This window comes from Neofelis nebulosa, chromosome 1 (genome assembly GCF_028018385.1).
Source record: "Neofelis nebulosa isolate mNeoNeb1 chromosome 1, mNeoNeb1.pri, whole genome shotgun sequence".
NCBI lineage: Eukaryota > Metazoa > Chordata > Mammalia > Carnivora > Felidae > Neofelis > Neofelis nebulosa.
Window position 1 is genome coordinate 131377627 of NC_080782.1, and position 111335 is coordinate 131488961.

The 111335-nt window shown below is 46.5% G+C and overlaps 3 protein-coding genes across 7 annotated transcripts; 2 read left to right on the forward strand and 1 right to left on the reverse strand.

Annotated features, from left to right (window-relative positions):
• Positions 1-4955: 4955 nt before the first annotated feature.
• IL3 (interleukin 3) lies at positions 4956-6888 on the reverse strand. Its single transcript, XM_058742317.1, has 5 exons — positions 6578-6888; positions 6445-6480; positions 5338-5430; positions 5173-5208; positions 4956-5063 (listed from the first exon to the last, which is right to left on the reverse strand). Exons 1-5 carry the CDS (start codon positions 6734-6736, stop codon positions 4956-4958), a joined length of 432 nt encoding a protein of 143 aa, XP_058598300.1. The 5' UTR covers positions 6737-6888.
• A 5907-nt stretch (positions 6889-12795) lies between these two features.
• On the forward strand, positions 12796-14863 carry LOC131515057 (uncharacterized). The gene is made up of 5 exons (XM_058735721.1): positions 12796-13168; positions 13261-13296; positions 13864-13974; positions 14293-14334; positions 14450-14863. Exons 1-5 carry the CDS (start codon positions 12806-12808, stop codon positions 14585-14587), a joined length of 690 nt encoding a protein of 229 aa, XP_058591704.1. The 5' UTR covers positions 12796-12805; the 3' UTR covers positions 14588-14863.
• A 30656-nt stretch (positions 14864-45519) lies between these two features.
• ACSL6 (acyl-CoA synthetase long chain family member 6) lies at positions 45520-104775 on the forward strand. 5 transcript variants are annotated; one of them, XM_058737003.1, is made up of 22 exons: positions 45522-45845; positions 47901-47982; positions 62908-63128; positions 65245-65359; positions 66280-66344; positions 66609-66710; positions 67221-67320; positions 67889-68067; positions 69079-69111; positions 70649-70700; positions 79294-79367; positions 80950-81027; positions 82459-82593; positions 82986-83120; positions 84184-84279; positions 85607-85679; positions 88378-88466; positions 89188-89304; positions 92284-92427; positions 94393-94494; positions 95413-95484; positions 104307-104775. In XM_058737003.1, exons 2-22 carry the CDS (start codon positions 47964-47966, stop codon positions 104442-104444), a joined length of 2139 nt encoding a protein of 712 aa, XP_058592986.1. In that variant the 5' UTR covers positions 45522-45845; positions 47901-47963; the 3' UTR covers positions 104445-104775. The 5 variants fall into 5 exon arrangements, with proteins under 5 accessions (XP_058592979.1, XP_058592986.1, XP_058592970.1 ...); XM_058736996.1 differs by lacking the exons at positions 47901-47982; positions 80950-81027 and adding an exon at positions 81085-81162 and having other exon boundaries at positions 45520-45845; XM_058736987.1 differs by lacking the exon at positions 47901-47982.
• The last annotated feature ends 6560 nt before the right edge of the window (positions 104776-111335 follow it).

The following is a 111335-nucleotide window of genomic DNA, read 5'->3' on the forward strand; positions in this document are numbered from 1 at the left end:
CCCAGTGTGTGTGTATGTGGGGGTCACTGGGTAGGAGGGGACAGTGGGCATGTAGAGGATTTGGGTGCTACGTGTGTGGTGGCTTGGTGGGGTGGAGCTGAGGCTCTGTGGCTGTGCTGCTCACCACTGAGGCTGGAACCACAAGGCCGCAGAGCTAGGAGGTCCCTCCGGAGGCCTGGATCCAGCCAGGAGACTACACTTGAAAGGCTCCTGTGCCTCAGTTAGCATTGGCCAAAGCACTGTGGATTAAGGATTCATAGTCTCTGGAGTCAGAGGCTCCCTTAATTTCTCTGTGCCTCAGTTTCTTTATTTGTAAACTGGGGTTAATCACAGATGGGGTCATTGAGGGGATTCCCTGAGCCCTCCATGGTCCAGGAGGGCAGCAGCAACTTTGCCTGATCCATCTCTCACACCCCCTCAGAAGCCTGACCTGAGGTTTTCAAGGGAAAAATTGAGGCCCTGGCTCCCAGTGGGAATTCACTCAACACTCTACTCTGGCCCAGACAGCCTCTGCCTCACCCTCCCTGCCACCATGGGCCAGGGGTCCTGTTCTGCTTGACCAGCTCTTCTTTCCTTCAGCACCTCTCTCCCTCTGTTCTGGATCTTTCCTGTGGATGTTAAACATGGTTTCTGTTGTGACCCCATCCTATGTCTCTCCCTTCACACACCCATCACTTCTCAGGCCATGGTTGTTCAGTCTTGCTGTCTCCACAGTGGCCAGGCCAGGCTGGGCTGGACTGGGATCAGAGAGGAATGAATGGGGGAGAGGACAAGGCTGAGACCCAGAGGTGTCGGGGGCCCTGGGTGACTGGGCTGTAGGGGCAAAGGCAGTGACTGGAGGGCCTGGTTCCACCAAGCCACTTAGCACCCAACTCTGGCCCTATTAAGTGGCCTAGATGCTCCTGTGCTCCCAGCCTACCCTGTACTTTTAGATCTTCATTCTCTTTCTCCCCATTGTCATCTGCCAGACATCTTTTTCTGTATCTCTCTCTGCAAGATGAACCCCTAGTCCCTTCTCAAGCTCTCTTTGCATCACCCTCTGTGGCAAGCCTCTCTAACAAGACCCATATCTGTTCATCCATTGCTCTGTCTGGAATAACCCCCACCACACTGTGCTAGGCCAAATTGGACATGGTCAAAAGGCCCCCAAGGGCCTGACTCAGTATCTCCCCAGTCCCCCACCCCAGCCTGGGTAAGCTATGGTGGGTCCTCAGGTTATTTACTGAACTGAGTCAAATGAAGTTTCCAGGACAGGGTGGGAGGAGCAGAGCCTGTCCTGAAGCAGGAGGATTCACACTATGGAGTGAGGTGAGTGATGCCTCTCTGAGGGGGCCTCTCCTTAAACACTGGCCTTCCTAGCAATTTCTCTCTGCTTTATTTTTCTGAATTTACAAATTTTTCAGTGAAGAGGATATATGCTATCTTATATTGCCCTTCCAATGAAAAACTATAATGTTTCTTAAATTAAAATTAAAAAAAATAAAATAAAATTCCTGGCTGAAGTCATCTACTTTCCTGCTGAAAAGGCACCTTGGATTTGGGAAGGTGGGAACTTTGACTTTCAAAAGGCCATCCTGGGGGCGCCTGGGTGGCTCAGTCGGTTAAGCGTCCGACTTCAGCTCAGGTCACGATCTCGCGGTCCGTGAGTTCGAGCCCCGCGTCAGGCTCTGGGTTGATGGCTCAGAGCCTGGAGCCTGCTTCCGATTCTGTGTCTCCTTCTCTCTGACCCTCCCCCGTTCATGCTCTGTCTCTCTCTGTCTCAAAAATAAATAAACGTTAAAAACAAAACAAAAAAAAAAGGCCATCCTGGGACTTTTGATGGGGCTTTGCTGCCCACTAGTGGCAAATAGACTTATAGATCTGGCACTAAGGACACTCTGGGTAGCCTTTGGAGAGAAAACATGAAACTGACAGACATACCCGGGAGATGTGAGCACCCTGGGGCCTCCCATTGGGCCAGGGAGTCATAAGCCCTCTCCCTGCAGGCAGCTGAGCATTATATAACAGTGCCCCAACCTGACTTGTTTCTGGGCCCCCCCAGGCTTGTTCTTGGGTTTGGGATCAAGGGTGAGCCTCAGTTCATCTGTTCTGTAAGAAGGGCAGTGGTGAGACCCCAGAATACTGGAAAAGGCTCACCTACTCTCAATCATGTCACCTCCACTTGTCTATCCCCTGCTTTGTGAGGCTATCTTTGCTGACTTCCCTCCCTCACACCTTCAGATCTTCCTGGGCCAGGTCTGTGTCTGACTTGACCAGCACCTCCTGCCTCCTGTAGTCCTCAGTCACTAACACAGGGCCTGGGCTGGGCCTGGGCCTGAGGAGAGAAAGAGAAGCTGAAGAAGGGTTGTGGGCTCCCCACCAGATTCCACTTCTATCATAGGTCATCTCTGTTCTGTGAATGCTTTCAGCCCATTTCAGTCTCTGGATCTTTGCACTGTTCCCTCTGTCTAGAGCTCTTTCCTCCCTTATTGTCACACATCTGGCACTTTCTTGTCATTCACTTTGCAACCTATGTGTCACTTGCTCAGAAAGCCTTCCCAGACCATTCAATGTAAAGCAACCTCCCCAGATCCCTTCCATCTGTCTGGTTCACTGCCATATCCCTGTGTCCAATATAAGCCCTGATACATAGGTGCTCAGCCAGAGTTTGCTGAATGTCTGAAGTCCCAGGCACTGAAGGAATATAGTGCCATCCAGCCTGGAGTGAGAATAGTGTGGCTGCAGCACAAACAGAGCTTTGAGAAGGGGCTCTGAATGGGGACAGCCAGGTAAGAACAACATAGCAGACTGCCAGCTACCTCTCCACACCTCAAGTGAGGGGAGCTCCAGCAGCTGGTAAAAGTTAAACCACAGATGCCCAGGGGAAGGAGTCCACTTTGTAGCATTTGCCCATGTTCATAGCATAAATACTCTCACTGTGACCTGTTTCAAGGTATGGATGGTTTGATAACTGGCTGGCAACTTTTCGAGATTTAACAATTGGCTCTGTGAGCCGGTATGAGCTGGTTCCATCCACCTTCGGCTCTGGCCTGCTGAGGACGAGGTGTGGGAGAAGCATGGCAGGACAGGTCACTGGGTCCCTCTCCTCTCCACCAGGGCAGAGGGTAGCAGGGCTAGCACAGGTGGAAGGCAGCTGACCCATTCTCCAGGGAGTGAAGAAGAGGTGGTGAGCAGGGACTCATCCTGGGAACAAGGGAGTGGGGCATAAATGCTTGCCTCAGCTGGGATGAAAACAGGAGCAGCCACCAGGTGTGGGTGGAGAGCGAACAGGCAGGGGAGTAGAAGTGGGAAAGCTAGCCAGGAATCAGGAAGCTTGGACCCATGCTCTCAGATCCTCCCCCAGGGTCCTGGAACATCTCACCAGTGGCCTGCCTGCCCCTAGTGGCTCCACCAGAAACTGTAGCAGCTTCTCCAGCTCCTTCCAGGGCCAAGTCCAACACAGAATCTTCCCTGAGCACCCACAGTGCTGTCCGTGGACCAGGCTGGAGAGAGGTGGAATGAGTGAGAGGAAAATTGTTTTCGTGGGAACACAAAATTGTATTAGGAAGAGGAATGTGGAGGGTATATTTCTGCGGTAGTAGATCACTCACGTTTTCTTGTCCCATTCAAGCAGCCAGGCTGTTCCTTACTCATGACCCAAGGGGAGGAGTGGATCAAGGTGGGAAACAGAAAAGAAGAGGGCTGGGACCCTAGCATCTGATGTCAGCATCCTAAGCCTTTATGGTACTTGTCAGAGAGAATGACACTGCTCCTTAGCATGGTGACAGAGGAGGGCTCACTCTCCCCTCTCTCCCCCACCATGCCAGCCTGGAGAAAGTGCACCTAGGCAGCATGCAAGAGAGCCCGGGATGGAGGCACTCAGAGCTAGAGGGTCAGTGGGACCTCAGGGGTCAGGTGGCACATGGAAGCCACACTCAGTGATGTCCTAACCTCCACCATTCAGATCAGACTGTGCCACCCTGGGCTACAATGGCTGTCCTTCCAATGGGTCCCCATCTATCCACCTATTTCAGACAAGAGCCCTGTCCTAGAATAGTGTGGACAACCCAGAGGTAGGCAGCATTTGAGTTGGTCTCTGTAGCTGGAACTCACCATGCAGAGTCAGGATCAGGGCATTCGAGGTTGAGGTGTCAGTGTGGGTAAAGATTTAGAGGTATAAAAAAAGGTGTGTGGTTCATCCAAGAACCCACACTGTATCTACTGGCTGGAGCATCAAGGAGGTTGGTAGTTGCAGACATAATGAAATAGAAGCACCAGGTGGAGGCAGGCCTCTCTTGCTATCCTAAGGGTAAGGACAAGGTCCAGAAGCCCCTGAGGACTGGAAAATAAAGTATCAGATCAACCTGGTCAGATTTGCATTTTCTAAAACTCCATCTGGCTTCCCAGTAGACCACAGATTGCCAGGGTGTGGGTTCCGGGGCCCATCTGGTGGCAGGGAGGCTTGCTGGGGGTGGGGGCTGGGTGGCTGCTCAATCACCAGGCAAGAGAGTTACTAAGACTGAGTCAAATCGAGACACTGGCAACAGAGAAGTTGTTCAGAGAGTGTGGTTTATTTTCTCAGATGCATAGAAACCAGTTTAAAACCTGAGGTACAAATTAACAAGCCTCCAAGTCCCCCTCTTGAGTTTTGTTTAGAATGAGCAGGACGTAGGCTCCTTTGCTAAAATAAATACATTTCACATTGCACAAGGTAATAAATAAAAATACATAAATAAATACGTTCAATAGGATAAAAATGAGAGTATAATCACTAAAGGCCAAATGGGGGCAGCACATTTCAGAAATCAGATAATTAACAATTCATCTGACTCCACAGGAGAAAGTGAAATCCCTCCAGCTCTGGACTATGTGAGAGATATCCCAGAATCTTCAGCTGTTCTGCTGTGTTTGATGTCCAAGGCCCCATGGTGAGAAGGCCCAGAGAAGGAGGAGTATCAGATGGAGAATTCTAGGACTCAGTGTTTCTCCTTGAAATTCAGAAAGTTATCAAGGATTTCCAGATATGTAGTCAGTTTCCTTTGGAAATCAACCCAGTTATCCTCCTCGATATGGATTGGGTTTCCCTGTGAAGAAACCAGGAAAGTGGCATTAAGTTAGAAGGTAGGTGACAGGCTAGAGGTCAGGTCATGGCTAAGAGTACCACCTGCAGGGGCATCTTGAGGGGCAGCTTACCCTGGGTGTGGGAGTGGGCAGGAGTGGCAGGAATTCCTGTGGGAAGAGACCAAAGCGTACAGTCAGGGTCTCACCTGAAAAAGGAGCAGGTCCTGCTACCCCGCTTCCCAGAGGCTGGCCAGGGCCAAAGCAGGGATCCCCAAAACTCTCAACAGCTTCACCAACCTTAAGATTTTTCCAGATTAGCAGTCCATCTTCGTGGAAATTTTCTGCAGCTTTTAAGAATGCATCCAGGTTTGGCCTCAGAAGGGTGTTTTCCTAAGGGGACCAAGAATACATATGAGGGGAGAAGGTTGGGGTTCAGCCTTCCCATGGCTGAAGTCATCCCCAGTTTTCCAAGACTGCCTTCAGGGACATCCTTGGACAATCCCCTCCTAGTCCCGTTCTTGCCCAGTTGGGTTCCTGAGATAATCTTCAGGGCACAGGTCTACAGGTGAGTGCACACCCCAAAGAAAGCCAACTTTTCTCAGCCCTGACCTCCCCTGGTTCCAAGTAAGCTGCATACAGGGCCTGGGTGGATCTTTCTGCACCTGGGTGGGGGAAGCATTGCTTAAAAGAAGATCTACAAAAGGTGGAGGGCTGACCAAGGGGAATATTTGCAGCTAAGAGGCCAGATAATAGGATTAATGCCTTGACTGGATAAAGGGCTCCTAGAAATTAGGAGGAAAATTGCAGAGACCCCAGCAGGACATGGGTGCAGCCTGTTAACTGTGCATGCCTTAAAAAGGGGGATACAAATGGCCAATAAACTCAGGAGAGATTCAACCTCTTGTTGGACCCAAGGAGTGCCATGCAAACAAAGGTGAGATAACCATGGAAGCCAACTGGAAGTAGGAAAAGTAATTGTAAATGATAATGCCAAGGACCAATCAGCATGAAAAACGACTCAGTGTCTTAAGGAAAAGGAAGGAAGCAGGCATGTTCATGGGAGAAATTTTAGGCTGCCCCACTGAAAAAATGATGAACTTAAGGCCTTTGGAATTGTTCACCTAGAGCTGCCTTTTCATTTGTATTTGTTTAAAAAAAGGCATTTTCATGTTATAGATATGGCTGAGGAAATGTATTCAACACTAGTTAGCACCAGACACTGGTCTGGTGACTCTCTGCATTTGTCCCACTTAATTCTCACAATGATCCCACTGAGATAGATACTGTTAATCCTATTTACAGATGAAAAACGGAGGCTAGGCAAGATGGTGTGACAAGCCTGAGGTCACCCTGGAGGAAGTAGATTGGGATCCAAGTGCACCTAAGTGTGGGCTGAGTGCTTACCCTCAGGATCTCTGTCTCATTTGGGTCCAAGGAGTCCTGTGGGTGCAGAGGAAGAGAGAGTCCATTAGTCCTATTGGCCTGAAGCACCTGCTAGCCCTCCCTACCCTATGCCAACCTTATCCCAGTTACTCACCTGTGAAGGCAAGGGTAACTTGTTTAAGATCTGCATAATTTCATCAATCTTTGCCAAGTATTGGTTCAGCTGGTATGTCAGAAAGGGCCGCCCCTGTGCCTGAGGGGCTTGGAATCCAAGAAGAAGCAGGAGAAGGTACATGATGGGAAGGTTGCTCATGTTCAAGCTGTCAGGGTCTTTTCTGTCTTGTCCTGGTCCTTCGTGGCGTTCTGAAGCATCCAACAGTCTCCCGTCTTTTATGCGCTGAGGCAGTGTGCCTACACCCTGGCGGTGTAGGAAGGGGCGGACGTCGGAAGAATCTTTATCTGACATGGAACCCCCATAGCAAACCACAGACTTATTCATCACTTTCTAGTGCTGGAGATCACTGAAACTTGGAAAAAAATTACTCAGAGGGTATCTCCTCCTTTTGCCTAGGAGAATAAGATGGGCTGGCCACTGGACAGAATGGGAACAGGTGAAAGGACCCCTCTGACAGGTGAGGGGCTGCCTGACTCTGAGCTCACTCAAGCCTCCTGCGCAGTGGGACCTGGTCCTACCATCCTCTGGCCAGCTCTGACTGACCCTCTGTTGCCCTCTCTGCCTGGCTCCACCTGGTCCTGTGTGGGTGTCCAGGTGAAGGCCCACAGGAACAGACAAGGATTTGTCTGGAAGCCTGTCACACAGCTAAGTATTCACATGTGGGCTCATCCACTGAGAAGCACATCTCTTGACATCTCCCACCCCCATGCTGAGTTACTGGTATTAATGTCCCCAGTGGTTTGCCTCATGGCCTTTAGGCTGCTTCTCCTCAACACTTTCTGGTCCTAGCGGGGGGCAGATGGAGCCCAGGCACTGGATTCCCATTCTTCTTTCATTGGTCTGACAGCCTGACTCTGTCCTGTGTTTTGAGATCTTAACCCCTAGCAGAGGCCTGGTGGCAAGCACTGGGCAGTCCCTTTGGTAGCACAGAGGAGCTGGGCCTGGGCCCCTGAGGATAGGGGTCTTTGAGAAAACTGTCACTGGGAAACAGGGGGAGGAGGCTGGCCTGGGAAGTTTTCAGAAGTAGAATCGGAAGCCCTGAGAGGCGAGGCAAGGGAGGAGGGGAGGGCAGCTTTTGGTGTCAGGCTGGGTCTCTAGTGATAGGGGCAGGTGGACAGTGGAGAGAGCTGTATTGCAGGGGTCCTGACCCCAGTCTGTGGGAGCTCGGATTTGGCAGGCACAGGCTGGGTAGGGAAGCTGTGCTCAGCAGAGAAGTGGGCCGGGACAGACCATGGAGGAGTCCATAGAGAACCAGAGAGGCAGCAGCTAGAGAAGAAGCAGGAAAACCAGGAGGGTAGGGAGCCCAGAGGCAGCCCCTGAAGGGAGGGGGGGACCACTGCCCCATGAGGTGTGTCAGGCCCTGACGCAGGCCCAGGACAGGGGGTTTTGGCAAAGGGGAAAATGTGGCAGGGCACGGGGAAGAGTTCTTTGAGATAACGGGGCCCGGAGTGGCGGAACAGGAGAGGCGGGGTGAAAGAGCTAGGGGTCAGGTGGAGGTCTGATACAAACAGCGTGGGGAGATGAAGGATAGAAGGCTATGCTGAGGAACTTGGGTGTTTCACGCCTCTGAGCAGGAGCAGATCTGGTAAAGACAAGGACCAGGATGTGGCTGAAGAGGAGGCAGGTGAAGAGGCTGTGACCCAAGACAGTGCTGAGAGAATAGTGCCCTTAGCCAGAATGCCCGGCTCCCTGCTCAGCCACGGGCAAGGAAGGGCCCGGGATCTGGGCTCAGAGCATCCTCAGAAAGCACGAAGAGTGTCTCCAAGGCACAGTGAAATGAGGCAACACAGGAAAGTTTACAGCGAGGTACTCACTAGGCATAATTCATTCAACAAACTTTATTAGTTGTGTGTAAGCACTGGAAATAGAACAGACTTGGTCCCTCCTCTTAAGAAACAATCTTGTAGGGAGAGACAGATCGCAAGCCTTGCTACTTCCGTCTTGGACCTCAGAACTGCCGCTTCAGGTCACCTGGGAGCTTGTTAGAAGTGTAGATGCTCAGGCCTCACCCCATACTTTCTGAATCAAAAATTACGTTTTGACAAGACTCTCAGGAGATTCACACGACATTGCAGAAGTACTGATTTAAAGTACTTGACTCTTGCGCTGCCTGGGTGGCTCAGTCAGTTAAGCGTCCAGCTCTTGATTTCGGCTCAGGTCATGATCCCAGGGTCACAGGATTGAGCCTGGTTAAGATTCTCTGTCTCTCTCACTCTGCTCCTCTCCCCCTCTCCCTCTACTATAAATAAATAAATAAATAAATAAATAAATAAATGTACTCAACTCATAATACAAGAGCTTAATAAATGTGAGCTGCTGTTATCATCTGCCCTCTCTCATGTAACGTTTGCTCTTTCTCTGGACTAGAAAGGACTGTTTGTTCTCATCTGCCCTATTAGACTTGGAGCTTAAAACTGAAAAAAAAAAAAAAAATAGAGTACTCCACACAAGCAGGGCTGGGGATCCTTGACCCAGAGACACAGGGCTTCTTGACTAATCAACCGTGGATTGGTGTTACCTTCTATATAAAAGTTTTGGGGACCTGTGTACAAAAATGTGTGATTTCTTACAGAGAGAAGCCTCTATTTTTTTTTTAATTCAAAGAGATTTTTTTGAGGAAATTTTAAAGCTCAGTGGGTTTTAAAGACAGGGAGGCTGAACATTTCCTGCAAATCCTCGCTTAAAAGTCCTGACTTTGCATTCTATTATAGCAAAGAAAACCCCTGAGTAGTGCTACTGTAAGTCTCCACATTTATAGTATTTGTCTCCAGTTTTAAAAATACTTACAAAATCTATCAAAGGAGAATGAGGTTTAGGCTTCATGCTAGAAGCATCGAAAGAATTGTGGGGTGTTCAGGAGTATGGTCCTGGAAAGTTTGGGTTCTGGGAAGCCAAGGTTAGCTACTGTGGGGAGAATGGCTAGGAATAGTCAGGACACTGTGGTGGTCAGTGGGGGGTGGGGAGTTCTCTGGACCACAGATGATGGGGAGGCAGAGAACTGCATGGAGGTAAAGACTCTAACAGCTAAATTCCCCTGAGTGACACTTAGTAAATGCTGGACACTTTTCACTAGTTGACTCATTTAATCCTCGCAATGAGCTTATGGGGCAGCTACTATTATTATCACCATTTTACAGCTGAGGAAACTGAGGCGCAGAGAGGTTTGGTTCCCACAGCTAGGAAGTGATGTCACCACAACTGAATGCAAGCAGGTCTCTCTGACCCCAGAGGCTGAGCACCACAAAGTAATAGATTAGGGAGTAATGCAGGGTGGTGAGAGGGGGACTTATGGTGAAGGTAAGATGTAGTCCCTGGGATTATTGACAGAGAGGACACTGGTGCCTCTGAGGGAGCAGTTTTAGTGTGCCCTGAGGGCAGATGCTGGTGGCAGTGGGCTGAGAAATGAGTGAAGGTGAGACAGGGTGAGACAGTAGATGCTGTGAAGTTTTATTCTGAAGGGAAGGAGAGAGACGGGGCAGCTGGAGGAGTCAGTGAGTCAGAGAACGATCTTTCCAGGCAGAGAAGCTTGAGGATCTCTGTGCTGGAGGTGAGCTGAGAATGGGCCTGATAGCTGGATGGTGGGCCGGTGCAGTGGGTGGCCGAAGGTGATACACATAGGGAGGGCTCCCAGCATCAGGCGTCACATGCTCACCTGAGCAGAAGCCTCAGGGAAAGTCCATTTGGGTGGGTCCAGTCCATCCAGCAGGGAAGGTGCCATGGATTGAGTCCACCAGTTTGGTGGCAGATGAGGACAACGGTTTCTGTGTCTCCTGTGAAATAGGAGGCAAAGTCAGCTCCTAAGGATTTAGGGAGGTGGAGTTAGAGGCTCTGAGCTGACTGCCTGAGTATAACCTTAAGGGGCTGGTAGTCTGGGTTAAAGGGAAAGGAGGTTGGGAGAATCCAAAGTCTTTCTAGTCCAGAGTATAGAAAGGAAGGCCTCTGAGGCAGGGTGATGGGGCCAGGGGAGGAGGCTGAGATGGACAGAGAAAGGAGCAGAGACGGCCAGAACAAGGGAGGCAGGAGGTATTGGGCCCAGTCCCCCTGGAGAGGCCCTTTGAGTGCAGCCCAGCACTTAGTCCTGTGCAAGGAACAGAGTCACACTCCACAAAGCACATGCACATCAAAGGGGGCTGCTCAGCTGAGGAGGACAACCAAGTACCCTCCCCGTGCTTCCACAACATCTCAGGGCAACCAGTAGACAGGGGCCTCCTTTGGAAGTCTCCCTTGAGGTTTGCCTTGACTGTAAAGGAACTGCTTCAGGTGAAATCACAGGAACCTCCTTGGTCTCCCACAGGCCACAGACATGCCCAACCCCTGGGGAGAGGCCTGGCCCCCTGTAAAAAAAAAAGGATTCCACCCCAGGCGTTTGCGTCAGCCCCAGCCTAGGAAAAGCCTCCTCTGCAGACCGGGCTGATTGCAATCAGGAAGGGAAATGAGCTGAGGGTGCCCAGCCATGGGTGGCACAAGGGAGGCCCTGCTAGGGCCGAGGTAGGAGAGCCAACCTAGGACTGCTGACTGCAGTCTGCAGAAAACAGATCTTATGGCTTTCAGGGTGGGTCTCTGGGCCCCTTCCAATGGAACTCTGTAGGCCTGTGGTCTGGATTTATTCAGAATGGGGCACAGTGTTCAAGGTCGTGGCCTATGGGGCCTATCTAACGTGGGCCCATCCACATCTCTTTCCCATCACTCACCCCCACAGACCTCATGGGATTTTCTGGGGTGCCCACCACCAGTAGGGACCCAGGCCTCAGTCATCATGACAAACTCCCCTGCCACCCTCTCTGTGATATCCCGTGTCAGATTTAGTCTGCCCATGACCTCAGTCATGCTTCCGCTGGTAGCAGAACCACATCACCTGGTTTTGTCAATACAGAAGGCAGCACAGGGCTCCTGGCTGGCCAAGCAGTGCTATCAGGTTTCACATGCTCACCTGAGCAGAGAGCTTCGGAAAAAGGGAGGTGTGGCCTCCTTTTCACCCAGCTGTGTATCCCTTCCCCAGGAGCTGCATAGCCTCACACTGTATACCCTCAGCTTTCCATCCCATGCTGTGGATATGGCCTCCTTGGGGCCCATCTGTGCCAAGTGGACCTCCTCCCCAAGTTCAGTCTAATGGAGGAGACAGATAGAAAATCACGGTTTAGAATAATAAGCCTGGAAAGGAGAAAGCCTAGAAATGGGTCATTCTCCCCTAGCCTGGACTATCGGGGAAGACTGAGGAAGGGAAAGCTAAGCTTTCTGAAGGATGGTCCAGACCAGCTGTGTTACAGGGGAAGTGCTCCCAAGTACAGTTGGGTTTGGAATGTAGATGTTCTGTTTGTCAATTTCAAGTCTACTAACCTCAGCTCTAATATCAGGTAACTGGGATAGTCATGCCAGTCTTGTTATTTATTTATTTATTTATTTATTTATTTATTTATTTATTTATGAGAGAGACAAAGCGTGAGTGGGGGAAGAACAGAGAGGACGGGGGGGGGGGGGGGAGAGAGAGAGAGAGAGAGAGAGAGAGAGAGAGAGAGAGAGAGAGAGAGAAAATTCCAAGCAGGCACAGTGGTATCAGCACAGAGCCCAGTAAGGGGCTCAATCTCACGAATTGTGAGACCATGACCTGAGCTGAAATCAAGAGTCAGATGTTTACTGACTGAGCCACCCAGGTGCCCCTAAAAATGTATGTGTATTCAGTGCCTGTCACTCTCTGGTTGCTCACCTGGAACACAAAGAATTGGGACAGGTGTTCCTATTGTGTTGATAGTATTTATCTCAGGTAAAACCACAAGCCAAGGGAGGGGCAGACATATAGGACCTTCAGCTCCATACTCCTGATTCTCAAAGAAACTGTCCCAAAACTGTGAGGTGACAACATTGGGACTTCATGCTAGTAACATAGTGTTCCAGGCTTCTAAGAACTGCTTTTCTAAGTGGTTGAGCCTTCATGCAGATGGTTAGCCATAGAAATGATGTTGCCGGGCAAAATCTTGGCTGCCACTCAGAAGGGGAGGCCAGCAAAGGTGGGTGGCAGAGAATCAGAGCTGTCCAAGGGACAACAGGACCAGATTCTGGCTGGGGAGAGGCACAAACAGGCCCAGGTGAGCTCAGAGCCAGGTTGCCCACTCTATCCGGTGAGCAATCGTTCTTATTTTCCTTGGTGAGGTGAGGTGAAACCCTTTGAGAATGTTTTTTTCAAGTTTTACTGATCGTGGGTTCCAGAGAATGATGAATACATTGATATGTTTGTCATGGAGGTTCCCTATCAGAAAAGGGTATCAGCCCATCTGGGGCTTCTGTGAACATCCCTCATCACCCCGTTTCCCGCCCTGCCCTACCACCTCCATTGGGCCTATAAGAGAGCAAGCAGATCGGACTACTTCAGATTCCATAGGGCCAGGGAGGATCACGTTAGCTTTCAGCAACTCAAAGATGCGGAGATCCTTCTGTCTTCAGCTTCTCTTCATCTTCCTTCCCTTCAGCCTCCCCAAGTCCCTGCACTCAGGGACCTCTGGTACCCCAGGTCAGGACTCCTGCAAGTACTGGGGCAGCATCTCTGAAATCTACTATAAGCTGAACACTACCTCTGTGAGTACTTGGGGACACACTGGACATGGGCAGGGATGGCCTGGCAGTCTCAGGCCAGAGGCACTCACGGTTCTCTCTCTTTGCCCCTGCAGACACCTGAAGAGTTTAATCTGCTGCTAGAGCTGAAGGTGAGAGCTCAGACCCAAGGGCCCCCTATCTCCCTGCAAGTGACTGCCATTGTGTCGCTGGTGACTTGGGTGCATTTGGGTTAGGCACCCCTGGACGGTCACATCTGAGCCTTAATCTTTTGTCTGGCGTCTTCAGTGCAAATACTTCCATCAGCGTATTCATTGCCTCATGGGGGTTGTGTAGTAGATGTTTATTTCCAAGTATGGGAGTTCTACAATTTTATGGTGGCAAAGCTGGCCTCCTTCCCTTTGAGCTCTTTTAGTAGCTGGTTCACAAAATTCCCTATTCACCCAGCCTCCTTCCCCAGCCCATCTGAAGCCAGGAGGTAGGACAAGCCATGCCTTGGCTAAGCTTTGCCACGATGTGCCGTGACCACCTCAGTTGTCTCGGGGCAGCTGGGTCCTTCCTGGTCTGGGGCAGGGCAGGGTGGTGACGTAGAGAGCTGGGGGAGGTGACAGAGGATGCTGGGAAAGGCATTCCGGAAAGGAGGCAGGAGGGATGACACACAAGACCGGGAGAAGGACAGCCCCTCCTTAGCCCTCCCTCATGCACTCTTTGTCCTACAGGACAAGACCCTTCTGAAGTCTAACCTGGCTGCCTTCCGGACCATCTCAGAGAAGTTCATCAATGTCTCTAATGTAGTGTCATCCATCAGTAAAAATCTGGACTACCTGGAGGTTTGTGAGGTTGGGGAGGGTCTCTCTGGCACTGGGTCTCCATGACCCCAAGGAACCCCATTCCAGGTCAGAGTGCATGGCCTTGTCTTTCCCTTTTCCAAAATAGCAACAGCACTTTGCACCCCTACCCCCAAATTCCTACCCCCTCTCCTGCCACCAACCCCTCCATAGCTGGGGGCAGAGCTACCACCTAGTACTTTCTTATGTACAGTCACTGGCAGGGAGACACTGATACCTCCCAGCTACTAGTGAAGCTCCTGTTGTGTTCCTGGCTTTCCCCCAAAAGGCTGACTGGCTTCTCTTGTCTCTGGTCTACAGGAATTGCTGCAAACCTTGACCATGCCCACGCCCACATCCCAGGTAAGCTGTCCAGGCCGAGTGTGGCTGGGATGCCCACTGCCCAGGCTGAGTACAGCACCTGTCACATTCCTTCTACCTCCTTCATACCTGACCGAAATTTCTGCTTTCTTCAAAGAGAGAAGTGCATATCGAAGCAGAAGATTTTAATGAGTACTCAGAGAAGCTGCTTGTCTTCCTGGAAGCCCTGGATGATTTCCTGAAGCCATTACTGAAGTGCCCAGAAACTTTCAAAGCCTCACGTAGAAAACCTTAGTTGGGGCCTTTGCACTGTCAGGGTTCAGATTTGAGCTCAGGTCCTGGGTCCCCAGCTCTCCTCCTAGATATTCCTCCACTCTGTCACAGATCTCACTGACAATCTTATTTATATAGCAATTTATTTATTGTCCATGCTATCGTGGAGTTATTTATTTTAATAATGGAGACCCTCTCAGAAGTCTCTGAACAGAGCCCAGAGGTAATGTGAAGCCATTTTCATTCGTATTTCAGATTTCAAAAGTGTTTCTTCTCTTCTGTGAAAAATAAACCTTTATAAAGAACCACTTTGTGCCCAATGTTGCATTTCTTGAGGGTTTCTCTGTCTGACTTAGGTCTGCAAGTCTTGCAATTTCCTCACTCCACAGTTAATTTCTTTAATGCCATGGTTTTGATTCCTCTCGGGATTCTGTCTTTGTTTCCCTGGTACTCCCTGTACCATACACTTCATGGGCCCATCCAGATCTTCTCCTCCCTAGCTCGGGCACCACCACACACACGCCCCATGATCTGCCCACATCTGCATCCCAGGACCTCTCTGCTCTGTCCATTTCCCATCGTTCCCATGCATACCCTGCATCCGGACCCAGGCCTGGTTGCCAGAATTCCTGCCAAAGCTCCCAGGCCAGGCATCTCCCACCCTATTTGCCACACCTGCCAGAGTGACTGGACACCTCTCTGCCCACACCTCCTGTGAATGTCCCTTCGGTGACTTATGGTTTGCCCACGTGGCCCAGGCCCCATGACAAACACAGCCTGGTTTTCTTCCTAAGGAAATTCCCATTGGGGATCCATAGTGCTCCTTTTAGTACAGGGAACAAGTAGTCCTTGTTAGTTTTAGATCCTGGCCTCCCTAAGCCCCCCACCCCTATTTAAGCCTTTGGTCCTCTCTCAACTCCTCCTGTCCTCCCTCCTGGGAGCCACATCTAGATGAGGACAGGAGAGCCCACATGATATGAAATGTGCTCCCATTTTCTATTCTAAAACCCTCTTATCAAACTCAGTTAAAAACAACTTTAATGGCTGGACACTAAACAAATGCAACGTTGTCTTCTTCCTAGTTAGCTGTTAGCTAGAGGACATTTGCTTGTTTGAAAGCACACCCTCAAGACAAAAGGTCAGTTTAACAGGATGCTGAGTAGGATTTTACCTATTGTCTTAGAAAAGACAACCAGCATCCAACACTATGCCTCTCTGAGCCAAGAAGATAACCAGTGGGACAGAGTACCCTGGAGCCTTCTGGCCTCCCACAGTGTGGTAGAGAAAGGATATATGGTTTTCTGAGGCCTAAGTGAACACCCAGAAGTTAGAAAGGCTTATACCCCCAAAGAAGAAGGCTACCTGCCAAGCAGGGGAACCCAGGCGGAGATGGTAGGATGACCACAAGGACTGGAGCAGGGGCTCAGAAGGGACAGAATGAGGGGGTTTTCCTTTGATGGGAAACTATGAAGTCGGGAGGTTCCTGTCTGTTCCTTCACAGAACCCTGAAGGATACAGACACATATCCATGGGACCCTCCTGTCACAGAGAGCCTCATAGGCAGGCCAAGTGCAGTCTGAAAAGCAACAACAGGTAAGAGAATGACAACAGTGCCTGCCATGTACGAGATAGGGTCTCTTTCCATTCTCCCCACCCCCAATAGCCCAAGGCAGAAAGGGTCCTGAAGAGGGAGGGGAGAAGAGGAAGACAGGGGCCCTGCCTTCACCCCCACCTCCCGCAACCCCAGCAGCTCTCTGTGACAGAACCAAGCAGCCAGGGGGAGGGGAACAAATGGCTGTCACATGGGCTTTAAGCTGCACCCGATTTTCTTTTACGATGCAGGTGACTCAGGAGTTGGGAATCTGCCCAAGAAGTTGACCAGCGTCAGGAACGAATGGTAGGAAGGGACACAGTTCAAGGCAGTGATTGAAAAAGGTAAAAGTGGCGCTTTGTGTGTTCCAGACTCCACTGGAAGTTACAGAGCACCCTGAGCCCTGTGGCGCCCTGGGAAGCTCCCTCTGCACCCTTCATCCAGCCAGTTGCTCCCATGAATCTTCCTCCCAGTTCAAAAGCCCTGACTTGCTTCTTCTGTAGATCCCTGAGACCAGAGGACAACTTGCATCCATGTTCTCCTTCCTCTCTGCCTCTCTCTGACTTATGCCTAATGTCCTCTGGACACTTATTTTGGGAGCTTAAGCTCCTTAGCTCTGGAAGTGTTATCCTGTCTGTGCTGTGCCCGAATGGCGGCTCCTGTAGCTCCTTCACTTTTCCTCCCTCCACACACAGGACCCTGTATTTGGCTTCTTATATATCTTATCTCTAATTTGCAAGGGTTTAGGTTGAAACATTTGCCTGACTGTTGCACACTAGCGTTTCCCAAACATCTTATTGTGTATTGGGTCCCCTGGGTTTCCAAGAGACTCTTTCAACTATGAAGAACTTTTTCAGATTTAACTACTGGGTCGCAGTCTTACCATTCCACTGAACATAGTACTCCATGAGGCTGGGGTGAGTTGAGGAGGCCCATGATATGGAATGCCACACTACATTTCTGCCCAGATGTCCATGCCAATAGTGCCACAAAGTCACAGACAGCATGTTAGAAGTGGAATTGGAGCCATGGGTCTCTCTGGTCTTAGTAGGTTAATCATACTGGCCTCTCTAATGATCATTTTCTTAACTGAAATTGCCTTAGTTTCTGACTTTAAGACATCTAGTCTGTATTTGTACACCAGTATTCATACAGCTGTCTTTGTCCATACAGGCTGCTATTACAAATGTCATAGGCTGGGTGGCTAATGAAGCACAGAAATTTATTTCTCACAGTTCCAGAGGCTGGGAAGTCCAAGATCAAAATGCTGACAGGTCAGTGTCACAATAGAGGCTCTTTTCACTATAACCTCACTTGGAAGAAGAGGCAAGAGAGCTCTCTGGTGTCTCTTCTGCAAGGGCACTAATTCCATTCGTGAGGTCTGCACCCTCATAACCATTTCTTCCCAACAGCCCTACCTTCAGATACCAACACACTGGGGGTCATATTTCAACATATAAATTTTGGAGAGACAAATACATTCAGTCTATAGGAGCAGCATTATTTACAACAGCCAAAACAACCCGTGTCCAACAATAGCTGAATGGATAAAATATAGCCTATATATACAATGGAATATGATTCAGCCTTAAAAAAGAAAGAAATTCAGGGGTGCCTGGGTGGCTCAGTCAGTTAAACTTCTGACTCTTGATTTCAGCTTGGGTCATGGTCTCACGGTTTGTGGGTTCAGGCCCCGTGTTGGGCTCTGCACTGACAGTGCAGAGCCTGCTTGGGATCCTCTCTCTTCCTCTCTCTCTGCCCCTCCCTTGCTCATGCTCTCTCTGTCTCCCTCTCTCAAGTAAACAAACAAACAAACAAACAAACTTTAAAAAAAGAAGGAAATTCTGATACATGTGCTGCCATATGGATGAAACTTGAAGACATTGTGCTAAGTGCAGAAAGCCAGAGACAAAAAATAAATAAATATTGCACTCCACTTATATGAGATACTTCTTCTAGTAATCAAGTTTATAGAGACAGGAAACATAAGGATAGTTGCCAGGAGCTGCAGGTAGGGGAGAAAGGGGAGTCATTGTTTAACAGGTATAGAGATTTATTTTGGGAAGATGAGAAAGTTCTGGATACAGATGGTGGTGATGGTTGCACAATATGAATGTACTGAATGTTACTGAAGTATACAATTAAAAATGGTTAAAATGATAAATTTTATATCATGTATATTTTACTACAATAAAAAAAAAGTTTACTCAGGCAGCACGTGGGTAGCTCAGTTGGTTTAGCATCCCACTCTTGATTTTGGGTCAGGTCATGATCTCACGGTTTGTGACATCAAGCCCCACTTCGGGCTCTGTGCTGACAGCCCCAAGCCTACCTGGGATTCTCTTTCTCCCTCTCTCTCTGTCCCCCTTCCGTACTCACACACTCTCTCTCTCAAAATAAATAAATTAGTCAATTAAAAAAAAGTTTATATTTTTTTTCAGCAGAGACTGAGAGTCTGCCTGAGTCTCCCATCACTCAGATGTGTCAGTGCAGTGAATGACAGGGTCCTCTGAGTGCCAATCCCAGGGTTCTCTCCACCCTGATCCCTGTTCCTTCCTCAGCCTGGGGGTCCTTGGCCCCTTCCCAGCTTGGTGAATGCCTCTTCATTTTGAGACTCAGTTCCTGATCACTCCACTGTACAGCTTTCTGAGCCTCCTCACCTCCCCCAAGGACAGTTCTTGCCCTCCTGTATGGCCAGGCTACACCTACCTTCCTTTCTCTGTTTATGAGAACGTGTGGGCCAGGCCCAGAGGTTTCCATAGGGAGGCCATATCAGCTTCCTCCCTGTGCCCTGGGAGACCTGGGTGGGCAATAGGGGACTGGTCTGGGAGTCCTGGAGGAATAAACATTCTGGACTCAGACACCAGGCAATCAGGGTAGCAAGGAGGTAGAAGCACCACATGAAGATGGCTCTAGCGGCTGGCAACCCGTTGCTCACAGCAGGATCTGGCCCAGCCCCAGGTTCCCCTTGCAAATTTGTACTCTTTATATTTGACATTTGGAATGTCAGCTAAGAAAACTTAGATCTCCCAGAGAGTACCCTCAGGGTGAGAGGAAGAGAGGCCGGCAGAAAAGGCCATGGTTCTGCCATCTTGCCAAACCCTCTTCACTCTAAAAATTTTTCTAGCTCTTTTGGGTTTTCCCGTATTCAAAGTGCAAGAAATTTCATTTTTTATTGTATTTTTTACATTTAAAAATGGAATATAGAGCACACATACAGAAAAGGGTATAAAACGTGCATGCGAAGTTTAACAAATAATTATGAAGCAATCACCCATATCACCAGGGCTCATCAAATGAAGGAACAATGCCCAAACTCCAGAATTCTCCCCACATTTGCCTTCTAATCATGGCCTCCTCCCCCTTGCGGATAACTGATTAGCCTGGCTTATGATGATCAATTTCTTGGTTTTCTTTAAGCTTTGTCACCTTCATATGTGTTCATAAACAATATCATTTAGCTTTGCCTGCTTTTAAACATTAAGTGAATGGAGCCTAGTTGTTTCCAGTTTTCATTGCAAAAAAATATGCTGTGAATATTAATTATCTTGGTGCACATGTTCATATATTTATTAGACAGAGTAGATGAACCCCATTCACCCCCATGACCAAGATGTCCATGTCTTAATATCTGGAACCTGTGAATTTGTTACCTTACTTTTGTTGAGAAGATTAAATTATGGAATTTGAAATGGGAGGGTTATTCTGGATTAACCACAAGGGTTATAAGAGGGATTCAGGAGCGTCAGATCCTGAGAAGGAGATGGAACAATGGAAGCAGAGGTCAGAGAAAGAGGGAGGGTTTTGAAAAGGAAGGCTACACTGACGGCCTGACAATGGAGAAAGAAGCCATAGGCAAGGAATTCAGGATGCCTCTGGAAGCTGGAAAAGTCAAAGAAACAGATTCTTCCAGAAGGAATGCAGCCCTACCTTTTAAGACTTCTGACCTTTAGAACTGTCAAATAATAAATCTATGTAATTTTAAGCTGAAGTTTGTAGTTACATGTGTATATACTCAAACCTAGGAGTGTAATTTCTGGGTCTTGGAATATATTTAGCTTCACTAGATAATGATAAATAAATGATTTCACAATGCCAGACAATTTACATTCCCACCAACAACAGTATTTGAGAATTCCTGCTACTCCACATCCTTGCCAACATGCGATATTGTCTGAACTTGTCAGACTTTTTATTTATTTTTTTTTTAATTTGAGAAAGAGAGTGAGAACCAGCATGAGGTGGGAGGGGCAGAGAAATGGAGAGAGAATCCCAAGCAGGCTCTGTGGTGCCAGCACAGAGCCCAATGTGGGGCTTGAACTCATCAACCATGAGATCATGATCTGAGCCAAAATCAAGAGTTGGATGCTTAACTGACTGAGCCACCAGGTGCTTCATGAAATTGTCAGACTTTTAAAATTTATACAAATCTGATAGACATCTGATGTAAATTTTCTTTGTCCTGATTACAATGAGGGTGAGAAACTTTTCATATGTTTACTGACCTTTTGGATTCCTTATATTATGAAATGCCTATTCAACCTTTTGCCCATTTTTTTTCTGGGATTTACTGCAATTTTCTTATTTGCAGGATTTCTATAAATTGTCTGGATACTAATGCTCTGTGGATTATACATGTTGCAAATATCTTCTCTCATTCTGTTTCTTCTCTCGTCATTCCATGGTATCTTTTGAAGAAACAAAGTTCTTCATTTTAATGTACACATCTTCCTCAGCCTACAACAGAGTTATGTCCTGATAAATCCATAAGAAGTTGAAAATATCGTAAGTTGAAAATGCATTTTGTACACCCAATCCACTGAACTTCGTGAGGTAGCCGAACCTACCTTAAATGTGCTCCAATCACTTATAGTAACCTACAGTTAGGCAAAATCATCTAACACAAAGCCTACTTTATAATAAAGTGTTGACTATCTCATGTAATTTATTGAATACTGTGCTGAAAGTGACAATATGTATATTGATTGTTTACCCTTCTGATGGGGTAGCTGAATGGGAGCTGCCACTCCTCAGCATTGAGAGAGTATCCTACTGCACATAGCTATCCCAGGAAAAGATAAAAATTCAAAATTCGTAGTATGGCTTCTGCTGAATATGTATCACTTTCCCACCATTATAAGATGGAGAAATCCTGAGTCAAACTATTGCAAATTGGGACCATACACAGTTAAATCTTTTCTGTATAGGTAGTGCTTTTTGTATCTTCTTCAGGATTTCCTTCCTTCCCTACCTAATGGCTGTGAGATTTTCTTGTATACTATCTAAGAACTTTATAGTTTTGCTTTCCACATTGATGTCTTTAATTGACCTAGATTGCATGAGGTAGGCTCTGATTTAATTATTTACATATTAATATTCATTTGTCCCAGCACCATTTTTTGAGAAGACTGCTCTTTCCTGTTGATTTGCATCACTATCTCTATCATATTTCCAGGGTTCACATATATATATGGATGTGGGTCTCTTTCTGGGAACTCTGTGCTATTCCATTGGTCTATTTGTCTCCCCTTGAACCAATATCACACTGTTGTAAATATGATAACTTTATAATACATCTTGGTATCTGGTAGAGCAAGTCCTCCCCCTTCTCCCTTCCTTAAGAGTATCTTGGCTATTCTTTATCCACGTCAATTTTATTTTTTTTTATTTAAAAAAAAATTTTTTTTAACGTTTATTTATTTTTGAGACAGAGAGAGACAGAGCATGAACAGGGGAGGGGCAGAGAGAGAGGGAGACACAGAATCCGAAACAGGCTCCAAGCTGTCAGCACAGAGCCCAACGTGGGGCTCGAACTCACGAACTGTGAGATCATGACCTGAGCTGAAGTCGGATGCTTAACCGACCAAGCCACCCAGGCACCCCTATCCACGTCAATTTTAAATTGGCTTGTCGACTTTTCCCCCATCCCCACCACACAACCAAAACTTCTGGGACTTTGGAATTACATTGATTCTATATATCAACTTAAGTAAAATGGCATCCTTAAAATATAGAGACTTACAATCCATGAATATAGTATATCTATTTTTTATTTCTTCGATGTCTCCCAATAAAGTTAAAAAAAATTCTCAGTAGAAAACTTACATATATTTTGTTAAACTTAGTCCTAGGAATTTGGTATTTTGGTGTAATATTAAAAATAATCTTTTAGGGGCACCTGGGTGGCTCAGTCAATTGAGCAGCTGACTTTGTATCAGGTTATGATCTCATGGTTCAGAGTTCAAGCCCCACATCTGGCTGGCCACTGTCAATGCAGAGCCCACTTCAGATCCTCTATCCCCCCTCCTGCCCTTTCCCCACTTGTGCTCTCTCTCAAAAATAAATAAAAACATTTATAAAAATAAAAAATAATATATTTTTAAAAATTTATATTAATAAATGTCTTTTTATTGTGTAGAGAAATATGATCTATTTTTATAGATTGATTTTGTACCTAGCAAATTTGTAAACTCTCTTATCAATATTAAAACTTAATTTACAGATCTTTTTGGATTTTATATATAAAGTTTAACATGTGTGAATAGAGACATTTTGCTGCTACTTTTCTTATTTTTAGATATATTTTTTCTTCTTTACTATGTAGGTTAGGACATTCTGTACAATATTGAATAGAAGTAGTGATAGGCACCATTGTCTTGTTACAGATCTCAAAGGGAAAGATTACATCATTTTACCATTTGAGTGTGTTGTTTCCTCTAAGTATACAGCAGATATCTTTATCAAGTTAAGGAAGTTCCCTTGTATTCCTGGGTTTGCTGAGAGGTTTTATCATGAATGGAAAAGGATTTTATCAAATTTTTTCCACATATTTTGAGATGATCATATGTATTTTCTTTAGTGTTTATTTATTTATTTTGAGAGAGAAAAAGAGAGAGGGAGAGAGAGAGAGAAAATCCTTAGCAGTCTCTGTGCTGTCAATGATGAGCACCATGTGGGCCTTGAACTCATTAACCATGAGATCATAACCTGAACTGAAATTGAAAGTTGGACACTTAACTTACTGAGCCACCCAGGCGTCCCTGTATTTTCTTTTTTAATCTGTTTCTGTGGTGAATCACATTAATTTATTTTCTAATGTTACAATAAAATAATCCATATTCCAGATAAACCCAACATGGTCATCATATATTATTACCATTTTTATATATTGCTAGTTTGTGTATCCTAACTTTTTTTTTAGGACGTCACATCATTGTTTAACAGTGAGATTTAAGAAAATACAAGTTCTGATTTGTCTGGGATAACTCCATTTTATACTTGTCTTCCTGGCATCATTATGAATAGCACTGCCTTTCGCTCTCAAAAGTGTTCTGTTTTGGATAATAAAGGATAAGATCAGTCTAGTGAGAATGACTGTGATGCTGTCTTCTTATACTGTCTAGTTTGGTAACACAGCAGTGTTTCCTTATTTTATATTTTCTGCAAGAGTTTGTGTAGGATTGGAACTATGTTTTTCTTGAATTGTAGAATTCACTGTTGAAGCCACTGGGGTTGGAGTTTTACTGAATCCATTACTTTGTGGGTTATAGGATTATTCTTGTTTTCTATTTCTCCTTGAATCAATTTTGAGGTAATATTTTATATTAATTTGTCAACTTTTTCTAAATTTTGTTAGCATATGGCTTTTCAAAATATGCTCTTATCTTTTTAATATTTGTGGTATCAGTAGTGATGGCCCTGGTATTTGTTGTTAATTTTTCTCTCTTTATTTTTATTTCTTTATTATTTCATTAAAAGTTTGTGGATTGTTTTAGTCTTTTCAAAACACCAACTTTAAGGTTTTTTAATCCTTTATATTGTATGCTTATTTTCTATTTCATTACTGTTTGCTTTCTATAATTTTTTTTCATGCGTTTTCTTTAGGTTTATCTTGCTGTTCTTTGTCAAGCTTCTTAAGATGCATGCTTAATTTGTTACTTTTCACCCTTTAATCTTTTCCAATATATGTAATGAAGGCTCTAAACCAAAACCTTTTTCTGTAAAAGACCAAATAGTAACTATAGTTGGCTTGGCAGGTTTCTCCCAGAACAACTTGATTCTGCCATTATAGCACAAAAGCAATAACAGGCAAGAAACAACTGGAAATGGCTGTTCCAATAAAACTTTATTTATAAAATCAGTCTGTAGGCTGGTTTTGGCTTGGGGGCTAGATTTTGCCAAATCCTGCTCTAAACTTTACAATATCTCACAAATTTTGATAAGCTGTTTTTTGTTACTCAGTTCTAATATTTTATTTCTATTTTGCATTCTTCTTTGACGTGCGTATGGGGTGTTTTTGAAGTGTATTTCTTTTTTTTTTAATGTTTTTATTTATTTTTGAGGCAGAGAGAGACAGAGCATGAGCAGGGTAAGGGCAGAGAGAGAGGGAGACACGAAATCTGAAGCAGGCTCCAGGCTCTGAGCTGTCAGCACAGAGCCTGATGCGAGGCTCAAACTCACAGACTGTGAGATCATGACCTGAGATGAAGTTGGACGCTTAACCGACTGAGCCACCCAGGCGCCCCGAAGTGTATTTCTTAATGTCCAAGGTTTTTGGTGATTTCTAGTTTTCTTTTCTTTCTTATTTTCTTCTCTCTCTCTCTCTCTCTCTCTCTCTCTCTCTCTCTCTCTCTGTGTGTGTATTACTGATTTCTTCTTAATTGTAGTCAGAGAATATGTTCTCTATCAGTCCTATTCATTAAAAATATAATGGAAGCCACAAATATAATTTAAATTTTTCTAGTAACCACATTTTAAAAAGTGAAAAGAAGCAAATGGAAATTAATTTTAATAAAGTATTTTCTTTAACCTTATGCGTCCAAAATAGTATCATTTCAACATGTAATCAATATAAAAATTATGATGCCATATTTTAGATTTTTTGTAGTAAGTGTTCAAAATGCAGTGTATATTTTACATGAATAACACATTTTAATTAGGACTAGCCATACTTCAAGTGCTTAGTACATGCTTACCAGCTACCATATTAGGCAGTGTAGCTCTAGATCATGTCATCCTTCGAATATAGTATATGGTCCATTGTTATGAATGTTCTATGTATATGTGAAAATAATTTGAACTCTTTAGTTATTGAATGCAGCATTTTGTACAAAATACATTTATCAAAATGTCCACTTGGTCAGAACTCTCACTATATTGCTCAAATCTGTATTCTTATTGAATTTTTGGAATTCTTTTCTTTTTAATGTTTTATTCATTTTTGAGAGACAGACAGAGACAGAGCATGAGCAGGGGAGGGTCAGAGAGAGAGGGAGACACAGAATCCGAAGCAGCCTCCAGGCTCTGAGCTGTCAGCACAGAGCCCGATGTGGGGCTCCAACTCATGACCTGAACCGAAGTCGGAAGCTTAACCGACTGAGCCACCCAGGCACCCTGAAATTCTTCATATGTTATGTGGTGAGTCACAGAGTGGTATGTGAAAATCCTCCACCATCATTGTGAATTTGTCTAATTATCCCTACAGTTTTGCCAGTTTTTCTTTACGTACTTTGAGATAATGCATGTAATACTTAAATTGTATCTTCTTGAATTGAATAGTCCATTGCTGTCAAGGGGCAATGAGTATTAAAAATTCTTTTGTTTCTGAAAAGATGTTTGCCTTGAGGTCTATTTTGTCTTACTTCATTTTCTTTTGGTAATTGCTTGCATGTTGTATCTTTCTCCAGTATTTTACCTTCGACTTCTATCATATTTTAGGTGTGTCTCTCATTTTGTTTTTATAGTTTTTTAAATGTTTATTTATTCTTGAGACAGAGCGAGAGACAGAGTACGAGCAGGGGAAGGGCAGAGAGAGACAGAGGGAGACACAGAGTCCCAAGCAGGCTCCAGGCTCTGAGCTTTCAACACAGAGCCCAACGCAGGGTTCCAACTCAAAAACCTCAAGATCATGACCTGAGGCGAAGTCCAATGCTTAACCAACTGAGCCACCCAGGTGCCCTTCATTTTGTTTTCAAATTCAGTGTGACAATCTTTATCTTTTGGCTGGAGTGTTGTATTTTAATTTGAATGTGATATTACTGTTATATTTTGGATAAACTTTTTATGTTATACAATGACTTCATTTTTCCTGACTATTCTATTTCTTTTCTTTCTTTGGTTATTTTGGGTTGGTTTGTAAAAATTTGTTTGTTTGTTTGTTTGTTTGTTTTAATGATTTTCTCCTCCTTTAGTGGTTTGGAAAACCTCTAGTTAAACCAGAAAATGAAGTACCCTTCTGTACTGAGATCCCTTAAATCCTTCTGACAAACCCAAGGAAGGGACAGGATTTTGGCTGCTATTTTCCTAGGGATCCTTACTCTCCCCTTGCCTGCCCCTACCCCAAACACCCCATTCTACCAGTTGAGGAACCTTTATCAGGATGGATAAGAGGTCTGGTCCTAAGCCATTTTGCAGTCAATTCTTGTGTCCTGAATCCCTTAAGAGCCTAGGCTTTTGAAAGTTCCCCAAACAGCCTTTTCTCTGTTTCTGAGTTAACATCCCTCCCTGGAAGTCCTGTATGCCTCATATTCCAACCGCAGGAATCAGGGAAGCCTTATGAGGCAACAGAATTTGCCAGGAAAACAACTGGCTTAGTATTTCCCAACATTCTCCTTTTATGTCATTGTCATCCAATCTTCTATCCTTGGCTCCTTGGGATTTAAGGAAAGTTGATAAGAAGAACAAGGGCCCAGCGACCACAAGTGACAAGGAGGGGGTTGAGGTCTGGGTGCCAGTTCTGTTCTCTCCCCACCCTAATCTCTCCTTTTTTCTTTGCTCCGGTGTGAACTTTGAGCCGCATACCCAAGGTACTGCCCTGAAGAGGGCACTGCATCTTGCTCTAGTTGAAGCACATGGGCATTCAGTTTTAGGAAGCACCTGCCCCAGTGATCTCACTGAATGTTTTCAGAATTCTTAGCCTGTCCCAGCACATTGCTGGTCATTAACCTCCTAGGGCCAGGCCTTCCTGGTTATCCCCCGGACAACTTCTTCTGCCTTTATAACTATTCCTTTGCCTGCCCCCAAACAGCCTTCTTTGGGTTTAGTCTTGGAACTCTATTATATTACTCAGACCAGGATGGCCACCATCTACAAGCTCCTTCACCCCCTCTAGGCCGACCTCTCCCCTTAGATGCTCCACAAGGACCTGAAGTTTATTTCACTATAAAATGGCTCTTCTTCCTCCAGCTGAGCCTTCTCTTCCCAGTGTTACCATGCCAGTGGCTGACTGGCACCTACATCCACCCAGACACCCAAGCCAGGTGGTCATCCTCACTTCCGCATGCCCCTCACCTCCACATCGCCCACTCACATCACTTCCATCTCCAAGCTCACCCTCGGTCCTATAGGGGAAACTCTTCTTGGCTTTGCCACTTGCCCCCTTTCCTGTGACCTCTCTCCTGATGTCTGCTACAGCCTCTTCCCTAGAGTCCTGTCTTCCAGTCATGCCCTGGCAATTACTCTGCCCAGAAACCTGATGGAATCTTTCCAAAATTTAAATCTTGCCATTTCACTCCCCTTTTCCTCAACTTTTTCAGAGTTTCTCTGTGGACTGGTGTTCAAGGCATGGCTCCTCAAGGCCTGTCACTCCCCATGCCCCTGAATGTTGAGTGTAGAAAGATGATTTATTGGGGCACCTGGGTGGCTCAGTCAGTTAAGTGTTTGACTTTGGCTCAGGTCATGATCTTGCCATTCACAAGTTCCAGCCCTGTGTGGGGCTCTGTGCTGACAGCTCAGAGCCTGGAGCCTGCTTCCGATTCTGTGTCTCCCTCTCTCTGTGCCCCTTCCCGACTCTCAGCCTCTCTCTCTCTCTCTCTCTCTCTCTCTCTCTCTCTCTTTCTCTCTCTCAAAACTGAATTTAAAAATTTTTAAAAAAGGAAGAAAGATGATTTATCTTCAGACCCTGCCCTCAAGAAGTTTACCAAAAAGTAAACAGGTTACTATTATTCATTCATTCATTCATTCATTCATTGAACTAATATTTATTGATCCCCCACTAATTGCCAGGCATTGTTCTAAGGGCTTAGGATACATTAGTGAAAAAATAGCCAATGATTCCTGCCCCTGTGAAACTCAGAAGGGAGAAAGAGAGACAATACAGAAATCAGTTGCTAATAAATAATTACATAGTATGTCAGAAGGTGATAAATGCTTTGGAAAAAGTCGAGCAGTTTAAGGGAACCAGGAATGTTGACAAGAGGAGGGAGGAAGAGTGATTTTACACACCGTGGTCAATGTGGCTCTCAGGGAACTCAGTGGCAGCCTCCTTGAGAACTACAGTTTGTTCAGGGGCTGTGGAAGCAGAGAGGGATGCTCTCCACCCTGCCAGGAGGAGTTTATGGAGGGCTTCCAGGAGGAGGGTCCCATGAATGACCCTTGAAGGATAAGATGAGAAGTTAGCTGAGAGAAGACAGCAGGGAAGGTATTCTAGGCAGAGGAAGCAGCATGGTCAGCAGCCTGCAAAGAATGGAGAAAATGGCCCCCAGACAGGTGACTTTGTCAAGAGAGTATGAGGAAGAGGTATCCATCCTGGAGCCAGTGAGAGCTTGGGTGAGGATCATAGCCTGGGGATGGTAGACCACAGGTGGCCCTGCAGTACTTCCGTCTGTCCCTTTGCTCAGAATATTGGTGGGATTTTCCAGAATGTGAAGCTAGAGTGACAGGGTGCCCTGCCCTGCCTATGCTGAGTGCAGGTCTGCCCAGAGCTGTTTTGTCTATCTGGAGCCAGGTCTGCCCCTCCCCACTACAGCAAGGTGGCTGCCAGGAAGCGTGCCCCTGACTCACTGAACACCTGTCTCGGGAGAGACTGGGGGTAGGAACAGTGTGCCCAGCCCTGTGTCTCTGAAGTCAAGACTCTTCTGACAGGGAAGCCACTAAGACAGTGACTGTGGCTTCTGATCTCAGAAGGAGGCAGGAAGCTGTGGCCAAAGCCTCAGCAACAATGTTTGCTCCTCTAAAAGGAGAAAGGAAGTGTGTGCCAGGAAATGTGTACAGTACCCCTTCCCCAGCCTGGGCCTGAGTAACCTCAGTCCAGCAGAGTCCCAAATCTGACCCGACGCTCATGATGGCACAGTGCCCACTCCCTCCCAGGTGGCATCTTCTGCCCGTGGAGCTTCCCTGGTCATTGCGTTTGCTGGCTCCAGGACCTCTGGGCCCTGGAAAATGTAGAATCTGTGACCACAGGCCTCAGGCCTCCCCACACACCCTCACCGCATGACCTCTCTGACTTGGGGCTTCCCATGACTACAGCCACAGAGGTTTCTTGGGCTCTTTTTCTCTGACGCTTTTTCCATAGCACAGCTGGAAACTGATGTGAACTGCCATCTGAAGCCCCAGTTCCTAAAAGCTTCTCAGATTCTCCTCTGCACTCTCTCGTCTGTCTCCACATCCCTGCTCTGTCCAGAAGCCTGGCAGAGAACTCAGAGCTTCTACTGCAGTGGGGCAGAGCATCCCACATTAGTGAGGCTTGACCATCTTCTGCTTCTATGGTGGTCATGCACATCACTGGAATTCATGCTCTGTTCAAACACAGTGAATGTTAGGTCTTAGGATACAGCAATGAACAAGACTGGGTCTGCCCTCAAAGAGCTCCCAGGAGAGGGACAGAGACAGACAATAAAGAAGTGAACATATTCACAAACAAGATAGCTGCAGACACTGATAAGTGTTATTAGTAAAGTAAAACAAGGAACTATGACCAAGTTTGACTGGGTGGGCACCATGAGACTGGGTTTTTCAGACAAGGCTTCCTTGGGAGGAGACATCTGAGTTCAGACATGAGCAACAAGAGACAGGCAAGCATAGCAAGAATGGGAATACAGAAGAACAGTGCCAGGGTCTTTCATGGGTTCCAGGGAGTCTCTGAGGAAGAGCAGACCAGTGTAGATGGAGAGGGGGCAGTGAAAGGGGTTGGGTCAGAAAGGTAGTCAGGCCTACATCACCTTTAGCCTTAGGTCTGAATTCTATTGCAAGTTGAAGGATTTTAAGCCAAGCTGATGACCTGATCTTGAATTTTCAAAAGTGAGTCTGGCTGTTGTGACAGAGTGGACAGCAATGGGACAAGAGTAAGCATGGGTGGTTGGGCTGCATATAAATTCTGAAAGTAATGCTGAGAGAAGTTGATGACAGACAGGATATGGGGAGTGAGACTATGAAAGGAGTCAGAGATGAGTTGAAGGATTTTGGCCAGGCCACTGAATGGAATGGCCTGCCATGAACTGAAACGGGGGAAGATCACAGAAAAGAAGGTTAATGGGGTGGTGGCAATATGAGAGTTCTGTTTGCTCTTATATGGATCATGATGCTTCTATTACCAAGTAGCAGAAAGTACAAGTAAAACTGGCCTAAACACCAAGGGGAATCTATTGACTCTGACAACTGAAAAGTCCCGATTTTGGACATGGTTTGATCAAAGCTTCTCCATGGGTCCTCAAATCTTGCTTTGTCCTCAGTCTGGCTTCCCACAGTGGTGCAAAATGGCGGCATTGGTTTTAGTCCTGACCCCTACTAGAAGAAGCTTCTACTGCCCAACTATTAAACAAAAGTCCTGAACTTTTGTTCAATTTTACTGGACCAGTTTAAATCACCAATCACTGTGGCCAATGGGAATGGGGTTATACTAATTTTCTTCACCAATTAGAGACCACCCATGCAGCTGTGGGTAGGAGGACCTGCTTCCCAAAGCAGGAGGCATGGCATGGATGCTGGGAAAACAGCCCTAATGTCCACAGAGTGGTGGCTCATTGGAGATGGACTTAGGTGTCCAATGGGAGCTACCAAGGGGAAGGCTGGATCTAGGAGTGTGAAGCTCAGGAGGGAGACTGGACAGGGAAATCAACATTTAGTTGTCACTGGTGTATAGTAGTAGGAGGGCACCAGCGAGTGAGTGTAGATGGTGACTTGAGGACTCATCCCTGGTGCATTGCAATATTTGGAGGTAGGAATGCTCCTGAAGAGAAGTACAGAAAGGAGAATACAAAAGACCAGCCAGCTAGGTGAAGGGAAAGCCTAGGGAATGTATTGTCATGGATAAAAGAGAAAAATGTTTTCCCTGAACTAAGTTGAAAACTGGTAAGCGAAAAAGCAAGGGGAGAACAAGGATGTGGATCCTGGATTTGGCAACATGGTCACAATGTGATACTCACACCCACCTCTTCTCTGCGGCCCAGCTTGGTCCAGGGATGGAAATAGTATGGAGAGGACTGAGGCCCATTTATTGTGGCATCAGCACAGAGGGTAAGTCCTGTGCACTGAACATGACAAAGGTGACTGATGGGGAGTTGGGGAATGGGCGGCAGTGGGCTTGGGGCTGAACAGGAATGGAAATGAAGGATGAAGGACAGTGGAATTCCAACAGCTGGCGTGAGTGCCGGAAAGTCACGAGGCTGTGTTTGTGTGAGATGTGTGAGGGTAAGGGCGATGGAAGAGGAGTCACAGAAGTGAATGACTGGAAGGAGAGGGCTGGAACAGGGTCCTTACAGTCCAGGTCACCTTTGGAAGCTGCCCTAGGATGATGGTGGTACCTGGGCTGAGAGAAGCCCTACAATATGGGGCCAAGCCATCACACATGTCATGATAATGTTTTGAGGTGTTAACACCTCCTTGTTATCTGTCTTGTCTCTTAGCTCATGTGACAAAGAGAAAACATGAACCCCCCAGCCCAGAGCTCCATCCACACCAGTGAAAGCAGCCACGTGAGGGATGGTCAGCATGCTCGGATCATCTCTGTATTTCCCGGGGGCAAGATCTCTCCATGGCTGACTCCAGGATCTCAGGTCTCTGTGGGAGAGAGAGACTTGGCTTGGCATTGGCTGGACTCATGGTTGGGGGTAGGGTGAGGGGGTCTCTAACAGCTCAGATATAGTAAAGGATCTCAGCCACCTACTGCCTGGACACTGGAAGGGGCCCAAAGGGACAATATTTGGTGAGTAAAAATGAACAACAAATGATCAAATAATTAGTGATCAATTCTGAAACCTAATTTCCAAAAAGGTAGCAGAGGTTAAAAAAAAATTCTAGGTTAGGAAGGATTGAGTCACGGCAGTGAGCAACCTGTCTTAGTGTCCTGGCTGCTCACGGGAGGCCTGGGCCTCAGCTATGCCTGGTGATGAGAGAGGACATTGACTCATGGGAAAGATGCTGTAATCAGGATCAATATGATTCTGTGGGGGAGGATATTAGAGAAAGACTTTTAATATGTTCCTCTGCCTGGACTTTTCCTTCCTCCCACTGATCATCCTGTGTTATCTGGATTCTACATGCACATCTGCTGATGGGGCTCTTCCCCACTGCCCCTCACCCCCACCCTCACCCCAGCCTACGTCCTCTACAGCACCAGATGATGTGTGCTAAAATGAATCCCTGTTTCAAAAAGCCACCTACTCATGGGTCTCCACTTGCATTCTTTGAAAAAAGATGATTCCTTTTTGTTTCTGGCCACAAATGTGATACACTTTCATTACAAAAAGTTTAGAAAACTCAGAGAAGTACCAAAAAAGAAAACAAAAACCAGCCTCAATCCCAAACTCAGAGACAATGCCTTACTTTTGACACATCAGTTTTGTGTCTTTCCTGACGTCCTTCCAACCACATCTTCTTTTTGTTAATTGGGACTATATAAGTTATGTTCCAGTTTATGCATTTTGTCAGGGAATGAAAGCTTCTGTGAGACAGTAGGAATTTTATCTGCTTTATTCACTGCTTTTACTACCACGAGATAGCCACTCAATAAATATTTGTTGTTAGAATGGATTTCATAACTTGTTTTCACTTAATGCAACGTAAACATCTTCTGCATCATTATGTACTCTCTTATGCCATTATATTTAATGACTACAAAATATTTTGTAGTATGTGTTTATGATAATTGATTTATCAAACTCACTATTGTTAGATATTGTTAGATTTTTAATAGTATAAAAATGACCTCACATTTTTTATACTATAGGTAACATCACGCTGAACATCTTTGAAAATTCATTTATAGCTATTTCTGCATATTATTTCCTGAAGTTAAGTTCCTAGAAGTGGAATTGCTGGATTGAATGTGCTTTACTTAAAATTTCTGTACATTTTGCCAAATTGCCCTCCCACCCAAAAAAAAAGGCTGATGCAAACACATGTCGTAAACTCTTTCCAGAGGAATCTATGACCATGTTTTAAACTTTGATAATTGATGGAAAAGACATACCTTCTTTCCATTGAATTTTTCTTTGATTATTTGTGGGATTGACTTATTTTTTATATTTTTACTAGCCATTTGTATTTTCCTTTCTTTATTGCTTAGTCAGCTACTTGCTCCTGATTCTTTCCAGGTGTGTCTTGTCTTTTTTTTTTTTTTTTTTTTTTTTTTTTTTTTTAGAGAGAGAGAGAGAGAGGCAAGGAGAGGGAGACAGAGATCAGAAGCAGGATCTGCACTGACAGCAGACAGCCTGATGCTGGGCTCTAACTCATGAACCGTGAGATCATGACCTCAGTTGAAGTCGGATGCTTAACGGACTGAGCCCCCCAGGTGTGTTTTTTCTAACTAATTTATAAGAGCTCCTCATATAACCAATATTTGGGGGCTGAAAAATTTTGAAATTTCATGTAGTATTTGTATTTAGTATATGAGCTTTCTAGTCAGTTGGGTCTAATTTCTGTACTGATGAGTGGACTTAATATTTGTGTGATTCATCAAATTACCTATTAAGGCATTTTGGTTTTTAGATTATTGTCCTTCCAAAGAGGGCTTTTGGCCAGTATTGAACAGGTATGTCCTTTAAATTAAATTTAAATCCATTTTAGGGGCGCCTGGGTGGCTCAGTCAGTTAAGTGTCCGACCTGGGGCTGAGGTCATGATCTCACAGTTTGTGAGTTTGAGCCCCACGTGGGGCTCTGTGCTGACAGCTCAGAGCCTGGCGCCTGATTTGGATTCTGTGTCTTCTTCTCTCTCTGCCCCTCCCCAATTCATGCTCTGTCTCTCTCAAAAAATAAATAAACAATACAAAAAATATTTAAAAAATTTTTTTAATTTAAATCCATTTTGTTAAGTTTAATTTTTTTTAACATTTATTTTTGAGAGACAGAGAGAGACAGAGCACGAGCTGGGGAGGGACAGAGAGAGAAGTAAACAGAATCTGAAGCAGGCTCCACGCTGCAAGCTGTCAGCACAGAGTCCGACATGGGGCTTGAACTCATTAACTCTGAGATCATAACCTGAGCCTGAAGTTGGATGCTTAACCGACTGAGCCACCCAGGAGTCTCCATTTTGTTAAGTTTAAAACTGAGATTGCATTAAGTATAAATCCAACTTTGGGGAGGACTGACATGTTTGTAATATTTAGTATTTTAATCCAGAAAATTAGTTTATCTCTTCATTCACTGAAGTCTTTTTTATGTCCTTCTATATAGCTTCAAAGCCTTCTTCAGCTTGGTTCTGCACACCTATTGTTTTTTCCCAGCTATTTTCTTGTTTTTTGGTTACTTTTGTGAATTTTTTTTCTGTATGTTTTCTGTTATATTTATTTTCATATTTAACAAATATTCAGCCACCTTATAGAAACACTTCTATTTAGTATCACAACTTTTAGTTGCTTCTCTTAGAGTTTCAACCATGCTTACTTTCTCTCCCCTTTCACTCTCCCATCCACGTATGGAGGCAGAACTAAATTCGAGTACCCCAGAGCAGGAGTACAGATCAGCGCGCACGCCTGTCCTCAGAGGGATATGAATGATCTTCCCCAGTGAGATCATTTGTGCCTGTCTTGGAAAGAAGAGTCTGCTTTGGATGCATAGATGTTCATGGTGACACAGGAGGCACACGCGCCCTCCCCAACCACCACCACTTGCACAGCTATGGAACCATGGAAACAATTCTCCTAGGAGGAGCACAAACCTGGTGAAGCAGAGAGCATGCAGATGGGGCTGGGGGTAATTTGGCAGAAGATCCAGCAGAAGCAAGCCTTGGGGACTTGCAGCTGGCTAGAGGCCCTAAACTTCGTGCTCTTGCAGGAGGGCCCACCCCTGAGGAACATGGTGATGGGAATGGTAGGGCCCAAGAAGAAGGAGGAGGGGCTGAGTGTGTGTGTGTGTGTGTTGTGGAGCAGTGTCCGGGGCAGGGTGGCAGTGGGGAGGTGGGTTAGAGGGAGCAGAGGTACCTGGAAGGAGGACTTGTCTGCCCAATTCTCTGTCTTCCTTCAACTACCCCCTCACCAGAAATCCTTCCTGACCCTTCCTAAAGCCAGAGTTTAGAAGTCTATCGTACCTGTTTCCAAAAGGTCCATGCTGACCCTGGCACAAACCCTGGGAGACCTTCTTTCCAGTTCTCTACCAGAATGGATCCTACTGGTGTTTATATCTGCTTAATGATTTCTCTTTTTTTTTAATTTTTTTTAAATGTTTATTTTTGAGACAGAGGGACAGAGTGTGAGGAGGGGAGGGGCAAAAAGAGGGAGACACAGAATCCCAACCAGGACGCAGGTTCTGAGCTGTCAGCACGGAGCCTGATGTGGGGCTCGAACTCACAGACTGTGAGATCATGATCTGAGCCAAAGTCAGATGCCCAACTGACTGAGCCACCCAGGTGCTCCTAATGATTTCTCTTTTATTCTAAAATTCTACAACACCACACTTTCACCCTGAGCGTCTCCTGAATGCCAGATGGCTGAGCATGACAGCAGCATGTGGAATGGAAGGGATGATGGTGTCAAGGGCTGTCCTGGATGGAGGGGGTGGCAGTGTGTGTTTCAGTCTGACTCTCCAAAGATGTGGGTGGCTGATTCCCACCCCAACTCCTTACCCTGAGGTCCGTGAGAATTCACCGTGTGAAACTCCTCTCTTCATCGCATGCTTGGCCCGGCAGCTCTATCCTGGGTGTTTCACATTCCATCATCTTTTCCTTGTTTGGGAACTTTCATTCTACAAAGTTAAAATAATGTCTGAAATTATTTTGAATTGGAGTTGTACAGCACAGTATGCAGGATGCCCTGGTATTTTAGGTGAATTCCCTGCTGCTGTGTCATCACCAAGAGCTCATGGTTGGCCCTGATATTTCTACCATGCAGGGGATATTGTCTTTCCTTCCGCCTGGGGTTTGCCTACACACAAACCACATCACAGCTTTGGAGATGAGAGTGACACCTGTGATTCCTGAGGATACTGGGGTTACTCTTGCCATCTTTTCCCACTGGAAAACATAATTGGATCCTGAATTCACATTTCTTCTTCCCAACAAATTAACTCGATCTTTTTCCTTCTTTTCCATATTCCTAATTTCAAGAGGTTTTATTGAGAAAGGATGTGCAATTGTGGCTTCCTCTTGATGTGACTCTTGCCAATTTTCCTCTTAGTCGATATGATGGAAGGAACACAGGCATGTTGGGGGCACCTGGGTGGCTCAGTCAGTTAAGCATCTGACTCTTGACTTCACCTTACATCATGATCTCACAGTTTGTGAGTTTGAGCCTCACATCGTGCTCTGTGCTTACAGCATGGAGCCTACTTGGAATTCTTTCTCACTCTCTCTCTCCCTCTCTGCCCCTCCCCTGCTTGCTCTCTCTCTCTCGCTCTCTCTCAAAATAAATAAAAATAAACTTAAAAAAAAAAAAAAGAATACAGGCACGGGAGCTGGATGGCTCTGGATTTAAATATCAGGCAGCCTTGGGATCTTAGGTGAATTATATCAGCTCTCTAAGCTTCAGTATCCTCATCTGCAGAATTAGGTATTTAATGCAAGTGACTGCAAGGCTCACTGGGAAGTATCTCACACATTGCAAATGCAGGAACGTAACTGGGCTTGCAAGGGGCACTGAAATAAGGGTCCTGGGCACAGTCAGAATTGAAGGCCGTTGAAGACAATTGCGTCATGGACATAGCTGGAAATCTTTACCTGGGATTTGTTTTGAGTTGCAACATAGTTGGACCTGATTGCCCTTCTAGTTGGCTGACTAGTATACTGACTCTCTCCACTCCCTCACTGGCCCTGTAGAGAACTTGACAGTGAATTCTTCTGTTTCTCATTTCTGCTGTTCTGGGAATATTTGTTTCATTTTTCATATTCTCTGCAGATGTGTATTCTTTGCGGATAAAGACTAAAATTCCAATTCCAAATTCCCAGGGGTGAACTACTATTGGACCAGTTACCAGTGACCAGGGAACAGAGTCACATTGTGTGAACATGACAGCCCTAGTTGTAAAGCTGTGGCTGGATCAAAGGGCATGGTGAAAACAACATTTTCTAAAGAAGGTGGTGCAGAGATAACCCTGACAACCTTCTGTCTCAGAGTTGGAGCGAACCGGAGTTCATCGCACAATTTCACCCGGATGACACTCAACACAGCTGCAGGTATGGCCCATGGCTGTTTGTTCCCCACCAGCCTGTCACCCTGCAGTATAGGTCGGATTTTATTCTAGTGAGAATTCAATTTACATAGTTAACCTGTCTGTTAAAATTTCACTTAGGGGGTGCCTGGGTGGCTCAGTCGGTTAAGCGTCTAACTTCAGCTCAGGTCATTATCTCATGGTTCACAGGTTGGGGCCGTGCGTCAGGCTCTGTGCTGACAGCTGAGAGCCTGGAGCCTACTTTGTGGATTCTGTCTCCCTCCCTCTCTGACCCTCCCCTGCTCGTACTCTGTCTCTCTCTCGCTCTCAAAAATAAATAAAACATTAAAAAAAATTTTCACTTAGGATTTTTGTGCCTATATTTATATCTGACGTTAGCCTATCTGTGTTTATTCAACTGTTTAAAAATCGAGTCTTGGAATTTTGTCTCTAGTTACCTCATAAATTGAATTGGATAGCAAATAATGTTTTTATATAGTTGCAAGTAATTTATATAATATAGAGATGACTTATGTTATCAAATTAAAAAAAAATTCTCGCTGGGGAGTAATGTATGGTACATTAGGTTGGGAGTTAGAATGCCCAAGGTTTGGTTTGGTTTTCATCTTAATTTTCTGTATGAACATAAGCAAGCCCCTATGCCTCCCAGGCCTCTGTAGGATTAGGGAGGACAGGACAGCTGGCTCAGATGTCTTGTCCGCCCCCCGCCCCAAACCCAGCTGGCATTTCTGGGTAATCAGCCACTGATGCTCGGAGTTGTTTCTTTTGGCAGGCCCATTGACTCCTTTCTGGAGCCCTGTAGCAGATTTCTAGCCAGTGGTGTTCCCCCCATCTTTGAAGTGCTTTCTGTTGTGTTCCTGGTTTTCTCCTGGCCCTGAGAGTGCCCCCGTCCTCCAGCACTGTTTTCGTTTTCCTTGGGTCTGAGCTCACATGGTCAATGACTTAGGCATTGATTTTTTTCGTTCCCTATAAGGAGCTCTGAGATGGGAAGCATCCTGCCTGCCTCCAGGGAATGTATCATCCCCTTCTGGAAATTCGCTTCTCCTTGGATTTCCCTGGCACCTGGACCCTCCTCAAGAGTTCCTCCTTCCACTGCCTTTGTCCCCCGTCCCTCTCTCTATCACATCCTCGTAGGCTGACATGAGCCACTCTGAAGGTCTTCCAACCATGATCTCCCTCTCCAGCTCCAGCTCAACATGGACTTCTTTTTTTGTTTGTTTATTTTTGAGAGAGAAAGAGAGTAAAAGCAGGGGAGGAGCATACAGAGAGGGGGACAGAGGATCTGAAGTGGGTTCTGTACTGATGGCATAGAGCCTGAAGCAGGGCTTGAACTTGCAAACTACAAGATCATGACCTGAGCCAACATCAGACATTTAACTGACTGAGCCACCCGGGCGCCCCTCAGTGTGGACTTCCAATGGCTGCCAGAGCCAAGGAAGCCTGGGACAGAGGCCAAGAGCCCCCAGGGTCAGGAGGTGAGGAGTCTGGTAACACTGATCTCTACTCATACCCACCCTGCAGTTCCTGATATTTGGGAAGGAACATCATTCTGATTTCTCTAATGATCGTCCCATGACCTGCTTTTCCCTCTCCAATACCCCAACCCTTTCTGAACTGAGAGAGGGCTCTGGAAATGGCTTCTTCTTATATCAGATTTTTCCTTGTTACAAAACTGTCTATTCATTGTAGAAAATTTGGAAAAATACGGATGAATTCAAAGAAGAGAGAAAACCTTATAATCCCACCACTCAGTGACACCACCTACTAATCTTTCTTCCATTTTTTCCATGAATATATAAATGCTTTTAAACATAATTGGGATTGTACTGAATATACTGCTTGGTAAGCTGCAGGTTTTGATTGGCCACATGCCACAAGCATCTCCCTGTGGCACCGTGCAGCGTTCTGCATCATCATTTTTATGGGCAGCAATGCATATACCATCTTATAGATGTGCAAAAATGAATTCAGCTTTGTGATTGAACATTTGGGTTGTTTCCAATTTGGCACTGCTGTAAATAATATTTCAGTGACAATCTTTGTGGACAAATAACTCCTGATTTTCCCTCTTTGTGTTAATTCCTAAGCAAACCCATCAGTGGCAGTCAAAGGTTAAGTCGAAAAAAAATTTTTGAGGTTTGTGACACATCCTTGCCAAACTGCATTTCAGAAGGGGTCTGCGGGATGTCAGAGCTTCAGATGACCAAACTTTCTCCTGATCCCTTTTCTTTTCTTACTGACGTCAGCTGGCCTGGCCAGGAGGCTGAGCTGCCCAGATGGTCACCAGGAGGAAGGGTCTGAATTCCTGTTAGATGGGAGTAGTGAAGTGGGGGTGCTTCCAGATAAGTGAGGTGGAGTTTATGGAATGCTGGTCCTCTGAGCACCTCTGTGACATGGCTTGGAGTGGGGCCTCCACCTGTCTTTAGAGGAAGGAGACAGAAAAATGGACAGTGACACTCAGGCAGTAGCTTCACAGCTCACTTACATGGACCGCTATGAAGAGAGGGCCAAGTATTTCTTCTTCTTTCAATTCCCTGTCCATGTCCTTTGCTCATTTGTCTTTTTCTTCTTGATTTGGTAACATGTCAAAACCTTTTCCTGTTGCCTGTGGTATAAATAATTTTTGCAAGTTATCTATTTATCTGTTAAATCTTTTTAATTGTGGTTTTTAAGATGCAGACATTTAACATTTGCTTGTAGTCAGATCTTCAAATCTACCAGTGTTTTCCTTTTGTGGTTTCTACCTTCTTTATTGTACTTAAAAAGATTTTTCCTAACCCCAGATGGCATAAACTTTCACCTATATTTCTTCAAAGTTTTTTGTTTGCTTCATTTTCAAAGTCTTAAAAATGTGATTTGTTTCCCATCAAATCTAGACCTTGTGTGAGTGGGAGGCACAGATGCTGGTGCTGGTGGCTTGATTAGCTCTAACTTCCAGGCCTGTGAACTCAGGACAAATTCCAAGTCCTTCGTGTTTGTCCTTCTATGACTCTGGGGAAATCCCAGGAGCCCTCTAGTTATTTAATTGGCCTTTTTAAAATTAAAGAATCTGGGGATGGGGCTCCTGGGTTGGTCACTCATTGAAGGATCTGATTTTTGGTTTTGGCTCAGGTCGTGATCTCACAGTTCCTAAGCACTAACAGCATGGAGCCTGCTTGGTATTCTCCCTCTCTCCCCCCACCTGCTCATTCTGTCTCTTTCTCACTCTCTCAAAATAAATAAATAAACTTAAAAAAAAACAGTAAATAATGTGGTTGCTTATGTCTGTCCAGTTGGCTCATCAGAAAGCTTTCAATCAAAAGAAACCTTCCCAAATAAGTAGATTAATGTATTTCTGACACCTAGGCAATGGCCTTTCCATAGAGCGGATGCACACCATGTAGGCAGGGACTTCTTGTTTGTTCACTGCTACATCTCCAGTACCTACATAATGCCTTGCACATAGTGGGGACTCAACATAGGCTTCTTAACTGAATTATGCATGAATGATTATCATGTACCCATTTTTTAAATTTAAAGAGGTGATAACATGGAGAAAATACTCATGTGGTCAGGTTTAAAAAAGTAACATAGGGTACTGAATAAACCGTATCCATCATTCATTCGTTTAACAAATAGTTATTGAACTCCACTATGCATGGGGAAAAGACAGGATGAATATAAGGATTAAATGACTTAACATATTGTATTAGTCTTCTGGAGATTCCATAACAAAATACCACAAACTGAGTGGCTTGAACAACAGACATTTATTTTCTCACAGCTCTGGAGGCCAGAAGTCCAAGATTATGATGTTAGCAGGGTTGTTATCTGGTGAGACCTCTCTACTTGGCTTGTGGATGGCTGTCTTCTTGCTGTGTTCTCACAGTCTTTTCTCTGTGTGTGTGCCCTCCTGGTGGCTTTCCCTTTTCTTATAAGGACACTAGGCCTATTGGATCCGGACTCCCTTATGGCCTTATGTAACCTTAATTATCTCCTTAAAGACCCTGTCTCTACATATAGTCACATTGGAGGCTGGGGCTTCAACATATGAATTGGGGGAGGGGTGGGGGGGAGGATACAATTTTTTTTGTAACATATATGTAAAATACTTATAAATAATGCCTGGTTGGGGGCACCTGTCTGGCTCCTTTGGTAGTACATGAGACTCTTGATCTCGGGGTTGTGAGTTGAGTGTAGAGATTACTTAAAAATAAAATATTTTAAAAAGAAAAAAAAAGATAGAACATCTGGCACATACTAAGCACAATGTGAATGTTTGATATTATTATTACTATTATTATTGTTAGAAAATATACAAAATCACATTGTTCATTATCCTTGGGGGAATGAGATTACAAATGACTTTAGCTTATACTTTCCTGTATTTTCTAACATTTCTACATTGAACAATTTTATTAACATGGAGGGGAGTGGGATTTCTACTGTTCAATAAAAGACATGGGTTGAATGTTGTTTGCAGCCCTCCAGCAATTTCATCATATATTCCAAGCTTCTTCTCTGGATAGGGTTTCAAGTTCTTGCCTCAGCTCTTTGGATTTGTGGTTGTCAGAGTGCAGAGAAACAAAAATCAGGCTCAGCTCACGCAGGCCCACCACCTAGAGCTTCTATTTCCTCATGTATGCAGCGATGAGAGTGGGGGTGCATCATATAGTAAGGGTTGGAAAGACCTTTAGCAGTGGGGTAGTGAGTAGATCAGTTTGAGTTCTTGACTGCAAGCAACAAAATCCATACTGACTATTTTAAGCAGAAAAGGAGCATTTTAAAGAATGTTAGGTGGCCCACAGAATTTGGGGGAAGATTCAAGAAAAAGAGTCAGATCTCAGCTTCTAGGAACAACTCCTCAAACCATCCTCTATCCATTGCTTCTGCTACCAGCCTGTGCCAGTAAGATGGAGACCACACATAGGACTTTCTCTTGCTTACTGTTGGCTTTTGAATCAAAGGTTTACAAGGGTATATCTGATCGGCATGGTCTAAGTCACTTATCCACCCCCTCCTGCAAAGGAGGCTGAAAAAGAGAGTTTTCTGGATTCTACCTTAAGAGGGAGGTTCTTACAATGTGGAAAACTATCAAAATAAAGGAGAGTGTTAAAAAAAAATGTTGGAGAGTCAAAAAATCAGAAGGTCCACCACTGTCAGAGAAGCATGGCTCAGATGTCCTAACTTCAGGAAAACATGAGACCAGAGTGGCTGAGCTCATTGTTTGATAGTACTTAGAGCCATTATCAGGCTAGAGACAGAATGACACTGGACCTCACAGACCAGAGGGTGACTTTTTGTGATGATGAAGAGGCAGCAGAGGTGTGGCTAGTCAGTCAGTTAAGTCCTGATGCCAGAAACCTCTCAATTAGCCTCTCTTTGTACCAATGGACACAGAGAGGGACAAGAAGCTTGCCCAGGACTGCACAGCATGGCAGAACTACAGCAAGGACTGGAAGTGGTGTCTTTTGCTCCACTTTGATGCCTGGCAAGATTTAAGGCCCCTCTGGAATATTTCCTCCTTCAGGATATCTCCCCTGGGTTAGGCTAGGATTAAATGTGTGTCTTCACATTCACCACTTGGACTGCTCATCACCTGTGGTTCCTTTTTGACTTTTTTTCCCCTCCTTGGTTCCAAGCAGGGGGTCAAATATATACTAGTGAACATTAGCTGAATGAATGAATGAATGAATGAATGGATGGATGGGTGGATGAGAGTCTGGAGGCCAGAATTGCTCTGTGACCTGAGGCAAATATTCTGCTCGCTGGACTTCAGTCTTCTGTTGAAGAATATACTGTTCTCTGTATTCTCTGGATCAGACCCTGTGCCAGGATTTGAAAACATGATCAGGATCCCACCTGCCTGCTCTGTCAGAGGTGCTGATCTGGGAGGAGATAGATGTGAACCGAGCTGACCACTACTGTGGCTGATATTACTAACAGAGAAGTCCAAGGGTCCTCCAGGCTGGCCTAGGTATCTCTGGGCCCTGGGTCCCCTCCTGCTGAGTTCCATGGCTGCTACCCAGGCAATCTGGATGCCTCAGTATCACAACTGCTGAAGTTCACAGAAGGTCCATAGATATCCACCCACAGAGGGGGAAAGAGATCTCTGGAACCAAAGACAGAAAAGAACAAGTCTCTGTAACCAGTGGCAGGAATAAGCCTAAAGAGGAAAAATACCTGGCCATGATCCCACGGCCAGGCCCATGGTCTTCGAATCCCTACCCCTCAAGGAGTAGGTGGAGATAGGCCATGCTTGAAAAATACTCAGTTAAGCTATAATCTGTCACAGCTCAAGCACATCTTTTTGAATTAAAATATTCACAAGTAGCAGAGACATCTGTAGGAAGAGTAACTGGATGCGACATCCTGCAGGAGGCCAGACTAAATGTGTCCCATGACATCACTCTGGAGAAGAGGATGCCAGGAGCCATGCAAAGGACTGGAGCACTTCTGCAGCTGAGTGTTGTAGAGGAAGGCTGGGCCTGGGGCTAGCGGCATGTCTTCTGGGCCTCCTGCTCTACAGGGAAGTTCTTTGTTGGCCCCCTGCCCTATGGAGAAATTGTCTGACGATCTCTCTAGACTAATCTGATCTGGAGAGATACTTTCTTGTTGCCCAGCCTTCTGGTTCCCCTTAGGTTTCCTTATGAGCACCAGCAGGGCTTCAGTTAGTCTGCTGCCAGTGGGATTTTGGAGGGGCGGGGGGTGTGGGATTCTGATAGCCATGTGACATCCTCTTGGAGGAGCCTTCCAAACCTGGAGTATGAGAGATTCCATCAAAGTCCCTGCCAGGTTGTGCCTGAGTTCCAGCAGGAGCATCTCTACCAGGAGTCCCGATCCTGCTTTGGGGATGGTGGAAGATCCTACTGTAAATATGGGAATTGTTTCAGAGGCACACATATGTACACTTTCACCTACAGGTGTCTATGGACAGGCCTGGGCAGACGTATGCCATACACTGGTACTGCAGGTGCAGGCCCCTGTACAAATTCACACCCTAATGGCTAAGTTGTTGAGCACATGCGCACATAGGGCAGGTGGTCTCTGGTAGGTCTGAAGAGACCTGTGGCTCTTCCATTCTCTGCCACCTGATCTCTGTTCTCTGGTTTTCTACCCTTTTCTCCCTGGGTCAGCTAGTGCCTGGCCTGGGAGGGTTGCATATATTCTGGACTGGGCTGCTTGAGCGCTGTCCTCGGTGCTGGAGGCCTGGTGGGACATGCACATTTAAGAACAGCAAGAGTGTTGGGAGGAGGTGACCCTGAAACCCAGGTGTAGGTGTAGGACCCACCAGGATATCTAAATTTATTCTAGTGTTCTTTCAAAAGAAGGTACAACTGGGCTTCCTCTTTCCATCCCAGACACTGAAACAGAAGGTGTCCAACCCCTCAGCCAGTAAAGTGGCCATATGTGGCTGTGGGTGGCTGTGTAGCCATTCCCTGTAGCTATGGGGGGCTTCTTGAGACCTCATGTGCCATAAATAGGTATGTATGAAGACCATGACTGCCTGTGTATTCAAGAAACACCTGTGATTCCATGTGGTTTCCTGTGACCTCCTGTGACCCATGTGGCAGGTTGTGACTACATGGAGCCTCCTGTGACCTTGGGTGGCCTCAGATTCAACCTTCCCAGAAGGGAAGATCTGAAGTCTGGGGTTCCCAGGGAATTTGGGCCCTAATCAGGCCTAGAAATTCGTTTGCCAGAGCCTACACGGACCACCTCTCTCTTCTCTGGCTTGCGAACTTGGCACCCATGGGCTCCTGGTGTCTGTAAACTTGGGTCCTGGGAGGCGTCCGCGTCAGCGGGAACCGGCCCACAGGCAGTGTGCCTCCTAGAACAGGTGACTGCAACCCCTCTGCCACCCAAGCCTGCCCAGCAATCAAAGGCAGGGGCACGCGGAGAAAGGGTCGCGCAGCGGTGGGGTGAGCGCGGTTCACGCTCCGCCGCTCGTCTCCCGTGCGCCCCTCTTCTGCCGGTTTCCCCAGAACGCCTAGTCCTGACGTTGGGGGCGGGGGCGCAGAGGGCTGGTCGGCTCTGCGGCCGGCCCCTCCCCCTCCCGGGCCTCGGCGGTTCCGAAGAGGCTCTGAGCGCTGGGGGCGCCAGGGACTCGGCAGGTTGCAAGGCGGCCTGGGGGGCTCCGGTGCCGAGCGCGCGCCGCGCCCTCCCCCTCCCGCCAAGACTCCGCAGCGGCGCGGAGAGGGGGGGCGCTGCGGAGCCGGGGGGCGGGGGCTAAAAATACCCGGCGGCGGCGGCGGCGGCGGCAGCGAGGCGACTGCTGGGGCTGCGGGGCTGCGGGGCTGCGGCCGAGGAGGCCGTGCAGGGCCAGGCCGGGCCCCGCTGATCGACATGCTGACCTTCTTCCTCGTCTCCGGGGGCTCCCTCTGGCTATTCGCGGGTAAGTCCCCATTCTGTCATCGTCCCAGACCCCCATCCCCCGCGCGCTGTAGGGTCTTGGCTCCGGATGGAGGTGAGCTCCCAGTCTCGGCCTCTGAGCAGTCCCTTCAAGTCTCTCTCGCCACCCTGGCCTCCCAGGTCGTCTCCCCACCCCCAAATTCTGGCGGGCTCTGTGTCGGGGTTTGGGAAGCAGCTGGATGTTCGGAAATGAGGGACCTGGCTCTCAGGACATCACAACAGCCTCCCTCGGGTTCTCGCACCCTCTCCCCTTAAGGGAGCACCACCGGTGATCAAGACTAGGCCGAGCCCACTCGTACCGCAAGGGACACGTAGGGCATCCTTGCCCATCCCTAGTGTCCAGAAACAGAGGTTGTTGGTGCCTGACGTTTTGCCGCAAGTCAGCGACATAACCAGCACTGTCTTGGGGCTTCTGATCGTGGTCAGGGGTCTCCTCAAGACCCCTCACTGCCCACCCTTGAGCCAGAAATCTTAACTAGATTTCTGTAACGGAGGTGTTTACCTGATTCCTCAGCTCTACCCACTGCTTGTGTCCCCACTGTTCCTGGGCCTTTCCCCTCCCCCTCACAGGAGTGAGCTCCTCGCCCCTACATTCTCTTAGGAAGCAGTAAGGACCCCCTGTGAATCCCTGCCCAGCACTCCCCTCACCCCCCTACACACACCTGGGGTCTCACCACAGGCCCGTTCATCCACCAGTTCTGCTGCCTGCACCAGCCAGTCCCCTCTGAGAGCGTTGGGTTCCTCCAGGGTATAATACCACTAAAGGGTCTCCACATAGGACTGCCCATGTGCAGATTTAAGCCTGATAAGGTATGTGAAGTGTTTGAAACTTAAACTGGCCTTAAAAGGGACCTAGTCTAAAGTGAATACTCTGTGAATGTTAATTCACATTCAAACTGCAGCTTCAGAGGTCATAAGGTTCTTTTTGAGCCAAAGAAGGGGAATCCAACCGTTTTGAAATCCTTACCTGAAACTTTACATGTACTATTTAATATTCACAGCAAATACTAGGAGTTTGATGGCACTTTCCCTTTCTAACTGAGGCTCAGAGGTAATTGACTTGCCCAGTGTCACATGGATAATATCTGGCAGAGTGGGATTTGATGTGAGGCTTTAATTGATCAATCATTGCTAAGTGCATGGTGGTATAAGGCCTGAAACTTGGTTGGTGGGCCAGGTGATCACCGACCCCCCCCCCCTCCCCCATTGCCCTGAGTTGGGCCACAGGGACACTTCCCCTGAGCTGGGGAGTGAGTGAGGCCTCTCTAATCCCTTCAGCTCCCTAAGCTCCTTCTGTCTGTTGGTGTCTGAGGACAGGCCATGCAGGGCCATTCTGGGCCTGATGTGCTCATCTAGCAGGCAAGGTCGGAGCCAGAGCTGGACTCACGGATCAGGGGCAGGAGTTACCAAAATAATGATGAGGATGATGATGGTGACAGCGACAGCCACCATTTACTGAGTGATGGTCTCCAAGCCTTTCCCTAGTGCCAGGACCCTTTGCTTTACCCTTAGTAGGCCCTCACCAAGCCATGGAACCTTGGTCTCCTGCAGCTGCAAGAAGATATCTGGAGACTACAGGGCCACATGTGTTGGGAGTAATCAGCAGCCTTTGAGAAAAAGCCCCTTACAGTGTTGGGTCCTTGTCTGAAATTGGGGTTCAGCAGACATTGACTCAAACCGACCTTCTGTCCTGCATCATTGTGGAGTATTTCCCAAAGTGGTCACATGCCTCTCTGAATGACTGTACAGAGGCCCTGGAGTGGTCAGGGAAGGTGACTCTTGGTACAGGTGGCAGCTGCTTCCATAGAGGGCAAGCTCCTCAATGCAAAGCAGGAAATTCCTCAAAGATGCCACATTTGACACCAGAGTGAGTGACTAAGTAGTGATCACTGGATGGAGCATCCCACAATCATGTTAGGGCACTCCCAGATCATGTGTCCACCGTGCTTGGTACTTTGCCTAGACCCCAGCTTTTCTGTGGGGAGAGAGGAAACTCCTAGGCTAAGCCTGACAATACATTCAGCCTTGTGATCTCCAGGGTTCCTAGGAAGCTGTCAGATCCCTTTGGCTCAGCTAGAAAGAGGAGAGGACCCTCAAGCTGATGTCACTCTTTAGTAGAGGTATGTGCTTTTCGCCACCCATTCTGGCTCTAAGGAAACAAGGACTGCCTACAAGGGGCTGCAGGGAGGAGATAATGTGAAAAGGTAGGAGGAAGATACCTGGAGGAAGAACTTTCCATCTGGGGGAGGCAGCCTTGTGCTCTGAGCCCTAGGAGAGCAAGAGCTGCATCTTTCCTATTCTGCACTGGAGAGGCCAGTACTGAGTCCTGGGCCAGCCCAGGTCCCACCTGTGTGTTGAGTAGTAAACAAGGAAACAAATAAAATAGATCCAGCCTGAGTCAGATGCTGTGCCTGGCCTGGGAAAACCTGGTTGCTTTCAGTGTCATGAGTTCTCAGGACTGTGGGAACAATGGATTGCCATTTCTGCCTGGCCATCCGGCACCACTGGGCAAAGCAGAAAGAGGTACCCCACTTAGTGGATGAATTTCTGAAAGGGTGTCCCTTCCTCTAGGTTGATGCAGCACCATGCCAGAATAGACAAGGTCTATTCTGCTCAACCATATGCCTGACCATTGGTGACATCTTAGTAGGCTTCTGCGGCATAGAGGGGTGTTTGTCAGAGGCAGGTAGAGAACATCAGGTCAGCAAAGGTGTGCAAGAAGAATTATAGAGTGGGTCTTCAGAGCCTTGTGCCTAGGGGGCCTAGATTGTGGGAGGAAGATGGAGTCTGGATAGCTGGAGATTCTGGAGGAGAGGAGGTTTCTTTAGCCTGTACAGAAGCTCCCTGTTCAGGTGCACTGGCCAGGCTGTGCCAGCACGGGGAGAATGGAGGCTGGTAGGGTTCAGAGAGGCTGTTGATGGTTTGGATGAGATTAGATGTGGCTCAGGTTGAGGCTGGGCTCCTGGAGGGGAAAGTAGGAAGCCTCAGCTGTGGCCATGGGGAATGAGGGCTGGCTCTGGTAGCAGAGACTGGTGTGGCAGCCATCTGGCTGTAAGTGTCCAAGGAAGGTGCAGGCTTGCACAGCTTGGCTCAGTTCAACCCCATCAAATCTTCCCCCACTGATTCCAGGCTCCCAGTAGTATAGAGGACTGATAAGAGATCTGGGGCCATTATAGGGGGCCCAAGAAGGCACTTAGGACCTGTAAATATTGTGGGGCTCCAGGCAGAACAGCTGAGGGCATGCCTCACAAAAGAAAATTTGGATTTACACATGATGCACTGCTGTGTAGGAGAATTCTCACCTCAGCACCTTATCCTCCCCAGACTGTGGTAGGATACAAGAGTCATACCAGTGACAGCACACCAACACCAGAGGGCAGCAGAACTGGGCCTTTCAGCTCTGGCTGGTTTCCTGTCCCATGTGATTACAAGGGCCCTTAGATTGACCTTCAGAAGGCTGACTTTGGCTCAGCTTCAGGCCCAGATGGGACCCAGGACTATTCCATACATACATCAAGCAGAATAAGTGAGCATGAGGCTCTGGCTTGTTTGCAAAAAGAGGCAAAAGTTATAGGCATTTGTATAACACAAGCTGCACTTTGTAATTAGCCATGTGATTAGCGTGGCACATAGTAGGCACTCACATATTTATGGAATGTGGGAGGGGGTTGTTTTTATGTGGGGAAGTGTTGTTGCAAACGTGCTGATTTGACTGCTGTTTCCCTGAGCACCTACCATGTGTCAAGCCCTGTGTTCTACAATTCCCTAACCTTTCCTTTAATCTTTCCCACAACACTGTGGTGCTGTTATCCCCATTTAAAAAATGACGCCGTGAGACTCAGGGAGGTTCAGGGGTGAAGCAACTCCTAAGAGCTATGAGCCAGACCATACCCTCAGACTTCCAGTCCAGGGAGGAACCATCAGACCTGAGCAGCCAGGGCATGAGCCCTCCAGCAGACTTGTCCGTGGGCACAAGTAAGGGACTGGTCCTTGGAAGGGGGAGGGTTTGAAGAGAGGACAGACATAAAGTGCTGAGAGCAGGGGCTGGCACACAGGAAAGGGCCCTTTAAATGTTAATTCAAGCTAGGCCTTCCTTAAAGCAGGTGCAGGGTTCTGATGTGCAGAAAGGGAGTAGGGAAACAAAGCATTCCAGGCAGAAGGACTAGTCTGAGGAAAGACTGGTCATAGGAGTGACTGTGGCCAAACTCGGCTTGGTGAGTGAGGTCATCAGGGCTGGGTTCTGCAGGCCCTAGAATACCAAGCCAGGCATCCTGGGCTTTGTTCTGTACAGTGGCTGCTTCCAGGAAACATAGCCCAAACTGGACATGTGTGTGGCCAAGGTGACCACACCTTGCACATCTACAAGCCATGGCTAGTGGCACCTCTCCCACTGAGCTGCAGTTTTGGGCCTCCTATAGTATGATCTCCTAGAGGGCAGGGCCAGAGTTTCTTCTCTCTGTGCCCCAGTCTGGGGCCAGGCACAGTGTGAGCTGTTGTTTACTGCATAAATGAATAATATGAAGAATTCCATGAGAATAATTTATTTTAATAATGATGTGTTTTATAAGCCATTCTCTTACCACAAATCAATTAGCAAATAATAGATCTTGTGTGTGCTTTTACTAGGTGCCAACTGGGGATGATGCCAGTGTGGTAGAAACAGTAGGGGAAAGCAGGCGTGAACTCCTCGCAGGCAGGACAGGTCAGCCTTCAGGGGGGAACCGTTAGTGCTAAGAACCCAGAACAGAAGGAGGTGCTCCAAAAGTTTTTGCTAAAGGAAGGAGGGAAGGACCAAACCCATACCTGCAGGTGATTGGTTTTCTGGAAGATATTCTTCTCTAAGGGTGAGGTATTTTGTTTCCTTAGAGCTCCAGTAGGGTGGGAGCTCTGACCAACTAGAGCAGACAGGAGGCCTTAATCAGGGTCCTCAGCTCACTTGATGGTCTGGTGTCATGGCCCCATTTCCTGCATTGGCATGGCCAGAATCATCACTAGCCACCCATTGGGCTTCACGAATGCTACTTTGGGCCCTTGGAGTGTCCTTCAAGATGCCCAGGCTGGTCTCCCACCAAGGCTTGGATGCTCTGGGAGCTCATGGTGGGTGTAGTCATTCCCAGACCTTGTTCCTTTTTGTGGCTTTTGATTCATGTGAGGCTTGGGGTCTGTGACAGGCAGAAATGGAAAGATGGGAAGTGGGTTGGGACAAATTCTGAACCAAACTGAGCTATCTGTTCTGAGACCTAACCTGTAATCTCAGAGCCTGAAGGATTTTTAGATCCCAAAAAGTCCCACCTGTACCTACCTACTTGCTCTTCCCAGGAACATCTTTCCTTTCCTGACAGCTAGTTCAGGTGTTTGGCTGGGGTTGTCTATGGAGAATAGTTGTGGGGGAGGGGGGTGCTGGCTTCTGATTTGCCATCTGCCCATTCAGGCCTGCATTCTGAGATAGGTGTCTTCTGGGGCTTTAGAGCAAGAAGCCAGGCCAGGATAGTACCAGTGAGGGAACAATCAGCATCTCTGTTTTCAGACCCTGGGACAAGCAAATCTGGAATGACACCTTTTGGGGCTAGGAACAGACCCAGTGATTGATGATTATTGGAGGAAAGAGAGAGGACAGGCAGGCCCAGGTCAAACGGGCAGCTCTGGGTCCAAGCCCACTAACCAACACCAGGAATCCCACCCTACTCCCAGTGCACTACACCAGCCTGGCCCACCAGTACAGGAGGTGGATCCCAAGGGACCAACCAGGACTCAGCCCTGCTACAAGGCCCTTTGGTACCCTCCAGCATGTGGATTGCTGCTGGGGCTAACTATCTCTAGTCAGCGTCCTTCTGACCACTAACCCCTGGCCCAGCCTTGGCTATAGGCCATTCTGGGCAGTGACTGCAGATCCTGTTGAATAGGCATAAGAGCCACTGGGAGGGACAGTGAGGTCATTCAGAGACTGGGCAGCAGGATAAAATATGGGCCTGCCAGTAAGGTTGGACAGGGAAGTTGGCCAGAGGCTGGATGGCGAGGCTCTAGAGGCTAATGAGATGAAGGCAGTTAACAACACGGAGAAGGGGGACTCACCAGGACCCATCCAGACCTTCAGTGAATCCTTAACTTTGGAAAGGGCAGTGCTTCTGGCCCCTCTGCTCTGGCCCCTAGAGCTGAGGTTGCATGAAGCCACCTAAACCCCAGGACCCTGCTTAGTGTCTGGCGAGCTTCAGTGTTAACAGTGATAGTGCCTTCTAGCAGATGGGTTGGACATGGTTCTCTTGGAGATGCCCTCAACTCACCCTTACTCAGCCCCCCACCCTGCCTACAGTCTCTCCCCACAAGCCTAGCTCATCTTGGAGTGGTGGAGAGAAAGGGAGGGCAGGCCTTTTCCTGGCCAGTGGGCTGGTGAGAGGTGTGTGTACATATGTCCCTATCCCTTGCCACGGGTCAGACATCAGGGAAGGCTGAGACCCATGAAGCACCCTTTCCATCTATACTGAAGCGTCCTTTCCCCTCCTGCTCCTCTCCTTCCTCTGACCTCCTGTTCCCCTCAGGGTAGCTCCCTGAACACTCACAGACATGCCTGGCCTCTTGGCTTCATGGGGGTACTGTTGGCCCCAACTTACAGACGAAAGACCTGAGGAGGGAACAGCAATGGATGTTCATCACAGATGGGCATTTTCTTTGGGCTGAGAAGCTGACCAGGCCTGTTTCCGTTGGCTTGCAGGGAATCAGCAGAGCAGCCACCAGACCTCCTGTTGGTTCTGAATCAGTTCCTCAAGTGTTTTTGTCCTAGATTTCCACTCAGGCTAAACCACCATATGTGTGTTTGAGGTCTCCCTGTGTCACTGTCTCCTGTTAATGGGAGTCTGAGTAGCATCCATACTTCATAAGGTACTAAGTTTGTACTCTGGTTAATAGACAGCTCCTGGTGACCCCCAGGTGTCAGAAAAGCAGCTCTTCTGGCCTCTGGAAGTCTGAACAAAATTGATGTCTGATCTTGTCATGGGGCCTCTGTTGAGGATGGAGTCCAAGCCTTGGAGTGTCCCAGAAGCTTGTGATCTCGCACGGTGGGCTCTGGGTTACCGTAAACCCTACCCACAGTTTGAGGGCAGTGTGGCAGCAGTTCCTGGTGAGGCGGGCAGAGGATGCACGCGGCCTCCATTCTTAAAAGTCCTTTCTGGGCACTCCAAGTTCTTTTGTTTACCATTACATTTTTCTTCCCTTTTCTTTCTCCATGTTTAATCATCAACACTATGAAAATTACCAAAGTTCCCTCATAAATAAAAGGCGGTGACCTTAGATCCAGCCATTTCTATTTTCGAAAGGGGCAAAACGAACAGATCCTCAGAACGAGCCAATCCTACTTCTTGGTGCCACCCACTCTGACCCAACACAGTGCTTTCTTTCCTTGGGGCCACAGAGGCCTCTGGCTCCATCTGGAAAGGTGGCGGGTTCAGTGAGAATCCAAGTGATGGTTGCTCTCTGTGGGTCAGTGTGAACAACGTCCAACAGCCTTCCTGGACCAGCCAGGGCCTCGTTTTCGCTTGGTCTGAAAGAGATTTTTGTTTTCTGGTGAGAACAGCCCCAGTCTGGCGCCCGGAGCCAGCCGCAGGAATACACACCCTTTCATGTGACAGGCCCAGAGTGGAAAGATACAGCACCAGGCCCTCCCCTGCACTCCTCAGGAGGCGGGCATTTGCATATTCCCCATTCATCCTGGCCTTGAAAAGGAGGCCTGAGTTCTCAATGCTCCTGCCCAGCTGAGGGCTGGGCCACTTGAGCCCTGATATTAACCCTGTGGACACCAGTGGCTCTCAGTGGCCAACAACAGGACCTTGCGGCCCTAGGGCAGTGAGAGACGGCTGCTGTGTGACCCTGACCTCCAGAGGGATGAATCAGGAAGTGGCAAGGTCCCACTGACAGGCATAGCCTTCCACTGAACTAAGTGAAACGTGGATTTGTTTCTTTTTGTGGCATTCCGAAGAGAAACTTTGTCAGAGTATGGGGGAGCCAGAAAATTAAGCTATTTATCAAATTTTCCAGAAAATTTACTTTTAACCAAAGGCAAAACTCTCTCTTCTCTGGTTATTGTCTGTTCTGTGAAAAAACAGTGACACTTAGAATGGTTGGAATGGAGTCTTGTTGGCTCCTGGCTACAGTAGCAGCCCCTTTAGCAGAGTTCTAGGGGTACAGCTTGCCTGGTGGAGGGCATTTATGAATCTTAAAACCCTAGGTTACTAGGAGCTGGTGGGTTCTCTTAGCTGATGGCTGTGACACTGAAGGCATGAGGCTTATATACAAGTACCAAGTCTTTTTTCTTCTGCAGCTAAATGCTATCCTCCCAGCCTCAGCTTCCTGCCCCTTTCCTCAATGCAACCAGACTCCTGCCACTTTCCTAGGAGCCTCAAAATCTTACAGGCTGTTTCTGCAACTTACCAACCCACTTTTATCAGTCTGTCCCCTTCTCAGAACACTCTTTTCCATCTGCTCCCAATTCCCACCTTCCTCCCTATTCCTGACTAAGGATGTGCCTCAGGTCCTGTCTTTTGTGCATTCCTTCCTGAGCAGGGTCCCTGAGTGCTCCTGAGTGAACAAGCAGGTGAGCAAATCCCTCTCTTGTCCCCCCACCTCAGTTACCACAACCCTATCTTAGCAGAACCCCCGTTGGAGGAGGTCACATCCTGGGCTGCGGCCATCTGCAGTGAGCCCTAAGACCCTGGCCCTGCCAGGCGTGGCCTCTGGTCCCTTTCTGAGCTTGAACCTATTGGGTTCACAGTATGTCCTCAGCGTGGGCCGGTGACGGAAATGGATCACTGTTCCTGAAGCCAGGACACTGGCAGTCCTAACACGGACTGTCTGGGAGGGGAAAGGATCATGTTGCAGCCACAGGATTTGGCTCCCTGCACAGTGGGGCCTGGCCAGGGGGTGTCCCTCTGCCTGTGCAGTGCTCATGATCCTCACCAGCATCCCCGAGTCCTGCCTGCTGTCCCAGGGCTTGGTGTGGAAGGAAGGGCAATGAGGCTGAGGCTCATCCACACCATCGGCCCTGGTTATCATACTCGGTAAATATTTCCATAGGGACTTCTGCCAGTTTTAGCCTCTGATGCCCCCTCTTTGCTCTGAAATTTTAGTTGTGCCCGATTCATGGTAAGGACAACGTTTATCTCAGAGCTTGTGAAAGACACTGTGTTTCTGTTCGCTCCTCTGTCCTCAAGGTTATTTGTATTTTTAAGTTCCTGTAAGTGTTGTTTGAGCCTGGCTTCCTGGTGTTGTCGTCAGGAATGTGGGCCCATGTTCCCTGACCAGGGCTTAGGGTGAGTGGGATTCTTTAAAGGTGCCGGCATGGTGGGAGGAAGGTGGGGAGGTATCAGAGGGCAGTGAAGGCTGTTTCCCACACTGAATGAATTGCTAAAGGGAGGCATATTCACGGTGAGTCCGGGCTAGCAGGTACAGGTGGTGGCCCTGCTCAGCGTTCAGGCACAGCCAACTGTAGGTGGACTTTTCCACATCGAAAGGGCTTAAATTGAGCCTTCGGAGCTATAATCAGGCTCCCTGGGGAAGCTCGGCAGGTGAGTTGCTGTGTAACCCAGCAACCTGCATCCTAGCCTCTTGGGGGATGTGCAGTGTGTCTCCCCTGGCACTTCCCCAGTTGCGGAGGCCCTGGGCCCCATCTCTGCCCCAATCATCTGTGGTTCTGTGACTCTAATTAAAACCCAAGAGGAAGATGGAGAGAAAGCCTCACATAGTAGAGATAGGCATGAACATCTGTGAGGACCGGGTAGATACGTGGGCCAAGGGTGGGCTGCTGTGTTTGCGTGTCTGCATGTCAGGGCCGCACAGGTATGATGGTAAGATCTGTGCTTTTCTTAACCTAGTGATGGGGCCACAAACTTCCTGGGACGGAACTGCTGCTGTGACTGTGTCCCCAGCACCCTGTGTGGCTTTCCATCAGCCAGGACCTTGGTCATGGCCGCTGAATTTCCTGCTCTGAAAGCTGCCCTGAGAGGCATTTAAATGAAGATTTTGTCTTGTTTTAAAACATCTCTGAAGATGACTAGAGAAACGTAGGGGTCCTGCTAAGAAGGATGAGGTAGGAGCTTTGTGAACAGAACTTGGGTCCTCAGGCATTTGTGTATGTATTTTAAAGCTTCTTCCAGGTGGATTGGAGGAGGATGGGACCTGCGGGCCGAGATAGGCACCTGCCAGATTCTAGGTGGGGGCTACTGAGGCGGGAGGAACTTCCCCTCAGGGCCTGCCCCACGTGGTGAGGAGAGCAATAGAGGCTCCATCAGCCGCAGGGGAAGTGTTGCAAGGTCTGTGAACTCTAGACTCACCAGGCAAGTTGTGCACACAGCCCCTTAAAAGGGAGCTCAGAGCACTGGACTGTGGCATGGGACTGTCCTGCTGCTGAGGAGGTAGGTCAGATTTGGGTAGACACAGGGTCCATCTTGGCAGACTCAGAATCACCTGTTCTGAGTAGGGCCTGGAGGGTGGTGAGCTGGCCACTGTGGCCTGGACTTGTCTTTTACTCTTCAGCAGGGGCCACCATGTTGCTACTGTGTGCCCAGCCACATGCTGGTCACCAAAATAGGAGTGAAAAATGGCCATACCTGACCCCCTCCCCCCAACCCCATGGAGACAAACCTTGCAGGAGTGAGGCCCTGGGAGTCTGTGGGACCTCTGGTCCCAGTCTGTCTGCCAGAGGTGCTGAGAGATGTCAGAGATCAGCTTTGGTTCCAACAGGCCTGGGTGTGGATTCTGGCTCCAGGATGGCTAGTCCCTGGCAAACCAGGAAACAGTGTCTCTAAGGGCAGTCATTAAGGAGGGGCTGGTGTGCTGGACTAGGGTCTTGCAGAAGAGACCTGCTGACCCTGATCCTTGGTCCAGAGTGTCCAGAGCATCTCTGAGCAGGTGTTATATCTGGGACTGTGACCAGTTTCCTTCCTCTCGCCAAGTAGACAGGTTGTGACCTTGTGGGGTCAGGGAGTGGAGACAGTCCCTGGGAGGGGCTGGCGGTGGAGTCTCCTGGGCTTCTAGATGCCCCTCTCAGCCGGACATCTGGCATCCCCACACCCACTCCCCACTACTTCCTACTACCTCCACCAGTCACGTTGGCTGCAGGTCCCCAGCCCCTGGCTGAGGTTCTGGCCCCTAATCGGTGTCACGGATGGATGTGTAAAGAGGCTTTGTCCTTAAGCAACCCATTTGGCAAACTCCCATCCAGGACTAAAGACAGAGTGGAGGTGGGGGAGAAGCAGTGAACGGAGCTCTGGAAACCTGGCAGAGTGGGGGTTAAGGCGGGTTGCTTGGCTCTAAGCTGATCTGAGCCAGTGCTGCCCAATGTGCAGATGAAGGGGGGGGGGGGGCAGCAGCTCCTCATAGAGCTGTTCTGTACCCAGGTCCTGCCAGACCTGCTCCCACGGCCGCCAGGGAGCCTCTGCCACCACTGCTAACGCCTCCACCACCACCCGGCTTCTCAGAGCAGGCGTCTGTTGCCATCCGCTGTCCCCAGGAGGGCACACTTGGGGCAGGGCCTTCGCCACTTTTGTGCCTTGCTCAAGATGTGGTAAGCTCTCTCCCTGAGCCCCACATACCCTTTATAAAGGGAGGCTGGTACTAGTGGGACCAGTTCAGCCGCCTCCCCAGTGCCAGGAGCCCTTTGGAAAGGTAGGGTATAAATGCATGTACTTTTGCAAGTTATCTTTGAGCCCTTCTGGCTGACAAAGAGATGGAGTAACCGCGTTAGCTAACTACTGTCTACTGAGTGTTTCATTTACTGTGTGATTGGCACCACACTCTCTGTCTATCCATTGGCTTGTTTGAGCAGAGGCCCAGAGGGATAAAGTGACTTGTCCAAGGTCATACAGCTATCAAGAGTCTGAGTCAAGGTTCAGACCAGGTCAGTGCAGCACCAGAACTTACCTTTGGGCCCTCTCCCTAGATTGTTTTCTGGGGACCCTGGGCCCTGGGAGAGGTTGTGACTTTCTTTTTGAAGCCTTTCTTTGAGAGTTAAGGAGGTTCTTTAATGATCTGGTGGCTTGCCTTGTGCTTGCCTACCATCAGAGACCCAGAACCCCATTGCAAGAACTCTCACCCCACTCCAGGTGAATGCAGAGGGAACCTGAGTGATTTAAAGGGGAGGAAAGAATCTGAGAGTCATGAAGTCCCTCAGTACTGGCGTGATGAGTTTGGACTTTTGTCCTAAGGTGGTAGGGAGCCAGAGAAGGTTTTTGAGTAGTAGCATGACATGGTCCTATCTGTGTACTGGGAAAATAACTTTGGTATCAGTATAAGCACTGGTTAAAAGCAGGGATGCCTATGAGGAGACTGGTGTGGGAATCTGAACTGCACTTAGTGGTAGCTGGACCAGGCCATGAGCTGTGGGGGTGAAGAGGAGCAGTCAGCTTTGAGAGGTGTTTAGGAGGTGGCCCTGACAGAGCCATCTAGGTAGCTTGTGAAGGTCTAGAGTGCTGCAGTTAGGAGGCTGGGTCTGCCGAGGGTTCTTGGATCTGAGCCAAGGGCCTCAGGGCCATCTCCAACAGGGACTGTGCCTTGGGGCTCTACCCCTGCCACCCTGCCACCTTGGTGCCAATATGCTTCCCACCAGGGTTTCTTTCCTCCTATTCTTCCCCTTCCTGGGCTTTGACAGCTATGCCACTCACCACCCACCTTCCATGTGCCCCAAATCAGTGGAGAACATGGTACAGGGAGGGGAGGGGTGGGGGTGGGGACTCTCAGTCCCCTAGCCTGTGCCACCACTTGGGGTCCTGAACTCTTCTGTGCCAGAGGACAAAGAGGTATAGGATATGCCGGGGGAGAGGAGACTAGTTTGTGCCGAGGGCGCGGTCCTCCTGCCAGCTGAATATTTACAAACACTCACTTGGCAACAGTGCACCACTGATTCCGTTGGGTGCTGTCCAGCCCACCCCCATCCCACATCCCATGCTGCTGCCACCAGGAGAGCCTCCCTGGGGTATGGGAAGAGGCAGCTCTTGCTGGGATCCCAGGGACCACCAAACCCCACCCTAGCTTAATGGAGAGAGAGTAAAGTTCAGAGGAGGCCAAGGCCCTTTGAAATAATGAAATGAGACCAGACCCCAGGCCTTGACTCTACCCTGCCCCCATGCGAAGGGTTTGGTGGCGTGGGTTGGCTCTCAGGCCCATGTCCTCAGAAGACCTGGATTTGCAGCTCTGCCCTGCAGTGGCTCCCAGGTCTGCAGGGAATCTAAGGGTATACGCAGGCAGCCCTGAATGTCTGAGAAGGTCAGCAAGCCTAGGAGCATGATATGTGCACCACTGATTCCCTTGGTTGCTACCCAGCAGGGAGGGGTGCAGGCCCAGCCTCAGGGCCAGAGTTGCTACATTCCCTTCAGATGCTTCCTTAAGGGTGGGTACCTAAGTAGGAGCCTGAGGAGGAGTGGGTAGTCAAGCCCTTTCTCCACCACCCTCCATTGCCCCAGGCAAATGGGTTATCTAGAGAGAAGGTCCCAGCCAGGAGAAGATGGTCTGAGGGACCCACCCCTACTGTGTGCACAGTGAAGAAGTGAAGGGGCCTGACTGCCTGATGCCGCTTCATAGGCTCTGGTGGCCTTGTGCTGCCTCCTTCCCCTGTAGCCTGGGCCTGGGCCTTTCTGAGCAGGTCTGGAGGTGATTACCTGTGGGTTCAACCCCACCGCAAATGAGGGCACAGGTATGGATATGATGGTCCAATGTTGGCAGGGATGGGGTAGTGGTATGGGAGGCTGTGGTCTGGGCCCTGGATCCTGGCTTCCCTAGTTGCCCCCTCTGTATCTGTGGATGGCAAGTACCTTCTTCTGTGGAGTCTGTGTGTTCCCACCTTCGGCAAGGGCTTCCTGGACACCAGGAATTCAGCAAGTTTAGACAAGTTCTGTTCTTCCCTCTCCTGGGGCCTGTGATACTTTGGTGACTTCTGAGAACTTGCATTTCTAGGAGGCCAGCCTCTCAGACTTGTGGCATTGACCTTTGTACAAGATTTCTTGGGCTCAGACCTTATTTCCTGAGTGGAATATTCAGTTGGCTAAGTGCTCTCTGCTCTCTGTCAGCTCCAGCTTCTGTACGTTTGCTTCCCTCTGTTCAGGACACCCTTTCCTCTTCATCTTTCCATCTCAACATCAGTGTGACTCCCTGCCGGAAGCCTGTCCTGACTCCACATGCCTGCACCAAGCACCTTCTCTGGCTCCCCATGCCTAATCACAGCCCAGACCACACTGCACAGCCCTGTCCGCTCCTTCGTGAGTCGCCCAGGAGGAGGGCAGGCCCACATCTGGCTTGTCCCAGGGTCCAGCACTGATCTAGATGAGAGCGGTGACCATGTGAGGGTCTGCTGAGTGAATGGGGGTTGGCTGGGTGGATGGATGGAGGCCGTTCTGGGCTGTGCTCCGTGGATATCAGCGAATGCTGCAGATACCCATGTTCTGCTGTAGCTCAGGGCCCATGAGCAATGGCCGAGGACTAGGGACTGTAGGGTTCTCTCTAAAATTTGGGGGGACCGTACAGCTAAGCTCTTAAGGCTTGTCAGAGGCTTCTCAGCCCATTGAACCAGTTCAGCCCATTAGAGGAAATGTCAATGAGCTCCGAGCCCACCCCAAGAGCTGGTGAACACCCGGATTTTCCACTATGTGTACTGAGTTATTTCTCTGACAGGCAGGGCTGTCACTTGGTCTCCCCATCTGCAGCTTAGGGAAGTAACTGTCCCAAGGAAACTAGCTGGCTGCCTGCCCAGGGTCTTCCCCAGAGTGGTTTTCCTTGGTGAATTCACTGGGGTCCATAGCTGGGCCTCTTCTTTACTTGTGCAGAACCATAATGTGATCGATATGCCAGGAGTGATTTGTTCCTGTGGGATGGCCTCAAAACTGATCTAGCTCAAGGAGGCTACCAGTAAAACTGGGTTTCCAGCTCAGGAACTCAGTGAGAATGATGAACTCAGTGAGGAATTCAGTGAGGGCTGGCTGGGGGCTCACTTTCTCTGCTCTCCAGGGGGCAGCTAGAACCTGGGCGTGGTTCATGAGTGTTCCCAGGATTCAGACACTCAGACAGCCTGTTGTGCCATCTATAGAGCATAGACTCTTGAGGGACCATATCCAGGGCCCAGCCACCTCTGCCCGGTGCTTGGGCCTGCCTCCTTGGTCTGACAACCATACCCCTTAACCATCTGTTTAGTCATGGCGTGCCTCTAACTATGCCAGACACAGTATGAGTAAATGCCTCTGTGATACTGTCCCCATATTAAAGATGGGCAAGTGGAGGTCCAGAGAGGTGAGTTATATGCAACCTTGTGTCACTTATAAGTGGAGAAGAAGGGATTTGAATCAAGATTTACTTGCTTTCTCTGCAGTGACTTGCACATCACTGATCTCATCTCTGATGTGGTAATGTTACAATATACTACAAATATTATTTATTGGGATTTCAGCAGATTGCTCCTTTCTCCGGGGTCAAGCAATTGCTGTTTGGCTCATATCCTCTGGCTGCAGAGTAGCTGCTGTTGGGTTTCTCAATGTTTTCCAAAAAGGAAAACCACAGTCTTGCTTCCAAAGGTCAAGGGCCAGTAAGGAGAGCGGCCATAAGTGGTGCATGGCAGCCTGGAACTTACCCAGCCCTCATTAGGTTGGCAGACCTATAGGTATTATGTGGTGCTTGTAGCCTCAAATCCTACTGGGCAGTGACACTGAAGATGCCCTAGTGAAGATAAAAGCATCCAATGCCTGGTCCATCCTCACTGCCTCTCTCAGTCCTGGGTGAAGTGAAGACCCTCAGCCCAACTGGCCATATGTCTGCCCTGCCATCATTGCTTCATTTAGTGGCAATCAGGAGAACGTGGCAGGCCTGAGACTTGCTCTCTTTGAACCAAACTTAGTTAATAATATTTCTCACAGCAACACTTCCACTGTCCACCCCAGGGCATCCTCTCTATGCCCTCATCAGCCCACTGTCGCCACTTGGACTGTGGTGGGCAAGCATGGAGTCCTGACCACTTTATGTGACATCACAAGGAGTGCTGGTTACCCCTAGAAGTGCACACAGCACTTTGCTGAGCCCTTTCTCTCTGAGCCTTGGTTCCTTTCCCTTCCCACCAGTTCCCCTATGCCACTTCTGTGTCCTCTGGACATAAGCTGATTGGGTCCCAGGGGGGGACGGCCGAGGGCCCAGTTAATGGTGGGGCCAGCTGTGCCTCTTGGTGCTTGGTCAGTGGCCATGCAGAGTTGTAGTGCATAGTGGTCAGCAGTCTGGGGCCAGGGAGCAGTACCTGGATACCCCCCTGGCTGCTCTTGGTAACTTTGCTGTTCCTCACAAAGTTGGCCCCAGCATCACCTCTGGCCCTGGCAAGACTGTGGCTCCAACTTTTCTTCAAGAAGAGCCTATGGTATGATGAGGATGTAGACCTGGGGAAGCCCTGCTGTGTCACTCACTGGACCCTTGCCAGAGAGATGATTGCCCTCATGTCATGAGGGCCAGAGGCACCTGTAAGAGTGGGTCGATAGGCTCTGCTCCCTTTCCTTTCTCTGTCTCCCTCAGGATCAGGGCCTGGTGCTGGGAACTTTGAGGTAGACTGGAAGGAACCTGTACCCCTTCACCGACTCATTCTGGTCACTGTGGTTTTCATACTCCAGGAGCAAAGAGAAGCACAATAATATGAACACAAAGGAGAGGCAGAGCACCCAAACCCTGGGGCTCAGGAGGCATTAATTCCAGAGCTTTCAGAGCATTCCCCGGCTCCTGGAAGATAGGGAAGCATCTGTCATCCATGGCCTAGGGCTTGAGCATATGGTTCTCAGGAAAACCGGGCTGGATGTCTGACTGTCAAGTGTGACCACTAAGGGTTCTGGCCTGTCACCTGGACAGGCCTGTCTAGGGATACACTGTGTTGCACAAGAAGACTGTACACTCCAACCAACCCAGGGCCTGCCCTACTGTATTTGGCCAGGCCTGGCCAAGGTCATTTTGTCACTTGTGATCCAAGACAGATGGAAGGACCGAACCAGACTCCTCCCTAGCCTGCCATCAGCTCTCCTCTCTCACCTACCTCTTGTTTCCTACAGAGTTCATCCTCTCGCTTCTGGAGAAGATGCAGACACAAGAGATACTGAGGTTGCTGCGGCTTCCCGAGCTGGGCGACTTGGGCCAGTTCTTCCGCAGCCTCTCAGCCACCACCCTTGTGAGTATGGGTGCTCTGGCTGCCATCCTCGCCTACTGGTTCACTCACCGGCCAAAGGCCTTACAACCACCGTGCAACCTCCTGATGCAGTCAGAGGAAGTGGAGGTGAGCAATGTGGAAGTGGCTGGGCTGTGGAAAGGAGTGGGCAGAGGACAGGTATCTTGAAGGTAGAAGCCAAACTTGTAGCCGATTTTACCTAAAATGGTGCAGAGAATCTTGGTTTCCCCAAGCAGTGAACCACTAAGCCCCCCAGTAGCCTTGAGCAGCATCTCCTGCTAGATGCTCCTCTGCCTCTCCCAGGAATTGAACCCTGGGCAGAGCCCAATCATGGCCTTGCACCAGGCCTCTAGTTTGCCTGTCTCTTGGGTGGGAAGCCTTGGCTCACTGGTGCCTCAGTAGAAAACCTAAGGTTCTCAAGGAGCTGCCAGATAAATTCCCTCCCACAGTCTCTCTGTGCCCAGTCATGGTCTGGAGCTGGGACTCTGAACTGAGCCCACCCGTGCCCCTGTCCTCCCAGAGCACATGGACTCACAGAGAAGGTCACCAAGGGGAGGAAAGGTGCAGTGGCCCAGCCTGGACAAGGGTATTCCAGGCTAAATCTAGAAGGACTAGTGAGATTTGTTTCTTTCTTAAGCTTGTGACATTTATTTTGCCTTTTTTTTAAGTTTATTCATTTATTTTGAAAGAGAGAGAGAGTGGGAGAAGGGCAGAGAGAGGGGGAGAGAGAATCCCAAGCAGGCTCTGCACTCTTAGCACAGAGCCCCATGCGGGGCTCGATCCTGTGAACTGGGAGTTCATGACGTGAGCTGAAATCAATAACTGGACACTTAACTGACTGAGATACCCAGGGGCCCCTATTTTGCCTTTTTAAAAGTTATCTTTTTCTTAAACTTTATTCATTTTGAATACATAATATATTCACACTTCAAAAGGGAAAAAGGTCATAGACTGAAGAGCTTCCACCTTTTCTTCCCCAGGGAAACCTAGTAACGATCATCTGTGAGCGAATAGATATTTACTCCTGTTTTTAAAAGCTATCATGCTGCATATACAGTTCAACATCCTGCCTTTTTTGCTCTTGATCTTGGCAACCATGAGCATAGCAGAGTTTTGCCCACTAGGAGAGGGTGCAGGTCTAGATAGGATGGGAATGTTCAGGGCACTTTTCCAGCAGAAGGCATGATATGTGCAAAGATGTGAGTATGTGATCTTGTACCTGGTGGCTTTGGGAAATGGAGATTCATATGGGGTGGCTGGACAGTGGAGAGGGGCTACCAACAGGCTAGCAGAGTAACTACCAGTATGGAGTTTGGTATACAGAAGCCCTGAAGGGCTGGCTGTACCTCTTACTAGCTATATGATTCTTGGCAGTTTCTTAACTCTCTGAGCCTCAATGTCCTCAACTGTCAGGTGAGTAATAAAAGGAGTATCTGCTTCCTGAGTTGTGGTAAGGATTTGGTAAGGTGACACAGAGAAAGCACCAGACTATTTGGTAATTTTAATTATAACTTACTTTGAGAGGCCAGCAAGGACAAAGGCCCATGGGCCAGGATCCTGGAGGGAGCAGCATAGATTTATTTTTTGTTTTTAGTAGTAAGCAGACACAGGGTGAATTCGTGCCGTAGAAGGGTCATGTGGCATGGGCAGGAGTGTTCCTGGACAGGCACCTTTAGCCAGTATTCAAACTAATTCACGCTATTATGTGAATGATGGATGGCACCCAAATTTTTCTTAACCTAGGGGTACAGCAGCAACAGATGATGGGATGAAGGCCACCTTTCCAGGCTGATCCTGATGCCAGAGGGTAGCCTGACTCTAGCCAACACTCACCATTCCATTGTATGAATGAACCATAGGTATATTTGAACAGTCACTGAAATTATGGACATTTTGTGTGTGCTCACGCAGTGTTTAGGTGCTGTGTGCATGTATGGGAGACCAGTGTACTGGGCCTGTGTATGTGAGCCAACTGTGTTTGAGTGTAGCTGCATATAGGTCAAGCGTATACCAGCCATATGTGTGTGAGTGTGTGTAGAGGTTGTGTGTGTACCGTCCAGGTGTGTGTAGGCCATGTATGTGAGTGCACACAGAGCATGTCCCAGTCCCAACTGTGTGGCCCTGGTGTGCATCCACGCTGTGTACAGCCTGCTGCATACCGGTGCTCTCCCCTGATGCCTATGCCTGCCTCAGCCAGCTTCCCTGGCCTGTGCTTGGCTCGTAGGACAGTGGCGGGGCCCGGCGATCTGTGATTGGAGATGGCCCTCAGCTGCTCACCCACTATTATGATGATGCCAGGACCATGTACGAGGTGTTCCGCCGTGGGCTTAGCATCTCAGGTGAGAGGGGCTGTGAGGGTCTGGAGGAGCCCTGCCAAGGGTTGAGCAGGTGCAAAGATGTGAGCTGACAAGCAGGGAACCAGGGGCGTGGCAGGTGAGTGGTTGCCAGGTTCAGAGGAGAAGAGCAACTCCTGGCACTCCTCCCACTTGGAGAAGTAACTGCATTATGCGGCCGAAGGGCTGACCTCAGCTTTGTTCTAGCCCTTAGCACTGCCTGACCTTAAACCATCTCTTAGCTCATAGTTAAAAAAAATTTGTTTTAATGTTTATTTATTTTTGAGAAAGTGAGAGAGAGAAAATGTGGGCCAGGGAGGGGCTAAGAGAGGGAGATACAGATTCTGAAGCAGGCTCCAGGCTCCGAGCTATCAGCACAGAGCCCAACGCAGGACTCAAACCCACGAACCCCAAGATCATGACCTGAGCTGAAGTCAGACGCTTAACCAACTGAGCCACCTAGGCACTCCTTAGCCCTTATTTTATATCTCCTATGGGCAGCCCCTGCTAAGCCTCAAACTGCCAGGCCTCTGGCTGGCATGGTTCAGAGCCTGAGCCTCTGGGATGTCTGGGTGACCCAGGGTATGGGTCAAAAGGAAGTGGTCACAGAGAGGCAACTCTCCATCTCTGCCTCATAGTCCCCACGTCTTTGTGTCCCCTTGGGGCTGCATCACACAGGTCATGGTGGGAACTGGCACTGTGTTAGTCCTTATTCCAGGGCCTCCCTGCTCCTTGAGGACATGTCATGCTTGTGTGCTTTAGGCCTCCTTCAGCTTCAGCAGGTTAGACAGGCAGCTGGGGGCAGTTCACTTGACCCATGGACCACCCCACAGGATGGGATGTCCATTCACCTATCTGATGAGCAGATGCAGGTGACACCCACCCTACCATCCTCCCTGGCACAAGGCCTGCTTATCTCTCTGCAGGGAATGGACCCTGTCTTGGCTTCAGGAAGCCCAAGCAACCTTATCAGTGGCTGTCCTACCAGGAGGTGAGTGATAGAGGACAGGCCCCACCCTGTCGACCCATGTAGGCCTGGCATTGTGGGGCTTGTGGGTACCCTGCAGGGTCTCAGAGGGTCATTGTTTCCTTGCATGGCCTGTTTGCCAGACTCCCAGCAGCAACTTCAGAGGACTTCCTGCCGACCTGGGTAGGGTCTTAGGGAGGTCTCAGACCTGTAGGAATCCTTACCTGGGAATCTCCCTCCCCTGCTAAAAGTCCTTGCTTTCCATCACTTCCCCATGTCCATGTGCAGGTGGCCGACAGGGCTGAATATCTAGGGTCCGGACTTCTGCAACACGATTGTAAAGCATGTACAGATCAGTTTGTTGGTGTTTTTGCACAAAATCGACCAGAGGTAAGCTTCTGCCTTGATTGGTTTTAGAGGTTTCAGTAGAGTAGGGGGTTGGGTACCATACAACAGCCCTGGTCCAACTGCATGTAGGGCCTAGGACAAGAGAAAACATGGATGTACTTGGTCCATGCCACCACCGACTCCTTTGGCTTTGCCCCTAATCAGGAGTGGACATCTCAGCCAAGCTCCATCTACACCCCACCCAGCCCCACAAACAGGTGTTTCCTGAGCCATGGGAGAAGAAAGACCTAGGGAAGAAGGCCACAAGGCCTAGAAGTAGGCTTTGGGCTATTTGGAGGCCCCACATTCCCTGGGGCATGCGTGCTCTAGAAGGCTGTGGGGAAGCAAGTACAACCAGTTAATCTCATGGATTCCTTGCAACGTGGAGAGGGCCAAAACAGAACCTTCTCAGGAGGACCCAGAACAAGTACCCTGGTTGCCTGGGCATAAGAGCAGTACAGCCCTCCTATCTGCTCTGTGCTCCCCCAACCCCGCACCTGTGTGTCTCCACAGTGGATCATCGCAGAGCTTGCCTGCTACACGTATTCTATGGTGGTGATCCCACTATATGACACCCTGGGCCCTGGTGCTATCCGCTACATTATCAACACAGGTGAGCCACCACTGCCTCCTCTTGCCACTGGCAGCCAGCCCCTGGACCCCAGCCTCTTAGCTTACGCTAATTGTCTGATACTAGTAAGCACTTTGCTTCCATTCTCAAAGAACATTTTCCAATCTGGCCGTTGAGTTGGCTTTCCCCAGTTGGACTTCACCTGAAGGCACCTTCCACAGGGCCTGGCTACCGTGAAGGAGCCTCTGCAGCAGCCTCCACACAGGCTTCCGACTCTCTGAGGCTTACTTTTCAGCTCAGGGCAGATGCGGGGGAAGCGGGGTGGTGGTGGCAAATAACCTCAAGCAGACCTGAGATTATGGATCCTGAGCCTGGAGCAAAGGAATGCTTGGAATCTGCTCCAGGACATTCCTTGGCCTCTTGCCCTTGTTTCTCCTAAGCTCCATGCACTTTCCTCTGTATATAACACATAGCCTACATGGCCTGTCTTCTGCATTTATTTACACACAAGCTTTGGCACACACAGCCCATGGCTCTGCTGCCTAGCCCATGCTACCCACAGTCACAGCCTGTGCTCACACAGCCTGACTTTTCCTAATGGTCCCTTCAGCTGACATCAGCACCGTGGTTGTGGATAAACCTCAGAAGGCTGTGCTTCTGCTAGAACATGTGGAGAGGAAGGAGACTCCAGGGCTGAAGCTCATCATTGTCATGGAACCATTCGAGGAAGCTCTGAAAGACCGAGGGCAGGAGTGTGGGGTGGTCATTAAGTCCATGCAGGCCGTGGAGGTGAGTGTCTGCTTCTGGGCTGTTTACTGGGCCATAGCTGGTTGGCTGCTGAGCCAGGACTGCTGGTTATCTGCCCCTCTCATGCCCCCGGGTGGACGTCTTGGGCCATCAGGGTGTGTCAGGGCTGAGATAGGGCAGGCTTTTACAAGGGCTGGTGGCAGGTGGTGAGGTTGGTGCCTATAGGCATCCTCTAGGTGACAGGCTCAGTTGGCTGGCACATTGAATAACACAGGCACCAATAGGTATATGGTAGTGCCAGTCTGCCCCAGAGTTACTTACATAGCCTCTGGATCCTCCATGTTTTCAGCTAGCCATCAGCCTGTCTGAGCCTGAATACTACAGACATGAGGTCCAGGAGTCTTTGAGAGGTTCCTTCAGTGTGTCCCAAACTCCCAGCAGCCAGCAGAACCAGTTTTTCTGTGCATGACCTCCCCAGAGGCATCAGGCTGGTGGCAGCTTGTGGCCTGCTAGAGTGACACAGGACATCCTGGTCCCCAGGGCCTCACTCCCGCCTCAGTAGCAGCTCACCCCCACCATCCCTTTCTGGATGTAGGCCCCTGAGCTCTCCAGGTGTTCTCCTACCTGCCTGTCTGTCACCAACTATACTTGTAATATCTGGGCAGTTGTACCGTCCATGGTTTGGGGGCCACATTTATGCTGACAACCCCCCCCCCCCATCTGCCCCTCTAGCCTTGACCATTTATCTGGAAGTGTAGGCCACCTAGCCATTCTGTCCTGAGCATGTGTCCCAATGGGCACCTCAAGCTGTCTCCCCCGTTGTGCACGTGCACAGTGTCTAACCTCTCCTTGGGCCTCAGGCCCCTGTCTGTAATGTGTGGGGTGGCCTAGGCCTGGATGTGCATATAAGAAGAGGCCACTCAGGTGGTTTCTCCACATAGGCAGGAGGTGGTTTCTCCACCATGCCAAGCTTATTTTAATTTTTTGTTTATTAACTTGTTTTGATCAATCAGAACTTTTGAGCATTTTAAAAATCATGGTTTTCTCTTCCAGGAGTGTGGCCAACGGAATCATCACGTCCCTGTGGTAAGCTCATCTGCCAGCAGGTCTTTATTGATGGTGTGCGGGGCTTATCCTCACAGACCACGCTCACTATGCAAGGGGCCTTGCTAGGGGGTCAGAGAAGCACCCCTGTGTTAATAAGCCATTGCTGTGAGCAGCTTTGGAAATACCCACTCAAGGAACCAGGACTTGTGTAGGTGAGGGTGTAGAGAGGGACCTGGAACAGGAGTCAGACGTTTAAGATGGAGAAAAAAAGGGCAGCCATTCCTCACTACCCTTGGTTCTCCAGAGGCCTTTTCTTTGGGAAGGCTTATTTTTTCCCCTTGTAGGTAGTGAACTCTACAAGGATGGGGTGAACAGGAGAAGCAACAGACTTAGAAGTGAACCCCAGGGCCAAGTGCCCTTGTAACATCTGCTGTCCTTGTTCATCTTTGTGAATTTTTCTTTTTAAAATTTTTTAACATTTATTCATTTTGAGAGACAGGGCACAAGCGGGACAGGGGCAGAGAGAGAGGGAGCCACAGAATCCAAAGCAGACTCCAGGCTCTGAGCTGTCAGCACAGAGCCCAACACGGGGCTCAAACCCACGGACCATAAGATCATGATATGAGCCGAAGTTGGACCTGACTGAGCCACCCAGGCACCCCGTGAACTTTTCTGTGTGTTACCCCCGAGTGATACTTCCTGGGGTCAAGTCACCAGTGACAGTCACTGGCCCTGGGAGAGCCGTGTGGGAGTTTTAAGCTTGCTTACGAGGCCTCTTGCCTCCAGTCTTCCCTCCAGCTCAGCCCTTCCCACTCTTCTTACCTGCCCCTGAGCTTTCTCATATGCGGATCAGCCCTTCATGGGCAGCCCTGGTGTATACCCACCTCCCTCATACCATACCCCCGCCTTCGGAGCACCATTCTCCAACCTCTTGGCACACCCTTGCCTCCATGCCTCCACCGGTAACCAGGCTAGTTCCTCTTCCAGAGCCCATCTTCCCTTTGTCTGGAGAGATCTTGCTTGTCCCTCAGTCCCAACTCATGTCATCTCTTCTGCATACAAGTGGGCATGATAGGCTCCTCCTGGTGACCCCAGGACTCTGTGCTCTGGGCCAGGGCCAGGGTCTGATACAGAGCAGTCTTGGTGCCACAGTGGGAATCTCAGTTCCTGGGCCACACATTCTGTTCCCAGGCCTAACCCCAGACATTTGGGAGAAAGTGGGAAGGCAGGATGGAACTTCTCCACTGAGAAGGTGAGGTCTTTGTTAGAGGCCTAGATGTGACCACTGTAGCCCAATCCCATCTCAGGTTCAAGCTGGGGAGGCAGCAGGGCCAGGTGAGAAATTAGTGTGACAGATGGATGTCCAAGCCCCCATCAAGTTTCCTCAGCCTCTTTCCTGAGGACCTGCCAGCCCACCTTTCTGACGGCTGCAGGCAGGGGCAGGCACACGATTCTATACCCACTCGTGGCGGGTGGGGGTGCACAGAGAGGCTGGCTGGTTGAGAATTCCAGGGGTCTTGGGCCCTGGCTGGCCACTCTGGGTCCTCTTAACATACACTTCTTCTCAACTCTGCAGCCCCCGAAGCCCAGTGACCTCTCCATTGTGTGTTTCACAAGCGGCACAACAGGTGAGCTGAGGCACCCAGATCACCAGCCGGGGCCACCTGCAACCTTCTCTAGCAGCCTTGGTGGTGTGACTGCAGGGGTCTCTGCTGCCCCCCCTGACCTCTGAGGCATGGGCTGAGCCTTGTCCCATGCCTGATTCCAGACCATGGGCTCCCAGTGCCCAGCAGGAGGCAGCATGGGTGGTGGGACATGGATAGTGTGGACTGTGAAGTCCAGGGTGGGGGCTGGCCATTTCCTGGAGCTGGGGCCAGAGGAGGGCTGGGTAGCTGAGTCACATCATCCCTTGCTGAGAAGCAGCTCTCACCACTCTCCTTCCTGCCCTGACTTGGCCTTTGTGTCAGGGACCACAGACAAAGTGTGGGGTTTGGTGTCTGAAAGTCTTGATTTGGGTTCCACTTCTACCACTTGCTGGTGGCTAGGAACCACTCACCTAGGCTTGCTGCCACCTCCTCCCCAGCCTCTCCCTGTGATAGGGTGGTTGAAAGTGCCAGAGAGGGAATGGTGTGGAAAAAGGCAGTGCAGAAACTCTGAAGGATGGGGCTGGTATGCTGTGGGCGTGGATGTCGGATGAAGACAAGCAGAAATGATTCACCCCATGCCTGGTGCTGACAGAGGAGTGCATAGGGCAGCATCAGCAAGGATAGCCAAGGAAGGCTGCTTGGAGGAGGCAGGGTGCACAGGAGGGGTGTGGCCACAGGCACAGCACTTCACAGTCTGCAGTGCCTTTTCCGTCCAGTCACTGAGCTGCTGGGACCTCAGCACGGCCTGTGAGGCAAGCAAGCATGGATGCTATATGAGTGGATGCCACCAGCAAGTGGAAGCAGGGGACTTGTGCCCTTTTTCCAGAACCCCCGGCCCAGTGCTCTTCCTCTGCTGCTACTCCATCTCATCTATTGACTTGGGAAGTCACTTGTCCTAGCCTTGAATGGGCAAGAAGTTTCCAGCCTTCTTCTTCTGGTTGGAGGGCTGGCCTGCCTTGATGATAACGCTTGATGGGGTGGGCAGTGAAAGTGGAACTTTGCACAGTCTCTGCAGATGCAGCCTCTAAGGCATTTGGCAGGTCCTCCCCAGCCCCATAAGCAGACCCGCCATGAGGATGGATCATGATAAACAAGGCTTTGTTAGATCTAGATGGATTTTTGCCATTAACTCAGTGGGTTTGAGGATTTCCACCCCATGGCTAATTTTTAACAGAAAAGAAATAGCATAGTCCTTGCTCTCCAGTAGCTGTCATCTAGAGTCAACGCAGAGTTCAAAAACACCCTTCAGGTTTACGTGGGGTTTTTTTGTTTGTTTGTTTTTTGTTTTGTTTTGTTTTTTTGTCATGAGTTTCATACGTAAAATTTTGGTGATATGTCTCTCCAGCCTGGGTTGGGAAACAGGTTACTATTGTGGCCTTCATGTATTTATTTTTTTAATTTATTTTGAGAGAGAGAGCAAGCAGGGTAGGGGCAAAGAGAGAGGGAGAGAGAGAATCCCAAGCAAGCTCCATACTGTCTCACAGAGCCCAACACAGGAGAAAGAACTCACAAACCATGAGATCATGACCTGAGCCAAAATCAAGAGTCAGACATTTAACCAACTGAGCCACACAGGCACCCTACTACCGTGGCTTTTACCTTTTGACCCTTGATGTTCAAGAGTGCCCCTAGGCTTTTAATGAGTCAGTTGGTCATATTGGCCTCCATATCTGGAGAAGAACTTCATGGAGCAGAAATGTGCTATCACCCAGGTGGAGAGGGCAGGCCTCATGTCCCAAGCTTTTCCAAACCATGAAATCACAATTGGAAGCTAAGCCATCCTGCCCAAGCTCTGTGTGGTGGAAGATGGTCATATGGAGCCGGGAAAACAGGTTGTGATTTAGTGCCCAAGCCTCCCGCGATAGAAGTGCTGCTGGTGCCAGGGCAGAGCTGGGGGATTGAGCAGACCTCTTATCACCCTGCCCGGCTGTACTTGGATTTCCTTGGCATTAGCATGAGCCTGTGCTGTGCCTCTGGCAGCCATCCTGTTTTCGAACACATCAGCCCTGCCTGTCCTCAGCATCACAAACCCCGGATACAGCTTCTCTTCTGAACTGTGTTCCCAGCTTCATCAGGGGCCCACACTGTTCTTTCAGTGGGGAAAGATGGAACGTATGATCTAAACCTGACATTTGGTTCATGATTCTGGTGGAATCATTCTGGGAAGATTTTCTTCTTGCTATATGATGGAAACATCTGTGGAGATCCCCAGAATAAGCCAGTGCTATGGGACCCCCTAGTCAGGCTGTGACAGTCCTGCAGGAGGTGAGAGGATGGGGTTTGTCCACACTCAGGGATGGCTACTGGGTGGGTATATAGTTCGTTGTTCATTTCAAAATGACTGTTAGCTGGACTGGAATCTGATAGCCCCTACCCCCCACAAAGAGAATTTGTGGGTATAATATAGCCTTGTTTGGGAAATTGGGTGCCATTAGTGATAGTTAAGACGTATACTATGAGTTCATGTACCCTCTCTTCCCAGAGAAGAAAATACAGCGATCTTTTTAAATATATCCTTCTCAAGCTCTATGCTTTTAGCATTCTTTTTCTAACTTATATCGATTCACTCATTCAGCTCATTTATGGAGCATCCAGTATGCATCAGACATAGTGCTGGGGGCTGAGGTCACGGGGATGGATAAGACAGACCCCTGTCTTCATGAGCTCACAGCTTATGTTACCGGGCAGTTCAGTACAATGTGGTCACTGCCTCAAGAGTCCACATCCCAGAGTGCATGGAGCACTATGCCACTGAGAGGTCAGAAGAGCAGGACAGAAAGGATTCCCAGCGGAGTCCACTGGAGCAGAGTCCTGAAAGATTGGTAGCTGGAGGAGAATAGGAGGAAGGGCATTCTCAGCATGGGGAACAGCATGTGCAAAGGATTGGCTGCAAGAAAGAAAATATTGCTTCAAAGGAGAGTTGAGTGAGGAAATAGCTGTCTGGGAACATGGCCTGGGAGCACTGGCAGGAGAGGAATGATGAGGGCAAGAGTTTCAAGTGGAGGCTGAGGTAGAGGTGAATAGAATCTGTCAGTGTTGTCTGGTGGCTGAACTATATCCAGAGGATGCCACCACAGAAATGCCTGCTGGTGCTCTTGGCAAAGGCTAATCGTGGAGCGGAGGCTGGAAGCAGAAGCTGATTGCAGTGGAATGAGGAGTGAATGGGAGGTGAGGATGTCACATCAGCACATGTGGACAATTTCTTCAAGAAGCATGGCCATGTCACCAAAAGGCATGCTCCATAGTGTTGATAAACATCGCTGTTTGAATAGTCAAAATCTGGAAACAACTCCAGTGCCCATCAGCGATAGAATGGTATACCTCAATAGAATCCTCTCCCTTACTGTACATTGAGTGAAAGAAACCAGACACAAAAGATTGCCTCATTTCTTTGGTATAAAATTACAAGAACAATAAACTAGTCTATGGTTTTATAAGTCAGGATAATGGTTGCCGTCCAGGATAACGCTGCCCTGGAATGCTGATGATGTTCTAGTTCTTTAAAAAAAGAAATTGTTTTTAATATTTATTTATTTTTGAGAGAGAGAGAGACAGATAGAGTGCAAGCAGGGGAGGGGCATAGAGAGGGGGAGACACAGAATCCAAAGCAGACTCCAGGCTCTGAGCTGTCAGCACAGAGCCCAATGCAGGGCTTGAACCCATGGTTCGTGAGATCATGACTTGAGCTGAAGTTGGACGCTTAACCGACTGAGCCACCCAGATGCCCCGTGATGTTCTATTTCTTGATCTGGTGCTGGTTGCCCAGGTAAGTTCGCTTTGGGAACAAAAAAATCTACTGGATCTGTACACTTATTTGGGCAATTTACCACATATGTATGTTATGCTGTAAGGGAGAATCTATGTGAAAAATAGATTAGCTTTGAAGGAATGACAGACCAAGAGTGGAGCTGGCAGAGGCTATGGAGGGGGTGGGGCTCTTGTTATGGAAACACCTGAAAGTGTTTTTTGTCATCGAGAAAGAGCCACTAGAGACAGAGGAAAGGGAGGTGCTGCTCAGTGGAGCAGAGCCCTTAAAACTCTGGTGTGGATTGAGGGAGAGAGGAGGCTTCTGGATACAGCAGGAACGAGATGTACCCTGCCTGGAGAAGAACGGAGGAAGAGTGGGTAGAGGCCCCTGGAATTGGAGCATCTCTTCTGTTCTAATTAAGGGCACCCAGGAAAGCTCAGTCATCTGCACTCATTTAGCCGAGCATGTAATGCCCATCGGCCTTACCTCTGTGGCTGCTCAAAAGTGGGATCTTGGGAAAATACTCTCTTTGACCTATTTGTTTTGTGCCATTCAGTTCAAGACTTATGTGACCATATGCATAAAACTACATCTGGGTATTCCTGCTGTGCAGCTTTAGGAGAATTTCTTAACCTCTTTTAAGCCTCAACTTGCTTGAATATTAAATGAAGCCATCTAATATCTGTAATATAGGCTGTTTTATGAAATAACTGAGTTACCATGTATGTATGTATGAGATGCCTAGCACAGTGCCCACAGTCGTGGATTTCAGTACCTGGCTGCTATTATAGTTATTATTTGTATTTCTACCAGCTCTCAAGTCTGATTGTTTAAAAAATTGGTGGATATGGGGTTGATGAAAGTAGGACTCAATCCTGAAGAAGAGTTGAGAGCCTCTAGCAGGGAGATGAACACTCTATCTGCATTATAAAACTTCCAGAGCATTTCTGTCACCGGTGTCTTTTGTAACCCACCTTTGTGTGAAAGTTGAAGCCAGCAGCCAGAGGAACCTCCAGCCAGAGGGCCCGTCACTGTTCCCAGCCCCACTCCCATCCCACCCCTGCAGGAGAGACCTCGAGCTCAGCTTCACCCCATAACTGCTCTCACTTGGAGCCAACATCCATCTGGGACAGACCTTTAGCTAGTGAAATGCCTTTCTGCAGATCAGCCATGGATGGCCAGCCCAGGAATACTGGTTAAAGCCAAAGTGACATCCGCAGAATCTGAAAAAAAACTAAGAGGTTTTTTTTTTCCTTCAGCGGCTGGAGAGAAAATAAATGAAGGGATGGCCAGCCTATGAGTAGAAGGTGGGGAATGGACAGTAGATCTCATGTTGATAAGATGGTGCCATTGATGTTGCTCCAGATAATAAGAGAAACAGAGCAAACAGTGGTTCTGTCACTTTGCCATGGGTCCAGCTAGGAATGCTCACCAGTTCCTCCATGTGAGCAACTTGAAAAATCTTCCATATCACATTTTTAAAACCTGCTGTCAGATGCATGCACTTGTCCTGAATCAGAGAACCAAACAGAGCTTTCCAAAGAGTGACCTCCCGCCTCCTAATTCTGACCTTGCATCTTCTCCCAGGATTTGCTGTCAACACGTACTTCTCCTTCGTCCCTTGGGACCACGTCAAGGGATGATTTGAAATCATTTGAACCTTTTCTGGGAATATTTAAAAATCCTTTAGCTCATTAGAAGTTTATGAAACTTCACTTATACCTACAAGAAATCGTTTGTTTCTAAAAGGTCTAAACCTCTCTCATCATGTTGGAGAGGAAAAAGATTTGCCTAAGCAGACTTGGGTAACTACTACCATTGTATGTGTTGTGGACTGAACTGAATGGAGGTTTCAGAAAATTTTCATTAATGAAGACAACTTTCTTTTGAAATTCTCAGTCACCCACCCTGAGGTTACATTAGGCATGAGCAAGGCAGCCAGCCTCACAGATCTGAAGTTCTATAGTACTGGACCCTATTTTGTGGGAGTTCTGATTTCACATCTGGTATTTTGGTGTTATTCTTTAGAAACATGTAGAACTTGGGAATCCACAGGTGAAAATTCCCAGGTGATACTCTCAGAATTGTTTGTGGGCCCAGAGACTGTAGAATTTGTATGTAGGAGGCAAATTAGGGACATTTCTTTTTTTTTTTTTTTAATGTTTGTTTATTAGAGAGAGAGAGCGCACATGAGAAGGGGAGGGGCAGAGAGAGAGAGAGAGACCCAGAATCTGAAGCAGGCTCCACGCTCTGAGCTGTCAGCACAGAGACCAATTTGGGGCTCAGACTCATGGACTGTGGGATCATGACCTGAGCCGAAGTCGAAGTTGGACGCTTAACCAGTTGAGCCATCCAGACGCCTCCAGGGTCGCTTTTTAATATGGGGTTGGGTTTGAGAAAAGATGCTGGGTTAAGAGAAGGACCAGCAGAGGTGAAACAGATCCCATGCATCTTCTTCATTTAAAAAAAAAAAAAAAGATGTTTTAATAGTTACCTATTAAAACCCTGTAACCTTCTGTGTCCCCAGAATCATCTCTGTGATTTGTCAGTATGGGGGTGTGTCCCAGAGCATTTGACACAACCTCACCCATCACACATCTTGGTCAGACCAAGATGGAGCCATTACTGATGCTCCTGTTTCTGGCAGATGGAGCTTCAGTAAGTTGAGCAAACAGGCCTAATGGGAGATAATTATGTGAGCAACTTTACCTTTGTCTCCATCTGTTCTTTTAAAGTTGTTCAGTGGGGGTGAAAACATACGCACCTCGTGCCTTTTATGGTCATTCTCAGGTCAGTTTCATGGGTGTGGTAAGTCACAGACAGTCTTAATTCACAACTACAAGTGTCGGTCCAAAGTGTGAATCGGTCCACTTCCCTGTGACTTCTTCCCTCCGCACCTTGGGCTGGCTGTGGGCTTGGTGGTCTGCTCTCCTCTCTTTCTCTGATGTCTCTCCTCCTCCTCCCGCTTGCTAATGAAGCTTTTAGCCCTCTCCCACCAGGTCGAAGTGGGAAGGGAGAATAAGAATGTGGGAAAGGGAAGTTCTCTGATGGTTTGGGGCAACACTTAAAACCTGCTCTTTGTGTCACGGACACTTTCAGGAGTTCTCCTTTTGTTTTGTTTTGTTTTGTTTTTGAGAGAGAGAGTGAGCGAGAGTGAGAGATAGAGTGTGAGTGCACATGCAGGCAGGGGAGGGGGCAGGGAGAGAGGGAATGAGAATCTCAAGTGAGCTCCCTGCTGGGTGTGGAGCTAGATCTCAAGACCATGAGATCATGACCTGAGCTGAAATCAAGAGTTGGATGCTCAACTGACTGAGCCACTCAGGTGGTGCCACTTAGGAGTTCTCTTTACACTCCCTCCTCTACATTTTGTGTCTGTGGACAATATTCCTTTTTAACCCACAGTTCTTGCCATCACCCCCTCAGACTAATGTTCCTTCTGCCAACTCCGTATGCAGTCCCTGGGATTTATTATTTTTTTGCAGCCACGGTCTTCTTTACATTTCTCACCAGGATCCCCAGCTGCAGGGAACATGATTGAGCTCTGAGTTAGCTGGGGTTTCAAGTTGGGAGAGAGGATGGGCTAAAAAACTCTGCGTAGCTCTCTCTGAAGAAATTCTTTTCACAAATCCATTCCTCTCCCTCTTCCCCTTCCTCCTCCTCCTCCTCTTCCTCCTCTTCCTTCTTTTCTCTTCCTCTCTGAGGTAAAATTCACATAGCTTAATTAAACATTATTAAATATTTTAAAGTGAACAATTTTATGGCATATACTACAATACTCTCTTAATCTCTAATCACTTTGTCCTTTTATTACCTCTTTCTGGGTGACGGTTGCAAAGTTAAACATATTGGTTTATTTAATATTTCCTGGGTAAGTTTGCACATGGTCTGCCCTCTCACTTTTGGAGTTTCACAGTGGTTGTATCTGCTGCCTTAGTGGAAACTTCTAATAACATCTTTTGCACATGGATTATATTCTTAGACCTTATGAAAGCCCTATGAGGTGGGCATTGTCCCTATTTTACAGGTAAGCAAACAGAGAGGAGAAATGGCTTCCCCATGTTATGCTGGCAGTGACGGGAAAGGCCGGGAGTTGAGACCAGTCAGATGTGTCCAGACGCGGCCTGTGTTGTGTCCACCCTGATGTGAAATGGTGACCACTCTGGCCTCCTTCTCCAGCTTCCTGCGCCCTGGGTCCCTCACCTAGAGAATGACTCTTCTGAGTCATTCTAACAAACCTGGGCTTCACTACAAGGAGTAGTGAGAAGTCTTATCAAGACAAAGCAAGAATATCCATGTCCCATCTTTGACAATGAGCAAGCAGGGGGTCTACCCCAGCGCTCTGCACCTTTAGCCTAGCCTTAACCCCGGGGCCTTTCCTGGTGCTGGATGCAGTGAGGAAGTCCTCTGCTAGCACAGTTGGCTGTTGGATTCTGGAGATTAGACCTGCTTAGCCCAGAGACCAGCTCCACATACTGGGTGAAGAGGCAGGGGGCCGAGAACCTGTGCTCCCTAAGGGAGCCCCTATGTGTCCCTATGGCCACAAGTAGCCAGCCTGTCAGGCTTTGAGTCACCCTGCGTGTGTGGCTATGTCACCTGCCTTCTGGTTTAAGCTGCTGGGAGTCTCAAGGTGGGCTTTGAGTGTCTACAGGATGAAAGTATCTGACATGGCATTCATCTGCCTAGGACTCTGAAGTGGCTGCCAACGAAGGCCAGAGGCTTGGGTCTGGGTCTGGGTCCGACAGTCTGGGGCTGTCAACTTGGGCACTGTTCTCAAGGAGTGGCCCTTGAGCTTCCAACTAATTTGCCTTTTGTGCTTTCTCTTTTCAGGGAACCCAAAAGGTGCGATGCTCACCCATGGGAACGTGGTGGCTGATTTCTCAGGCTTTCTGAAAGTGACAGAGGTGAATAAAGTAGACTCGCTAAAGCAGGTGTCTCTTGAGGACACCCTCAAGCCTCAGATGTTTTTTTGTTTGCTTTCTTTTTTCTGCCCTGATGTAATCTGAGCTGCCTTTCACAGGCAGGTGTTTCTGTTGTCATCAGTACAATCTGACCTTTATAGATATTTTAACCTCAAACCCTGAAGTGATCCATACCTGAAAAATAGCCAATTTGATTTCTAAAGGTGCTAAGATCCCAGAAAGACCTGTAAAACTCTTTTTCATTTTTAACTGCAAAAACTGAGATATCTGTGGTTTTTATGTGTACCTATATTTAGAAAGTAATCCTTAATTACTTGTTTTTCAAATAGGTCAGGGTTTAATTCAGTCATTTCGTGTTTAAGGACTACTAGAGTCTGGGAAACAATGGCGACTGCTAATGTGTAAGACTGTACTTAAAAAGGTAAATCTAAAATCAAAAAAAAAAAAAAAAGCTTGATATCTTGGCCTGACAAAAGCATGTTAGCATTTTATAACCGGCTAAGAAAGAAGGACATTTTTCCACAAGTGGTGAGTATCCATGTCTCCTGCAGCTTCCTTAAGGAGAAAGGAATGTTCCTTTTCACTTAAGTTAGGCTTTTTCTCCACAGTGGAGGAAAATCACTGTCTGCATTCCTGCCAGATGGCATTACGGAGCATATGCCCCAAACACTGATAGATTTTGGTAGAAGACTGTAAGAGACTATTGGTGGCTGAACCCAAGACAGGAGCTGTTTGCCCAGTTCCCAGGGCTTGTCCAGACTCGTTCAAAAGCCAGCCTTGGAAGAATAAAGGCCCCTGTGAAAGGGTGGGGGACAGGGAAGTCCAGCAAAGGAGGGCACCCGAGGGTATGTCCCGCTCCTGGGCACAGGCCTTGTGCAGGCACCCCTGGCTGGAGCAGCCCCTGTCCCTGAGATCAGTCCCATCTGTGAGATGTGGGCCAGAGAGGAGGGGTGCAGCAGGGCTCCCTCTTGGCCTCCCCTACAGGCCCTGTCCCCAGACCTTGGCTTGTGAGGCCTGGTTTAGCCATCTGTTTGTCCTGGGCTCATACCCCAGCCACAGCTGGTATAGACCCAGGGCTCCCTGGGTCCCTTTTCTGGAAGAAGGATTAGAAAGTGCTGATAAGCCAAGCCCCTTGGACTCCTGGCTCAGGTGGCCCAGGGAGATGGCGAAGTGGGGTCTGGCCCCAGAGGAGACTTCCCTGCGGAGCTCAGCTCTGCTGGTTTATGTGTGCTTCACTGAGCTTTTTGCTTCTGCAGATAACCTAGACCCACTGGCTGCGCCCTAACACTCCGCCTCCTACGCTGCCCTGTCTCCCTCTCCCTCTCTTCTTCCTGCGCCTTTCATCTTCCTCTTTCTCTCACACATTTTTTTCTCTCTCTCATCTTGCCTTTCTCTCTCTCTCTCTCTCTCTCTCTGTCTCCTCCCCACCCACCTCCCCATTTCCCTTCCCTTCTTCCTGTTTGCCCCTCCAGGACCATTTTTCTCTGTATTGTTTTATGACTCTCTTGTCGTCTTCCTGTCAGTGTTTTCTTTCCTTTCTGTCTCCCATGCCCGTCACCTGCAGAAAGTGATCTTTCCGAGACAGGACGATGTGCTCATCTCCTTCCTGCCTTTGGCTCACATGTTTGAGAGAGTAATCCAGGTAAGACGCCCACCTGACTGACCGGGCCTTGCCTGGGCTCCTTCTGTTTTCTTACAGAGTCAGTGGGCTCCCACATGTGCGGATGTGCACATTTCCTATTTGCCTTTAGCACACATGTTTGAGAGAATGGTGCAGGTAAGGCCCTGGCTCCAGGGAGGCACATTCTGTGCCCAGAACCCAGAACCCTACCAGAGTGCCACTTGTCACTGGTGCCATGAAATAGAACTAAACTGCCCTGTCCTCAGACAGGTACCACAGGGGTCCTGGGAGGACTCCAAGGAAGACCCCAGGTCTGCCTTGTCTTCCCTGCGGGTGTAACTCCTCTGAGAGAGGCCCCAGGTGATGGTCTGTGCTCAGAGAGAACTATAGCTTTGAAGAAGTATTTTTACCATTCACACTCTGTGCCATATGGCTCCACTTATGGCCAAGACATTTCCATACCATAACTTCCAAAACTCGCCAACTCCTGGAAAAGAAAACAAGACAGTAAAGTTGGGGAATCAAACTATCATGATCCCTTGCTCTGGAGATGGGACTGGCATTATGATTGGCCCTGAGATAGGCCTTACAGGAGTGTAGAGGGAGTGGGGGGAGTCCCCATGAGGTAGTGGGAACAAATAATTTTCCACAGATGGGTCACTCAGGGGGCCAGCTTATGAATGAGCTATGTCTTCTAAAGCCTCTCACATCTATTTTGGGGGAGGGCTGGTATATTAGGGCAATGCTTTCCAGCTTTTTAGACATAGATTAGAATGCCATAGTTCATTACTATGAACTAGGTTTGCGACTCTGGGCAAGTCCCTTTACCTCTCTGAGTTTTGCATTCCTCATCTGCAAAATGGAGATATAAATGCTGCCTCACTTATAGGGGTGCTGTGAACATTAAAGAAAGGCACATGCATTAGGCCTCTGGAATATTCCTAACCCCAATCAAGAACCATCCAGGACCCCCCCCCCCTTTTGGCCCCCCTCCACCAAACAATACCCAGAGCCAGCGTTAGCATTGTCCCACGGTACTCACAGGCACTGCACACCCTTCCAGAGTTGCTGAGGTGTCCCTGGGGCAGATCCACAGATCTGGATCAGATCTACTGATAGGATACAGTATAGCTCAGAGACCTGAGACCCCAGGGAGGTCCTTGCCTAGGGCTTGGGAGTTGAGCATGAGGGAGCAGGAACCAGTGAAGTTGGCTGCTCTGGCATCTCCCAAAGACCCAGGATTCCTCCCTGTCTCCTGCTGCTTCACCCCGTGCCTGAGTGGGACTTAGTGGGAAGTGGGGGGCACCCCAGACAGCATTCTTAAGTGTCTCATGGCAGCAGCTGGTGCTGGGATAGGGGATCATGGGCGCCCTCCATGTAGGGCAGAGCTTTGGACTGCAGCCAGGAGTGATCACCCTGAGGGACTCCTCCCTTCCTGTCCTCTCCCTCCAGTCTGTCGTCTACTGCCATGGAGGGCGCGTAGGCTTCTTCCAGGGAGATATCCGTCTCCTCTCAGATGACATGAAGGCTCTGTGCCCCACCATCTTCCCTGTGGTCCCTCGATTACTGAACCGGATGTATGACAAGGTAAGCCCCAGAGGGGTTCTCTAGCCAGGCTGATGTGCTGTGTGTCTGCTTGACTGTACAGGGTCTAAAGCCCCAGGCAGGCTTTCCATGCCTCCTCCCTCAGGTCCTGGAAGTTAACCTCCTTTCTTGTATTCCTTCACTCTCCCCTTCCTTATCCTGTTTTCTTCCCATTCTCCAAAACCCTGTTTGGACAGATTTTTCTTCAGGAATTCCCATCCCTACAATGTGGCCAGACATTGGTAATGTTCACTTTAGCTGGGTGTCACATCCATTGATGTCCTGCAGGGGCAAAATGGAGCTTCTCTTTTGGTTAGTCTGGGCCTTCTTTCTGGGGGGATCTGTCTAGAGGTAGTACACGGGGCCAACAGCTTCTTCCAACTTCTGTTCCTCAGATCTTTAGCCAAGCAGACACACCATTAAAGCGCTGGCTCCTGGAGTTTGCAGCAAAGCGTAAACAGGCTGAGGTCCGAAAGGGAATCATCAGGAATGATAGCATCTGGGATGAGCTCTTCTTTAATAAGATTCAGGTAAGAAAACAAACAATGTTATTATGGAGTGACAGCAAAGTGGCCTTATAGAAAAATTGGAGAAACCCATTCCAGTGGGCTTATAAAATGATAATTCATTTGCTCATGAAGTCAAAGCTTAAACTACCATTGAAATATTAAAGGACTCATTTTTGTTATTTGGATGTGTGTGATATTTGCCAAAAGGCAACCAGCAAGAAGGACTCCTGGAAAATAGATCTGTTGGTCTTCACAGGCATTGGGGCAACTTTGCCCTTTTATGGTCAGGTCCATCAGGAGCTTCTGTGGCCTGAAGTTTCTCTTGCCTTTCCCAGTAGCCTTGGCCATGCTGGCTTCCCAGCAACACTAGGTTCTAGCAAGGTGACCAAGAATCTTCCTTTCCCTTCCTGTTAGTTACATCTTCAACCCCTACCAGTGCAGACTGATCATGAATTACTCACTTCTGTATCTTCATTTAAGTTGTCAAGCTCTGCATTACCCAAAGAATCTATAGCTAATTCATAGCATTACTCGTTTTTTCTTACTACCCTATTTTTAGCTCTAAGAAAATTAATATTTAAACTCTCTTGGCTCAACTTACAGAAACAAAGTGTTTAAAGAATTCTTTGTCCTCTGCAGTGCATAGTCAATAGAGCAGAAAACAGTATTGATTTATAAATGAAAAAAGGCTATGCCATTAAGATGGAAGTGGGAAGAAATTGTTCTAAGTAATTGTTTTGGCTGCTGGCAGATGATGGGAGAATGAGAGGAAAGCTGTTCATTTCAAGGAAGGGGGAACCAAAATTACAGAACACTGCCCAGAAGAGTGGCACTTACCTCCAAAGGCATAGAGAAGTTGGCCGTTTTGTGGGTCGAGTTGCAAAGCTGATTGGGTTGATTAATTTGTAAGGAGAAGGGACTGAATCTTCAGCTCACATGTTATAAAGCCTCAGGCCTTCTCTTTTAAACCTGACCTAGGGTCAGGTAGGATCCAACTGTTGAATGTTGACCTTGAAAGAGGCCCAGATGGGTTAGATGCCACCTTCAGCAGCCCAGACTGGCAGGTTCTTTTCTCTTCCCACAGGCTAATCTTGGCGGGTGTGTGCGGATGATTGTTACTGGAGCAGCCCCGGCTTCACCAGCAGTCCTGGGATTCCTCCGGGCAGCTCTGGGATGCCAGGTATTGCCTTTATGTGACTTTCCCTAGGGGCAATGGGATGTGTGTTAAGGCAGAGCAGGAAGCCCACTACACCCTCTACTGTATAGAGGAAGATCCTGGGGGCAAAATTTTAGTGGGACAAAAGCTCCCTCCTCTGAGGATGAAAAAGGCTCAGTGAAAACCAGGATGATCTTGTGATATTCTGCAAAGTCCAATTGTATCTACTCTAGGAAAGGGGGTCAGATAAACTACATGTGGATCATCATTGTGCTGGAGAACCCATACCACACCTGCAATAGCATCTCTGAGTTCTCCATCCTGCAAAATATCTCCCAACCCAGAAAAAGAGCACTAGAGAGGGGGATCAAAGTTCACTGATGTTTTTTTATTTGATTCAATAGGTTTTGTCATCTCTAAAATATTCATTTTTTCATTTATCTGTTCAACTAATATTTTCTTAAAGTTTATTTATTTTGAGAGATTGAGAGAGCGTGTGTGCGTGCAGATGCTCTGGAGGGGAATATCTAACAGAGTTCAAGTAAAACTTAGAGTAGGTTTTAAAATATTTGTCTTTAGGGTGCCTAGGTGGCTCAGTCAGTTAAGTGTCCAGCTCTTGATTTCAGCTCAGGTCATGATCTCTTAGTGGTTGATGAGTTTGAGACCCACATCTGGCTCTGCACTGACAGTGTGGAGCCTGCTTGGGATTCTCTCTCCCCTCCTTGCTCTGCCCCTCCCCTCCTCACTTTGTATCTCTCTCTCTGTCTTCTTCCTGACATATGCTGACAACTGAATTATGTTACACAGAAAATAGAAAATAATAAACCCACGGGCTCCTGGGTGGCTCAGTCGGTTAAGTGTCTGACTTCAGCTCAGGTCATGGTCTCATGGTTGTGGGTTCGAGCCCTGCATCAGGCTGTGCGCTGACAGTGTAGAGCCTGCTTGGGATTCTCTCTCTCTTTTCCTCTCTCTGCCCCTCCCTTGCTGGTGCTCTCTGTCTCTCTCAAAATAACTAAATGAACTTAAAAAAAATATTTGCCTTTAATACATATCATCCAAATGAAAAATGGAGTCAGTAGTTGAAAATAGGTCAGAAATCTTTAACCCAAACCACATAACCTTATCTACTAAGTGTCTGTGGTACAAATCACCCTTCTTCCAAACCAAGTGGTCACACCTGTTGTTTGTGTTCCGTTTCACCTGGAGAAACCTACCTCCAAAGCACCTCCCTCCCTCTGTCACCAGCATGGAGCAGCTAGATGCTCAGTGGGAAGTTAGCTGGCTGAAAAGGGAAGGCCATCAGCTGTAGGAGCATGTATACTTACAGTGTGGTTTTGTTTTCCATTTGAAGGTTTATGAAGGCTATGGCCAAACTGAGTGCACGGCTGGATGTACCTTCACCACACCTGGGGACTGGACCTCAGGTAGGATGGCCTGTAGGTATGGGAGGGACTCATGGGGCACTGCTGAGTTAAAAACAGCAAGATCTCAAAAAGTGACAGAAAAAGAAGAAACAAACTGATGGTGATTATGTCTGGGTTGTGGCATTATGGATGTTGTTCTTTTTGTAACATGTTTTAGTATTCTCCAAGTATGTTTTGTATTTTCCTATTTCTTTTATAGAGAACTAGAAGTCATTTTAAAAAAGTAGTACATGACAGAATACGGTTCCAGGTAGAAAAATGCTTTCAATATCAGTCAGTATCAGTATATTGGATTTTGCAGGTTCTAAATACCACACAGCTTGGTTGTGGTTGTTTTATCACAATTTTTTAATGTTATTTATTATTTTTGAGAGCAAGAGAGACAGAGTGTGAGCAGGGGAGGGGCTGAGAGGGGGAGAGAGAGAGAGAGAGAGAGAGAGAGAGAGAATCTGAAACAGGCTCCAGGCTCTGAGCTGTCAGCACAGAGCCTGACGTGGGGCTCATACTCAGACTGCAAAATCATTACCTGAGCTAAAGTTGGATGCTTAACCAACTGAGCCACCCAGGCACCCCTGGTTGTGGTTGTTTTAGAATGAAGTAAGTAGGCTATGAATTGGATATTATTTAGGAAAGAAAGGCAAGTTCATAGTGAATAGAGCACTATTTCTTTTTTTTTAATGCTTATTTTACTTTTGAGAGAGAGAGAAAGAGACAGAGACAGAGTGTGAGTGGGCAAGGGGCAGAGAGAGGGAGACACAGAATGTAAAGCAGGCTGCAGGCTCTGAGCTGTCAGTACAGAGCCAAACGCGAGGCTCACATTCATGAACTGTGAGATCATGACCTGAGCTGAAGTTGGATGCTTTGCCTACTGAGCCATCCAGGTGCCCCAAGAGCACTATTTCTTAAAGGGCCATTTCTGAGGCTCTTTGGGAACTGGGGTGTCCTATGATGTTAATGTCTGGAAGAAAACAGCAACTTCAGGAAGGAGCAGCCCCTTTCCACGCCCTCATTCTGAAGAGATTCACTTTTCAAGGCAAGGAGGAAGGAGTAGGTAGCCCATGTATTGCCCATCACCAAATTTAAACCAAACACTAGAAGAATCTGAAAAGCACGGAACAAAAGAATCCTTGAGGATACCAACTTTCTCTGGGAGCCTGGAGCCACTCTTTGTCCTTAAGTTTGCCCAACTACAAACCAGAAAACTTAGGGTGATGCACATGGAAAAGAAATATGCACAGTAATGTAATGCTATTTTCAGAACACCTTGAGGCAGTCAGCAGAAACATGATAGGTGGATTCCAAATTGAAATCATATCTGGCCACATCACGGACAGAAGCATTTTTGTCCACGTTTTATCTCTTCACACTCTAGCTGAATAAAGCCTGTCTTATGTATAAATTCTTTGGTCTCTCTATTGCTGGAAAATTTACTATAAGTACTGTTTTCTGAGATCCTGGAACAGTAGCTCTTTTCTTATTGTTGCCATCATATTTCCTGATCACTCACACATCCCCTTCTTTCTGAACACTCTTCTTCCCTCTTAATGTCATCTTACACATTTTCCTATGTAAGATTTTTGAGATTTTTGCCTTTTTAAATCATATTTACTACAAAAACTTGAAAATCTATTGAGTACGAGAGGATAGATATCTTTGCACAGTATTGTAAAAGTTGGCAGCCTGTCATTTAAAAGAGAAACCGGAGTGTCAGCCTCATTTTTCATCTAAGTGGCTCACTTTTCTTTCAGGACCTTGGCCAGCACCTGCTTAAAAATCCTCTACCTTGCCAGTGACTTGTGTCAACAACCACAGTTACTAGAAAATGACTTAGATGTAATTTTGTGGTTGGAGTATATATGACCAACAACATTTGAAGTCGTATCTTTCAGGGATGAGTTACCTCATCCTTGTCTCCCATTCCTTTGTTACTCAAAGTTTTATGTGTGGACCAGAAGGATCAGCATCGCCTTGGTGTCATAAGGGACATAGATACTTAGGCCTCATCAGAATATGCATTTTAACAAGATTTCTAGATGATTACTATGCACATTAATCAATAGTCTGGTGACTGGAGGAAAAGTGATGATGACTATATATTATCCAAAAACCAAGGGTCTCACAATGGGGAAAAATGTTGAATATGGGCACTATTGTAAAAGGTCCTGATAGTGTGGTTGGTGTGGGTATGAACCCCCTACAGACCCAGGTGTGCCTGTCTAGCTTTTTAAGACTCAGATGTAAAACAGACCTAACAGAGGTTGGCCTGTCCTTTCTCCAGACCTTTTTTTTTTTTTATCATCAGTGCTTGCCTGCGACAAATGCTCATCTAAATGTATATTGCTTTTCTGGATTGTGTGGGTGGCTCAGTCGGTTAAGCATCCAACTTCAGCTCAGGTCATGATCTCGCAAATCACGAGTTGGAGCCCCACGTCAGGCTCTGTACTGATAGCTCGGAGCCTGGAGCCTACTTCAGATTCTGTGTTTCCCTCTATCTCTCTTCCCCTCCCCCACTCATAGTCTGTGTCCTCCCCCTCTTAAAAATAAATAAAACATGTAAAATTAAATAAATAAAGATATATTGCTTTCCTTCCATAATTCCCCACTTTGACCACTGGAGGGGTTCTACATGGCATGGAGCATCTTCAGTGCTGAAATGGATCTGAACACTGACAAATGCCATATTGCTTTGGTGTTGTAGGACATGTAGGGGCACCTCTGCCCTGCAATCATATCAAGCTCGTCGATGTCGAGGAACTGAACTATTGGACCTACAAAGGAGAGGGAGAGGTAAACTTAGGAATTTAGCTGTGCATGTCTGTGGATGCCACATAGAGTGAGTGAAAGGGAGTTATTTTTCTTTCACCTTACATGTAAAGTCACTTTAAATTACTGATTTATTTGACTCTGTTGAACTCAGCATTTCCTCTCCTATTTATGAAGCAACCAACCCCCAAGGCTGGGACTGGGCTGGTCTAAATCAAGACTTGAAATTCCCAACCTTTTTTTTTTTTAATTCATTTTTTTTTTTCCTAACTGACTTGGCCTGTTACTATGTTTCTGTCCCAGCAGAAACAGTACCACTTGCAGCTAGGCCAGAAGGGGTAGGTAGTGCTGGCCTGTCCTTGTGTGGGAGTAGATGAGAAAGCTGACTGCCTAGTCATGAAGAAGAGGGCTCAAGCATGTCTGGGGAATTAGCCAGTCATCAATACCTGAGGAGACCCCATCCAGTGTCACAAAGCAGCATATGCTAAAGGGAGGGAGGGAAGGAGGCCTGGGATGGCCAGGACAGGGAGAAGAGATGGCAAAGACAGAAGATGGTGTTTAAGAGAAGCGGGAGACAGGTGACAATCTGCTGGTAGCCGCTCCTGTCCTCTCTCTCTGCCACTGCATTCTCCGCAGTGCATTTCCTGAGGAATAGGATAACTTATTCTATGTGTGTCTCACACCAGCCTCCCTTCAGGACCCCTCATGCTGTGGGCTGACAGAAACCTGGTGTTTGTCCCCACAGATATGTGTGAGAGGACCAAATGTGTTCAAAGGTTACTTGAAAGATCCAGACAGGACAAAAGAGGCCCTGGACAGTGACGGCTGGCTTCATACTGGGGACATTGGGAAATGGCTGCCGGTGCGTATGTTTGCAACCATGGCTCCTCATACATGCTGGTGGTGCGAGGGTGTGTAATCTGATTCACTTCGGAGGCAAAAGTCTTCTCCTTACCTGCCCTGACAATTAGCCATTCAGGAACTGAATTAGCCATTCGGGGATTGGGAGGTTCTTCCTTACCTTGCCCCCAAAAGCTTTCTTGTCCATCCTCCTGATAAAGGGGATAGAGATCTTTATGGGAGGGTAGAGCTGGAGTTTAAGATCCACTCCCTACCTCATCTCTTTCTCTGATACAGATCAGACAGTGCTGTGGAATCCAGTGGGTGGAGTGCAAGACACAGGGAGTTCATAGCCCTGGGAGGTCTGAGAAAGGCAGGGCCCAGGAGCCCACAGATGCTGGCCCTAGCCAAGAGGTTGCACCGAGCAGTGAGAAAAGCTTGGAATTGGGTGGGAGGGTATCTGAGTTCCTTTGGCTCCATCAGCAGCTGCTCTGAGGCCTTTTCCCGAAGTCTCATCCCTCTCTGGGGCCACAGACTTTTTTGTGGAGTAAAAGAGTGAGGCTACATGACATTCTTTGGCTGTGACGCAGCCAGACCCAGTTGTTGGGCCTCATTCTGGCATTTGTAAAGTGGGGATAATGACACTGCTTACCTCTACGGTTGTTGTGAGGAACAAATGAGTTACACCTGCAGAGCAGTTAATACAATGCCTGGCGCACGGGACATATTTAGATAAAAACTGTGACCAGGATAAGGCTCTGTCACGGGAACCAAGAGCCTCTCCCCTGATGCAGCCCACCCCACAAATCTCCCCTGTGTCTTTGGGAAGTTGCTAAGGTTTAGGGTGGCCGTTCAGAAACGAGTTTGTTGGGCACATGAATGATGCTGAGCCCTGCAGTGGTCCTCTGGGCTGGTGAGCCGATTTGCCCCTGCTTGAATTGAGAAGCCCTCATTCCTGTAGCAGACATGGAAGTATACCGTATATGTACCCTGGGCCAGGGACTCTGCTCAGAGGAAAGATGCATCTTTAGACAGTTCACAGGCCAATATGATGGGCATAAGCTGAGGGCCATGGTCACCTGGGGAGAGGCAGAGGAGGACAAGCACCTGCTGGAGTCTTCGGATGTGAGTCATGTTCTGAGGAGACAGGAGAGAGTGAGGGCGGTCAGAGCAGAAGTAAGAGTGCATGCTGAGTAGAGAGACACTGAAGGTGTGAGGTAGGTGATTCTAACTGAGGCCCCCCAGTTGTGGAGGAGGGGACCCAGAGAGGCAGCAGGGTCCTTCAGGCTGGCTAAGGGGGGATTGTCCTATCAGCTCAGGAGGCTTGGGCTCAGGGCCCCTCACTTACAAAGGTAACTTCCAAGCCTCTGCCCTTCGTTTCATCTTATTTTTCTGAAAGAAGGAGGTCCCTCAAGTATGGAAACTGCTTGAAGCTCCACAGAACCTTGGATCTGCTCCTGACTCCCTATAATTTGGATGCAACCACCCACCTTGCAGGGTGTTATAAGAAGCAAGTAAACTAATTCATGTGGAGACCTAGTGTTGTGATTCCACTAAGAGCCTAAGACAGCAGGCAGGCGGTCTGGAGGAGTCCATTTTTTTAAAATTATTATTGTTTTGAAATAGTATTAGATAGATTAAAGAAAAGAGAGAAACTTCTGATGCAGAAAGACTTAATTCAAATCCTGGTTTCCCTACTTTCAAGCTGTGTGACTTTGGAGGAATTAACTCACCTCTCTCATCCTCACTTTCATCATCTGTAAAATGGAGGTGATGAAAACCAGCTGAGGGGATGCCAGGAGGGCCAAAGAAACCAGTATAGGGAAAGTGCCTAAGGTCCAGCCTGGGTTTTGAACGACACAGAATCGGTTGGTTTTTTCTTTTCTGGAGAGATTGCTCTGCTTTGGCTAATCAAACAGATAGAGGGGAGGGACAGAGCGTATGCAGAAGCCCCGCCAGAAAGTGGTTTTGATGGGAGAAGGAGGGGGTGTGAGAGGGATTTATGATTGAGGACAATGAGCCTGACTGTTAGAAGTCCCAGGAGAGGCAAATAGCAAGGCCATCTCCCAAGTTTGGGGCATGGGGGCTGGGACAGGCATGAGGAAGACAGAGATGGGCTTCCTTAGTGGCCTGTTTGTAACGTGCAGGGCAAATGGTCTGGTTTCTGAAGTGTTCTGAGTGTTAGGTTCTGGGCCTGCAATTCAGTGAAGAAGTTTGGCTGGAAGGTTAGGCAGAAGTGGGAATGGCCAATGAATGAAGAAACAAATGGGGGTTATTTCAAGTAACATTGTCAGTGGAGGTAAGGAGGGTTGAGCCAAGGAAAGAGACCCACCTCTTCACCTGAGAAACTCAAACAGGTTGAATGGAGTCAGTGAGGTGAGGGGAAGAGGGGTTCTAGAAGCCAGGGGCACAAGCACTCACTGACCAAGGGGTGGCCTGCCTGCTGCAGAGGCCCTGGAATGGTGAGGACTCCTGATGCATCTTGTCTGTCAGGTAGGAGCCTCTACCAGGCTGTGCTGTATGCTGGGCGAGGGAGAGGCCACTCTTTGGGAGTAGAGGCAGTAACTGGGCAGAGAAGCCTAGGCTTTGTTTGAAGGAGTGAATTTGAAGATGGTGGTGAGAAAAGGGACAGTTGGAGCAAGGGCCTGGGTGAGAGGGGAGCCAGGATGGACAGGTAGATGGGCCTCCTGAGGATGGGGACACCTGTTGTTGGGCATGAGGGTGGCAGGCATGGGAACAGAGAGTTGGGGGAGGGAGGTAAGTGCTGAGGGTGGGCACTCAGGGTCCAGCAGATCTTGAAAAGCATCAACCTGTGGCGCACGGTGGCCCTCTCCAGCCACACAGGGGACATGTAAGAGCAGAGACCTCAGATGAAGGAGCAGATTCAGGTGGGGTTTGCAGGGTGGGATGGGACAGGGGTGAAGGGCTATGGCACCATTGAGTCAGGGGTTTAGGCTCAAGAATGCTATCTTTTCACAAAGCTGTTTGTCCAACTCCACAGGCAGGAACTCTTAAAATTATTGATCGGAAAAAGCACATATTTAAACTTGCTCAGGGCGAATATATTGCACCCGAGAAGATTGAGAACATCTACATCCGGAGTGAGCCTGTGGCACAAATCTTTGTTCACGGGAACAGCTTAAAGGTGAGTCTCCTGTGCTTCAGCCCTTCCGCGTGTACTGGGCCTGCTGAAAAATCTAGAGTTATTTGGGAATAATTTCATAAATATTTGGTACTTGATTACAGTGGTAAACATTAATTTCCAGTCAGACACTGATATTCTCCTACGTATTAGATCATGAGAGAAAATTCTTTTTTAAAAAAAAATAAATGTTTATTCATTTTTGAGAGAGAGAGCATGAGCTGGAGAGAGGCAGAGAAAGGTGAGATCATGACCTGAGCTGAAGTCGTATGCTCAACTGACTGAGCCACACAGGTGCCCCATAATTGCTTTTTTAAGATGTTTATTTATTTATTTTGAGAGTGAGAGATCAGGGGAAGGGCAAAGAGGGAAAGTGAAATCCAAGCAGGCTTTTCGCTGTCAGTGCAGAGCCCAACATGGGGCTCCATCCCATGAACCACAAGATCATGACCTGAGCTGAAATCAACAGTTGGTTGATTAACCAACTGAGACACCCAAGTGCCCTGAGAGAAAATTGCTTTTATTTATTTAAAAAAAAATTTTTTTTTAACCTTTATTTATTTTTGAGACAGAGAGAGACAGAGCATGAATGGGGGAGGGGCAGAGAGGGAGACACAGAATCGGAAGCAGGCTCCAGGCTCTGAGCCATCAGCCCAGAGCCCAACGCGGGGCTCGAACTCACAGACCGCGAGATCGTGACCTGAGCTGAAGTCGGACGCTTAACCGACTGAGCCACCCAGGCGCCCCGAAAATTGCTTTTAAATGAGAAATCTAACTTGCTTATAGTTTGATAAATTGCAATTAGGTAAATAAGTTGCTTGAAATAGTAGTAATGAACATTCCCATTACTTTTAACTTAGGCTCCACCTACTTCCAAGAGGGATTTTGAGGTAAGATGCCAAAGCAGGATTCAGGGTTTCTGCTGTTTAGATTTTGAAATATGCAAATGAACTTTACAGACAAATGGGTACAGTATTGCAAATAATGGTAGTGATGATAACATAGCTTAATATATTGGTTCAGTATATTAAACTATTATGTTAACATAGTTTGGGATTAAATTATTTGCAGAGGATTTATATTTATTCTCCTTTCAGCATCATTTACACTTGAAGTCAGCAAGATCACTGTGAACATATTCTGTGCTATCATTGCATTTATATAAACAAATATTATTAAATTATTTTTTAAGACAATGCCCTTAAAAATTAAAATGGAATTCTTCATGATTGGGGACCATATCAATAAAACATTTTCAAACTGGTGAGAAACCCTGAGAAATACATGTGTTTTGGCTCATAGAATTTTTTTGAATGGCATCCTAAAGGTGTTCTCATTTAAGATGAGCATGAAATGATCTCATGGTTCGTGAATTCAAGCTTTGCATTAGTCTCTGTGCTGACAGCATGGAGCCCCCTTGAGATTCTCTCTCTCCTTTCTCTCTGCCTCTCAAAAAAAAAGAAAAAAGATTGGCGTGAGAATCAGATACATGTAGGTCTAACTTTACTAATTCTTAATCACATTGAGCTTATCCTTTATTAACTTTTTTAAAAAATTTAAATGGGGCACCTGGGTGGCTCAGTCGGTTGGGCATCAGACTTCAATTCAGGTCATGAAGTCACAGTTAGTGAGTTCCAGACCCGCATCAGGCTCTCTGGTGTCAGCTCAGAGCCAGCTTTGACTCCTCTCTCTCCCCTGTCTCTCTCTGTCCCTCTCCCCCCCAGCTCTCTCTCTCTCTCTAAATAAACATTAAAAAGAAAAAACTTTTAGAAAGTTAAGGAAATATATCAGAAAATAGTCAAGAATGTGTGTTGTTTTGATGGAAATGTATCATAACATAAGGATGTATTTGTTTTTAGAAAAGGGTGGAATCTGAGAATACCCAGAGATTATTTTTAATGCTGGACCACAAATAACCACTTTGAAAACATTTGTAATGACTGTGTTTTCCTTTGGTTGGGATTGCAGGCCTATTTGGTGGGCATTGTTGTGCCTGACCCTGAAGTCATGCCCTCTTGGGCTCAGAAGAGAGGAATTGAAGGGTCATATGCAGAGCTCTGTGCAAATAAGGTCTGTACCTTGGCTGCTGGACCTCTTATGATACTGTACAACGGGAGGACAGAAACACAGGAAAGCAGTGGATTTTGAACGTGTAGGGAAATTTCTGACTTTATAAATGGTAGAAATCCTAAACTAGAGGTTCGTCTTTTCATTATTGTTGTTGAAAGAATGCAGATTTCTTCTTAGAGAGCTGGATAAGCTGTTGAATTTTAGAGCTGGGAGACATCCCAGGAGGCTTGTCCCACCCTGCCATTTTGCAGCTTGCAGGAGAGTCCAGAGAGAGAGGGGGTTTACCAGAGGCCACACAGTTGATAGAGCTGCTTAACAGCAGTATCCGGTGTGACTGTAGGCCTTCTAACTCATTGGCCTTGCTCTCTCCAAACGTGAGGTGGCTTTTGTGTGCACTGGGCTTAGTCAGTCATGGAATTGAAAAAGTAACTCAGTTCTTCCTGCTTAGAGCTTTACCACTCACACCTTCCCGAAGCCTCTTGGGCACATGTAGGGTCCTAGAGAAGAGATCCCTGTGCTCTGAGATCTCTGTGCTCTGGCTCAGCATCATCTCCTCCAGGCTCATGGCCCATTTTTCAGCAGCATCCATTGATCCTGGTGCTCCCACTGGGTCCTGGGCTCTTCTGGCGGTGACAGGATCCCTGGGACTCAGTAGTCTGAACAAAGAGCCACCTTAAAAAATGGATGGTCCCCTAGTCTGTTCATGGCCACTCCTCTGGCTATGCCTGGCACTTACTTGCCTGATGAGAGGTGGTGACTGTGTGTGGCCTGGAGCATCAGCCCCAGTGAGGGGGGTGGGGATTGGGGTGGGTGTTGGCACAACCATCAGCTTCATTTTGCTCAAAACTCGTTGTTTCCTGTACCTCCATTTTGAAATGTGTTTTTGCCTTGTAATTTTTCCTATATGGTTCAATTCAGGAGCTGAAAAAAGCCATTTTGGAAGATATGGTGAGGTTAGGAAAAGAGAGTGGACTCCATTCGTTCGAACAGGTAACTACTACCTTCCCCATACCTTGTTATAGCCCTTTGTGCAGTGACAAAGATTAAACTAGCCCATGGTGACCCTGACCTAGATTCTCCACCCTCCATGCTGCAGCCCATGGGCAGGCTATGTACCGACAGACCCCTGAAGGCCTGTTCCACGCCAACTCTGTGGCAGCCTCTATCCTGAGCTAAAATAGGTCATATGAGACTGCACTTGCTGTCCTCCTGATCACAGGCATTGGTAAAGCTGAAATATTACCCTCACTGTCACTAGCCGAGTATGTGCACACATGGTTGGCCTGTCTCCACGCTGCCTGCAATACTTAAGACCCAAGTTCTTATTTTTATTTTTATGGAGACTGTCTTCTTGCCTGTGGCAGGCAAACTTAGTTGTTAGGACATTGGAAAGATCATGTTTCTTGGGCCCATGATCTGTCAGCCCAGCGTGTCTACCACAAAGGGGAGGAAACATAGAATATGCTGGGAGATGAGACAACAAGCAATACTCTAAGGCTCTGTCTTTGCAGGTTTGGGGTTCTTACTGAAACTGAGTTCCTAAACAATGCAAGCTTGGTCCTACTTACCTACACCATTTATACATCCTCTCTAGTCAAAAAATCTAAAGAGAAAAATTTGTCAAGTAGAGAAATATTAATATTCTGAATTTTAAAAAAATTTCCAGGATGTCTTTAACATAATCATTTTTAATAAAATTATATTTCTCCAATAGGGTTCCCAAATACAGTGTTAGGGATCTGGATGGGTTGTGAGAATTTGGAGTTTTGTATGTTCATTTTAATGAAAACCTGAAAACATTTTTAAGTCAGTTTCCAATAAAAACTCTAATGGCAAGTATTTGCAATCAAAAACCATTTCTGCAGAATCAGACTTTAATTTCTTAAGTTTCAAACTGATGAAATCTAAGCATAGTTTCAGAATTGTTTTCTTTTGAAATGGATCTTTATATAAATCAAGTTTGAGAAACACTCCTTACCCTCATCTGTCAGTATCTAAGGCATAAAAGGTTTGTATGAATAAATCTTTATTTAAAAAAAAGTATAAAATCGGAGGCACTCAGGCAAGGTGTTTCTGGCATAATTATTTCAATTTCTAAATTTGCTAGGATGGACTTCCGTGTCCTTCCATTAAGGGGAGCTGTGTGGTTCATATGATGATGTAGAGCAGGGGCCACATATGGGTGGTCCACAACCCATTTGTTCTGGGCCTACGTGTTGGTCCGAATGGGGAGCTATAAGGGCCCTGGGGATGCATTGCCTAAGGGGATTAGTTCTGGCCACTACCTTTGTGATTTCTGAGGCCAGCACGCCCCCTGCTGGGCTTGGGATGCATGACCTGCCCCAGGACTTGAGAGTCTTAACAGTTAGATTCTTATTCATGGATTGTCAACTCTTAAGATTATGCTGAAAGGGGACCTTTGGTTAGGTTTCAGATGTTAACCATTGCTCAAATTAGAGCTTTACTGAGAAGAGATGTATTCTTGTCTTCCCATATTCCTTAAGCAGTTTCTGCTCTAATAATCTGCCCTCACCATGGTAACTTCAAATACAGGGAAGTCATGTGGGTATCCCAAAGGCCTGAGTTTTATTGCCAACAGTGTCACCTCTTCATTTTCTCTGTCCTCCTTCTCCTCTTTGTCTGTGTGCATCTTCCCCTCCACAACCAGTGCGTAACCTCAGCTGACCACAGGAGAGCAAAAATCAGGCCTTCATGCCTGAGGAGGATGTGTGCTCCCAGTTGTGTTCCAAAGATCAGTATAAATTCTTTCAGTTAATCTACGATTCACTGTCAGCTTGTCCTTTTCCTTTTTCCTCAAAAATGAGTGATCAGTTAAGGCTTCACACTAATTTTTTTGAAAACCACACAAATAGACAACCAAGCCTAAGGCTTAAATCATTCACCAAAAGCTTTAGGAGTTCAGGCTTACTGGGCAGGGTTGATCTGAATTAACATTTGAATTAGATTAAAAATTAATGTAATTTAATTTTCAAAAACAGTTCCTAGAATGAGACGAATTATTATTAATTTAAGGAGATCTTTGGAAGATATATTTTAATGAGTAGATAGGAAGCATTTAAAATAACTCTATCAGTAATTAAAAATGTAGGTGCCTGGGAAGTTTCTGAGCACATCTAACAATGATATAACCATTTTATTAACATTTATATGCCTTATGAGTTTGTATAGATGATGCAAAGTGAACTTTGACACTTGATAGATAGATTTTCCAAATTCTGGTGTTTTCACTGTCATTCAAAAGATGTTATTGTATTTCCTGTCACTGAAATGAATACTTACCTAACCAATTTGACTTTAAATCAGGAAAAAAAATTGAATTGAGCATTTCCCTAATTAATTTTTTTTACTTTATCTCTTCTGTCCTAAATTATTCACTCTGTGTTTATTATCTCCAAGCAATATTATGTGTTTCATTCACTAATACCATTTAAAAGCTTAAATACCATGTTTCTTCAAAATTATGGGAAGTTTTGTGCTTTAATGAGTTGGCAAAAATTGACACTTTTGAAGTATTTTATTCCAGTACAATATTTAAACATTACAGTATTTCTAAATTTTAAAAAACCCTATAGAATCACTTTTCAGTGACAAGAGTGTAGTTTCAGAAAGGAAGCTAACATTAAGCATCTCCTTCCTTCCTTAAGAAAAATTTTGCTTATTACAAATTGGAAAATGCGTTTCATGTTGTGTTAGGCATAAAGGGAGAGCAAATCCCTTTACAAATCAACAGTTAGTTTTTATTAGAAAATATGTAATTATTTATAGAAAATGAAAATTTGTTTTATCATTTATCATTAAAATTTTTTTAATGTTTATTTACATTTGAGAGAGAGAGAGACAGAGCGACAGAGCCTGAGTGGGGAGGGGCAGAGAAAGAGGGAGACATAGAATCCGAAGCAGGCTCCAAGCCCCAAGCTGTCAGCACAGGGCCCGACGTGGGGCTCGAACCCATGAACCGTGAGATCATGACCTGAGCTGAAGTTGGATACTTAACCGACTGAGCCACCCAGGTGCCCCTTACCATTGGTTTGCTTCTAAAAAATACTATACATTTGGGACCCACAGTTATGGTTAGTATTAGTTAAAAAACTGATTTGACCCATTTTTTCCCCACTTAACTGACTGGACTTTTAGTCACTCAGGCAGTCTGTGTCGGTATTTTCATGGAAGAATTAAAATAGACCCAGAGCTGCAGGTCAGACTGGAGCAGGAACTGGCAGCCTGGCAGCAAGCCCCTAATCTACTAACTAAGGGAGTTAAAGGTGAGCCAGGCACCACATCCCTTGGCTTCCTGCAAGGCTGTATTTAGTGATACTCCCTGTCCTCAAACAGAGGGAGTATCACCAAATACTATTTTGTAGGGAGCCACACCGAACTGCAGATGCCCCCATTGGCCTCTAGGTTTGCTGGCAAATCTACCTGTTGATTCAGTCCTTCATTCTTAAGATAATGTTTTCTTTTATAGTCTATATGGCATCTAAATAGCATTAGGTAGCTCTCCCTGTGTAATTCATCTGCCCTGTACTTTATTGTTTGTAGCTTCTGCTTGTCATTGCTAGATTTTCAAAGGTGCTCACCCCAAGTCCCTGTACTGAACATGCACTCTTGTCCCAATTACACAGTGTTCTCCATGTTGGTTTTAGGAGCTAAGATGAGCTGAAACCCAGGCTCCAGGGACACAGCAGATATCATATCTTGGCATTTGCTTCTCCTTTTACCATTGTATTATTAATTTCATTTACAAAAGAAGGTGAATAGATCATTTGCACTTACCAAAAGTCTTTACATGATGTCATTTCTATCAGAAGAGAACTTAAAAAAAAAAAAAAAAAAGGAAATTAGCATTGTCAGTTTTCAGCTTTTCATCTTATGACAGTGAACATGAGTTACTAAGTTAAATCACAGTATCTAAGATTAAAGTATGATTTAGATTGTGTTCCTATTTTCTTCAAGTTAATTACTTTTGTTGTCAAGTGGTGATTTCCAAACTTCTGTAAGTAGCAGAGCTTAGATGGCATCTTATCTGAAAGTGAAGCTTGCACCAAATCTAGATAAGTGGTAGCTCTGATGGGGTTGGGGCTTGAACCAGAGCCTTTCTCCTCCCTGCCCCCCAACCCAACCACTTCCTTTAATCCCACCTCCACCCCACCTCTACCCACCTCTGCCTCTCTCCAGCTACATCCCCCCCCAACCCCAGCTGCACCTACCTCCACCTCTGCACCACCCCAAGCAGTGACCTCCACAGGAGCCCTACTTCTCAGTGTACTGTGTCTGAAAATGTCTCCTTTGGGACCTGTTTCCAGGGAATTTGGGGTCCTCTGGAATGGTTTCTGTTTAATAAAAACAAATTAGGGAGGGAAAGTATATCCAGAGGGTACAAAACATGGCAGACCTGTTTCTTCCCAAATCTTTGCTTCTTTGAATATCAGGAACACTGAGACAGTTTTCCAACAGATATTTTTTACAAGAGCCTTTACTAATCTTGAAGCATGTGACAAGACCCCTTTTTAGCCAACAGCCTCAGATTTCCAGCTATTTATATTAGATATGCAAGTAGAGATCCTTTCAGTATGTGAAGTCAAGTGGAGGCAGCTACCAAAAAAGCTCGCTCTAGTGTTGGCCTAACACCCCCTCCTCACCTTTCCCTACATACACAAATCCCTTCAAATGCTATTCTTTTCATAGCAAAAGTGAATCCTTCATTTGGACAAATGTCTAAAAACAAAGTGAATCTGACTTGTTAATGCTGTGCTCATTTGAAAACTTTCACATTTTTGAATTATAAGCCTGGGTTTAAAAATGCCAGAATTTGTTAGAATGTTTCTTTAAGGATTTTTTCAGACATTGGAAATATAGCCATTTTAGGATTCTTCTTTGTATATTGAGTTTTTGATCTGAATAACCAATGAACATAATGCAGAGATTTCTGAGCAAAGAGTTCTTTGCCATCTCAACATGCCCACCTCCCAGGACACAAGACTGTTAACATCAGAAGTTTTGAAAATAGTCATTGACATATTGAACATCTTGCAACTATTTGCATCCTCTGGTTTTTTTCAATTTTTTAAATTGTGGTAAAGCACGTAAGACATAAAATTTACCATCTTAACCATTTTCAAGTGCACAGTCTAGTGGTATTAGATGTATTTGTAATGTACAATCATCACCACCATCCATCTCCATAACTCTTTTCATTTTATAAAACTGAAACTCTGTATCCATTAAACAGTAACTTTTAGTCCCCCCACCCCACTCCAGCCTCTGGCAACCACCATTTTACTTTCTGTCTCTATGACTTTGGCTACTCTAAGTACTTCATGTAAATGGAATCATAATATATTTATCTTTTTGTGACTGGCTTCTTTCACTTAGCATAATGTCCTCAAGGTTCATCCATGTTGTAGCATGGGTCAGAATTACCTTCCCATTTAGAGAGAACAATATTCCATTGTATGCATATAATCACATTTCGCTTATCCATTCATCTGTCAGTGGACATTTGGGTTGCTTCCATGTTTTAGCTACTGTGAACAATGCTGCTATGAACATGGATGTACAAATAATTCTTTCCAGATCTTGCTTTCAATTCTTTTGGGTATATACCCAGAAAAGGAATTGCTGGGTCATATGATAATTCTATTTTTAATTTTTTGAGGAACTGCCATATTGCTTTTCCACAGTGGCTGCACCATTTAATATTCCCATCAACAGTGCACAAGGGTTTAGATTTCTTCACATCCTCGCCAACACTTGTGTCATTTTCTGTTTTTTGGATAATAACTATTCTAATGGGTGGGAAGTGGTTCATAAATTGATTTTTGAAATAAGTCATTTCCTGATTGTGTCCACTGATCTTATTAGCAGATTTTTTTAATGTTTATTTTTTATTTTTGAGAGAGAGAGAACAGGGGAAGGGCAGAGAGAGAAGGGGACAGAAGATCTGAAGTGGGCTCTGTGTTGACAGCAGCCCCCCCTATGGGGAGCTTGAACCCACAAACTGTGAGATCATGACCTGAGCTGAATCCAAGAGTTGGATGCTTAACTGACTGACTCACCCAGGTGCCCCAGGCATCTCTTTTCAATGAACCCTTCCCAAGCCTGGGTTAGGTGCTATATCAGAAATGAATTCAGCTCTAACAGAAACACATAGTGTCTTAAACACAGAGTGGTTTTTTGTTTTTTTTTTTCTCACATAAGATGTCTGAAGGTAGACAGTCCAAGGAAGGTACAGGTCCTCCAAGACCTAGGCTCTACTATCTTTCCACTCTTCATTCTTAGTATGTTGGCTTATCACAAGGGCACTGTTATAGCTTTGGACATTGTCCATATTCAAGGAAGGAAAAAAGAACAATGGGTGGAGAAATCTATGTCTGAACCTTATATTAGGAAAGCAAAAACTTTCCTTTATCACTAGCCAAAAATGGATCTCATGGCTATCCCCTAGCTGCAAGGATAGCTGGGAAATCAGAGAACAAGATTGCCCTGGTAGACATAGACATAGTTTTGGTTTCATTAGCATGGAAGAAGTCAAGAGTGGGTATTGGCAGAGCAACTGATTCTGCCTGCAAAAGGTGACCCTCTCTGGGCTTGCCCCTGTGGTAGCAATGTCATACTGCAGCATCTGTCATTAGATTGTAAATCTATGAGGGCAGGGACTGTGTCTTGTTATTCTTTGTATCCCTGTTGCCTGACACATATCTGACACATAGGAGTTGCTTGATAAATACCAAATACATAAAACAACAAATGAATGTGTATGTGTATTTAATACATAGGTTTTGAATTAATATTCTAAATGTCTGTGACAGTTGACTATTGAACAACATGAGTTTCAACTGGAGGGGTCCACTTGGATGTGGTTCTTTTTATATATATATAGTTCAGTAACTATAAATGTATTTTCTCTTCCTTATGATTTTCTTTATAACATTTTCTCTAGCTTACTTTATTGTAAAAACACAGTATATAATACATACAGCATACAAAATATGTGTTAACCAACTGTTTATGTTATAGGTAAGTCTTCTAGTCAATACTAGGTTATTAGTAGTTAAGTTTTGGGGAGTCAAAAGTTATATATGAAATTTCAGTTGTGCAGGTGGTCAGCTTCCCTAACCCTGTTTTGTTGTTCAAGGGTCAATTGTACATACCAATGGAGTAGTTGGACTTGGTGCACTTCTTACTGGTGCTACCTGGGCTTCTCTGCCAGAGGATTCTGAGAAAATACTTATTTCAGTTTCAAAATTGCATTTTAGACTTTGAATAACATGCAGGACAGAATGGCATGAATGTTTAGCAAGTGGTATCTGTAGTCATATTGTGTCTCTGTGCCTCAGGTTCATGACAGTTTTATTTTTTCAAAAATGTAATAAAACTTGTTATTAAGAAGTCTATTACAGCAATCCATAACCCTGTTTGCTCTTTAATGATATGGGCCTATTATCTCAACAAAAACCATTTAATTTAGACAATTGTCAGTCCAGACACGATTTCCAGTATCACTCAAGGATTCAGTTCAAGCCCGTATGATAAAATTGTCATGAAACTGTCAGAGACCCTTTCAGATAGAGCCCCACGTGGGAGGAGTTGGCCCAGGCCCTCCTACATTAGTTCATCTGTCTCTGGTCAATTCATCACTGCAAAGGGACTTTGCATGAGGGGGCCTAGGATCTGCCTCACAGAAATAGGAAGTGCGAATGCTAAACCTGACCCGTACATTCCTCCTTCCGGTAGATATAAAATTCCATGGTGAGACTTTTTTTTTTTTTAACAGACTCATCATATACCCTCAAACTTTATATTCCTGCTGTGAATTGCAATACCATCCATGTACCCATTCAAGTCAGAAACCCAGGGGTCATTGAGGCTGCCTCCCTCTTTACTACCTCTTATCCATGGAATGGGTCTTAGAACTGCTTACTTGTCTCTGTCTCTGCCCTGAATCTAAGTGTAGGTGCTTATCTGGCCCCCATGGATTGGCCAGATCCCTCAGATTGGTTTCCCTGTTTCTAATCTTCATGTTCTCAAAGAACATTTTCACATTTCTCTTGGCGAGATCTTTCTAAAATGTGTATTTAGCCATGCCACTGCCCTGTATGAAAACCTTAAGTGCCTTCTTACAGACTCCAGCCTAAAGTTTGAGCTCCTCTGTAAACTGTTGCATTAACCACTTCAGCTTCATCTCTTACCCCTTCACCTCCTACTTCATGTATCTACACCAAAAAACCACTTGGATTTCCATTCGCATGTTCTGTCTTTTCTCATTCCCACAGCTTTGTTCTTGGAGTTGTCTCTGCCTAGAATGCCCTCCATTACCCACCTCTCCTCCTTTGCTGGTTAACTCTTACTCATCTTTTAACACTCATCTAATTTGGGAAGGCTTCCCTGGCTGCTCCTCCTTTTCCCCTACCATCACTGCCTTAGGCGCCTGTCACTGTGCATACCACGCTGTCTGATAATTGCCCGGTGTGTCTGCTCTGCTGAATGCTAGTGTGCACCCGCTGAGGGCAGGGGCACTCATGACTCTTCTTTGTGTCCTCAGTGCCTGGCACAGAATAAGCACCCAGCTCATTTCTGTTGACTGGCTAAATGAAGGAGTAGGAAGGGAGAAAAGGTGGCTTGCAGACATGTTAAATAGGCTGAAATGTTACTGACCTAACTTTGACTTTTAAAAAGAGCATAGTGTTTTTATATCAATATATCTATTCTTGTATGCCTGTTACTTTTATCATGTGTACTATAAATGCTATGTTATATTCCTGATAAAGACATATTCTGCATTTGGTTTTTAGGTTAAAGCCATTCACATCCACTCTGACATGTTCTCAGTTCAGAATGGCTTGCTGACACCAACATTAAAGGCTAAGAGACCTGAGCTGAGAGAGTACTTCAAAAAACAAATAGAAGAGCTTTACTCAATCTCCATGTGAAGTTCAAGGAAAGTTCTTCTCAGTATAATGGACTGTGTAGCAATATTATAGTTTCTCTTGAAAGTAATGAATCAGAATGATGCAGCTGAAAATGAATAAGCACGTGATCTTATGACCATGCCTTTTCCTGTCCCAAAAGGTCTTTAACAATATTTTCTCTATCATCACTGAGTACACTTTATTTTTATTAAAATGATATTGTAACAAGCTGCTAAAAATATCACAAATGGCAATGTAAAAATCAAGACTTTTCTCAAGGACTGTGTACCACTAAAAGTAATATATTCTCAATGTTCACAGAACTCTTATTAAACATAAAGGAAAAACATAACTGATATACTGTACTTCATTATTTGTGGAATAGTAACCTGATATAGCAAATATCTAAGCAATGTGGACTACCTCATTAGTAACTGATTGTCAAAATCACAGTTAAATCAGACTTAAAAAATTAAAATTAGGTGTACAGAATCATGCTAAAACAAGATATAATGCACATTCTACATAAATTCAGATTCTTTATACATGACAATTCTTATTGATGTGAACAAGTTTTCCCTGTCATTTTTACTTTTATGCATGAAAAATGCGATTTCAGATATTATTGAAACATGTTATATTTATATAACATTTTACAAAGATCTTTCAACATATTTTCTCATTTATTAAGCTCATTAAAATATTCAGGAACTACTTAGAGACAAATGTACAACTACTTCAAGGATAAAATGTGTATATCCATGGACTTCTTACCACATGAATTCTAAAAGATGTCTGTTGACTCTACAATGAATGGACCTTTGGGGAAGACTTGGGCAAAGAAACCCAGAATTATTTCTCAAGATAGACAGCAATTAATGTACCTATATTCCTTGCTGGGCTCTTCAGGCCTCCCATTCATAGTATGTCCAGGCCAGGCCTGGGAAACCAAATATGGCTGTAATCCTGAACAAGGGGAGGAAGGGATGTTATTTCCAAAGAAAACAGTTTTTCAACAACTTAATTTTGAAGAACCTCTTCAAAACACCGCTATGAAAGTTTTTAAATCCATCATAGATGAATATCTCATAGGGCATAATTCCATTCAAAAAATCTTTAAATGCTTTTAAGCTTAACCAGGGAAACCTCCTTTTGTGCATTATGTATTTAGATACTCCTTGCACCTGAGTACCAACAATTTCTTATAATTAAAACCCAGCATGGACAGCAGTTAGGTTCCAAGCTACAGACTGTGTTTCTGAAGAAGGAACCATCCCTAGGCAAGTGTTTTCTTCTATAGAGACAGGACTCTGAAAGCAGACATGGGGAAAGCATTCACAGTCCAGAAGTTCCTTTCCCCTGGAGCAAATCCAAGCTGTAAATAAATGCTATTGGTTAAAAAACTGCATCATCACATGGGCCTACTGGATGAATCTGTATCAGTGATTATATACACTTATATTTCAGCATTGGCAAAAGTGGATCACACCTTCATCTGATGCGTTTATCCAATTCTTTACACATTCCTTTGGCATATTTCTGTCCGCAGATCCTCTACTTACACTTACAAATCCGACTTTTAGTATATGAGTTAGTTCCATGCATATTCCTTCTTAAAGGCATTTCTGAATAAATAAATTCTAAAAATTTCCAAGGCCATATCTACATAGCATTAATTTTTTATATTTAATGTTTGACTAAAAGAGAAAATCATTATCTGAATTAGATATTCATACTCTTTTAAAATAAGGCAAGTAGCGTCACATGTTGAAGAAAACGAAGCTGATTCCCATTGTCCTTCCACTCAAAAAAATTTCAGTTGTCTCTTACTTTCAGGAGGATTTTGGACAATATAACATAAGCAAATAATGTAACACTTATTTTGGTTGTATTTTTACCTCATAGTAGTTAGATATGATTGATTATGGACAGGTAAAGATCTCTTGTTTTTCTCACTTTAAAGATCTTGTGTTTCTTCTGGCCTTCCTGATCTGTATGTAAAGCATCACATTTGGGCCAATAAATAGGTTACAGCAAATGTGCTGAGAAAAGTAAACAGTGGGCCCTAAATATACTGCAGGTACATTTATCTATTCCTCTGTTTAACTCCACTGAATTTTTGAATAAAGAAGAAATAAAACAAGATGTGTTAATGGAAAATCCCTCTTGCTTCAGATTCCCCAACTTTATTTTGGGGGGGAAATTTTTGTATTTCTCTTTAACCAATATAGGAAAAGGCTATGTACTTAAGATGTTCACATTTGTAGTGGACATCAAATCCGACAGAAGTCTAGAGGCATAACAGATGAATTATTTTTTAAAAAGTCATGTTCCTAAATGTTTGGCCTTTTATCTGTTTTTCATTCAAATGTACATTATTAATGTAATTAGGAATATAAATTAGTAATTTTCACATTTTAGAAGCCAATCCTGTGTATATTTTCAAATAGAATATACACCTTTTTTTTTCTTTTGCCATAAAAGACATCTTTATATTGTATTATGATTCCCCCCAGGTGAGAGAGGAAACTCTGACCAGGTGTGGCATGGAGGCCTAGTTCCACATTTATTAGGGACTCACAGACTCAGAAGTTCAAGGAATAAACATACTATGTCTCCCTCATATGAGCAAGTTAACCTTTCATTCTACATTTGATTAAAACTGCAAGCATGAGGAAAATAGAACTTTCCACTGCAATTTTTATAGTCAGGTAATGTTTTAGCAACTCGAAGTTTGCACTTAATTAGGTTGTATTACCCATCAAAGAACTGATAATCTTTTATTTTTTCTGCAGTAAAGAAAATGGATTATTCTTCATTTTCCAAATGTGTAAAGCACAAAGGTGATATAGTTATTTAGGATACAAAATACTATGAGATGAATGTAAACAATGGAAAACTGTATTTTTTGCATGAAAACAGACTACTTACAAACTTGCTTAATATCTCAGGAGAAAAAAAGAATGAATAATCATATATAAAATTGATAAATTATATGTTGGGCTAAGTTGCTATATTTTTTTGCCTGTTTTTTTTTTTATTTTAAGGAAGCATAAACATGAAAAGAAAATGATCCTGATAATTTGAATTGTCTCTCAAGTATGCTGCACAGTCCTTTCTGTGATTCTACAATTAACTGCAGTTAAGAATGGGATTAGCATTCAAGTGAGGACAAAGCCCTAAATGAGAAATTCTTGAGTTAGAACAATGAATGGTTATAACCCAGAGGCAATAGATAAATACCTGGAATATAAGCAATTCTAAACCTTGTCCCAAACTGAAAAGGTCCTGATGAGGTGATGGTGGCTTTTAGACATTTCATTTGACTGATTAATTTTCCTTGTAAGTCACTGCAACAATTGCACGGGGTGGGGAAAAGGGGTATTTTTTGAAGAATTGCTTATTCTACATTAAATTTTTAAAACTTGAGGAAATTAAAATATTACCTTTTAAATATGCATACAAGTATCTTAACTGTAATTATCTTTTTAGTTGCTTTGTTATAATAGCATGCCTATCAAATATAAAATGCATTTATGAAAACTTTTGTAAAAAATAAAGATTTTTTCGTTTCTCAAAGTTGGTTATAATTACTATTTTATATATTTATATAGCATAGTCCCCTGATGTTAGTATATTAGTAATCATTGATCATAGAGCTTATGGTAAACATTATATCAAACTTTACCACTAGTCAGCATACTCTGCACTCTCCATAAGTGTCCCCAAACTCCAAAGATTTACAGTCCTCCCCCACCCCTGAGGTGCTCCTTTTCTTTGTGCATTTTCTGTTACCAAGTGTGTCCTGGATTTAAATGTGTACTGAATTTAAACCATTTTTATGCTTTTAAAAGAACAACTGTATTCAAACTTTCCATTGTGATGCCCCTGAAACAGTATTTCCATGTTTTTTACCCATATACAAGATAATGGTTATACTTTCTTAAGATGGTACATTCTGCCATGCCTAAAGTTATGCAGATTCTGCCTTCTCTGTATATTTGCTATTGTCTATTCCTCCATTCTAATGGCTATTAGTATAGTTCAGGCCATTCTCATCTCTTGTCTGGAATATTACTGTTCTTTCTTAATTAGTTTTCCTGTTTCTACCCCAGCTTCTTTAAATGTCACCATCCACATTTTAGTCAGTGTGATCTTTCTAAATTGAAAATCTGGTCATGCCACTCTCCTGCTTAATATTCCTTCCATGACTTCCCAGTTTCCAGGATAAAGTTCAGACTCCCTGGTTCAGCACACAAGGCATAGCATCTCTACTCCTGCGCTTCCTCCATTGGAGCCTTGGTTCCAGTCATATCAACTACTTTATGTAGTGCCCTAAAAGCATCATGCTTTTCTGTGCCTCCATGTGGCACATATGGTCCCACTGTCATGGAATGCCATAGCCTTTAATAGCTCTGCTAACAGCCACCACGCAGCTCTTAGAACAGTTCAGTTATCCTTTTATCTGAGAAGATTCCCTCTGCCCCACTCCCACTCACGCTGTGAGTTGCTTGAGGTTATAGCCCCAGTGCAGAAGGACTAGCCCATACAGGATGCTCAAGAAATAGCCACAGAATGAAAAATCCCCTTGGCTGTTTTTCATGTGTTGCATAGCATTAAGATCACAACACCTGAAGATACATTTCCTCTGTCACTGTGGTTTTGTACAGTCTGGTCAAGTAAGCAGAAATAAACTGGTTTCCAGTTAGACCCTGAAAATTGTGGTTAGTAACACAAACAGAACTGCTCAGTGAGTCACTCCAAAAGAAAACAGAGGATTGCCTCTGGGCTCCAGGGAATGCTAAACCCACAAAAGAGCTACTTAAAACAAAGCAAAACAACAACAAAAACTTCCTTCAGAAATCTCTTCAAAATTTGGAATTTGTTTTATCATGGAAGTTAGTTTCTCCATAACTGTTCCAAACCTAGTCAAACCCATCGTGTGACCCATCGTGTGAACTGAAACACTGCTAGCAGAATTCTGAGTCTAGATATGGGAGGAGTACAAAGGGAAACGGGAGAAGTTCAATTTAACTTGATGAATGCTTGCACTGGCATTTGTGTATCTGGGGATAGAATGAGGAGATACAGAGAGATAATTGAATTGAGACGTCTCTGCCCATCCTTTTGTATGGGACACATCTCCTTCCCTTTTATAGGCTGGCACTGGGTGAAGCTTTAAACAGACCAAGTGTGTAGGGCACATAGGTGGCTCAGTCAGTTAAGTGTCTGACTTAGGCTCAGGTCATGATCTCACAGTTTGTGAGTTTGAGCCCCACGTCAGGCTCTGTGCTGACAGCTCAGAGCCTGGAACCTGCTTTGGATTCTGCGTCTCCCTCTCTCTCTGCCCCTCACCTGTTTGCTCGCTTGCTCTTTCTCTCTCTCTCTCACTCTCTCTCAAAAATAAATAAAACATTAAAAAAAATTTTTTTAAACAGACCAAGTGTGTCTATAGTATCTTTCATCCCCTTGCTACTGAGGGCTTCAAACTCCTTTCCTTGCTCCCCCGACCCCTTTCCCAGCCATGTGTTAGGAAGAACAGGGCCATGACAAGCACACTAGCCAAATGCCAGGAGACTCATGCCACCTATGCCAATCATCTGTCATAACGAGCCTGCCTAACCTGTAGTTTCCTCAGCTGCAAAATGAGGGGTAAATTAGATCATCTTCAAGGACCCCTTTTGGCTCGAGAAATCATTCCAAAGGTTATTTCCAGTTTTGAAACCCTATGCATTAACTTCCATAAACCTTTACTTGATGGCATTTCAGTAAATGGAGATCAGTATAGCAAGACAATTAAGGAATAGGGACACCAAAGCACAGATCAGCTTTTGCTTTAAGCTCTTTTCCTTTTTCATTGTTTCTTCCCTTTCTAGGTGTAAGGCATGGAAGGATCCATACCTCCCACAAGTCATTTAAGAACTCCGAGTTTTTTTCACAACAGCCTCCAGAGAGAGGAGAGCCTGGAGACCTGACTTGTAAACTAGAGACTGCTTGTCAGCATGTTATGGATGTGACTAAAGAAAGGAGGTTGAAATATGATAATTGCTTTGTATTGCAACAAGACTTTGAGATCCTAGACTGAAGGACCATTTCTAACACACTTCTGTATCCCCAGGACCTACCAGAATGCCTAACACAGACTAAGATGCTAAGTAAGTATTGATTCAGTGACTCAAAGCACTATATCTAACTAGGTAGGAATTCCTACCTTCTGTTCTTTATAAAACTAAGTTTTAATAATTAATTGTATATTAAATCGATTGTTGTGACTTTCTATGAGAAAATTTTAAATTTTAAAAAGTTCAGAGAAATTTAATTAGGAAAACATTGTGGCTATATGTGTGCTATAGTCACACATACAATATTGGAACATCACAAGTCTTTGAGTTTTTGAATTTTATATCTACAAACGCATTTTTTAATGTTGTGAAATGTCATTTTAAAAATATGAAGATGGTTATTATATGCACAATATGCTTATCAGATGCAGCCAGGTGGTTCAACCAGGATGTATGGAGAGAGGGAAGTCATTCCTATGTTCCTGCAATGAGGCAGAGCAAACAAGCTGAGCCCCAGGACACTAAGAGGTAAGAAATTCTCTACCTTGACCATAAAGCTGCCCAGACGTCCAGGAGATAGCTCCTGGATGGGGCAAAGGGATTCTTCTTATCCTTAAGAAGAAATCTCCTGGAAGCAAGGTCTTTGAATGCTAACTCTCAAATGCCATGGCTCCCCAGTAAACTGGTGGCCCCGGAACTGAAGTTGATTGCTCAGGAGGATATTCTCTGCTGGTAATGTGCTTTGGTTGCTGTCTGACTTTCCCTGCACTGAGTCAGGCTGACCACCGCACTCCGCACCCCACCAAGACTCCCTATGTTCGGAGACCTAAAATATTACTGAGGCATTAAT

Bases quoted from the DNA above. Each gene is read 5' to 3' on its own strand.
- LOC131515057 (XM_058735721.1), top strand. From the start codon at position 12,806: ATGATGAATACATTGATATGTTTGTCATGGAGGTTCCCTATCAGAAAA. The intron at 13,975-14,292 runs GTTTGTGAGGTT...TCTGGTCTACAG, and splicing joins AAAATCTGGACTACCTGGAG to GAATTGCTGCAAACCTTGAC. The intron at 14,335-14,449 runs GTAAGCTGTCCA...CTTTCTTCAAAG, and splicing joins TGCCCACGCCCACATCCCAG to AGAGAAGTGCATATCGAAGC.
- IL3 (XM_058742317.1), bottom strand. From the start codon at position 6,736: ATGAGCAACCTTCCCATCATGTACCTTCTCCTGCTTCTTCTTGGATTC. The intron at 6,481-6,577 runs GTGAGTAACTGG...CTGCACCCACAG, and splicing joins AGTTACCCTTGCCTTCACAG to GACTCCTTGGACCCAAATGA. The intron at 5,431-6,444 runs GTAAGCACTCAG...TGGTCCCCTTAG, and splicing joins ATGAGACAGAGATCCTGAGG to GAAAACACCCTTCTGAGGCC.
- ACSL6 (XM_058736996.1), top strand. From the start codon at position 45,797: ATGCTGACCTTCTTCCTCGTCTCCGGGGGCTCCCTCTGGCTATTCGCG. The intron at 66,345-66,608 runs GTGAGTGATAGA...GTCCATGTGCAG, and splicing joins AGTGGCTGTCCTACCAGGAG to GTGGCCGACAGGGCTGAATA. The intron at 92,428-94,392 runs GTGAGTCTCCTG...TTGGGATTGCAG, and splicing joins TTCACGGGAACAGCTTAAAG to GCCTATTTGGTGGGCATTGT.